Consider the following 144179-nt stretch of genomic DNA (forward strand, 5'->3'; position numbering starts at 1 on the left):
CTTTTTTTATTAGCTTTTCACAACAGGGGAGTGCTTACTCATGTTAGTCATATAGACAACATTGTGCTAACGCTCATGGGTTGTGACAGAGATTGCACTTATTGGCTAAAATGCAAGTCAATATAAAATAAATAAAAAGTCATGTGATCAGGGGGCTGTCAGAAAAGGTAATCACAGAGGTAAAAAGTTTACTAATATAACCATGTTGGCGATGCAAAACTGGGTAATGGGTAATAAAAGGATTATCTATCTATTTAAACAATAGCATTTTTTAAGTTGACTGTCCCTTTACGTTTACTTTTTGGGGGTAGCTTTATTTTTTTTGGCGGATACCTATAATTTTGGTTGATTTCACTGAGTTTAAATTAAGGGACAGTAAATAACCTGATATTTTTTTTAAATGGTTAGTTATGTGTAATGAAGCAACTTTGCAATACATATTCATTGTTTAGTTTGCCCCTTTTAAATTAATTTAGGTCTAAAATTTGAGTATATTCTAATTCTTTGAACTTGAAATGCACCCTGCTAACGTCTCATGGCTAACCCTTGTACATATCTGTATCTAATTGGCTTTACCTGATAAAATTGCAAAATAATACATTTTATACTAACTTTATGACTTTATGCTACCCTTGTTGTCTGAGGAGTGATAGTTTGTCCTTACGTTCAAGCGTTTGGCTTTTTTGCGCTCGTTGGGTTGCACTGGTATTATGAGTTGAAAGTAAACTATTTTGCTCGCTAACCTGACAAGCGCAAAAAAACAAACAGGATATTGCATGTGTATTCATGTATTCATGTATTCTCCTATAGAAATCAATGGAGAAATAACTAACACCCTACTCGCAAGCAATTCCGATCGCATTTTCTCATGTGTGCGAACCCGACACGAAACTTTTTAATATTTCACATTTCAATGTTCTCCACATAGCAGAATATTTTCTATTTATTCATAAATAAATATTTCTATACATATTTCTGATGGTATTTTGGTACAATATATATTTATACACACACACACACACACACACACATATATATATATATATATATATATATACATGAATATATATATAGGTATTGATATATACAGATATATACAGGAAAATCTATTTATAAATACATAGAACATATTCTGATATGTGCAGAACATTGGAAAGTAAAATTATTACAGTAAATACATAGTTAAAACCTTTATTAAAAACGAATATTGAATAAATATGCTTTTACATGTTTCCTCTACTTAACTGCAAAAGGCTCAAGTACACACACACACAAATATATATATATATGTATCTCTATGTTAAAGGACTTTCCCAGATTTTTTTTCCCTGAGACCTGATATCTTTCAGTCCTTATAACTTTTGTGTGCAATATTTTTATGAATAATTTTTATTAGATGCTTTTATTATGAGTGTAACTGTACTTTGTGATGTATTTTTGATGTATTCTTTGACACTTTTTAGTTTCGCAAAACAGTTAACCAGAGTTCTGAGGACGTAGGAATTATTCTAGCATAAATTGCGATTGCGCTCAAGTGATCGGGTTTACTTTCAACACGTAATACCAGCGGTAAACCCAATAACTACAAAAACCCACAATAAACCCCTTATCACTTGCGTGCAAACGTTTGTGCCCTCCCTTGCCCCCCTCTGCCCATGCTGATAAAATTACAGTAGCATGGTTACTACTCACCATGCTATTGTTTTTGCTCCTGTACCTGCAGCTCTGCTAAATACTGTGGTCTTATTTTAACAAAAAATATCTAGTTGGTAAAGCTCTGCATTTTATACTGGGCGCTGCCATCTTGTAGCTTGCGTATTGTTGTATCCTGGGAGTAGAGTAGTGCACCTTCATAGAACTGCTTTTTGACAGCTGTACCTTTTACTTCCGTTTGGCTCACATAATAGCATGGTGAGTAATAAGCATTCCATTGTAGTTGTACTCAGCAGTTTAATGTCCCTTTAATCATGGCTTACTTATTCTCTTTTATTTTTGCATAAATGTTTTATCTGGTTACAATTGTTAATCACAGTGTCATGTCTAACAATAAGTAACGTAACAGTGTAATCATTCAGTCATCTCTTTAATTGATGTCAAAAACTAACAAATGTACCAAGTATTATTATTATTATTATACTTTATTTATGAAGCGCCAACATATTCCGCAGTGCGTATTATGTGTTCAATTAATTTCAATAAAACAATGATATAAAACTTGTAAGAGACAGGACATAATTTGACAAACACATACAGGAGAAATTGAGAGCCCTAGTCCTGTGGGAACTTACAATCTAGAAGGGTAGGAGGTTGAGAAACCGAAGGTGAGGACTGCAAGAGGGAGAAAGATGTTAATACGGAGTTAGACGAGGGAAATATTAGGTAAGTGGAATTAATTTATTACTGAGTTTGGTGGTAAGCTTCGCTTCTCTTCGCTACTCTTCAGGGAGCATTTAAAAGAAGAAAGATTAGGGGAAAGCCTGACAGCACGAAGTATAGGTGTTATTCGAAAGAATGTACTGAAATGTGATTTAAAAACTTTATAAAAATGTTGTAAAAATGTAAAAAGCATATTATAGTTATTATTATTATTTATTTATAAAGCGCCAACATATTACACAGCACTGTATACAGTTATGGAGTACAATAATAGAAGACATTTACATAAATCATAAGCGTAGAAGGCCCTGCCCTTGAGTTACTGTAAGCTGTAAACCATCTTTACATAAAATGATCAACAGAACATTTGGACTCGTGAGCTTACAGGCTTTGTGCTCCATTTACCAAGCTGCAGATACACTTTGGAGCCCCAGCTGTGGGCTTATCTTACCCTTGCCTGATATGCTGGTAATGGCAGTTCCCATTCATAGGTGGCAGCTACAATTACCAGAATGGTATGCAGTACCAGTCCAGATGTAGAGAGGAAGAAAATGGGAGGAGTGCCAGTAGAGGAGATTGCAGAATGCCTTGGACTAATGTACGCCTTGCTAAAGTTAGCAGGTACGATAAATAGGTGGGGGGGGGGCAGCTAGACAGAGAATGAGAAGTGTGGACTCATTAACCCAGACAACAGGGAGAACCTGTAGAGCTGATTCTGCAAATAGGGGGTGGGGGGTGGTGGGGGGGCTCTTCTGGATTAAAATGACCTACTTAAAGGGATATTCCAGCCAAAATTGGAAACCACATGGGTGCATTTCGGTATTGAACAGAAGCAATTTTGTAATATACATACATTAGCAAAAATGCTTCTACTAAAAGCTATAGCTGTTTCAAAAGTGTATTTAAGTATGCACCATGCACCAGCATTTTAAACACAGCACTTGCTCAGAGAGCGTAAGGTGCTTGTACCATCTGGTAATGACTCAATTTGTTAATTGCTGACATGATACAAGCCCCACTGATGATCTGAGCAGCTGCAGTTTTTAAAACGTGGGTGCAGTGACAATATCTAGCTATGCTTCACATGCACACACAGAGAGAAATGTTAACACTAAAACAGCAATAACTTTTACTAGAAGCATTTTTACCAATACATGTATATTGCAAATATGTTTCTATTCAAAGATGTAATAAATATATGTGCATTTACATTTTGACTGGAATGTCCCTTTAAGACCACTACTATTTACGTTCTCCACCACCTTAATGGTGCCTGAGTTAAATCATCCTGATCAGAGCTGACTGGGATGATTGACAAGCCCTACACTCATTCAATAGGTTGCATGAGAGAGCAGGTGGTGGCATGCAGCAAATGCTGCCCACTCGCCATGATGCAGGATGTACAGATTTCCAGATGGGAACCTAGTCTGCCGGCAGTATGTTAAATGAAGCCCATAACACAAACAAAAATATACTGCAGTTTGCAATTATATTGATTATAAATTACTCCAGTGGAATAAGCATTTATTCACAAGTATAGTTTCAAGATGTTCTTTATGTGCACTGAAATATAAGGCAATTATATTTTCATTTTCAAACTATCAGCTAGGTTATTTTTTCTGTTTCTAACAACTGAATGCTATTTGAACAGATTCCCTGGTTGGTTTTAGTAGCTGGGGGTTTTTTTTTGGAGCCAGGGCAAAAAGCTTTTAAAACAAGACAAATTCTATTTTGGGAGTTCTAAGTAGAACAAACATTTCAAATGGGTCAGCTCATACTATTTAGCAATCAGCTCTTAACACAATGATCCTAATTTGGATGATTCAGATGACAACTAATTTAGCTCTTTTTATGCTTATAAGTGTCTTTTTATTGTGTAAGTTAAGACTGGATGCAAAAGGTTATTTGAGACAGCTAATTTGTTTTGTATTAAGACTATTTTGGATTCACACACAGAATACATTAAATTGTAAATTGCTTAATAAGGATTTTGATCTTAAGCCAAATATTAAAAAGTCCATATAATGTGTCATATACTTTAATTAAATGTAATATCCAAATAGTTATCATATAATTAGTTATTTAGGAGTAGAGCTACTTAGCTTTTAATTGATCCCTGGAGATGTGGGTTTCACTGTTCCTCTGATCTATTATAATATTTAATAAACTATGAACTATATTCTAATTAATAAAATATAATTCCTTTAAATATTTACACATAATTAGACAAATGTAGGAACATTTTATTTCTTAGAAAATAGCCAAATGGTTGAATCCTTAACTTTTAAGATCATTTTTATTTAATGAAATATACATTTTATGTGGCTTTTAAAACAGGTCATACCATTTGCAAAAATCCATCAAAAAAGCTTTATATGATTTTTTCCTTTCTTGTAAAATGTAATTCAAGCATATACAACAATATACGTCAACGTGGATTGATGGAAGACATATTTTCTTTTAGTACAAACTGATGTCTATATTGTTGTAGAGATACTTAGTATGTACAGGGAGTGCAGAATTATTAGGCAAGTTGTATTTTTGAGGATTAATTTTATTATTGAACAACAACCATGTTCTCAATGAACCCAAAAAACTAATTAATATCAAAGCTGAATAGTTTTGGAAGTAGTTTTTAGTTTGTTTTTAGTTATAGCTATTTTAGGGGGATATCTGTGTGCAGGTGACTATTACTGTGCATAATTATTAGGCAACTTAACAAAAAACAAATATATACCCATTTCAATTATTTATTTTTACCAGTGAAACCAATATAACATCTCAACATTCACAAATATACATTTCTGACATTCAAAAACAAAACAAAAACAAATCAGTGACCAATATAGCCACCTTTCTTTGCAAGGACACTCAAAAGCCTGCCATCCATGGATTCTGTCAGTGTTTTGATCTGTTCACCATCAACATTGCGTGCAGCAGCAACCACAGCCTCCCAGACACTGTTCAGAGAGGTGTACTGTTTTCCCTCCTTGTAAATCTCACATTTGACGATGGACCACAGGATCTCAATGGGGTTCAGATCAGGTGAACAAGGAGGCCATGTCATTAGATTCTCTTCTTTTATACCCTTTCTTGCTAGCCATGCTGTGGAGTACTTGGACGCGTGTGATGGAGCATTGTCCTGCATGAAAATCATGTTTTTCTTGAAGAATGCAGACTTCTTCCTGTACCACTGCTTGAAGAAGGTGTCTTCCAGAAACTGGCAGTAGGACTGGGAGTTGAGCTTGACTCCATCCTCAACCCGAAAAGGCCCCACAAGCTCATCTTTGATGATACCAGCCCAAACCAGTACTCCACCTCCACCTTGCTGGCGTCTGAGTCGGACTGGAGCTCTCTACCCTTTACCAATCCAGCCACGGGCCCATCCATCTGGCCCATCAAGACTCACTCTCATTTCATCAGTCCATAAAACCTTAGAAAAATCAGTCTTGAGATATTTCTTGGCCCAGTCTTGACGTTTCAGCTTGTGTGTCTTGTTCAGTGGTGGTCGTCTTTCAGCCTTTCTTACCTTGGCCATGTCTCTGAGTATTGCACACCTTGTGCTTTTGGGCACTCCAGTGATGTTGCAGCTCTGAAATATGGCCAAACTGGTGGCAAGTGGCATCTTGGCAGCTGCACGCTTGACTTTTCTCAGTTCATGGGCAGTTATTTTGCGCCTTGGTTTTTCCACACGCTTCTTGCGACCCTGTTGACTATTTTGAATGAAACGCTTGATTGTTCGATGATCACGCTTCAGAAGCTTTGCAATTTTAAGAGTGCTGCATCCCTCTGCAAGATATCTCACTATTTTTGACTTTTCTGAGCCTGTCAAGTCCTTCTTTTGACCTATTTTGCCAAAGGAAAGGAAGTTGCCTAATAATTATGCACACCTGATATAGGGTGTTGATGTCATTAGACCACACCCCTTCTCATTACAGAGATGCACATCACCTAATATGCTTAATTGGTAGTAGGCTTTCAAGCCTATACAGCTTGGAGTAAGACAACATGCATAAAGAGGATGATGTGGTCAAAATACTAATTTGCCTAATAATTCTGCACTCCCTGTATTTGGTGAGCTCTACCAGAAATATGTATGCTGTTGCAAAAACAGGTTACATCTAATATAAAACAAATTGGAGAAGGCCATACAGAGGGTAAGATACATTAATACCCACAAAAGAGAATTTGTTAAACCTCAGAGTGATGGCAAGTTGTAAGCTCAGTGCCACATAAAATAATGGACACTTCCTTCATCTTTCTCTGCTTACAATAAATTACAAGCTAAATCTACTTAAAGGGACATTAAACCCAAAATATTTCTTTCATTCAGATAGAGATACAATTTTAATAAAGTTTCCAATTTACTTCTATTATCAAATTTGCTTCCTTCTCATGATATTCTTTGTTGAGTTACCATACCTAGGTAGGTAGCGTGCACGTGCCTAAAGCACTCCATGAAAGGAAATAGTGCAGCCATCTAGTGTTCCTGCTAATGTATATTATTGTTGCAAAACTGCTTCCATATAGTGCTTTTCAACAAAGGATAACAAGAAAACAAAGACAATTTGATAACAGACGTAATTTGGAAAGTTGTTTTAAATTGTGTGCTCTATCTGAATCAGAAAAGAAAAAAATTGGGTTTTATGTCCCTTTAAAGGAACATTAACCCCTTAATGACCACAGCACTTTTCCATTTTCTGTCCGTTTGGGACCAAAGCTATTTTTACATTTCTGCAGTGTTTCTGTTTAGCTGTAATTTTCCCCTTACTCATTTAATGTACCCACGCATATTATATACCGTTTTTCTCGCCATTAAATGGAATTTCAAAATATATCATTATTTTCATCATATCTTATAATTTACTATAAAAAATTTTATAAAATATGAGGAAAAAATTGAAAAAAACACACTTTTTCTAACTTTGACCCCCAAAATCTGTTACACATCTACAACCACCAAAAAAAACATATGCTAAATAGTTTCTAAATTTTGTCCTGAGTTTAGAAATACCCAATGTTTACATGTTCTTTGCTTTTTTTACAAGTTATAGGGCCATAAATTCAAGTAGCACTTTGCTATTTCCAAATCACTTTTTTTCAAAATTAGCGATAGTTACATTGGGACACTGATATCTTTCAGGAATCCCTGAATATTTATTGACATGTATATATTTTTTTTTAGAAGACATCCCAAAGTATTGATCTAGGCCCATTTTGGTATATTTCATGCCACCATTTCACCGCCAAATGCGATCAAATAAAAAAAATTGTTCACTTTTTCACAATTTTTTTCACAAACTTTAGGTTTCTCACTGAAATTATTTACAAACAACTTATGCAATTATAGCATAAATGGTTGTAAATGCTTCTCTGGGATCCCCTTTGTTCATAAATAGCAGACATATATGGCTTTGGCTTTGCTTTTTACTAATTAGAAGGCTGCTAAATGCGACTGCGCACCACACGTGTATTATGCCCAGCAGTGAAGGGGTTAATTAGGGAGCATGTAGGGAGCTTCTAGGGTTAATTTTAGCTTCAGTGTAGTGTAGTAGACAACCCCAAGCATTGATCTAGGCCCATTTTGGTATATTTCATGCCACCATTTCACCTCCAAATGCAATCAAATAAAAAAAAACGCTAAATTTTTCACAATTTTAGGTTTCTCACTGAAATTATTTACAAACAGCTTGTGTAATTATGGCACAAATGGTTGTAAATGCTTCTCTGGGATCCCCTTTGTTCAGAAATAGCAGACATATATGACTTTGGCGTTGCTTTTTGGTAATTAGAAGGCCGCAAAGTGCTGCTGCGCATCACACGTGTATTATGGCTAGCAGTGAAGGGGTTAATTAGGTAGTTTGTATGGAGCTTGCAGGGTTAATTTTAGCTTTCCCTCCCACCTGACACATCAGACCCCCTGATCCCTCCCAAACAGCTCCCTTCCCTCCCCCACATCACAATTGTCCCCTCCATCCTAAGTACTGGCAGAAAGTCTGCCAGTACTAAAATAAATTTTTTTTTTTTTTTTAAAAAGAAATTTTTTTTTAGCATATTTACATATGCTACTTTGTAGAATCCCCCCTTAGCCCCCAACCTCCCTGATCCCCCCCAAAACAGCTCTCTAACCCTCCCCCTCTGCCTTATTGGGGGCCATCTTGGGTAGTGGCAGCTGTCTGCCAGTACCCAGTTTGCAAGAGAAATGTTTTTTTTTTATTTTTATGTTCTTTTTCTGTAGTGTAGCTTCCCCCCCACACAGACCAATCCCCCACCCCCTGACTGATGTAGTTTTATATAAATATTGTCTACTTTTTTTAAACTTTTAATACTTCATTTTTCTGTAGGTGAGCGGTTCCCACCCGCTCCCTCCCCGTGCTAGCGCCCGCCCCCGCCCTCCCGTGCACGCGCGCGCCCGTGCGTGCCCCCGATCACCCCCGCCCACGATCCCGCCCCCCTCCACATCATCAGGGCCATCGATGGCCGCCACCCGCCTCCCGAACCGGCTCCCACCCACCAACGGATTTAGCCGGTGATGTCCGGTGCAGAGAGGGCCACAGAGTGGCTCTCTCTGCACCGGATTGCTAAAAAAGGTTATTGCAGGATGCCTCGATATCGAGGCATCACTGCAATAACCGGAAAGCAACTGGAAGCGTGCAGGATCGCTTCCAGCTGCTTTCCAGACCAAGGACGTACGCCACACGTCCTCGGTCATTAACTGTATTTTTTTTGAGGACGTGTGGCGTACGTCCTTGGTCGTTAAGGGGTTAAATAAATACAGTAGAATTGCATAGTCAACAAGTGCATAATAAAAAGTCAATACTATAGCACTTACTTTAAATGATCAGTAGTTTTTTTTTTTAAATGTTGAAAATATACTTCAATTTGCCAGCACCCTGTATCATGTGACAGCCATCAGCCAATCACAGACTGATATACGTTTATACTTAGGCTAATGAAAGGTAGAGGAACCAAATCTTTAAAAAGACTACAGTTTTAGCACTCAAAGGGCCAAATAGGATATGCTCCTTATATGATTTCATTGAAACAGCTGCACATGTTGTGCAGAGAAATGCACAAAAATGGGAAGGGTCATAGACCTAGAAGTATGGAGAAGTTGTTTGATTTAAAACATAACTTTTATTATATCAACAAACGCACATAGTTAAAATAGGAAAACATAAATTAAACACACTCTTAGTCTATGTGTATGGTCGAGTTAGCACTGGAAATGGGTGTTGAACAGTGGCTAAATTAGTTAACAAAGTTATATAATTAAAGCAGTATGGCTTCCCAAGTACTAAAATAGAACTAGGTTACATAATATTACCTCCGGTCTGGCTACTAGTGTAGACATAGAAGTGTTACATAATTTAATTACTATTTTCAGTAACTGTGTTTATAGTAATTGAGCTGACTGTTAATGGTTGTTCTAATAAAGCTTGATACAACTCAAATAAATAGTTGAATGTTCAAATATAGTAAACGCTGAAGGTCTTTGCTGAGCAACTGCTTAAATACTAGTAACAACGCTTACATATTAATGCGATAGAGCAAGATTGCAAACCTATGTGTCACTTTATAAGTTACAAATTGTAAACCTCAATATTAGTGCGATTAGTAAAATCTATTGTGTGCAAGGCATTCAAATTTATAATAGGTTGCTCCAAAGTTCAGAGAGTCTGTGTAGTTGTTTATATGCTCAGCTATAATGTATCCTTAGTGGATTTGTCAGTAACTGGATTTGTAGTAATTGAGCTAATTATTAATGTTTGCTTTAAAAAAGCTTGATACCACTTAAATAAATAGTTAGATGTTCGAATACAACAGACACTAAAGGCTTTGTAAAACTTTGCTAAACAGCTGCTTGAATACTAGTAATGACGCTTACCGATTAATACGATGGAGCAAAATTGCAAACACATGTATCACTTTATATGTTAGAACTTGTAAACCGCAATATTAGTGCGACTAGTAATATCCATTGTGTGCAAGGTATTCAGATTTATAATAGGTTGCTCCAAAGTTCAGAGAGTCTGTGTAGTTGTTTATATGCTCAGCTATAATGTATCCTTACTGGATTTGTCAGTAACTGGATTTGTAGTAATTGAGCTGATTATTAATGTTTGCTTTAAAAAAGCTTGATACTACTTAAATAAATAGTTAGATGTTCGAATACAACAGACACTAAAGGTCTTTGCTAAACAGCTGCTTGAATACTAGTAATGACGCTTACCGATTGATACGATGGAGCAAAATTGCAAACACATGTATCACTTTATATGTTAGAACTTGTAAACCGCAATATTAGCGCGACTAATAATATCCATTGTGTGCAAGGTATTCAGATTTATAATAGGTTGCTCCAAGATTAAGAGCGTCTATATAGCTGTTTATATGCTTAACTATATTGTAACCTTACTAGATCGTAGCGTTATTTTCACACAAAAGGTTCAGCTGATTATGCCTAAATATAGCCATTACATTGCATAAATCATAGTTCGGTTCTCAAATTGTTAAAAATAGTAGGTCTTGAGTACTCAAGATGGATGTACTACAGACTGACACTATCAGTGTTACTGGTAGTTTGGTTGTTTAACGGAATAAGCTCTAACATGTCATGGTTCTAAATCAATTGATGGTTAAGTACTGCTTCAATATAAAGCCTAGTTAAATATTCGTATAATAATGCCTAAGGCAAGCTAAAATACAGAAGCTGCTAGGACTCCTTACCAGTTCCCTAACATCCCTAACATGTTTTGGCTCAATTATAGCGAGACCGAAGGTAATATTATGTAACAGTGGCACAGATATATAAGCTGTTATATTTGCTAGAAGCCTAGTTCTATTTTAGTACTTGGTAAGCAATACTGATTTAATTATATAACTTTGCTAACTAATTTAGCCACTGTTCAACACACATTTCCAGTGCTCACTCAACCATACACAGTTTTTGCTTCTGCCCACCATATCTGATATTAAAATATTTCAGAAGCCTAAGAGTGTTTTTAATTTATTTTTTCCTATTTTAACTATGTGTGTTTGTTGATATAATAAAAGTTATGTTTTAAATCAAACAACTCCTCCACACTTCTAGGTCTATGACCCTTCCCATTTTTGTGCATTTCTCTCTAAAACTGTAGTCTTTTTAAAGATTTGGTTCCTCTACCTTTCTTTAGCCTAAGTAAATAGTGTACATACTACAGATGCACCATCTTCTCTATTCCATATTATTCAATACTTATAATATAATAAGGATAGCACGATTGGGTTATTGATTAAACAATAGCAGTGCAATTGGGTTCTTTCTATCTGATATACGTATACAGTAGAAACTTTTGTACATGCTGAGTAGTAGCTGATGCCTTAGAAAGTAGGTATATAAAAAGAGTGTGTAGAGTTTGATAATTGAAGTACATTGTGAAGTCTATTAGCCATGAGAGTTTCATTTTGCATTTTGTGTACCTTTAAAAAAATTGGTAAAAAAATACTTACCTCCCAACCATCCTCAATTTCCTCTAAGTCCTGGGTTAAAGGGACTGGCCCACAGCCCGATCAGGTACACATACAGAGTGTTTCTCCCAAAAGCAACTCTGCCCACAAAGGGCTAGTTTACGACTACGCTAAAAGTAAGCTTTTTGCGCATATTACAAGTTGAAAGTAAAACGTTTTTGCACAAGCTCAAGTCCAACTCACACAAAGAGCCAAACTTCAAATATCCCAATCACATTAGCGTATTCCTCCATAGACTTTAATGGAGCATGAAAAGTGAAAAGAAAACTTAACATGATTTTACATGTTTTCAGCTACTTGACTGCAAATGGCTCAATTTCACTTGTATCTATGTCTATATATGTGTACGTATGTATTAAATGTGTTGATATGTGTATATATGTCTGTAAATCCATATATACACATATAAATAAATTATATTAATACATTTCTACACATATATACATATAAACACAGCAATGGAAGCACTCACTGGTCCTTTTCAATTCTGTAATTTATTAATGTGACGTTTCGGAGGGACACTCCCCCTAATAAATCACAGAATTGAAAAGGACCAGTGAGTGCTTCCATTGCGTTGTAATATTTGAACCGTTGGCACTCTGGTGGATGTAAATAAGGTGAGAGTGCGCTTTACTTTGAACTTTGTGTATATATATATATATATATATATATATATATATACACACACACATTTATATATATATATATATATATATATATATATATATATATATATATATATATATATATATACATTTATATATACAGTATATATATATATATATATATATTTATATATATATATATATATAAATCAGAGTCCAGAAAAGGATAAGCACAGTCCTTCCGCTATACTTGTCAAACATATGTATCTCAGGAACACGCCCATGTGGTTTTGTTTTTGTTTCTTTGTGTTACCATTGTAACTGCCCTCCGTGTGTGCACCAGTGCAAGTGGTGTAGCGTGATGACATCACATGCATGGGGCGGCGTAATTGGAGTTCGTGTTAACTGGTGAACATTTAAACAAGATAATGAGCTTATGCAGGTATATGTTTTTAGATTCACGGAGGTGAATCATGTGGAGGCATTTGACAAAGGGATTGTAAGAATCCCGAAATGTTATGCCGTTTTTTAACTTCTATTAATACTGTATAGATATATTTTTTATACTAAGTCCAGTGAGTGCCATTTTTTCACTTGTCATGCATGTCTAAATATGTGTGTATATATATACTGTATATGTATATATATATATATACAGTATATATATATATATATATATATATATATATATATATACATACAACTCCAATTCCGAAAAAGTTGGGACAATATGGAAAATGAAATATTAAAGTTGGGACAGTCGACTGTTTAATACTGTATAACATCAGCTTTTCTTCTAATAACACTTATTAAAGGGACTTAATACTAATATGCTAAATCACTTGAAACTGATGCAGTATAACTGTAAAAAGCTGGCAGGAAAATATCACCTGAGCATCTCTATGTAAAAAAGGAAGATATTTTACCTCACAATCTCCTCAGTTCAGCAGAGTAAATTCTGTGTAAAAACTTATACTCAGCTGTTGCCCAGCTGCAGGTAAAAAAAAATTTAAAAAATGAAGAAATGAACAGCAGCCAATCAGCATCAACAGTGCTGAGGTCATGAACTCTTTTACTGTGATCTCATGAGATTTGATTGTAAACTTCCTTACACTGAATAGGGAAATACGATGAGTGTGCACGTAAGCTCGATCTTTCCGCTGTCCTGGGACAGACATACTGATTTGTTGCTTAGAAGTCCTTTACAATGGGATGTGGCTACTGATAAACTTTTGAGGTCAAATATCTTTCTTTTTTACATAGAAATGTTCAGGTGATATTTTCTAGTCAGCTATTTACAGCCATACTGCATCACTTTCAAGTGTTTAAACATTTGGGTATTATGGCCCTTTAAGTGTTTGGTCACTGAAGACACCAATCGATTTAACAAGCAGAATTTTCCCCATTCATCTATTATGCATGTCATCAGCTGCGCCACACATTCTCAATCAGACAAAGGTCAGGACTGCAGACAGGCCTGCTAGCATGTGCACTCTCTGCTTACACAACCATGCACTTTTAATTCGGACAGAATTTGGTTTGGTAATGTCCTGCTTGAAAATGCAGGGACGTCCATGGCAAAGATGACATCTGGATGGCAGTATATGTTGCTCCAAAATGTATACATATTTCTCTGCAGTAATGGTGCCCTCACAGATGTGCAAGTTACCTATGCCATGGGCACTGACACGCCCCCATACCATGACAGACACTGGCTTTTGGATCTGACGCTGATAACAGCTTGAATGGTTCTTTTCCTCTTTGTCCCGGAGAACACGACTACTGTTTTTTCCAAAAAACTATTTGAAATGTTGATTCCTCAGACTACAAAACACGATTCCACTGTGCTACTGTCCATCTCAGATACCATAAAAGTCTATGGGAAGAAGAAGTTAGCATGGTCGCAATATCTGAAGTCCTGAAGTTAGCGTCTAAGTCTTTCACTCTCACACCTACTTTTTGCTTTCAACTTGTAATGCTTGTAATCTGGCCCATTATGTATAAATGGTGTTCTTAAAATTCAGCCTACCTACAAAATAAATAAATAAATAACTATAGCAAGTTATCAGATGAAGATAATGGGCACCATTTAACATTAGAGGTATATACAATGTTATTAGCTAGGGAACTTGTCTTCACGGCAAACAGAAAGCAGATGCTGTTTGTCCTCTGCCCACAGTCTGCCCGGGGTCTGTTAATAACCGTGGTGGTCATATGACCGTTGCTCCTTAACTTGTGCTAAGCAGGCTAGTATGAGTCTGCACCTAACAGGCTTCTAAGCAGCTTCCGCTGTTTAGTAAATAGATCTCAACATGGAGGTATATTAATCGCATTCCATAGAAAAATCTCTTTTATGTGATGCAGAAAGAATAACCACATGTCAATTTCTAGGGATACATATTCAGAAAAGCAGCATCAAGTAGGTATAGGGGAGACACACAGTTCATGTTGCACATTTTGTTTGAATTAGCATATAAAGTGGTGATTTCTCTAGTTTCTTTATGTTTGAATGAGATTAAATACTTTGCCTTTCAATTTGTATTATTCTTTTTAAATCATTATAAATGGTAACTCAATTTTCCTTAACCCTGACCCCAATGCATTCCTTTTCATTCGGTGGGCTAGTAAGTAAGCAGATGTATACCTTAATATATTTTATTAATTGCCCTTCTTTAATCTGTTGTATTTTTATTTCTGGTTTCTCTGCATGTTTTTCTTTGTGCTTTTTATCTACAACACTATATTGATTTATATTTGCTTCTCTGTCTTTCCCAGTTACTGCAGAATGTATGTTTCTTACCCCTTCACATAATTATCTCCTCATTCTAGAATTCCACAGTGTCATACTGTCAATCCTTGTGAGACAGAAGGACACACACTGATTATCAAGTATACAGCATACTGGTAAAAAGCTGAAACCTTTCCAAATTATATACAATAACTAGCTCAGTTCATGGGTACATTTGTGTATAATGTTAGTAATTTCCATGGTAAATCTCTAAATAGGCTGGAATAAATTTAATTTTGAATATTTTCGAGACATACTAGCAAAGACAGGTCAAGGAGCATATCCACAATCATTAAGACCATGGAACACACAATGTATAGGAAGACAGTTGATATTGTTATTTGCATTGCATGTATTACATTTATTTCTGTGCGCTTGATTTGTTAAGAGAAAACAAGTTGACACAACAACAGTGTTAATAGGTCACCTTTTCTATGTTTTAATGAGACACAAATAAATGTCAGATGGCTCTGTTGCCTCCAAAAAGTGTCCCCATTTAACCTACTTAATTAGTTACATAGTTTAACACAAAATAGCTTGATAAAGTTAATTAATCTAATACAAGCTGTTAGAGAAATGTAGTTTAGTTCACTAGTTGTATAAAGACTACTAATTGATACATCATTAAACAATATTAGTTGGAAACCCAATTAGGGGAGTGTTAGTCGAAGCTGCAGACTGTATTACCACACTCCAGCTAGTTTAAATTAATGAGCTTACTGATTCCAGCTGAAATAAATGCAATAACTAAACACCATTACCAGCAGGATATAAAAGACTGGTTTATTGTAATTGAGGTAAAATAGGGAGATTTTAAAAAAAATGTGTTGTTGATTTTGTTGGCTATTCAGTTTTAAATTAATTCACTTATTTTGTAATGTGTGTGCAACATTATCTTCTAACCTCACTTATATAATAAACTTTTAACATAATAAACACTGTTTTGATCCAATTCCAACACAAGTTGTTGAACATATTAGAGCCTTTGATATATATCAGGGATATTTTCCAGACTTCAGTGGCCTATTTGTCTCTAATTAGCCTCAGCAAGAGGAACAAGGTAAGAAACTACAAAACTGTGATTTTTACTAGCAAAATGATAAGGACCGACCCATACTGGCTACTACAAATAAGGCTAGTAGTAAGTGGTGTTTAGCCAACTGAAAGTGATTTCATCAGGCAATATGTTAATCTACTCAGTAAGCATTCTCATTCTGACAGTCTGTTAATTTATTTCAATACTATAAGACCCTTTATGGGTTATGGGTACCTGTATATACAAACAGGGTCTTCACCCCTAAGGAACTTACTATCTAAATATTGCTACTAAGAATTTATCTTAATTTATGATGACCCCCTACCCAAAGGAACATTATAAGATGTCCCACACATAGCTGATTCCAACCTAAAAGGCTTCCAGAACCTAAGGAACTGTCATGGAATTGTTGTTTTTCTAGCTAAACCCTTGTTCTAGTAATGCATTACTGTTACTTCAATCTTTAATGATGCATATGTTTTTCATGATTAGGAAAAAACAGTTAAAATATCTTGGTAGTTTAATGTATATTGAACAGCTGAATGTTTTCATGCAAATTATATCCTATCATTTATAATTGCTGCGTTTCCATGTGCATGGTAGAATGTTTTTAAGTGAAACTTCCATTTTACCATTCAAACATCAATGTTATTTACTTGATGGTCAAGGTAACATTGTAAAGTTGCCTTCCCCCAATGTGTAAAAATCATCCCTACTGCTTGATTCTTTCTAAAATTCCCTTAGATTGTTTTATCTGGTCACATTTCTGTGAATAGAACCACCCCACTGTGAATGATACAAAAATGCCTTTAAAACGTTAGAGAACTGATTAGAAAAATACCATATATAACTGTCCACTCTAATATATTCAAGAAATAAAAAAACTGAAAATAATTAAATAGAAATAAAAGAATAAAGGAAAATGAGACATCCTTAACAACCCTCTCTGAAATAGCAAGACATGACTATAAAATGAAATACCTCATAGGGGCAAAAGAGTCTTTATGAATTCAGCATGATGGGCCAAGGTGTAAGTGAACAAAATCAAGGCCATGATACTAGAATATCCTGACATTCCTTTAAGGCACCTTTTGTTCTTTTTAGAAAGATGGCTGTCCCATAACAAAACAGACATACAAATATACGTCTAGATTACGAGTTTTTCGTTATGAGCTGTGCGGTGCTAACGAGTAGTTTTGTCTCACCGCTCACTTGCCTGCAGCGCTGGTATTACAGGTTTTTACAAACCCAGTGTTAAAAGGCAAGAAGTGAGCGTTGAGCAAAATTGAGCTCCTTACCGCACTCCAATACCAGCGCTGCTTAAGTCACTGGTGAGCTGGTCGTACGTGCTCGTGCACGATTTCCCCATAGGAATAAATGGGGAGAGCTGGTTTAGAAAAAGTCTAACACCTGCCAAAAAGCAGCGTAAAACTCAGTAAAGCAGCCCCATTGAATCCTATGGGGAAATACATTTCATGTTTACACCTAACACCCTAACATGAACCCTGAGTCTAAACACCCCTAATCTTACACTTATTAACCCCTAATCTGCCGCCCCCAACATCGCCGCCACCTACATTATTCTTATTAACCCCTAATCTGCCGCTCCGTACACCGCCGCCACCTACATTATACTTATGAACCCCCTAATCTGCTGCCCCCAACATCGCCGACACCTACATTATATTTATTAACCCCTAATCTCCCTCCCCCAATGTCGTCGCAACCTAACTACACTTATTAACCCCTAATCTGCTGCCCCCAATGTCGCCGCCACTATAATAAACATATTAACCCCTAATCCGCTGCACTCCCGCCTCGCAAACATTAGTTAAATATTATTAACCCCTAATCTGCCATCCCTAACATCGCCGCCACCTACCTACATTTATTAACCCCTGATCTGCCGCCCCCATCATCGCCGCCACTATACTAAATGTATTAACCCCTAAACCCAAGTCTAACCCTAACACCCCCTAACTTAAATATAATTACAATAAATCTTATTAAAAATGTATATTATTACCTAAGTATTTAAAACTAAATACTTACCTATAAAATAAACCCTAAGATAGCTACAATATAACTAATAGTTACATTGTAGCTAGCTTAGGGTTTATTTTTATTTTACAGGCAAGTTTATATTTATTTTAACTAGGTACAATAGTTATTAAATAGTTATTAACTATTTAATAACTACCTAGCTAAAATATATTCAAAAGTACCTGTAAAATAAAACCTAACCTAAATTACAATAACACCTAACCTAACCCCACAATTAAATAAATTAACTAAATTAAAAACAATTAAATAAATGAAATTAGCTAAATTACAAAAACAAACAAACACTACATTACAGAAAATAATAAATTACAAGATATGTAAACTAATTACACCTAATCTAATAGCCCTATCAAAATAAAAAGCCCCCCAAAATAAAAAAAAAACTAGCCTAAAACTAAACTATCATCCTCTTCATCCGGAGTCTTCTTACTGAATGAAGGTACCTTTAAGTGACGTCATCCAAGATGGCGTCCCTTAGATTCCGATTGGCTAATAGAATTCTATCAGCCAATCGGAATTAAGGTAGAAAAAATCCTATTGGCTGATCCAATCAGCCAATAGGATTGAGCTCGCATTCTATTGGCTGTTCCAATCAGCCAATAGAATGCAAGCTCAATCCTATTGGCTGATTGGATCAGCCAATAGGATTGATCTTCCATATGAAGTGGATGCTCCAAGTCGAGATGGACCCGCTCCACGTCGGATGGATGAAGATAGAAGATGCGGTCTGGATGAAGACTTCTGCCCGTCTGGAGGACCACTTCACCCGGCTTGGATGAAGTCTTCTCCCGGCTTCATTGAGGACTTCAGCTCGGCTTGGATGAAAACTTCTGCCGCTTTCTTGAGGATGGATGTCCGGTCTTCAGAACTGTAAGTCGATCTTCAGGGGGTTAGTGTTTTTTAATGGTGTATTGGGTGGGTTTTATTTTTAGGTTAGGGTTTTGGGCATGCAATAGAGCTAACTGCCCTTTTAAAGGCAATGCCCATCCAAATGCAATTTTCAGGGCAATGGGGAGCTTAGGTTTTTTTTTTATAGTATTTTTTTGGGACAATGCCCTGCAAAAGGCCCTTTTAAGGGCTATTGATAGTTTAGTTTAGGCTAGGTTTTTTTTTTATTTTGATAGGGCTATTATATTAGGTGTAATTAGTTTAAATATCTTGTAATTTGTTTATTATTTTCAGTAATTTAGTGTTTGTTTGTTTTTGTACTTTAGCTTATTTAATTTATTTAATTGTTTTTAATTTAGTTAATTTATTTAATTGTAGGTTTAGGCTAGGTGTTATTGTAACTTAGGTTAGGTTTTATTTTACTGGTACTTTTGTATTTATTTTAGCTAGGTAGTTATTAAATAGTTAGGGCTAGGGTTAGACTTAGGTTTAGGGGTTAATACATTTAGTATAGTGGCAGCGACGTTGGGGCGGAAGATTAGGGGTTAATAAATGTAGGTAGGTGGCGACGATGTTAGGGGCGACAGATTAGGGGTTAATAATATTTAACTAATGTTTGCGATGTGAGAGTGCGGCGGTTTAGAAGTTAATATGTTTATTATAGTTGGGGCGATGTCCAGAGCGGCAGATTAGGGGTTAAAATTTTTATTTTAGTGTTTGCGATGTGAGAGGGCCTCGGTTTAGGGGTTAATAGGTAGTTTATGGGTGTTAGTGTACTTTTTAGCACTTAAGTTATGAGTTTTATGTTATGGCGTTGTACCATAAAACTCTTAACTACTAACTTTTAAATGCTTTAGGGATCTTGGAGGTAGAGGGTGTACCGCTCACTTTTTGGCCTCCCAGGACAGACTCGTAATATCAGCGCTATGGAAGTCCCATAGAAAAAAATACTTCACGAAGTTTACGTAAGTCGTTTTGCGGTAAGGCCAAAGAAGTGTGCGGTGCCCCTAAACCTGCAAGACTCGTAATAGCAGTGGGCGTAAAAAAGCAGCGTTAGGACCTCTTAACGCTGCTTTTTTACCTTAACGCACAACTCATAATCTAGCCGATAGTTACTAGAGATAAGCATTGGTTTTGTTACATATGCAAATTTGTAACGAAAAATTGATATTTGTTTCGTTTTAACTAAACAAATATATGAATCAAAGCACCAACGAAATTTAAAGAAAATGATAAAATACTGACAAAATTAATCAGTATTCATTGGTTTTCTTTAAATTACCTTTAAAGGGTAAAATACCTCTAGCTTGCTGGAGAGCTGCTCTAACCCTGATCCTTCTTCTCAGAGCCCTGGGCCGCACTAATAGGAGGCTTAGAGTGGCGGATCCCAGAGCTTGCATTAAAATATTCAGTATTTGTTTAGTTTGAAACAAAACAAACACCAATAGTGCAGCCAACTAATATTTATGGAAAGAACTTCCCCAAATATTTGTTCTGAAAGATTCGGACAAACCAAAAATGTTTGAGCTGCACATGTCTAATAGTTACCAGCTTTTATATAATGCATTTTGCAAGTCTGTTTCCTAAGACTTTCGTTTGTAATTATTACTTTACTGTTTTGCTATCTTCCACATTTGATCATGTATTGGGCTCCTCTGTAGATGTCAATGGCGGGAATGTCCACTTATCAAACACTGGACAATATAGGTAAAATTATCCAGAATTAATTTCAGACATGACCTTTCCTTTTATAATGAGGCTACTCAGCAACCACCTGACTCTATGGGGGTAGATTTATCAAGTGCCGGGCGGACATGAATCGCTGTAGCAAATCATGTCCGCCAGACATCGCTAAATGCCGACAGCATACACTGTCAACATTTAACATTACACAAGTATTTCTTGTGAAATGCTTGTGCAATGCCACCGTCTGCACATTTGGCCGCTAGCAGGGGGTGTCTATCATCCCGATCGGATCGGGATGATTGCAGTCCGCCACCTAAAAGATGGCGGACAAGTTAAGGAGCAGCAGTCTTATGACCGCTTCTTCTTAACTTAAGTTTCAGGCAGACCTGAAACTTCAAGGGTAGAAAGCAGCATCCGCTGCTTAATAAATCTACCCCTTTGACTCTAAGACAAGACACATATACCAGAGCAAATTATATGAAAATCTTAAACAGATTAAAAAAAAATGATTTCCCACAATTAAATGGTATAAAATTAGTACAACCTAGATTTCATTAACTGCTATTTTATACGGTAATTGTTTTGTCATCCCATCAAGAAATATACGGCTAGATTTAGAGTTTTGTCGGTAACAACCCGCGTATCTAACGCTGGCTTTTTTCTGGCCGCACCTTTAAAATAACTCTGGTATTGAGAGTGCACAGAATGGCTGCGTTAGGCTCCAAAAAAGGAGCGTAGAGCATATTTAACGCCACTGCAACTCTCGATACCAGAGTTGCTTACGGACGCGGCCAGCCTCAAAAACGTGCTCGTGCACGATTCCCCCATAGGAAACAATGGGGCTGTTTGAGCTGAAAAAAAACCTAACACCTGCAAAAAAGCCGCGTTCAGCTCCTAACGCAGCCCCATTGTTTGCTATGGGGAAACACTTCCTACGTCTGCACCTAACACTCTAACATGTACCCCGAGTCTAAACACCCCTAACCTTACACTTATTAACCCCTATTCTGCTGCCCCCCGCTATCGCTGACCCCTGCATATTATTATTAACCCCTAATCTGCCGCTCCGTAAACCGTCGCTACTTACATTATCCCTATGTACCCCTAATCTGCTGCCCCTAACATCGCTGACCCCTATATTATATTTATTAACCCCTAATCTGCCCCCCACAACGTCGCCGACACCTGCCTACACTTATTAACCCCTAATCTGCTGAGCGGACTGCAACGCTATTATTATAAAGTTATTAACCCCTAATCCCCTAAGAATGCCTCTGCCAGGCTCATCTTCCTTACTCGTCGCTCTTCATCTGCTGCACCTCTCTGCCAATCCCTTCACTGGCTTCCTCTTGCCTCTAGGATTCAACATAAAATCCTCACCCTGACATATAAAGCTCTCAACTGCACTGCTCCCCCCTACATCTCAGAACTTGTCTCTAGATACTCTCCCTCCCATCCCCCCTTCGATCAGCTCAGGATATCCTCCTCTCCTCCTCTCTTGTTACTTCCTCACATTCACATTTACAGGACTTCTCCAGACTGGCCCCCATCTTGTGGAATTCCCTGCCTCGCTCCATAAGACTCTCCCCTAGTTTTAACAGCTTCAAGCACTCCCTAAAAACTCTACTATTCAGGGATGCATACAACCAACACTAACCTTTCCTAACGCCATTGCTTTCCCCTTGAACCCCTTAGATTGTAAGCCTATGGGCCCAGCTGTTTACAGATCGCTTCATAAGAGCCGACTACAACAGTGAAACTCTCGGCAGGGCCCTCTACCCACTTGACCCCTACAAAAGCTATCCTGTACACCGACTATGTTTACAGCGCTGCGGAATCTGTTGGCGCTCTACAAATACCTAATAATAATAATAATAATCCGCCTCACTAACCCTATAATAAATAGTATTAACCCCTAATCTGCCCTCCCTAACATCGCCGACACCTAACTTCAATTATTAACCCCTAATCTGCCGACTGGAGCTCACCGCTATTCTAATAAATGTATTAACCCCTAAAGCTAAGTCTAACCCTAATACTAACACCCCCCTAAGTTAAATATAATTTAAATCTAACGAAATTAATTAACTCTTATTAAATAAATTATTCCTATTTAAAGCTAAATACTTACCTGTAAAATAAATCCTAATATAGCTACAATATAAATTATAATTATATTATAGCTATTTTAGGATTTATATTTATTTTACAGGTAACTTTGTATTTATTTTAACCAGGTACAATAGCTATTAAATAGTTAAGAACTATTTAATAGCTAAAATAGTTAAAATAATTACAAATTTACCTGTAAAATAAATCCTAACCTGTTACAATTAAACCTAACACTACACTATCAATAAATAAATTAAATACAATACCTACAATTATCTACAATTAAACCTAACACTACACTATCAATAAATAAATTAAATACAATTCCTACAAATAAATACAATGAAATAAACTAACTAAAGTACAAAAAATAAAAAAGAACTAAGTTACAAAAAATAAAAAAATATTTACAAACATTAGAAATATATTACAACAATTTTAAACTAATTACACCTACTCTAAGCCCCCTAATAAAATAACAAAGCCCCCCAAAATAAAAAAATGCCCTACCCTATTCTAAATTACTAAAGTTCAAAGCTCTTTTACCTTACCAGCCCTGAACAGGGCCCTTTGCGGGGCATGCCCCAAGAAGTTCAGCTCTTTTGCCTGTAAAAAATAAAATACAATACCCCCCCAACATTACAACCCACCACCCACATACCCCTAATCTAACCCAAACCCCCCTTAAATAAACCTAACACTAAGCCCCTGAAGATCTCCCTACCTTGAGTCGTCTTCACCCAGCCAAGCCAAATTCTTCATCCAAGCGGAGCAAGAAGAGGTCCTCCATCCGGTAGAAGTCTTCATCCAAGCGGGGCAGAAGAGGTCTTCCATCCGATTGAAGTCTTCATCCAAGAGGCATCTTCTACGACTGAACGACGAATGACGGTTCCTTTAAATGACGTCATCCAAGATGGCGTCCCTCGAATTCCAATTGGCTGATAGGATTCTATCAGCCAATCGGAATTAAGGTAGGAATATTCTGATTGGCTGATGGAATCAGCCAATCAGAATCAAGTTCAATCCGATTGGCTGATCCAATCAGTCAATCAGATTGAGCTCGCATTCTATTGGCTGATAGCTATAATGTAGGTGGCGACGCTTTGCGGTCGGCAGATTAGGGGTTAATTATTGTAGGTAGCTGGCGGCGACGTTGTGGGGGGCAGGTTAGGGGTTAATAAATATAGTATAGGGGTCGGCGGTGTTAGGGGCAGCAGATTAGGGGTACATAAGTATAACGTAGGTGGCGGTCGGCAGATTAGGGGTTAAAAAATTTAATCGAGTTTAGGGGTACATAGGTAGTTTATGGGTGTTAATGTACTTTAGAGCACAGTAGTTAAGAGCTTTATGAACCGGCGTTAGCCCAGAAAGCTCTTAACTACTGACTTTTTTCTGCGGCTGGAGTTTTGTCGTTAGAATTCTAACGCTCACTTCAGACACGACTCTAAATACCGGAGTTAGGAAGATCCCATTGAAAAGATAGGATACGCAATTGACGTAAGGGGATCTGCGGTATGGAAAAGTCGCGGCTGAAAAGTGAGCTTTAGACCCTTTTTTCAATGACTCCAAATACCGGCGGTAGCCTAAAACCAGCGTTAGGAGCCTCTAACGCTGGTTTTCACGGCTACCGCCAAACTCCAAATCTAGGCCATAGAAAGCTCCCCTAACAAAAAAATGTCATTTAATTAATTCTAGAAAAGACCTTACACACCTGAAAAGGAAGCAGTTTGCTGACAAAAAAACCCCCCGCTTCATTAAATATTGTATAAAATAAAGTCAGATGTGGAGAGAAAGTATCACTGATAGTATTTCCCTCGTTGTATTTAGAGTTGTAAGATATACCCTTGTATGTTATATAGATATATATGTGTGTTTGTGTATGTTTTTTTTAGCTGACTTTATATTTCTGTACCATTTGATCATCTCTACACATTTGCTGCATCTGCAGTCTATAAAAGTGCATATTAAATACATTTCTGAAAACAGGAAAATATATCTGGCTGATTATTTTGTTCTGTTTCAAGGATTATAAGCATCTTTGTCAAGATCTGTTGAATGCCTGACATTTACATATGTTTAAAAAGACATTAAAAATAAAGTCCCAGATTACAAGTGGAGAGCAGAAATATTAGCACTATTGAGCGTTACCATCTTAAGTTAAATCAATAGTGCTCTCATTCTTGGCTCATAATACAAGTTAATAATAAAAAGTTTATCGCTCAAGCAAAAGCCTCAGATGTGCTAACATCTGGAGGTCTCATAGCACAGCCAAGCTAAATCCCTCTCTCCATAGACTTCTATGTGATGCGCTAACCTAAGTGCGCTAAACCCAAGGAATAGTTTAAATAGCACTCTGGCAAAAATTGTATTTTTTTTAAAAAAATGTGTGTGTATTTTGTTTTACCATGGACTTGTAATACCAGATTGTGCTCTATTCTGATCTGGGGCCTGTGCTATTGATAGCACTCTCTGCTCTATCAATAGCATTCCACTTGTAATAAAGGCCACAATGTTTAATTACTTCTTATATAATAAAAAAAATCTTTGCAATGCACCATCATTATTTATTTGGCCTAAGGTGGCGCTATACTTATATAGCATATTGCTATTTAGTAAGGGTTAAATTCCCAGGTGAATGCCTATTTAACCAGGTGTACTATACATGTAATTTTATCACATGATTAAAGTGAATGTAAATTTTGATGCTTAAGTGCCCGTTTTTTAAAACTTTGATTAAAAACAGGGGCACTTTAATTCATCAATATTTTCATTTCACTCCTGTTGTGAAAATAAACTTACTTTTTAATCTTCACAGCAGCTCCAGCTTCCTCCACCTGTTTCAAAGCCTCTTCCTGGGTCTAAAATGAGGTATCTGGCTTCCTCCAATCACAGCATTGAATCAGACACTGAATCCCCCGGGGGGGAATTTGTGATTGGAGGATGACCTATCAATCATTTCTGACATCAGAAATGGCTTGTGAGACCAGAGGAAGCAGCAGCTGCTGTGAAGTTTAAAAGGTAAGTTTTTTTTCTCAACAGGAGTGAAATGTAAATTTTGATGAATTAAAGTGCCCCTGTTTTTAATCAAAGTTTTAAAAACCGGGCACTTAAACATCAAAATTTACATTCACTTTAAGGGGCACTGGCCCCGAAACATCGTGCTCTCTTTTGTTCCTGATATGAAATAAAATTGAAGCTGTTTTGCACTTTGAGGAGGACTCCCTTTTCTTATTTTCTGCCTGTGCTATTGATAGCACTCTCTGCTCTATCAATAGCATTCCACTTGCAATATAGGCCACAATGTTTAATTACTTCTTATATAATAAAAACAATCTTTGCAATGCACCATCATTATTTATTTGGCCTGTTTTTCCTTTAAATTACCCCTGAAGTTTATGATTTTTCCCATTGCTGCAAGAGAAGATTTTGTATACAGCACTGTATTTACCACTGTGGTTTTATAAATTCTGATTATACTTTGAAAGTTTCTGTGTAACTTTAACAAATTATGATTAAACTTTGTATTTTCATTTATCTTTTACAAATTGCATTGTGCTTTTTATTTTATCTATGTGAAATGAGGCTGCCAGCTTCAGAAACAAGAAGGGACCAGGATAGGGGTGTTACAGGGTGTCTGAATGTCACTCCTAACTCTCATTACATCTCATTTTCTTACACCTTCAGGTATTACTGATTTCGCTTGCCAGCTGTGTGCAGGTGACATTTACTGAAAATTAACAATACATTTATTTACCTAACAGAAAAGTAAATTATACTAATCTAGAAGCAAATACAAGTTAACCTGTAGTTATTTTCTGTTTAATTTTTACTATTTCAAATTGAGAATTTATATCAGTCCCAGGTTTCCCCCTTTTAATCTCTCTCTCCCTGCGAGATTCTCTTCCCTAAGTGATTTATTAATTTCTATGGGAGTCATCTCTCATCTCTCTGGGACCTCTTTTTTCTTATAGAATTTAGTAAGATCACCCCAGTAAAGTCTGCATTATAATTTATCTTCAAGCTGTAACATTTTTGCTTATCAGGCCCAGAGACTGGTGGGGGAGTATGAATGTTCATGAGAAAAGCTTTTGACAGGAACATAGATCATCTGAGCAGGCTAGGGCATCTCAGGCCAGAATTTGATTATAATGAAATGCTGGACATGGACATAAAAAGAAGAAATAAGACAAATGGTACTTGCTATACTATGCCACTGGGGATCTATTGTAAAGCTTTGTGGTCGAAAAAGGAGGACTTTTTAGATTGTGTCTTAAATTACACATCAAACTTTCCTGATTTTTATGAGATGAGACAAAACTGATCTTTGAAGAGATTGGGTAAAGATCAAAGTTAAAGGAGGTGGGCAATATTAGGATGATATATAAAGGGCTCCCGTTTTGGTACAGTGGAAAGCGCTTTGGAGCCCATCAATGGTGCAAGCCTGCTTGCCGCAAGTTAAGAATCAACAGCCATACGGATGCAACTTCTTTCTTGTTCTGGGTGATTTTCTCCCACAATTGGTAGCACAAGAACTAGGAGAGGGCTGCACAAGGATCGCTCACTGCAATCTCCAGTGGACAGGTTCTCTAGTTGAAAACCTTGACTGTCCTTGATTTACTAAATGGGAGTGAAAGTGTTTATCACATATATAATATTTGTAACTAGCTTAATATTCGCTTTTTCATCTATACAAAATATTTTTTAGTGCAGTGCCCCTTTTGAAGAGTGAGAAAATAACATTTTTTTTATGCCTTTATAATTAACACTTTTTATTGTCTTTTGCCTAGATTACGAGTTTTGCGGTATGAGTTGAAAAGCAGTGTTAAGGCTCTTTTTCACTACCGCTGGTATTACGAGTCTTGCAGGTTTAGATGCACCGCACACTTTTTTGGCCGTAACGCAACGTAATTACTGCAGCTTCCAAAAAAGTCCTTTTTCAATGGGACTTCCATAGCGCCAGTATTACGAGTCTGCCTGGGAGGCCAAAAAGTGAGCGGTACAGCCTATACCGTCAAGATCAATACCGTAAACTGAAAGTCAGTAGTTATGGGTTTTAAGTTACAAATCTGTAACATAAAACTCATAACTAAAGTGCTAAAAAGTACACTAACACCCATAAACTACCTATTAACCCCTAAACCGAGGCCCTTCTGCATCGCAAACACTAAAATAAATTTATTTACCCCTAATCTGCCGCTCCAGACATCGCCGCCACTATAATAAAGATATTAACCCCTAAACCACCACACTCCCGCATCGTAAACACTAGTTACATATTATTAAACCCTAATCTGCTGCCCCCCAATGTCGTCGCCACCTACCTACATTTATTAACCCCTAATCTCCCGTCCCCAACGTTGCTGCCCCTATACTAAATTTATTAACCCTTAAACCTAAGTCTAACCATAACCCTAACACCCCCTAACTAAAATATAATTAAAATAAATCTAAATAAAACCTTTTATCATTACCTAAATAATTCCTATTTAAAACTAAATACTTACCTGTAAAATAAACCCTGAGCTAGCTACAATATAACTAATAGTTACATTGTAGCTATCTTAGGCCTAGATTTGGAGTTCGGCGGTAAAAGGGCTGTTAACGCTCCGCGGGCTTTTTTCTGGCCGCACCATAAATTTAACTCTGGTATCGAGAGTTTAATCAAATGCTGCGTTAGGCTCCAAAAAAGGAGCGTAGAGCATTTTTACCGCAAATGCAACTCTCGATACCAGAGTTGCTTACGGACGCGGCCGGCCTCAAAAACGTGCTCGTGCACGATTCTCCCATAGGAAACAATGGGGCTGTTTGAGCTGAAAAAAAACCTAACACCTGCAAAAAAGCTGCGTTCAGCTCCTAACGCAGCCCCATTGTTTCCTATGGGGAAACACTTCCTACGTCTGCACCTAACACCCTAACATGTACCCCGAGTCTAAACACCCCTAACCTTACACTTATTAACCCCTAATCTGCCGCCCCCGCTATCGCTGACCCCTGCATATTTTTTTTAACCCCTAATCTGCGGCTCCGTAAACCGCCGCAACCTACGTTATCCCTATGTACCCCTAATCTGCTACCCCTAACACCGCCAATCAGAATCTAGTTCAATCCGATTGGCCGATCCTCAGCCAATCAGATTGAGCTCGCATTCTATTGGCTGTTCCTATCAGCCAATAGAATGCGAGCTCAATCTGATTGGCTGATTGGATCGGCCAATCGGATTGAACTAGATTCTGATTGGCTGATTCCATCAGCCAATCAGAAAATTCCTACCTTAATTCCGATTGGCTGATAGAATCCTATCAGCCAATCGGAATTCGAGGGACGCCATCTTGGATGACGTCCCTTAAAGGAACAGTCATTCGTCGTTCAGTCGTCGGTCCGGATGGATGTTCCGCGCTGGAGGTCTTCAGGATCCTGCCGCTTCGCTCCGGATGGAAGAAGATCGAAGATGCCGCTTGGAGAAGATGTTTGCCGGTCCGGATGTCCTCTTCTTGCCGGATAGGAGGAAGACTTTGGAGCCTCTTCTGGACCTCTTCAGCACCGGATTATGGATCGCCAACCCCCGCTTGGGTTGGATGAAGATCTTGGAGCCAGGACGGATCGGTGATACCTGGATGGTGAAGACAAGGTAGGAAGATCTTCAGGGGATTAGTGTTAGGTTTATTTAAGGGGGGTTTGGGTTAGATTAGGGGTATGTGGGTGGTGGGTTGTAATGTTGGGGGGGGGGGTATTGTATGTTTTTTTTTACAGGCAAAAGAGCTGAAATCCTTGGGGCATGCCCCGCAAAGGGCCCTGTTCAGGGCTGGTAAGGTAAAAGAGCTTGTAACTTTTTTAATTTAGAATAGGGTAGGGAATTTTTTATTTTGGGGGGCTTTGTTATTTTATTAGGGGGCTTAGAGTAGGTGTAATTAGTTTAAAATTGTTGTAATATTTTTCTTATGTTTGTAAATATTTTTTTATTTTCTGTAACTTAGTTCTTTTTTATTTTTTGTACTTTAGCTAGTTTATTTAATTGTATTTATTTGTAGGAATTGTGTTTAATTAATTTATTGATAGTGTAGTGTTAGGTTAATTGTAGGTAATTGTAGGTAGTTTATTTAATTATTTTATTGATAGGGTAGTGTTAGGTTTAATTATATCTTAGGTTAGGATTTATTTTACAGGTAAATTTGTTATTATTTTAACTAGGTAACTATTAAATAGTTCTTAACTATTTAATAGCTATTGTACCTGGTTAAAATAATTACAAAGTTGCCTGTAAAATAAATATTAATCCTAAAATAGCTATAATATAATTATAATTTATATTGTAGCTATATTAGGATTTATTTTACAGGTAAGTATTTAGCTTTAAATAGGAATCATTTATTTAATAAGAGTTAATTTATTTAGTTAGATAAAAATTATATTTAACTTAGGGGGGTGTTAGTGTTAGGGTTAGACTTAGCTTTAGGGGTTAATCCATTTATTAGAATAGCGGTGAGCTCCGATCGGAAGATTAGGGGTTAATAATTGAAGGTAGGTGTCGGCGATGTTAGGGAGGGCAGATTAGGGGTTAATACTATTTATGATAGGGTTAGTGAGGCGGATTAGGGGTTAATAACTTTATTATAGTAGCGCTCATGTCCGCTCGGCAGATTAGGAGTTAATAAGTGTAGGCAGGTGTCGGTGACGTTGTGGGGGGCAGATTAGGGGTTAATAAATATAATATAGGGGTCGGCGGTGTTAGGGGTAGCAGATTAGGGGTACATAGGGATAACGTAGGTGGCGGCGCTTTGCGGTCGGAAGATTAGGGGTTAATTATTTTAAGTAGCTGGCGGCGATGTTGTGGGGGGCAGGTTAGGGGTTAATAAATATAATACAGGGGTCGGCGGGGTTAGGGGCAGCAGATTAGGGGTACATAAATATAACGTAGGTGGCGGTCGGCAGATTAGGGGTTAAAAATTTTAATCGAGTGTCGGCGATGTGGGGGGGCTTCGGTTTAGGGGTACATAGGTAGTTTATGGGTGTTAGTGTACTTTAGGGTACAGTAGTTAAGAGCTTTATGAACCGGCGTTAGCCAGAAAGCTCTTAACTCCTGCTATTTTCAGGCGGCTGGAATCTTGTCGTTAGAGCTCTAACGCTCACTTCAGAAACAACTCTAAATACCAGCGTTAGAAAGATCCCATTGAAAAGATAGGCTACGCAAATGGCGTAGGGGGTTCTGCGGTATGGAAAAGTTGCGGCTGAAAAGTGAGCGTTAGACCCTTTAATCACTGACTCCAAATACCAGCGGGCGGCCAAAACCAGCGTTAGGAGCCTCTAACGCTGGTTTTGACGGCTACCGCCGAACTCCAAATCTAGGCCTGTGATTTTATTTCACAGGCAAGTTTGTATTCATTTTACCTAGGTAGAATAGTTAGTAAATAGTTATTAACTATTTACTAACTACCTAGCTAAAATAAATACAAATTTACCTGTAAAATAAAACCTAACCTGTCTTACACTAACACCTAACCTTACACTGCAATTAAATAAATTGCATTTAATAAATAAAATAACCTAAATGACAAAAAAAACACTAAATTACATAAAATAAAAAAAGAAATTATCAGATATTTAAACTAATTACACCTAATCTAATAGCCCTATCAAAATAAAAAAGCCCCCCCCCCCCCCCAAAATAAAAAAAACATAGCCTAAACTAAGCTACCAATAGCCCTTAAAAGGGCCTTTTGTGGGGTATTGCCCCAAAGAAATCAGCTAAAAAAAATACAAACAACCCCCCCACAGTAAAACCCACCACCCACACAACCAACCCCCCAAATAAAATCCTAACTAAAAAAACCTAAGCTCCTCATTGCCCTGAAAAGGGCATTTGGATGGACATAGCCCTTAAAAGGGCATTTAGCTCATGGACGGGACCCATCGAAAACAAACTAGCCATGTACGCTGACGACTTAATGTTCACCATAACTGATTTAGAGACATCTATCCCAGCAGTATTGTCAGAATTTATGAAATTTGGGGTTGTATCCAATTTCCTGCTCAACCTCACAAAATCAGAACTCTTAGGCATTTCCCTCACATTTGAAACATTATCCTGGCTTAGAGGCCACTCTCCCTTTCTGCAAAAAAACTGTTCATTAAAATACCTGGGTATTCACATTTCGGGATCTCACACAGAAGTCTTCGACACAAACTATGTGCAGTTGAAGGGGGAGATAGCCAGAGACCTTTCCGAATGGAAAAATAAATCCATCTCTTGGCTCGGCAGGGTCGAGGTCATTAAAATGAACGTCCTGCCGAGAATACTATACCTTCTTCAAACTGCGCCTATAGCCATCCCACACTCCTATATCCCCTCTTTACAGGCCCTAATCGAGGACTACATATGGAAAGGAATTAGGCCAAGGATTAATAGACAAACTTTATACCTTCCCAGGGAACAGGGGGGGATTGGGAATATCTCACATACAATCATATTGGAGGGCGGTCCTACTCCAAAGAGTTGTGGAATGGTGCTGGGTTACAGAAGATAATGCCTGGAAACAAATAGGCACACACCTCCTACATAAAACTAACCTAGCCACCCTGTTCTGGACTGACAAAAAACACAGACCAAATGATATATCTAAATTACCACTGCTAGAGGAACTACTTAATGAATGGGATAGAGTACTCTCCACAGACTCACGTATTTCCACCAGTTATGCGCCCCTTACACCTCTTTATGATAATCACAATCTACCCCTATATATGACGACGACAACTGACCCCCCAGCACTCCCTCTGAATTGTATAGGCAACGTACTAACTCAAGGAAGACTCAAAACCCCTCAGGAACTACAGGACGACCACCCTGCCCTGGCCAAATCCTGGTTCACATACTCTCAAATACAACACTACCTCAGCTCGCATAAATTCAAGCACCTTTTTGGCAGGAATCTGACAAAATTTGAGCAACTATGCTTGTCGCCTCTGGCAATTAAACACGTGATTTCGATCATATACAAAATCATTCTGATGCCCTCGGATGCCCTCCCACAATATACCTCACAATGGCACAAAGAGTTGGGATATACGTTCACACCTGAGGAATAGAACCATATGTTCCTTCTAGAGAAGAAGGTGTCTGTCTCTGCGCGCACTCAGGAATCCCACTACAAATTGTTGAGCAGGTGGTACCTCACCCTGTATAGATTAAAAAAGATCTACCCAAATACCACGGGGAAATGTTGGAGGGGTTGTGGAATGGAGGGTAATCTGGTACATGTGTGGTAGGACTGTCCACTACTAGGCCCCTTTTGGGAGGAGGTTTGGGGGAAAATAAACTCTACCACCAATATGACGATCCCCAAATCCCTAGATACACTATTACTTAATTTCCCATTCAAACTACAAACACAAGCTCAGAAGGCATTACTTGTACTCCTCCTCTCTTGTGCCAAAATCTTAATTCCTCTCAATTGGAAGTCCACTCATATACCTACATTGTCAGAGTGGAGAGCGAAAGTAAACACCACTCTACAGCTAGAAAGATACCACTACCTGTTAACAGGCCAGTTAGACATATATGAGACAATACTGACAATGTGGGGGGGAGGAAAGCATACTAACCATGCTGGTCGTGGACCTTAGACTGGGTTTCAGCCATGAGGAGGAGAGGGGACCTGCCCGGGGCCCGCTCGGGAATCTTGGATGTCAGGCTTTTTTCAAATCATTGTTACAAATAATACCTTAGATTGTGTACTGAATTTCTTACCGAAATGTGAGCAAGGTAGATGGCCTTGCATATGTTATTCTTTTTTCTTTCTGTATAATGTAGACCGAATATTATAGTTATCTCTGCACCATGTTTATGAAGGTGAAGCATTTTGATTGGAAATGGCTATATATATGATACAAATGGGCTTGGTTGGTCCCCCTATCAAAGGGAATTACAAAGAAACAGAACTATGGGACTATGATATGGACCTCCCAGGGATTTTCCCAGAGACTTTCAGCATTTATATTTTGCCATTCAAAGTTAATCTATGTTCAAAGGTATTAACATATATCCTTACATTTATTCACTCCATTTTGTAATCTTTTTGAAAATGTTGTATCTTCTACCTTATGATGCTCAATGCTCAATAAACATTATTTTAAAATAAAAAAAATAAAAAAAAAAAAAAAGGCATTTAGCTCTTTTTCAAGTGGAAGACCGGACATCCATCCTCAATGAAGCCGGGAGAAGTCTTCATCCAAGAGGCAAGAAGTCCTCAACGAAGCCGGGAGAAGTCTTCATCCAAGCCGGCAGAAGTGGTCCTCCAGACAGGCAGAAGTCTTCATCCAGACGGCATCTTCTATCTTCATCCATCCGGCACAGAGTGGGTTCATCTTCAATACATCCGGCGCGGAGCATCCTCTTCTTACGACGACTCTTCCAGAATGAAGGTTCCTTTAAGTGACGTCATCCAAGATGGTGTCCCTTGAATTCTGATTGGCTGATAGAATTTCATTAAAGGTGAAAAATTCCTATTGGCTGATGCAATCAGCCAATAGGATTGAGCTTGCATTCTATTGGCTGATTGGAACAGCCAATAGAATGTGAGCTCAATCCTGTTGGCTGATTGGATCAGCCAATAGGATTGAAGCTCAATCCTATTGTCTGATTGCATCAGCCAATAGGATTTTTTCACCTTTAATTCCGATTGGCTGATAGAATTCTATCAGCCAATCGGAATTCAAGGGACGCCATATTGGATGACGTCACTTAAAGGAACCTTCATTCCAGAAGAGCCGTCGTAAGAAGAGGATGCTCCGTGCAGGATGTCTTGAAGATGGACCTGCTCCGCGCCAGATGGATGAAGATAGAAGATGCCATCTGGATGAAAACTTCTGCCCGCCTGGAGTACCACTTCTGCCGGCTTAGATGAAGATTTCTCCCAGCTTCGTTGAGGACTTCTTGCCGCTTGGATGAATACTTCTCCCGGCTTCGTTGTCTATGGATGTCCGATCTTCAAAACTGTAAGTGGGTCTTCGGGGGTTAGTGTTAGGTTTTTCTAAGGGTTTATTGGGTGGGTTTTATTTTTAGATTAGGGTTTGGACACTTGAAAAAAGAGCTAAATGCCCCTTTCAGGGCAATGGGGAGCTTAGGTTGTTTTAGTTAGGATTTTAATTGGGGGGTTGGTTGTGTGGGCGGTGTGTTTTACTGTTGGGGGGTTGTTTGTATTTTTTTTACAGGTAAAAGAGCTGATTTCTTTGGTGGCAATGCCCCGCAAAACTCCCTTTTAAGGGCTATTGGTAGTTAAGTTTAGGCTAGGGTTTTTTTTTATTGGGGGGGGGCTTTTTTATTATGATAGGGCTATTAGATTAGGTGTAATTAGTTTAAATATCGGATAATTTCTTTTTCTTATTTTGTGTAATTTAGTGTGTTTTTTTTTAATTTAGGTAATTGTATTTAATAAATGTAATAAATTTAATTGTAGTGTAAGGTTAGGTGTTAGTGTGACTCAGGTTAGGTTTTATTTTACAGGTAAATTTGTATTTATTTTAGCTAGGTAGTTAGTAAATAGTTAATAACTATTTACTAACTATTCTTCCTAGTTAAAATAAATACAAACTTGCCTGTGAAATAAAAATAAACCCTAAGCTAGCTACAATGTAACTATTAGTTATATTGTAGCTAGCATAGGGCTTATTTTAAAGGTAAGTATTTATTTTAAATAGGAATTATTTAGGTAATTATAGTAATTTTTATTTAGATTTATTTTAATTATATTTAAGTTAGGGGTTGTTAGGGTTAAGCTTAGGTTTAGGGGTTAATAAATTTAGTATAGTGGCGGCGACATTGGGGGCGGCAGATTAGGGGTTAATAAATGTAGGTAGGTGGCGGCGATGTTAGGGGCGGCAGATTAGAGGTTAATAATATTTAACTAGTGTTTATGATGCGGTAGTGCAGCGGTTTAGGGGTTAATATGTTTATTATAGTGATGGTGATGTCTAGAGCGGCAGATTAGGGGTTAATACGTATAATGTAGGTGTCTGCGATGTCTGGGATGGCAGATTAGGGGTTAATAAGTGTAAGATTAGGGGTGTTTAGACTCGGGGTTCATGTTAGGGTGTTAGGTGTAAACATACATTTAGTTTCCCCATAGGAATCAATGGGGCTGCGTTACGGAGCTTTACGCTGCTTTTTTGCAGGTGTTATGCTTTTTTTCAGCTGGCTCTCCCCATTGATGTCTATGGGGAAATCGTGCATGTGCACGTAAAACTGCAGCTTTCAGCAGCACTGGTATTGGAGTGCGGTATAGAGCTCAATTTTGCTTTACGCTCACTTCTTACCTGCTAACGCCGGGTTTTTGTAAACCTGTAATACCAGCGTTTTAGGGAAGTGAGCGGTGACAATAACTTCCAAGTTAGTACCGCACCCCTCATAACGCAAAACTCGTAATCTAGCCGTTTATTTGTTTTAAGGCAACATTGTCCTATTTAATTAGAAAAAATAATATTTACAGCTCGGTACGATAATGCTAATAATTAATGAAACAGATATTTTGCAGTATTATTTTACCTGGCAGAAATGAAGAATAATATGTATAAATTAAGAGTTAAAATTAACTATGGTGACATAAGTAACCCAATAGCTATTTGAGTTGATGTAATACTGTACTAAATAATGCTGCTTAAAAGTTGTGCTTTTTTCATAGCAAATGATACATTTTCTACAAAAGCACAATACCATTCAAACCAAGATAATAAAATCCTGGAATGTATAAGATACAGTAAGATCTCATTAATTCTGCGTATTCTTTACTTCCATTGTTTTTCATTTTTATATTTCCAGTGTGTTTAACAAAAACAAGAGGCATTGAATCTTTTTCCTTTTCTGCCACCTAACTCATTTCCTAACCAGCGGTAAAATCTTTATTCTCAGCATAATCATATCCAATTTTTTTAGGAGACAATAAATTATCTTTCCATCTGCCTTTTTTTCTGCTTTTTCTCCAGTTCCAGTTAGCATTGTAGAACACACAGATTTGAAGTTAAATTGCTTGGAAATCTTACTCTGTGGTATCCACCCATAAGATGTGTGCAGAGCTACAAAACCAGAAGTTAAGGAAAAGTTTTATATTATTTCCCAGTAAATATAAAAAGACGAAAAAGAAACAAAGCAGTGGGTTTTTGAGAATGTTCAATCATTTGTAACACTGTAAGTAAACCAATAGTAAACCAATACAGTATCACTGAATTATTCAGTGATGTAATATTCTACTATTACATAGGTAGCATTAATGACATATTTTAATTAAGTCAGAATTTGATCATTAAATTACAATAGCTTAAGCTTTATAGCGTACAACGTATTGTATCCAAATATGGTTAATGTTCTGAGATGATAGTTTATGATGCAGACAAAATTAATTATTTAATGTCCAAATGCATGAACTTTCAATATCTGAAGATGGGCATGTAAAACACCAGATACCTTTAAGTATTCAAAGAAAAATATCAAGCATACAGTTTAGGAATTTTATAAAAGTGAGTATAGAGAAATTGTAAAAAGGGTTTCATCCATAATACTATGGAATATGATAGCATTATATAAATAAACCATAGCTATGACAATAATTAGTTTAAAACATGACCAAAGTAAGAAACTTTTACATATATATAGCTAGATTACAAGTGGAGCACTAATTTATCGCACGCCAGTAGACAAACACAAGTGGCTGGTTATTGCTACAGCGAACTTGAGGTAGCAAATAACGCTCAAAAAATGAACCAGAGATCAGACCTCTGGTTAATTTTTTTAATGTCCCGAAAATAACATGTGAGGTCCCTTTAAAAAAGATAGCATTTTTTTATTTTTTTTTTAAAAAGGTACTAAGCAATTTTTAGGTGTTAAAGGGACAGTGTACTCAAAATTTTTTATTGTTTAAAAAGTTAATCCCTTTATTACCAATTCCCCAGTTTTGCATAGCCAACACTGTTATATATTAATACACTTTTTACCTCTGTGATTACTGTTTATCTAAGCCTCTGCAGACTGCCCCCTTATATCAGTTCTTTTGAAAGACTTGCAAAGTAGCCAACTGGTGCTGACTCATAAATAACTCCACGGGAGTGAGCACAATTTTTATCTATATAGACACACATGAACTAGAACTGTCTAACTGTGAGAAACTGTCAAAATGCACTGATATAAGAGGCTGTCTTCAACGGTTTAGAAATCAGTTTGAGCCTACCTAGGTTTAGCTTTTAACAAACAATATTATCCCCTTAATGACACACGTCATACAGGCTACGTCATAAACAAACTGGTCGTTAAAGACCAACGACGTACCCTGTACGTTGTTCGGGGTTTAAAGCAGCTGGAAGCGATCCTGATCACTTCCAGCCACTTTCAAGGTATTGCCATGATGCCTCGATATTGAGGCATCACTGCAATACCTTTTTTGGCACACCAATGCAAAGAGGGCCACTCTGTTGCCCTCTCTGGATCGGCCAGTGGTGGTGCCGATCGTTGGTGGGTGGGAGCAGCTGCAGGGAGGCGGGTGGGCGGCCTATCTCTGGACAAGTTCCGGTTCCAGTAAGGTGGGCGGGAGCTTGCAGGGGGGGGGGCTGGAGCATGCACACCCATACGACTGTCGGATTGGTGGGAGAAGGAGGAGGGAGTAGGGAGAGGGGAAATGTTGTTGGGAGTGGGATCTGGGGGGGTGGTAGGATATTGAGGGGGGGCAGCTACACTACGGAAAAATGGGGAAAATTAAAAAAAGCAAATTTGTTAATAAGCTGCCTGCCAGTACCTAAAATGACCACAAATAGGAAGAGGGGGAAGGTTAAGAGAGCTGTTTGGGGGTGATTGTGGAGGTTGGGGGGTTAGGGGGAACCTACACTGAAGAAACTATTTATTGTAGAAAAATGCTTTCAAAAAAAAGACTTTTATTTTAGTACTGGCAGACTTTCTGCCAGTACTTAAGATGGCGGTGACAATTGTGGGATGGGGGAGAGAATAGAGCTGTTTGTGAGGGGTCAGGAAAGGATCAGGGGATGGGATGTGTCCGGTGGGAGACTGATCTTTACGCAAAAGCTAAAATTAACTCTACAAGCTACCTAATTAACCCCTTCACTGCTGGGCATAATACAAGTGTGTTGCACAGCGACCTTTAGCTGCCTATTAATTATCAAAAAACAACGCCAAAGCCATATATGTCTGCTATTTCTGAATAAAGGGGAAGCATTTGTCCCATAATTGCACAAGCTAATTGTAAATAATTTCAGTGAGAAACCTATAGTTAGTGAAAAAGTTAATGATTTTTTTTATTTGATCGCATTTGGCAGTGAAATGGTGGCATGAAATATACCAAAATGGGCCTAGATCAATACTTTGGGTTGTCTACTACACTAAATTAAAGTTAAATTAACCCTACAAGCTCCCTACAAGCTACCTAATTAAACTCTTCACTGATGGGTATAATACAAGTGTGGTGCGCAGCGGCATTTAGCGGCCTTCTAATTACCAAAAAGCAATGCCAAAGCCATATATGTCTGCTATTTCTGAAGAAAGGGGATCCCAGAGAAGCATTTACAACCATTTGTGCCATAATTGCACAAGCTGTTTGTAATTAATTTCAGTGAGAAACCTAAAGTTTGTGAAAAAGCTTGTGAAGAAGTTAGCATTTTTTTTTATTTGATCACATTTGGCGGTGAAATGGTGGCATGAAGTATACAAAAATGGGCCTAGATCAATACTTTGGGTTGTCTACTAAATATATATATATATATATATATATATATATATATATATATATATATATATATATATATATATACATGTAAAGGAATATTCAGGGATTCCTGACAGATATCAGTGTTACAATGTAACTATCGCTAATTTTGAAAAAAAAAAAACAATGGTTTGGAAGTAGCAAAGTGCTACTTGTATTTATTGCCCTATAACTTGCAAAAAAGGAAAAAAAACATTTAAACATTGGGTATTTCTAAACTCAGGACAAAATTTAGAAACTAAAAGCTAGATTTAGAGTTTGGGGCTCCTAACGCTGGTTTTGGGCTACCACTGGTATTTAGAGTCGTGTAGTTAAAGGTCTAACTCTCACTTTGCAGCCGCAACTTTTCCATACCGCAGATCCCCCTATGCCATTTGCGTATCCTATCTTTTCAATGGGATCTTTCTAACGCCGGTATTTAGAGTCTTGGCTGAAGTGAGCGTTAGAAATCTAAAGACAAGACTTCAGCCGCAGCAAAAAGTCAGGAATTAAGAGTTTTATGGGCTAACGCCGGTTCATAAAGCTCTTAACTACTGTGCTCTAAAGTACACTAACACCCATAAACTATCTATGAACCCCTAAACCAAGGCCCCCCCCACATCGCTGCCACTCTATTAAAGTTTTTTAACCCCTAATCTGCGGACCGGACCTCACAGCTACTATAATAAAGTTATTAACCTCTAATCCGCCTCACTCCCGCCTCAATAACCCTATAATAAATAGTATTAACCCCTAATCTGCCCTCCCTAACATCGCCGACACCTAACTTCAAGTATTAACCCCTAATCTGCCGACCGGACCCCACCGCTGCTCTAATAAATGTATTAACCCCTAAAGCTAAGTCTAACCCTAACACTTACACCCCCCTAAATTAAATCTAATTTTTATCTAACAAAATAAATTAACTCTTATTAAATAAATTATTCCTATTTAAAGCTAAATACTTACCTGTAAAATAAACCCTAATATAGCTACAATATAAATTATAATTATATTGTAGCTATTTTAGGATTTATATTTATTTTACAGGTAACTTTGTATTTATTTTAACCAGGTACAATAGCTATTAAATAGTTAATAACTATTTAATAGCTACCTAGTTAAAATAATTACAAAATTACCTGTAAAATAAATCCTAACCTAAATGCCTACAAATAAATGCAATTAAATAAACTAACTAAAGTACAAAAAATAAAAAAGAACTAAGTTACAAAAAATAAAAATATAATTTACAAACATTAGAAAAAGATTACAACAATTTTAAGCTAATTACACCTACTCTAAGCCCCCTAATAAAATAACAAAGCCCCCCAAAATAAAAAAATGCCCTACCCTATTCTAAAATAAAAATAGAAAAGCTCTTTTACCTTACCAGCCCTTAAAAGGGCCTTTTGCGGGGCATGCCCCAAAGAATTCTGCTCTTGTGCCTGAAAAAAAAAACATACAATACCCCCCCAACATTGCAACCCACATACCCCTAATCTAACCCAAACCCCCCCTTAAATAAACCTAACACTAAGCCCCTGAAGTTCTTCCTACCTTATCTTCACCATGCCGGGTATCACCGATCGGTCCAGAAGAGCCTTCAAAGTCTTCATCCAAGCCCAAGCGGGGGCTGAAAAGATCCATCATCGGGCTGAAGAGGTCCATCATCAAGCTGAAGAGGTCCATCATCGGGCTGAAGTCTTCATCCTATCCGGGCAGAAGAGGACATCCGGACCGGTAGCCATCTTCATCCAAGCCGCATCTTCTATCTTCATCCATCCGGTGCGGAGCGGAGCCATCTTCTTCCAGCTGACGCGGATCCATCCTCTTCTACCGACGCCTACTCGCCGAATGACGGTTCCTTTAAATGACGTCATCCAAGATGGCGTCCCTCGAATTCCGATTGGCTGATAGGATTCTATCAGCCAATCGGAATTAAGGCAGGAAAATTCTGATTGGCTGATGGAATCAGCCAATCAGATTCAAGTTAAATCAGATTGAGCTTGCATTCTATTGGCTGATCTATTGCTCCATAATTAACCCCTTTACTGCTGGGCATAAGCTACACTACAGAAAAGGGCATTTTTTTTAAAAAAAAAGGCACATTTTTTACTAAACTGGGTACTTGCAGACAGCCGCCAGTACCCAAGAAGGAGAGGGTTAGAGAGCTGTTTGGTGGGGGATCAGTGAGGTTGGGGGCTAAGGGGGGATCCTACACAGCAGCATATGTAAATATGCCACACACAAATATATGTATATATATATATATATATATATATATATATATGCCCAAATATAGCTTTTATTTTAGTACTGGCAGAGTTTCTGCCAGTACTTAAGATGGTGGGGACAATTGTGGGGTGGGGGAGGGAAGAGAGCTGTTTGGGAGGGATCAGGGGGTCTCATGTTTCAGGTAGGAGGCTGAGCTATACACTAAAGCTAAAATTAACCCTGCAAGCTACATAATTAACCCCTTCACTGCTAGCCATAATACACGTGTGAAATGCAGCGGCATTTGGCGGCCTTCTAATTACCAAAAAGCAACGCCAAAGCCATATATGTCTGCTATTTCTGAACAAAGGGGATCCCAGAGAAGCATTTACAACCATTTGTGCCATAATTGCACAAGCTGTTTGTAAATGATTTCAGTGAGAAACCTAAAATTGTGAAAAATTTAACGTTTTTTTTTTATTTGATCGCATTTGGCGGTGAAATGGTGGCATGAAATATACCAAAATTGGCCTAGATCAATACTTAGGGTTGTCTACTACATTACACTAAAAGTATCCCTAAAAGCTCCCTACATGCTCCATAATTAACCCCTTCACTGCTGGGCATAATACACGTGTAGTGTGCAGTGGCATTTAGCAGCCTTCTAATCAGGGGCGGAACTACCGTTGATGCAAGAGTCGCCATTGCGACCGGGCCCAGCAGGTCCCTTAAACAGGGGGGCCCAAGACTTCAGTTTGTATTTTTTTTTTTTGCTATTATTATTTTTTTATTTATTTTTTTTCCAAATCCTGACCTTATCCATTTTAATTTAAATAAAACTAATTCCAATTTCCAGGGCAGCCAGGCATTGCAGCACAATTGCACATGTCAGAAACAAACTGTATTTGACGTTTGATTGACCTGCCGCCGGTTGCCCTGGAACTTCACATTTTGGCACGCACTGGTTAAGAGTCTGCCTCCTCCGGACTTGACTGACTGGCTGCACGGAAGCACGGTGTATCTCATCGTGACTGCACGTGCAGGCTCAGCCTAGTCAGTAGCAGGAGTCAGTGGAGTGGCACTGGAACTGGTCTGGGTCCTGACCTGGGAGTTTGCAGGCTAGCGCGCTGTAGTGACTCAATGAGACGGAGTCGGAGACCAGAGAAGTGGACTGTGAAGAGAAGACGTCTGGACTCTGGCAGCCACGGTGAGCTCAGGTTAAGGGGGTTGGGGTGTACACAGGGGGGCCGTGTCGAGTTGGCTCTGGCTGGGAGAAAATCTCCCGAATCCCTTCCACTCTCTTGATGACAGTCTGTCTCTCTGTGACAGTCTCACTCTCTCCGCATGCTGCCCGGGTGCCACCATGCCCCCCTGGTCTGTTTCTACCTCCAGGACCGGGTGTCCTCTCACAGAGATGTACTATGCCCGAACTACTCAGAGAGCACTCACCCACTGTCAGCTCCCACAGTACAAGGTAGAGGGTGAGTGGCCTGCTTGGCACAGGTTATATGGGGTTAATAGGTAGATGGGGGCTTAAAGTGTGTCTAAAATGTTTGTGTGGGTACTAGACCTAGTGAGTCAGTGGGCTGTGATTTATGGTAATATATACCTTAAATGGTCATATGTAGTAAGTGAAGTGTTATTAATCTGGGTGTGAGTCCCAGATTATTAACACTTCAATTACTACATATGACCATTCAATTTATTCAAGGTATATATTGCCCTAAATCAAAGCCTACTGACTCACCAGGTCTACCCAGTGTTTTAACCATAGAGCTATTCTGGCAATTTTAACTGCCACCAAACCATAAAGTGTAACCTTTTATAATACTGCTGGAGCCTAATCTAAATAAATAAGTTCTTAAATTTGTAACCCTCTTCAACATCAATTGTGAGATTGTGTCTGCTATTAGTGGTCTCTTTAGGTTGGCTGATCAAAAGAGTCTAGCTTCTAGATTGTAAGTGTAAGTAATAGTGTGTCTGTGGGTGTGCGTCTGTGTGTATGTATGTGTGTGCTTGAGTGTGTATGTATGAGTTAGTGCGTGTGCGTGTGTGTATGTATATATGTGTGTGGGTTTACATGTGTATATATATACACACACACACATACATACATATATATATATATATATATATATATATATGTGTGTGTGTGTGTCTGTGTATATGTATATGTGACAGTGTGCTTGTGTGAGCGCATGTATGTGTATATATATATGTGTCTGTCTCTTGGCTACAAAATTAGGGCAGTTCCATTTTTCATTTATATCATGGTGGAAGGACTCTTGTGCTGTTTTCTAGTATGGCTTTTACAATGGATTTGTTCTAAAGATTTTAAAAAACAGAAAAAGGAAAATATACATTCAAATAAAAAAAGAGAGAAATGTTTTTTTCTTTTTTGTTTTGTTATGATTTTTTGTTTTAAAGAGGAGAGATAAATAATATAATATATATAATATATACATTTTTTAAAATATATACACACACAGTTTTTATATGTATGTATTGCAAGTTCGGGGGAGGGCCCTTCATGGATTCTTGCACCAGGGCCCTGAGGCTTCTAGTTACGCCTCTGCTTCTAATTACTAAAAAACAACGCCAAAGCCATATATGTCTGCTATTTCTGAACAAAGGGGATCCCAGAGAAGAATTTACAACCATTTAAGCCATAATTGCACAAGTTGTTTGTAAATAATTTCTGTGAGAAACCAAAAGTTTGTGAAAAAATTAGTAAAAAAGTGAACGATTTTTTGTATTTAATTGCATTTGGCGGTGAAATGGTGGCATGAAATATACCAAAATCGGCCTAGATGAATACTTTGGGATGTCTACTAAAAAAATATATACATGTCAATGGATATTCAGAGATTCCTGAAAGATATTAGTGTTCTAATGTAACTAGCGCTAATTTTGAAAAATAATGGTTTGGAAATAGCAAAGTGCTACTTGTATTTATGGCCCTATAACTTACAAAAAAAGCAAAGAACTCAGGACAAAATTTAGAAACTATTTAGCATGGGTGTTTTTTGGTGGTTGTAGATGTGTAACAGATTTTGGGGGTCAAAGTTAGAAAAAGTGTGTTTTTTTCAATTTTTTCCTCATATTTTATAATTTTTTTTATATTAAATTATAGGATATGATGAAAATAATGGTATCTTTAGAAATTCCATTTAATGGCGAGAAAAACGGTATATAATATGTGTAGGTACAGTAAATGAGTAAGAGGAAAATTACAGCTAAACACAAACACCGCAGAAATGTAAAAATATCCTTGGTCCCAAACGGACAGAAAATGGAAAAGTGCTGTGGTCATTAAGGGGTTAAAGGGACATTATACACTATTTTTTTCATTGCATAAATGCTTTGTAGATTATCTATTTATATAGCCCATAAAGGTTTTTTTTTAATGTATAGATATTAATATTAATTGCTTATTTTTAAATAACATTGCTCTGATTTTCAGACTCCTAACCAAGCCCCAAAGTTTTATGAGAATACCGTCAGCTACCTTCTCCAGCTTGCTCCTGTTTGTGTAAAGGGTTTTTTCATATGCAAAAAGAAGGGGGGGGGGGTGTCTTATTTCCAACTTGCATTGGGCATCCAGCTGCCTTTTCAACAGAGCTAAACTGAGAGCTTCTAAGTAAGATTTTAAACAGTTTTATACTGGATTTTTATATCAGTATCTGGGCATCTTATTCTTTATAGTAGTGTCTATTACATGCAGTTATATGAAAATGAGTGTATACTGTCCCTTTAAGGGGTTATGACAACAAAGCAAATTGTCTGATAAAAGTAAATTGGAAAGTTGTTTAAAATTGCATGCCCTATCTGAATCATGACAGTTTAATTTTTACTTGACTGTCCCTTTAAAGTTGGCGGGTGAGGGGTGTTAGAAAAACAATGGCACTGAAAAGTGACTTTACATTGCGATCTATGGGGACTGTATTATCCCTGTAAATGTATATGCTTATATAAATATATATTTATTTGTTAATATGTGTATATACATATACGGTCACACATACAGTATATACAGTATATATATATATATATACATATATATATATATATATATATACACATATACATATATATTTCACTTATCCTGCACCTCGCTGCACAACTTACCCCCTTTGTTGCATTAGAATCTAATGCGGTCTCACAGCATAAGAATGAGGCTCCCATTGGAGCCTATGGAAGCTCGCTCTCGTGAGTGCAATGCTTCTGTTCAATGGGAACGTGAGGTTGCATTCGCATAGCACCTAACTTGTAATACTAGCCCACATTTACATTCCCTGGTATTATAAAGTGGAGAGCACATAATATTAAGAGATAATTAGGTAATTAGATAATGAGTTAATTAAAAGACAATTAAGAGATACTTAGCTCTAGTGATGAATCAGCAGTTTAAACAACAGTAGAATAGTATCATAAACTGCCATAAAATTTCTATAATCTGGCCTTGATATCCTGTAACCCTAGCAGGCCATGCACACACAGAATTTGGCTTTGCAATTCACTGAATGTAAGTAATTAAAAGTTTTTTTAAAAAGACAGAAACTATGCATATACATTAGAAACCAAATACAACAGTATCCAGAAAATAACAGCATTATTAGTGGGATATGTATCTCTAATAGTGGACTGCATACCAAGCAAGTCTCTCTGTACACTATTGTATGTAACAAATACACCAGAATACTTAAAAGGACAGTGTACTTTGGAACTGATTTCCCCTTAATGTGTTTCCATTAACTGCAGAGAATAAGATTTGTGGTAAATTGCCTTTTTCCATTTTTTTTTGTATTTGAAGCAGCTGGTTTGCTCATTAAACACCACATACTACTGTTCTTAAAGGGGCAGTCTACTCCAAAATTTTAAAAACATAGATAATGCCTATATTACTGATTCCCCAGTTTTGCATAACCAACATGGTTATATTAATACACGTTTTTACCTCTGTGATTACCTTGAATCTAAGCCTTTTCTGACAGCCCCCCTGATCACATGACTTTATCTATTGACTTTTATACAATTAGTGCAGTGTCTGCCACAACCCACGGGCATTAGCACAATGTTATCTATATGGCTCACATGAACTAGCACCCCCCTGCTGTGAAAAGCAAATAAGAAAGCATCATGCTGAAAAATAAAAACATTTAAAATTAGTAGCTTTCCAGAATGAATGGCATGATGAATTAAAACCTGTCTGTACTTTTCAGCATTCATGATCCCATCAATTCATACAATATTGCCAACACCGCTGCCAGAAATGCAGCACCAAACCAGGATAGACCCTCCAACATGTTTCACTGAAGGCCGCAATCTCTCTCCAACTCTTCTTCTCACATTTTTTCAATGATTGAACCCAAAAATGACAAACTTGGATTTTTCACTCCATAATACTCTTTTCCGCTGATCTTCATTCCAATCTTTGTGAGCTCTAGCATATCTTAGTTTTCCGAAAAAGTGGTTTCTTGGCTGCTACCCTTCCAAAAAGACAATTTCTGATCAAGCTTTTTTGGACTGTAGAAGGGTCAACTTGGCATCCTGATGAAGCTGTCAGATGAGACAGGTCCTTGCTGGACTTCTTCCGTTCTCTCAAAGAAGAAACTCTGAGAAACTTCTCATCAAATTTTGAAAGTTTTTTTGGCATTTCAGTCCTTTTTTTTGTCCTTGACCTCTCCTGATTCTACAAATTTCTTTAAAACAGCTTGAATACCACATCTTGAGTATCCAGATTGTTTGCTGATATCCATTTGAGAGTAGCCTTGCTGATGCAAAAATTTGATTTTATGTCTGTCAAATTCTGTGATCTTTTGCATTTTGAATAGAATGATATGATTGGTCGTATTAGCAAGCTTCCAATTAATTAAACTCATACCACAGTGTATGTAATGCTCAAGCATGTCTTGCACAAATTTGACCTTTTTCACAGCAGTTATTTTTACATAAAATAGTAGGACAAATACAGGTGTTAGCAATGACATTAATTAGGGTTCCATTCCATTTAGATTTATGAGAGCCAGGTTCCTGCTATTGCTCAAGTATAAGGGGAGGTCACACTAATGACTTGCCACTTTAGCCTATAGAAGCTGTTTTTTCAGATTTTTGTTTTTTAATACTGCATACAAATATCCTGTATTTTCTGGTTGTTTTCTGATAAAGAGACTGAGAGATGATTATATAAGGTCATTATACCATTGCTTAAAAAACAAATGTAATGGTTGCCTAAGACATTTGCACAGTACTGTTTACACACACACACACATATATATATATATATATACTGTATATACTGTATATACACACACATATTTAGACATGTATATGTATGTATCTCTATGTTAAAGCCTGTTAAAGTTCTTTTTTTCTCTCTAACACCTGAGACCTTATATCTTTTATTAGATGGTGTTATTATGAGTTTAACTGTACTTTAAATATAATTGATGTGTTTTTTGCAACTTTTTTGTTAACCAGAGATCTGAAGTCGCGCTATCTTGATGCACATTATATTGCGCTCAAGTAAACGCGTTTTCAACTCGTAACACGCACGCTACTTCTGACACATGCAGGGTCACAATAAACCTTTTTTTTTTTGCTCACATGCAACAATTACTGTGTCACTCGTAAGACTAAAGACTTGTGAACACTCTTAAGCTCCCATTAGCCTATCTAGCTTTACTCTTCAACAAAGGAGACAAAAAGAACAAAGCAAGGTTAACAATAGAATTAAATTAGAAAGTTGTTTAAAATTGTACAATTGCACACCTTTGACTTTATTGTTCCTTTGAGAAAATGCCCATTTAAGGGCTAAATTACAAGCGGTGTTCTAACTTTTGCGTGCAAAAGATAGGGACATTATTGTGGGTGTTTGTGCAGATCGGAAGCATAGTCCGTATTACAAGTTGAAAGTAAACACTTTCGCTCGAGGGAAAATTAATTTAATGTTTCGGGTTATCGTGACTTCAGAGCTCTGGTTAACTGTTACAAATAAAAAGTTGCACAAAATACATCAAAAATAAATTTAAAAGTACAGTTAAACTCATAGTGACATCATCTAATAAAATATATATATATATATATATATATATATAAAAAATATATAGCATAAAAGTTATAAGGGCTCTAAGATATGAAGTCTCAATATGCATATATATGTGTGTGTACATATGTATTTATGTATTATATGTCTATATATGTATTTACAGCCATGTATACATGTAAAAGACATATGTGTACATATAAAGGCATATATATATATATATATATATATATATATATATATATAGATATATATATATATATATATATATATATATATATATATATATGTGTGTGTGTGCATTGGCGTCCTTTGCAGTCAAGTGGCTGAAAACATGTAAAATCATATTTATGCAATATTCATATTTAATTAAAGATATATATAGAAACAATAGTGTACAATTTGAGTTCACGGACTTTGTCTGAGGTTGAGCTTTCACTACTTAACTACTTAACAAGGGTTTATCATTTATCCCTACTCCGAAAGCTGATTTGCTTGATATCCATGTTGATCTGCACCGTTTTCAACGCCAACTAAAACTCAAAGAGTTTTTTAAAAATAGTGTGGAGTATGAACCTAAACCATTTAAAGTTAGGAGTTCTTTTGAACCTCCCATCACTCATTCAACGATTAAAACGTTCACATGTATGGTCAACACTGATGTCAGTGCAAGTCAGTCTCATTTGAATAATACATATGATAATCTCACCACAATGGAAAGAAGTGCTTTAAAAACTCTAACTGATGATAGCACCATTGTGATTAGAAAAGCCGATAAGGGCGGTGCCATTGTGGTGTTAGATTATCATATGTATAGAAGTGAAGCACTGAGACAATTAGAAGATGGTATAACCTACCGAAAGTTGACGTTTAACCCTACCACCAAATTTAAGTAACAGGTTGACAAACTCTTGTGTATGTCTTTGGACGCAGGGTTTATTGATGAGGACACCTTCTGCTATCTGACGGTTGAGAACCCTATCAGTCCTATTTTGTATTTATTGCCCAAAATACACAAGAGTATGGTTAACCCACCAGGTCGTCCAATAGTATCAGCGAGGGGCTCGCTTCTCCAGCCTCTCGCTGAATACATTGATCACTTCCTGCAACCTGTTGTCCAATCGACTGTATCTTACTTGAGGGATTCTTCTGAACTCATACATCTTCTATCACAGATGAATGACATACAGGTGGATGACATTTTAGTCACATTGGATGTTGTCAACCTATATACCATTATCCCACATGCACATGGGATGGAGATGGTCAGGAGAATCCTATCTGGTAATTCTTACTATTGTGGCCCACCAGTGGAGTTCTTGTTGGCCAAAAACTATTTCCGATTTGAGAACACATTTTATTTACAAGTACTTGGAACGGCTATGGGGTCTAATATGGCCCCATCCTATGCAAATATTTATATGTCGATGTATGAACAGGAGTATATTTTTTTGGCTGAACAGGGCTCCATCAGGTTCTTCAAGCACTACATTGATGATGTCTTCATGATATGGAGGGGTGATAAAGAGTCTTTAACCTCTTGGTTCAATAACCTTAACAGTCTTGATTCTACTGTATGGTTCAAGATGGACTGTAATGATAATTGTAAACACTTCTTGGACCTTGAGATCTATAAGAAAGAGACACTATCTGGCCTTAGACTCTTTACAACACTATATAATAAACCTACAGATAAGAACTCAATCCTTCATTATAATAGTTTTCATCCATCTTTTAAAAAAAAAGGGGGTAAGCTCATCTCAACTCCTGCGGGTCGTACACAATAACACAGAGGAGACCCACAAGAAGGTTCAACTGGAAGCAATGGCACAGAAATTTATTGACAGAGGCTATCCTGAAACGCTGATCAAAGAACAAGGTGACAAAGCAATAGCACTCAGCCAACAATCACTGCTAACAAAACCACTCAAGCCGGTCGAACAACGGATGAATTTCATTACTACATATACTCCCGCTTCACGCAAATTACAGGACATAATTAAGCAGCACTGGCCGATTGTATCAACTGACACCACATTACCGTTTGGAGAAACACCGCCGCCAAGATTGGTGTATAAGAGGGCACGCAATCTTTGTGATATATTGATGAAGACCGATCCCATTACAAGTTACCAAAGTCAAACTTGGTTACCCCCTAAGAAGAAGGGATGTTATAGATGTGGAAATTGCATCACTTGTAATGGTATGATCATTGGAAATAGGTTTCATCATCCACACAAGAATCAAACCTTCCAGATACGTCATCGGCTTACTTGCACTTCAGATCATGTGATCTATGTGATCATTTGCCCATGTTCGCTGTACTATGTGGGTAAAACAATTACTGCTTTTAGAGAGAGGTTGGCCAATCATAAGACAGCCATTCATTTGGCTTTGGATAAAGGCACCTCTGACCAACCGGTGGCATGCCACTGCGCACAAGCTGGACATTCTATCTCTTCATTGAGGACCATTCTAATTGACCACGTACCGAAAAATAGACGTGGGGGAGATCGAGCCAAGGCTCTACTAAAAATGGAATCACGGTGGATCTACCGACTTGACACTATAGCACCTCGTGGCTTAAATATGTCCATTGACTACAGTTGCTTCTATAAATGACTGTGGGTCTCTTTTCATCTCATTATGGATGTTTTTACCATACCCTAGACACACGCTGCAAAATTTTGTACATATATATTTTAGTTTTTCTCTTGTTAATCACCATGTGTTTCTGATAAAATAAAATGATCTAAATTACACTTAAGTCCTATCTGGACTATATTAGGGGCTAGACCCAGCCCATTTGGTAATAGATCTGTTATACATAATCATATGAGTGGCTAGCAAGTAGTAAAACAATATGTTTTTAATAATAGATATAAATAGTTAATTTCACTGTCCAATCAGGGGTAATTCATTGTTTGTGTAACCTGTAAATATCTTGATTCGTTTGTGTCATTTACTAAGCAAATGTCTATTAACATACTTCTATGGCATTGATTAATATGAGACCTTTAGTCTGCTGAGGTGTTTAATGCGCTGTGTTGCCCTGGTGCCCATACATTAATGCATTGACGTTTATACATTATCGCTCTTTAGTGGCGTGTTGTTCCGCTGTTCTGGCATTTGTTGTTTGGGGTTACCATGACAACCAGCTCTGTCGCTATGTCGTCACTGCGTACGCGCACGTTATTTCGTCAAGCGCGCATGTGCAGTAGCATTATACACACCATGGGGTTACTATGGACACGCACTTAGGCTTGCGGTCCAGGTCTGACACGCTTGACACACAGCTGTATTAATTAGCTTTGTACTTGGCGGTTTTTTGTGTTATTGTCTGAGTGGTGGGTGGGGGTATTTACGGGTTTTCTTGTGCATGTTGTAATATGCCTGATTTATTTCTATGAACTACTGCATGTGATCAAGGCTCCAGTGGGAGCTGAAACGTTATGATTTGTTGATATTAAAGGAAGGTGTGTTGCTTAAATCTCGAGTGCTGGCTTTATTGGCGTGGGACTACAGGGATCATCACCAAGTCCTGTCTTTATGCTTATACTTCTTTCTACATTTATCTTCTGGCCGTGCACTTGAGTGGTTACTACATTGGTGAGTGCTGATCTTTTTTGTAAATATTGGTATATATATATATATATATAAGCACATCCAACAGATGTTCAATCAAATTGAGATCTGGGGAATTTGTAGGCCAAGGCAACACCTTAAACACTTTGTCATGTTCCTCAAACTATTCCTGAACAATTTTTGCAATGTGGTAGGGTGCACTATCCTGCTGAAAGGGGCCGCTGTCATTAGGGAACACCATTGCCATGAAGGGGTTATGTGGTCTACAACAATCTCTAGGTAGGTGGTACATGTTAAAGTAACATCCACATGAATGCTAGGACCCAAGGTTTTCCAGCAAAACATTGCCCAGAGCATAAAACTGCCTCAACCAGCCTGCCATAGTGCAACCTGCTGCCATCTCTTCCCCAGGTAAATAATGCACACGCACTCAGCCATCCACCTGATCTAAAATAAAACATTATTCATAAGACTAGACAACCTTCTTCCATTGCTCCATGGTCCAGTTCTGACACTCATGTCCCCATTGAAGGCACTTTCGGCGGTGGAAATGGGTTATCATCGGCACTGCCGCTATGCAGACCCATACGCAGCAAACTGTAATGCACTGTGTGTTCAGACACCTTTCTATCATTGCCAGCAGTCAATTTTTCTGCAATTTCAGCTACAGTAGCTCTTCTGTGCGAACGGACCAGATGGGCTAGCCTTTTCTCACCACGTACATCAATGAGACTTGGGCACCCTTGACCCTGACACCGGTTCACCTGATTTCCTTTCTTGCACCACTTTTGACTGCAAACCGAGAACACCCTACAAGGCTTGCTGTTTTGGAGATGCTCTGAGCCAGTCATCTAGCTATCACTATTTGGCCCATGTCAGAGTCACTCATATATGTTTGCTTGCCCATTTTTCCTGCTTCTAACACATGAAATTCAAGAACTGACTGTTCACTTGCTGCATAATATATCGCAGCCCTTGACAGATGCCATTGTGACGATATAATCATTTTTATTTAATTCACCTGTCAGTGGTTTTAAAGTTTTGGCTGATCAGTATATATATATATATATATATATATATATATATATATATATATATATAGATATATATATATATATATATATATATATATTGTACCAAAAAAAAACATTATATATAGAAATATGTATTCATGTATAAATAGAATTTATTCTTCTAAGTGAACATTGGAATTTGAATTATTAATATTTCATGTTGGGTAGCACATTTAAGGTTTGCGCCTCTTGTTGGGTGTTTTTTTATACCACTTTTCGCACACCTTTGCCTTCTTGAGGCTATATGTTACACGGTTGCGATATTCTAACTTCGACTTTTTGCCTACATTGGGTTAGCGCATCCACAAAAAAATGTACTTTCGATTTGTAATATGTGCAGTACCAGAGGCGTGCAAAAAGCTTACTTCTAGCAGAGTTAGCACATGAGTGGGAGCAATAAATATCACTGCACTCATAATCTAGTTCTAAATGGGTTAATCCTGCAGGAAGAATGATACTCCTCCTCTTATCTCTCTCTCTCTCTCAGCTGCTTTAACAAGTAATTGGGAAAACATTAAAGGGCGCATTAAATGACAATTACTTAAAGGACCAGTAAACACAGCAGATTTGCATAATCAACAAATGCAAGATAACAATACGATACAATAGCATTTACTCTGAATTTCAAATGAGAAGTAGATTCTTTTTTAACACATTTCAAATTTATGTATATTTCCACTCCCCCTGTACCATGTGATAGTAATCAGCCAATCACAAATGCATATACGTATAGTCTGAGTTCTTGCACATGCTCAGTAGGAGCTGGTGACTCAAAAAAGTGTAAACATAAAAGACTGTGCACATTATTTTTAATGGAAGTAAATTGGAAAGTTGTTTAAAATTACATGCTGTATCTGAATAATGAAAATGTAATAAAACCTGAGTGTCCCTTTAATAAGAATCCATTGCATCCCAAGCACTTGAAACCACCTCCAATTAAGATATTTCTGTGGCTGCTTCTTGCTTGCATAACTTTTCTGTCGAGAATACTGCAGTTTACACATTTTTAGCATATTTTATGATTTCAGCAGGCAAAACAAGCTATTATAAATAACAAAATAAAGGTAATAGAACTATTTATAGAAAATGTATTACTTTTGCAGGTATAATAGATCATAAGGAACGCATTCAGGGGGTAACATTTACAGTACAGTGTCCTTTTAAGTATTAACACCTTTTTTCAAACAGCCATAAAGCTAAGTTAAGATTTAATGTTGTATGAACTTTATTAAAGGGAATAACGTTTTGACATAAAAACACATGGAAGTCAGATTGTATAATAAATTGGGAGATGAAAACATAGGTAAGCTTGCTATTTTTACAACTCGATAAAGCTTTGTACTGACCCTATTGGGCACTGATATAAGTCTGTGCCCAAGAGAAAGAAAGGTTTATTAGAGGATTTTGGTTGCGACTATTTAAAATATTTATAAGGGAAGATATTTCCAAAAGTTTATAAAGTTTTGAAGATAAACATTTTGATAAGATTTTTAACTAGAATAGAAAATATGATATAATTTGAATTGTTGTATCAAGCAACTATTTATTTCTGTACATTATGTCCTAGATTACAAGTGGAGCATAATTTTGCGCTTTCACAAGCACAATATTTACGCTCTACTCAATAATACCAACGCACGTAAATGTGCACTGGTATAACAAGTAAGGCACAATGCAAACGCGACCATGCTCTCAATTACTTGGAAGCCTTGCGCTCTTGAGAGTTCGCTACCATAGTCCTTGTTTTCATACTGTGGGAGCCTCGTTTTCATACTGTGAGACACGACAAACCACCTAGGGCAGTGCAGGGCGCAAATTGTGCATCATTGGGCAGCAAAAAACAAACAAACATATTTATATGAATATATACATATATATTTATGTGTCTATATGTGTAAATACACATATTAACACATAAATATATATGTATATAAGCATATACATATATTTACAGTAAAAAAACACTACCCCATTGACCTCAAAGTAAAGGCACTTTCAGTGCCGTTTTTTTCCCCCCAAACACCCCACATCCCCTCATTTTAACCCCTTATAACTGCTTCATGTAGTTTTTTATTTTAAAAATAAAGATGCACATATTTTTATTTTATTTTGAACTACTGTCCTCTTTATTTGGGGGGCAATTGGAGCAGAGGTCTGACCTCTGGTTAATTGCGCCAAGTACAAAGTGAAACCACAAAGTAGCGGGAGCATTAACCAGCCACTTGTAATGGCTGGTTACTTAATGTGCACCTGTAAAGAAGGCGTTAAAATAGAGCTCCACTCGTAATCTAGCCCAATGTGTTGTATAAAATGTAAATTATTTGCCCTTAGGATATTTATAAAGCATACATAAGTGGAGGAAACTAATGATTTAAACCAATATTCAGCCTTGTTGGTGATTTCAACCTGCATCCTACTTTTTGTACTACCAAAAGTGTCTTCTTTGGACCAAGATGAGTCTTAAATTTCCAAACCATCTAGACTCCTCCCACTTTCAATGACTGACACGAGCAACTGGCAGTATAATATAATACAAAAATTCCTTATTTATTACAGAACATTACAGATTGCAGATATAAGTGATGAGCTTGGCAATGCACAAAATGTGTTTTTGTTTGTGCTACTCATTGCCACTAATTTTGTTTTTGTGTGTATTGCCTGATTTTTATTTTTTTCTAATAAATATAAATTACTGTTATTTATCTTGTGCTGCCAATTGCTATTGTTAATCATTGGGAGCAGGAGGAGTGCCAATGAATCAGATGCTCTTGGATTGGCAAGTGGCATCTGAGACAGTGATGCAATTTCCTACATCTTTCTGCATCCGTTATAGTCAATACGGAGCTGTTGATGCAACACTTGGTCTGCAAAGTTGATTGGAGCTTTAGCTGTGCCTTGGTTGGGGGAGTGCCAGATTGTAAAGATAGTTTTAAAGTGAAAGTAGTAGGAACTGGTCAAGGACTGGATATGGGAAGCATATTTCTTGATTCAAAGGTGTGAGGAGTTGAAATTATGACAAGGGATAATGGACGAAGGATAAAAGAGCAGGGGCTCTTCTTTGGAGGTGTTGAGCTTGAATGAGAAGATATGCTAGACGAAATAACAGCTAGTGGCATGAGTGACGTGAATGAGCAAGGATGTGCACAGAGAGGTAGATTTGGGTTCCATTACCAGGAGTCAGTGGTAAGGGGGCCAAAGATGTGCCAGAGGAGGATACATTGAAGGTATAATAAGAGAGGTAAGAAGATAACATAGAACAAGAGTACAACTAAATGTTTTAGAGGCACCTTAATCTTTGAAATTTTGGTGATGAAATCCAGACTTCTGAGGGTCAAACAGTAAATATAATTTAAGAAAGTCTGAAAGGTGTTTATACACTAGCTAAAAAATTAACTTTTAGATAGTTTATACTAGAGAGATAAGATAGTAGTTGAATGGAAAGGGGGATAAAGAGAAACTTTCTTAAGGTGTGGCTAGTGCATGTTTAAGAAATTAACAAAATGTACCAGGTTTAAAGGAACAGTCTACTCCAGAATTTTTACTGTTTAAAATATAGATAATCCATTCATTACCCTTTCCCCATTTGTGTATAACCAACACAGTTATATTAATACATTTTTTAACTCTGTGATTAACTTGTATATAAGCATCTGCAAACTGCCCCCTTATTTCATTCTTTTGACAGACTTGCATTTCAGCCAATCAGTGCTGACTCCTAGGTAACTCCATCAGAGTGAGCACAATGTTATCTATATGACACACATAAACTAGCGCTGTCTAGCTGTAAAAAAACTGTAAAAATGCACTGATATAAGAGGAAGCCTTCAAATGCTTAGAAATGGGCATATGACCCTACCTAGGTTTAGCTTTCAACAATGAATACAGATTTGATGCTAAAAAGTAAATTGGGAAGTTACATGCCCTATCTTAACCATGAAAGTTTCATTTTGATTTGACTATCCCTTTAAGGGAGGAATTGAATATGTTTGTGAGGACTGGTAAAAGATAGACTATCTGTGATGAAGGAATAGGATCAAGGGAACATGTAGTACATAGTAAAAAAATGAATAATCTATATATAGATACTTTGTTTACTCAGGAGTTAATAATATAATATAGTAGTGCATTGCATATATCACAATACAGTGTTTATTTTGCCATTAGGTGCGTCTGCACAGGCTATATAAAAAAAATTTGCTAGCTGTATAACAGCAATGAATAGAAAAATTATTAACATCCACTGTATAAGTTTATAGGTTACAGACCTGTGGATATATTAGTATTTAACATCCAAAAGTTTTCACACAGGGTAAACCATTATTGTTTGCTGTTACTACTGATTAGACTTAGATCACTGACTTTCTGATAGTCAACAACAATAGTACTTATTCAGCACAGAGATGCTAATCATCTAACAGGATGCAGAGAACCTTTATAGCTCAAAAAATATAGACAATTATAATGGTTAGTTGATAAAATATTGAAATCAGATTCCCTATTATTATAAGAAAAGGCATAACATAATAACAATGAAATAAAGTAATCCTCACTGTGCTTTAAATAGTTCCAGCACTGCTGGTTTGGGAAATGTTTCCAGGCATAATATCAGCAAAAATTATGCATAATATGACAGAGCCATGGAACAAAAGTATGTGAGATATCCTCTTGGTCAAATAAACTAAGCAAAAAGAGCTCACAGGAAATCTAAGGAACTAATTTTAGATAATAACTCGAAAGAATATGGCTGACTTATGTCTACATTATGAGTACAGATGATTTTTTTTTCCCTAAAGAAATCCTGGCAATACAGACGTATGAAGAGATACATTTGAATTTGCTTAGCGATATATATATAATATATATAGAACCTATTGGTACTGTTGCTAAATTCCACACAAAAATACTCTTTCTTTGAAAAATAAATGTAAAAAAAGTAAATTGCATTACAATTAGGAGTTATTTCACTATAAAAAATAACAGGTGATGTTGAGAGGTGATCTTATTTTAAATTTAAAAAAGCAAATTAAAGAAATATCAAGCTGTGGAACTCCCAGATTTTGGAGGCCTTAATTTCAGACTTATGGCCCAGAAAATCTTAAGTTTTCTTGTCTGGCATGCTTATATTATAAGTCTCCCAAACTACTTCAGAACTGCCAATTTTAGCTTGAAAGCTGTTTTTCTTACTCCAAAAGGTTGTGGAATTCAAGACGAAGAAACCCATATATTGCAATATATTGCAAGATTTACATGATTTCGCTCTATGCCAGTGAGTTTTTGAGCGTGAGACCCTCTATCTTAATCTTTAAAAAGGGCTTAGATTTATTTTTGGAAAAAAAGAAAAAAAAAAGTTATCCATAATTAAGATTAGGATTAGGGATGGGCAAATGTGTTTATATTCAAATTTGAATGTTAGAACGAAAGTTATTGTAGAAATTTGATTTACATAATCGAATGTTAATAAGAACAAATAATTCTTAAAAATTCTATAATCAGTTTTCGATTGTCACTTTTGAATGTTTATAATTAGATTAAATGTCTACATTCGAAATTTCGAATGTAACATTCAATTTAATAAATACTATTCAGAATTTTTATAGTTCATGTGGTAGGGAATTTAGCAAGTGGATACATAGTAGATACAAATCTATCAATTTGAATGTTTCTATTTTGAATATTGCATAATTCGAATATGACACTTAAAGGAAGCTTTAGAAAATACTATTACAAACATGTAAATTCAAATTTATCAAATTCGAATATTGCATAATTCGAATCGAAAATTACATTTAAAGAAAGCGTTAGAAATACTATTGCATTAAACAAATGTTAGAATGTTGTACAAACATTTTAAATTCAAAACAAATTAACTAATGTATTAAAATAAGTTGAATTTTTCAAATGTTGCGAAACATTCGCCCATCCCTAATTAGATTGAGTATACAAAACATAAAGCCATTAAAGGAGGAAAGGTTGGACAGTTATACAATATGTTAGAAATTTCAAATCACTTGGCAAGTATTTTAAAGTCTGGGAGCATAAAACTTGAAGATTAAGTTTAGTGTTTGTTTTGTTATTTAATCTGAATTGTGTTAAATAACTTATTGAAACTAGTAGAGCATTCCCTGGAAAATACAGTTTTTATGAAATACTAAAAAGTTTTCTTTTCACTTTGCTAGTGGTAAGAATGGAGGTGTAGAATTTGAAAAAAATTAAAGATACAAATATTAAGAAAAAAAATCAACATCCAATGAAGCACAAAAAGTTCCATTTATTAAATTGCAAGTTAAGAAGCAATTGTCTTAAAGGGATCAGATATGATCTATCTGAATTTAAAAAGTACAATTTTGGGGTTTATTTCCCTTTTGAAAGTCTTCAACAGCAAGTTATTCTTTTCCCCAAAGTGGTCAAGTTAAATCATTTCAGACTGGTCATGATGATTGACACGACTTGCTGAAATGTGAGGGGTGTGCAAGTAATTGCACAATGTTAAAGTCAAAGTAAATCCTAGCACTTGTGAAACACTAGGATTTACCAGTGGAACAAATAAAGGGGACTTTCAGTCATGAAGTTTATAATACTTCATGCTGAAAGTCCCTTTATTTCTTTGAAGTGTTCGCTGTGCTGTGCACCTAAGGCGGTTTTTTAAGTGAGGTGACATTTCCACCTCTTAGCCAATAGCCGTGCAGGCCAGCTTGTATTATGCCGGATAGCTAGCACACTATTGGCTAAGGTCATCTCACTGAAAAATAGCGTTCTGCCGTGGGCTGCCTGCGCCAAACGCTGCAGACAAATAAAGGAACTTTCAGCATGAAGTATTTTATAAAGTCCCTTTTATTTGTTGCACTGGTAAATCCTAGCATTTCAAAAATGCTAAGATTTACTATAACTTTAAATGTGGGCATCAAAAGCTGACTCACAAGCCGAAAATACAGGGACACTGTTTATCTGAAGTTTCATAAAAGGGGCCCAGACTGCCTCAACTGACCCTATGAGAAAAATGAATCAAAATCAAAATAAATTATTCTTTTAAGTGTGTCCAATGGCAAGAAAAAGCTTTGCCAAACATTGGACGCAGACTGCTCTTAATATCTTTCCTTGGTAGAATCTAAAAATACTTGATCGATACTCCAGCACTAAAATGTCTGCAAAACATCAAAATACAATAATTTGCTATCTTTCATAAATTCTTTCAAAACAGGGTTCCACTATTCCCTAATCTTTTCCTCTTCTTTGATGTTTTAAATGCTTTTTCATCAATTTCCTTTTCTTGGCCTAAATTTTTCAATTTGTTTTTTATTTTTTTCTTCATTTTTACTCTATTTCCCTTTTCACTAAAATTGTATAGTTGTTTTTTTTTTACCTTTATAACATGTATACTCCCCCACATAATTTTCTCAACTGTGACAGTTTTTTCCCCCTCCATACTTTTATTGTTCCTTTGTTCTGTTATCATATATTTCAGTAATTATTGAAAAGGGATGATTTTGGCATGCTTTAATAAATGCAATAAAAAATAAAGGGCTCGATTACAAATGGAGCACTAAATATCACTTGCACGCAAGCGATATTAGTGCTCCATTGAGTGATACCAGCGCACGCTAATGTGCGCTGGTATTACAAAGCTAAGAGCAATGCGAAGCGAGTTTGCGTTCGCCTTGCTAGGGAGCATTGCGCTCATGACTTCCATATGCTCCAATGGGAGCCTCGTTCTGATGCCGTCAGAAACAGCATTAGAACATAAGAACATAAATACAGTATATATATATATATATATATATATATATATGTATATAAGCATATACATATATATTTATAGGGAACACTGTATTTTGGGGGCATTTGGGGCATATTTATAAAATTACTCAGAGATCTAATCTCTGGTTAATTTTATAAGCGCTAATTGCTAACGCGAGCTTGCAATGGCTGATTATTTATCGTGCGCCTGCAAACAGGCAAATTTGCCCATTAGCGTGATACACATATCTGTCTCTAACTGGCTTCAGCAAATATCCAATACTGCAAAGCAATTAAGCTTTTGCTAATATAATGACATTTGCTAAACTTGTTTTCTCCAGTAACAAGTTCTGATTGGCTTCTCCATATAAGAAACGGGATGGGTGGAGTTTGTCTATTGAAAAATAACTGCAGCAAACAAGCTGATAATGCATTAAAAGCATGTTCAAATATTCAAACAAGATTGCAGATAGGTAAATGTCCAGCACATTTTAACCCCCCTCATCCCCAGATACCAATGATTTCTAATAAGTAGAAACTGATATGAATGTTTGAACCATACACATGCTTGCTCTTCATACAAACTTATGCACCAATATGTTTCATTATGTTCTTCATTTTGTAGACACTGCTCAGAAAGACAAGGGGTTAAATGAAGCTGCTGTTGCGCATATCTGATAGTTTATAACTGATTTTCAATTCCTTTTGGCCAACAGCTACTTTTGAAGTTAAAAAGCTGCTTGCTCACTTAAGAAATGCCTTAACGGTACATGAACCCAATTCTCATAGGACATCATACTAACCAACAAGAAAATGAACTTCAGGATACGCAGCTGAATCAGTAGCTATATTCAAAAGTATAGTTAGCTTTTCCCTGTTAGAATTTTATCACCGCAAAACCATCTGTTTCCCACATTGCTGTCAAGGGATTGCCACTACTTAGCTGCTTGTAAACTGTTTCTTCTCAGGTTAAAGGTATTCACTGCTGCATCCACACCAGAATTCTCCTAGGCCTTAATGCAGCCACCAAGAAAATGACTGCAATTCTCTCAGGGTTTGTTTTTAAATGAATGCAAAGATGAGCAACCGGCAAATTATAATGAATATTTAAGGATTGTTCTTATCTTGTTTTGATGTGCTTTCTAGGATACTGTTTTTTTTGTGTTTTTTTTTTTTTTTGGGGGGGGGGGGGAGTTGCCTTTTTTGCACTGTAGTGATTTAAAGGGACAGTTAACACCAGAATTGTTGTTTAAGAAGAAAGATAATCCCTTTATTACCCATTCCCCAGTTTTGCATAACCAACAGAGTTATAATAATACACGTTTTACCTCTATAATTACCTTGTATCTAAGCTTCTGCTGAATGCCCCCATATTTTATTTATTTTGACAGGCTTGCATTTTAGCCAATCAGTGCTCACTCCTAGGTCACTTCACGTGCATGAGCTCAATGTTATCTATATGAAACACATGAACTAATGCCCTCTAGTGGTCAAAATGCATTCAGATAAGAGGCAGTCTTCAAGGTCTAAGAAATTAGCATATGAACCTCATAGGTTTAGCTTTCAACTAAGAATACCAAGAGAACAAAGCAAACAATTGGTGATAAAAGTAAATAGGGAAGTTTACTTAAATCATGAAAGTGTTTTTTGGACTTGACTGTCCCTTTAACACTTAAATACAAGGAAATGCTTTAGCTCAAAATTACTTGACTTCCCTAGGTTACATTCTGAGCAGGAAGGACATTTACAGTCACTAAAGAATGCATTGATTGCCAACTACATTTTATTATATATTGGTAACATAGGGTCTATACAAGTCACTTCATAGGAGCTGTTATAAAAAATCTTATTAAACCGGGACTTATATTACTTATGTACCAGTTTGATAGCCCATTAACCATAGACATAACCACCTTCAATTAATTGTATCCACTGCTGACAATGCCCTCCAAATTATAATTATCCACAACCATTGCTTTCATCTTTCAATAAATCTCAAATAACCTTTTCCCCTGCTGATCCTGGGCTTTCAATTTGTGGGCTCTCCGACCCCCCCCCCACTGAATGATTCCCTGTCATCCTCATACTTAATTAACCAATCTATTCAGTTCTCTTCATAACAAGACACCCATTTATTACTTTATCCACAGGGTCCCCTTCCCTATTGGAACCAACCAAGCCTCTCATTCCACCAATGCAAAAAACTACATTAACAAATCTGATGAGTGTGCTCATTTTTGACAGTAACACCATATATATCAATCCTGATTGGTTAATCAGATTAATCAACCTGGAAGGTATCCATTTTTTACTAATACAAAACTGAAATACATCCATGTGGATTCCAATTTTGGCTGAAATGTCCCTTTAAAGATTTCTAGAAGGTTTGAGCAAAATGTAAGAAAGCTTGTTTGCTCTTCAAGAAAGGATAAATCTTGCAAAAAAACTCATTCCTCCCATTAAATAACTTGCAAGGTTGGTTGAAACTGAAAATTATAAGCATTTTTAAATTAAATAAATTATAATATTTGAAAATAAAGCTGTTGTAATTGATTTTAATTACAATAAAATATTAGGTTTCATTTTTTTCTTAATAATGTCAGGCTTGTTAGCAATAAAGGTGACTGCCATGCGTAGCCATTTACAAATGGTGAATAACTAGTTTAGAAGACTTTATTTTCACAGACTGGCTGATATTATTAAAACTAGATAAGGGTCAGTAACCTTGGGCCCCCAGATATTTTGGAACTACATTTCCCATGATGCTGAGACACTCTTTAGGCTTTCTGAGCATCATGGGAAATGTAGTTCCAAAAGATCTGGGGGCCCAAGGTAGCTGACCCCTGATCTATACCACTAGTTTTCAAACCTGTTCTTAGGCCTCCCTAACAGGCCACATTTTGAGGATATCTGAACTAGAGCACTGATGAAATAATCAGCTGATTAGTAAACATGGTTAATTTACCTGCTCTCATCCAAGGTTATCCAGGAAACCTGGCCTGTTGGGGAGGCCTGAGGACAGGTTTAAAAACCAGTGATCTAAACCAATGTGTCAGAGAACAGGGACACAAGTTTAATAGAGTTTGAGGTTTCAAAGCAAATACAATAACTTGCATAGTGAATGGGTTAAACAATTCTAAGCTGCCTTCACATATTATATTTCTAGGTAAGCAAATAAAAGTTCTTTTTTTTTGTACAAACAATATTTTTTTGTGGAAATTGCCCTACTAGAAATAATTCATCACACCAGAGTCCTGCTGACAAAAGAAAAGGCTGAAAACAAGCTTGATTTTTGTTTGCAAATTCAGAAAACACCTAAAGCTTAAATATTTTCCAAATAAACAGAAAAGCAAGAATAAGCAGGCAAGGTATGGGAGCAAATTTTAGGGGGCTTTATTCTTATTAAAAGACCCATACTCTTAAATAGCTATTGCATTATATGAGTTAAAAGTAAACAGTTTTCACTCGCGCGTAAAAAGTAGAACTTAGAATATTGTGTATGCGATAATGTATTCCCTCATAAAAGTCAGTGGAGCAAAAAAGTTGGAAAAAAAAACTACAACCCTACTTGCACGCAAACACAATCCCATATTCTCAAATGCGCTAATCTGTCTTGAAAATATGAATATTTCACATTCCAATGTTCTTCACATTTCAGAATATGTTCTATTTATTCATATAAATATAATTTGTCTGCACAAATATATAATTACACCAATATATATATATATATATATATATATATATATATATATATATATATATATATAGATGATTATATAAAGGTATTAGAAATACATAGAACATATTTTGCTATGTGCAGAACATTGGAATGTGAAATATTTAAAGTAAATACATAGTTTAAACCTTTATTAAATATAAATATTGCATAAATATGTTTTTTCATGTTTTTATTTACTTAAAGGGACATGAAACACAAAAAAATTATTTCATGATTCAGATAGAGAATATCATTTTAAACAACGTTCTAATTTACTTCTATTATCTAATTTGTTTCATTCTTTTTGTATAATTTGTTGAAGGAGCAGCAATGCACCACTGGTTTCTAACTGAACACATGGGTGAGCCAATGACAATCGGTATATATATATATGCAGCCACTAATCAGCACCAAGAGCCTAGGTTTTTGTTGCTCCTGAACTTACCTAGATATATCTTTCAGCAAAGGATAACAAGAGAAGGAAGCAAATTAAATTATAGAAGTAAATTGGAAAGTTGTTTAATTGTATGCTCTGTCTGAATCATGAAAGAAAATGTTTGGGTTTCGTGTCCCTTTAACTGCAAAGGGTTCCAATGACACTCTCTCTCTCTCTCTCTCTCTCTTCTCTTCCCTCCTCTCTTCTCTCTTCTTCTCTCTTCTCTCTTCTTCTCTCTTCTTCTCTCTTCTCTCTTCTTCTCTCTTCTCTCTTCTTCTCTCTTCTCTCTCTTCTCTCTCTTCTCTATCTTCTCTCTTCTGTCTCTTCTCTCTTCTCTCTCTTCTCTCTCTTCTCTCTTCTTCTCTCTTCTCTCTCTTCTCTCCTCTTTCTTCTTCTCTCTTCTCTCTTCTCTCTCTTCTCTCTCTTCTCTCTTCTCTCTCTTCTCTCTCTTCTCTCTTTTGTCTCTTCTCTCTTCTCTCTTCTCTGTCTTCTCTCTTCTCTCTTCTCTCTCTTCTCTCTTCTCTCTCTTCTCTCTTCACTCTCTTCTCTCTTCTTCTCTCTTCTCTCTCTTCTCTTCTCTCTCTTCTCTCTCTTCTCTCGCCTCTTCTCTCTCTTCTCTTTCTTCTCTCTCTTCTCTCTCTTCTCTCTTCATCTCTCTCTTCTCTCTCTTCTCTCTTCTCTCGTAATAGAAGAAAGCACTTACTGGTCTTAATGAAGCAAAAAGTAGCTTTAATTAAGTGACGTATCGGGAACAGCTCCCCGGTTGGTCTGATGAAGGGGAGCTGTCCCTGAAACGTCACATATATATATATATATATATATATATATATATATATATATATATATGTGTGTGTATTTATGTGTATATATGTCTGTAAGCACCTCTCTCTTCTCCCTTCTTCTCTCTTCTCTCTCTTCTCTTTCTTCTCTCTTCTTCTCTCTATTCTCTCTTCTCTCTTATTCTCTTCTCTCTTCTCTTTCTTCTTCTCTCTCTTCTATCTTCTCTCTTCTTCTCTCTTCTCTATTCTCTCTTCTATCTTCTCTCTTCTTCTCTCTTCTCTATTCTCTCTCTTCTCTTCTCTCTCTTCTCTCTTCTCTCTTCTCTCTCTGCTCTCTTCTTTTCTCTTCTCTCTCTCTTCTCTCCTCTCTTCTCTCTCTTCTCTCTTATTCTCTCTTCTCTCTCTCTACTCTCTTCTCTCTCTTCTATCTCTTCTCTCTCTTCTCTCCTCTTCTCTCTTATGTCTTCTCTCTTCTTCTCTCTTCTCTCTCTTCTCTCTCTTCTCTCTTCTCTCTCTTCTCTCTTCTCTCTCTTCTCTCTCTTCTCTCTTCTCTCTCTTCTCTCGTCTCTTCTCTCTCTTCTCTCTCTTCTCTCTCTTCTCTCTTCTCTCTCTTCTCTCTTCTCTCTTCTTCTCTCTTCTCTCTCTTCTCTCTTCTCTCTCTTCTCTTGTAATAGAAGAAAGCACTTACTGGTCTTAATGAAGCAAAAAGTAGCTTTAATTAAGTGACGTTTCGGGGACAGCTCCCCGGTTGGTCTGATGAAGGGGAGCTGTCCCTGAAACGTCACATATATATATATATATATATGTATTTATGTGTTTATATGTGTAAATATGTCTGTAAATACATATACACATAAAAATACATATGTATACATATATAGACATATACATACATAGAAATCTTTAGACATTTATATGTATGTATTTCTATGGTAAAGCCCTTTGTCTGCTTTTTTTCTTTTAACACCTGAGACCTCATATATTTGCGCCTTTTTTATTAGATGGTGTTATTATGAGTGCAACTGTACTTTGTAATGTATTTTTGATGTGTTTTGTTACACTTTTTTGTTTCAAGAAACAGTTCACTAGAGCTCTGAGGTAGTACAAACCTGATACACTTTAACTTGTAATATGAGCAAAAAAACTGATGCGTGCAAACAGCCACGATAAACCCTTTTTGTTTGCATGCAACTGTTAGTGCTCCACTCGTAATTTATCCCTTAGATGGTAACTGATTGTGCCGTATTGTTTCCTATTTTGAAAAAGCAGTGCTGCCAAAATGTATTTATTTTATTTCTCATACTTTGTTGTGTTAAAAATGATCAATAATAAATGATAAATCTATTTCATATTAAATCCGATAGAAGGTTGAAATAAATATGTAATTGTAACCAATTTTTTGTTCTTTTTTTAGGAAATAGAAACATTGCTTTTTGCCTTTTCTAAATCTGGGACTCATACATAGGTTCTCATATACTTAGTATACATTTTTCAAATTCTAGAAATCCTAGCTGTATTGAAAATCTCCTCAAAGGATTATTTAGTGACATAGAAAGAAAAAAGGGGTCTCTTTAATAGCCAGTATCATATTGAATATTTGTGTTAAGCCATGCTAATTGCTTTGTTTCATTCTGGTGTATATCGGAACATTTATTTATTACCATTAGTACAAAAAAATGATGTATGTTTGCTTCAGGTGTATTGGCACAGACCACATATTCTGAAAGGCTTAGTTTATTCATAAAGCTACAGAACCAATCTGCACCTAGCAAACATAATAAAAATGATTCTGCTGTAGAACTAGAAGTTAAATAACCATGATACATTGCCCCTAAAGATTGTCACTTATGGATTTATAATCATATAATGATGATAAAGGTTTCTGGTGAAAGATGGTTTCTTTTGGAGGGGTATTAAAATGCAGCTGGCCAACCTTAATCCTCCTTCCACCTTGATGCAACCAATTTGCAATGGTTGGCAACCTCTTCAAAAACTGGTGCTCCATTTTATACTTAAGTATTTGCCTGTTTCAGAATGTTTTTTTTTTCTTTTAGAATTGTATATTAGTTAATGTTTACTCCATCCTTTTTTTTTCCTTTGGTGGGAAAAAAATAAATAGTAACACAATTTTATTTCTGGATTATGTGTTTTGTGTTTGCTAATAAATGCCAGATTTGTTATTACATTCCAGTGTTATGGAAATTTTAAAAATAAAGCTTAGAACGGGAAGTCTTTTTGAATGTATCTACTTAAAGAAATAGTTGGTATTGCACAACAAATACATAAACTATTACCTTTATGTACATTTTATAACTAAACATTTGTCTGAAATAGCTGTAGGAAGCTCTGCAAGTACATTTTAAATGAATACTGAATAGATCATGTGACAAAAGAAAGATTTTAAACCTTTAAAATGTATTGAAATAAAAAGCTGCATTCATTGAATTTAATTAATTAATTGAATTCATCAGATTACTTGGTTTTTATATTTGGCCTTTTATTTTAGATTTCTTCCAGTCTGTTGTCAGCATTGACCCAATGCAACAGCTGACTTTTTATCTGCCTATGATATTCCTGCTCATCACCCTGGTGTGTTTTCATATTATTATTCAGCTGGCCATAGACAATTATGTCTGCTTTTGATGAGCTGCCTCTCTTTTTCTGCATAGACCTGACATTTTCTCTTCTGTGTAAGCAGAATAAGTCTAAGCAATGTCACCATGATTTTTGAATTTTTTTTTTGGGGAGGTATGAATTAAACAACAAAATCTTCCTTAAACCTCCATAGGGCACTATTTAACCATATATCGATAGATATAAATTATCACAGCTTTATTATGAAAAAATATATTAAAATTCTTTGCATGTAAAAACATGACAATTCGGTTACAAGCCTGTAACCAAGTACAAACAGCAGCAGCCAATATATATATATATATATATATATATATATATATATATATATGTACAAATCTCTATGTCTATATATAGCTATATATATATATATATATAGGCATCCAATGTTAGGCAGAGTGTTAGAGAACCGCAAAATACTCCTTGTTAAGTAAAAAGTTCCATTTATTAGTAAACACAGGGTAAAAACATATAACAGCCTCAGTGGCTGTATAACATAGCACTATAGATAAAACAAGACACAATGTTGCAAAAGATCAGGACCTCATGCAGACATGTTTCGTGCGTTTGCGCACTTGGTCACTGCTTGTATGAGGTCCTGATCAAACAGACTTTATAACAGATTTGTTAAAGGGACAGTCCACCTTTTCTCAGCATTGTGTAACTTCCTGCAAATTAAATCTAAACAATCCTATATTTTGTTACTTTTTATGTATAGATGTATACAAATATCTTACACTATATTCAATATGATTTATCTCTTATACATTTAAATCTTACTGTATTATCACTAAGGTAATATATTTCCTTGATATTTGTATTTTGTTTATTGTGTAACTACTAATAGTTTAAACATTAAACTTTGATAGAGGAGGAAATGTAATCAGTTAGACAAGGGTATTTGCTGTATTATTCAATTCACAAATAAATCTAAATCTCTCCTCATGTTTAAACCTTGGGGACTGCTAGTTCTGAGTTTAAAGATCCAGAATACCTCACGTTTGTTTAATTTATCCTCTCTATCTCCTCCCCTTTTCCATACGGGAACATGATCAATACCCTGGATTTTTAATAATGATGCATCAGCATTGTGATAATTTTTAAAATGTCTAGATACCGGGGTATCTGATTCATCATCCTCAATGGATCTTAGATGTTGTAGAAATCTATCTTTGATACTACGTTTCGTTTTTCCTACGTATTGAATTTTACATAGTTGACATGTAAGTAAGTACACTACGTGTGTTGTTGAGCAATTTATATAGTAGTTAATTTTGAAATTTTGTTGAGTGGTACTTGAGACAAAATTGTCTCCTTCAGTTACATGATGACACGTTTTGCAAATATTTTTTTTTTTTCTGCACTTATAGAAACCATTTCTTCCTTTTAACCAGCATTTGTTGGATTTGATTGGAAGATCAGAAGGAGATAGATAATTGGACAAAGTTTTACCTCTCCTAGACACTATATCAATTCCTTCACTCGTTATTTTTTTAAGAATTGGATCTGAGTGCAAGATAGGAATAGTTTCTTTTACAATCTTCTTGATGCTATTAAAATCTTTACTATAAGTAGTAATAAACCTAGGTTTATTTTTATTTTTAGAACTTGAAGGTTTCTCTTTGTATGATAACAAATCCTCTCTTGCTTTTAATTGTACATCTTCTCTGACTTTTTTTAGCATATCCTCATTATAACCTCTCTGTTTTAGCCTTTCTGTTATAATATCACTTTGTTTTATGAAGTCTTCCTCTGTTGAGCAATTTCTCCTTGCTCTAATAAATTCTCCTCTAGGGATACCATTGAGCACATGTTTTGGGTGACATGAGTTAAATTGTAGTGTAGTGTTGCCCGCTGTTGGCTTCCTATATAAGGTAGTAACAATGTTTTCATTTGTCAGATCTGCCTTTAGTTCTAAATCCAAAAAGTGGATAGATATTGGACTGTGTTCTCCTACAAATTTTAAACCACAATTGTTTTGGTTGAGATAAGCACAAAATTCTTCTACTTCTGATGATTCTCCCTCAAAGATAAAAAGCAGATCATCTATGTATCTGAAAAAATGTATCACTTTATCCTTGAAGGGGTTTCTGTCTCCAAAGACGTGGAACAGCTCCCACCAACCCATAAAAAGGTTGGCGTAAGAGGGGGCAAACTTTGCCCCCATAGCTGTTCCACGTCTTTGGAGAAAGAATTCCCCCCCAAACAAGAAAAAATTGTGTGTTAAAAGGTATTCAATAGCACCCAATAGAAATGTTTTAGTTGCTGGTTCATAATCACTATAATGATTTAAAAAGAATTCAATTGCTGTTAACCCTAGATCGTGCTTTATACATGTGTATAGAGAAGATACATCTACTGTTACAAAACAATAACTCTTTTTCCATTTGATGTGATTTAGTTTTTTAAGAAGTGATGTGCTGTCTTGTATATACGTCATTAGATCTTTGACTAAAGGCTGTAGAAATGCATCTATGAGATCAGATAAGGGCTCATTTAGGGAATTAATCCCTGCAATTATTGGTCGCCCAGGTGGTTTTACAGGGTCTTTATGTAGTTTGGGAAAATAATGAAAAACAGGTATCACTGAATTAGATGGTGTAAGTGCTTCTGCGGTGGATAGAGTAATTATGTCATCCATTTTTGCTTTTTGGACTATCTTTAAAAGTTCTTTCCTGTATTCATTTATAGGATTATTTTTTAGTTTTAGATAAACCTCTTTGTCTAACAGCTGCCTTTTTGCTTCAGTAATATAATCCTTTGTGTTTAAAACAACTATATTTCCCCCCTTATCGGATGGACGAATCATGATACTTTCATTTTCTTTTAGTAATTTTAGTGCCTCTTTTTCTTTTTTAGACAAATTAATATGTTGTTTTTTCTTTTTTTTAAGATTTTTATCATGTAAAATACGTAATTTGTCTTCTATTGTCTTTTGAAAAATGTCTAGCACTTTTGATCTGTTGTGTACTGGATAAAATCCACTTTTCTTTTTTAGATGTGAATATTCTATATCTTTTTCTTTTATTTTTCTTGAAATGTCTTCACTACTCTCCTCTGCCAAATCCTGTAGATCTTTCCCTGCACAAAGATCTAAAAAATTAAGTGTAGTTTCAGTGTTTGATATAGGATTAGTAGTGTAATCTGTCTCACTTTGTGTCAAATGCTCTTGCATGCCAAAAAAATGTTTTTGCAAAGTAAGTTTGCGAACAAACTTATTAGTATCTAGTACTGTTTCAAACAAATTAAAATGAGCAGTTGGCACGAAATTAAGACCTTTTGACAGTAGAGTGATTTGTGGTACACTCAGAGTTACATCTGACAGATTGCATACATTCATATTATCATTTAGTTCTTTTTGTTCTGTCCCTGTGATCTCGTTATGTATTTCTTCTGTTGATTCTTTCTCTTCTGATATTGTTTGTAGTTCCTGTCTCTGCTTTCTCCCTTTGCCCCTCCTGCCTCTATGTGTTTTTTTGTTTTTATTTTTTCTGGAAAAGTCTGGGGGTCCTCGTTTTTTGACTCTTTGTATGTTTTTGGTGTTATTTCTTCTTCATCAGGTACTTGCAAAACAGCTGGTGTTTCATCCTCTGTTGCATTATCATTATCAGAAGAGTCAATTTCATATTCGGTATCCGAAAATGTCACTGATTTTTCACCTTTAGATGTTTTTTTCTGTAATCTTCTCTGAAATCTAGGCCTCATTTTTGAACTTTCCTCATGTGTCCATCGATATACCTGTTTCAAATCATAGTCCCTTTTATCACGTGTCATTTTGCGTGACTTAAATTGCCATATTTCCTGTTTAAATGTTTGCATAGTTACTTGGAATTGTTTGTCATATTCTTTGAAATCTTTATGCGTCTGAAATTCTTTCAGTTTACTTTGCACCTCTTTCATCTCTTGAAAAAGATCTTCCCTTTGTTTCCTTTTTTGTTCTATAAGGAGATCTATTAGTGCAAAGGAACATGCATCTAAGATGGCATTCCACTTGGAAATAAATTCCCCATCATAGATAGCAAAAGATGGAAATTTCTTTATTCGTAGTCCTCTTGGTATTCTTTTGTCATTTTTATATAGGGAAAAAGATTTTATGTCCAGATCTAGTTTTATGTCCCTTTTCCTTAACGCATCAATTTCAAAGAACAAACTATCAATGGTGTTTATAATTTCTGTATAGATTTCACAGTCATCATCATTAAAATCCCTCAGAACATAACAGTCCTCTGTAGAGTTATCCATTTTATTTAGATTCAAATTTGCAAAAAAAAGGAAATTTATCTATATTTTATCAGTGCTTGTTTTTAACCCTGTTAAATGTACTTCAATTTCATGAATAAATGCATTTATGTTTTGTAGTTTCCAGACCTCTATTATACATTCCAGCCGTAAATTCTTTTCAACAATAAGGTAAAGATTTTTGTATACTTCCCCTTTAAATGCTTTCAATGTTTTCAAATATTGCCGGGAAAGGAAAGTAACTCTCAAAGTCCTTATTATTCAACAAGCGTCGTAGCGATTCCCTAGGCAGCTCACATACATACACAGAGAATACATAGATACATAGAAATGTGAGTGAGCACACAACGGGACCTCAGTAAGGTAACAGTATATAGAAACTTATTACCTGTGAGAAGGCTGTGAATCGGTATATCCGGTATGTCCGTAGCAATGGAGGTGTGGATGCGTGGATGCTTTCTTCCCGGAGAACTGCTGCTGATTACACTCCAAGCCCTGGTCTGTGAACCAGGTCACATGTAACTAGGCATCCAATGTTAGGCGGAGTGTTAGAGAAGCGCAAAATACTCCTTGTTAAGTAAAAAGTTCCATTTATTAGTAAACACAGGGTAAAAACATATAACAGCCTCAGTGGCTGTATAACATAGCACTATAGATAAAACAAGACACAATGTTGCAAAAGATCAGGACCTCATGCAGACATGTTTCGTGTGTTTGCGCACTTGGTCACTGCTTGTATGAGGTCCTGATCAAACAGACTTTATAACAGATTTGTTAAAGGGACAGTCCACCTTTTCTCAGCATTGTGTAACTTCCTGCAAATTAAATCTAAACAATCCTATATTTTGTTACTTTTTATGTATAGATGTATACAAATATCTTACACTATATTCAATATGATTTATCTCTTATACATTTAAATCTTACTGTATAAAAAAAAATGCTTTTTCATATGTGTAATGTACATTTTTAGATTTTAATGATTACCATGTTGAAAGAAACAAAGCAAAACCAAGTAAACGCAAAACTCCTAGATATAAAAAAGTTTTGCACTTCCTCTTTATTAAAAAAATCTCTAAGTGGTGAACCTAACTTCTCTAAGTTACATATGCAGATTTTCTTTCTTTTAAGAGTTTAGTGTAATCTATGCTTTTTTCTGAAACTCAATGCTGTGAAAGGATTAATGAATCTAGGATTATCATTAATCAAGACGTCTTCACAAATGCAGTGTCTTTGGGTTTCCTTGGACTCTGCTCTAGCATCATTTTTCATATTGTCATTTACAAAATCCTCCCTCACATATCCTTTCACATGAGAAATCTTTAACATTCTCTATTTTTGCACACAAGACAAAGTCAGAAATGTAACTTATTTATCATATTTGACTTTGACAACTGCAACCCATAACTAACTGTCCTTCCAATTTCCCCCTGTAGCCTGTCATGTGATAAGCACTATTTTCCATAGAGACAGCAAAAGAACTTTATTAATCTATTATGCCAAAATTATTTGCGTTAAGTATGTGCTGGATATATTTGAGAAACTAACTACCAGATTATAGAACAGTAATAAAATAAATCAGGTATAGTCTTAAAGTCTGCTTGTCTTCATATATCAAATATAACACATTGACAGCCACCTTGCAGGCCTAGGGCCTTATACGGCCATTTCATTTCCATTTCCTCCTCTTGAGCAGGAAACAATATTCTTTTCTACCATGTCCTTTTAACATGTAATCCACTTATCCCTTATACCTAACTAGCTGATCCCAAGCCTGCTGTACAACTTTCTCCTTTGTTACGCCAGTAATAATAATGTAGCTTATTTCTGGTAGTAGGCGATAAGCCTGCCCAGAGGACAGTCTATGTTTAAAAACTACAACCCCCCAAGCTAAAGTTATAATAAAAAAAAAAATACAGAAAAAAATAAACAAAGGTATCCAAAATAAAAAATTTAAACCTAAACTAATACCCCTATAAAAATAAAAAATCCCCCCAAAATAAAAACACTCCCTAATCTAATACTAAACTATCAATAGCCCTTAAAAGGGCCTTTTGTAGGGCATTGTTAAACAGCTCGTTTACCTCTAAAAAAAAAACTAAATCCCCCCAACAGTAACCCCCCCCACTAAACTACCCATTGCCCCTAAAGGGGCATTTGTATGGGCATTGTCCTTAAAAGGGCATTCAGCTCTTTTACTGCACTTAAAAGGGCAATCAGCTCTTTTTCAAGTCCAAAAATTAAAATAAAAAGCTTAAACCTAAGCCCCAAATAGGTACTCACTGTTCCTGAAGTACAGCGGAGGTCTTCTTCCAGATGGATCCATCATCTTCTATCTTCAACCGGAGTAAAGTTGGAGCGGAGGTGCGGAGCTGTGTTCCTGATGCCTGGATCCTCAGTGGCGGCAGTCATTGGCGGCGGCATTCCTTGGCGGCATGGAGGCTCCACTTCATCTGATGTGTGTCGTAGACTGAAGATTGAATGCAAGGTACCGCAATTAATTTAGGATACCTTGCATTCCTATTGGCTGAAATGTTGAAATCAGCCAATAGGATTAAAGCTACTGAAATCCTATTGGCTGTTCAAATCAGCTCTCATTAGCTCTCATCCTATTGGCTGATTTTAAAATATCAGCCAATAGGAATGCAAGATACCCCAATAAATATTCAATCTTCAGTGTGCGGTGGACGATCGCATGAAGAGGAGCCTCTACGCCGCTGAGGAGTGCCGCCGCCGAGGAGCATCCCATCTGGGAAGACTGCTCCACACCTTCGCTCCGCGCTGCCTTCGCTGTGGAGGAAGACAGAAGATGATGGACCCGCCTGGAAGACCTTCTCCGCCGAACTTCATGAACCTTGAGTACATATTTGGGGCTTAGTGTTAGGGTTTTTTTTTTTAAGATTAGGGATTTGGGCGCTGTAAAAGAGCTGAATGCCCTTTTAAGGGCAGTTAAAGTGCTGAATGCTCTTTTAAGGGCAATGCCCATACAAATGCCCCTTTAGGGGCAATGGGTAGTTTAGGTTTTTTTAGTGTTAGTTTATTTATTTTGGGTTGGTTCTGTTTCTGTTAGGGGGGACTTGGTTTATTGCCCTGATTTCTTTAGGGCAATGCCCTACAAAAAGCCCTTTTAAGGGTTATTGGTACTTTATTCTTAGATTAGGGGGTGTTTTTATCTTGGGGGGCTTTTTTAATTTAATAGGGATTATGTTTAATTTTTTTATTTTGGAAAAGGTGGTTTATTATTTTGTGTAATGTTAGACTTTTTTATTTTGTGTAATGTTAGACTTTTTTATTTTGTGTAATGTTAGACTTTTTTTATTTTCTGTAATTTTAGATTAGTTTAAACTTAGTTTTCTTTGACCTAGATTTGGAGTTTGGCGTTAGTCGTGAAAACCAGCGTTAGAGGCTCCTAACGCTGGTTTTAGGCTACCGCCGGTATTTGGAGTCACTCAAAATAGGGTCTAACGCTCACTTTTCAGCCGCGACTTTTCCATGCCGCAGATCCCCTTACGTCAATTGCGTATTCTATCTTTTCAATGGGATTTTTCTAACTCCGGTATTTAGAGTCGTTTCTGAAGTGAGCGTTAGACATCTAACGACAAAACTCCAGCCGCAGGAAAAAAGTCAGTAGTTAAGAGCTTTCTGGGCTAACGCCGGTTTATAAAGCTCTTAACTACTGTACTCTAAAGTACACTAACACCCATAAACTACCTATGTACCCCTAAACCGAGGTCCCCCCACATCGCCGACACTCGAATATTTTTTTTTAACCCCTAATCTGCCGACCGCCACCTACGTTATCCTTATGTACCCCTAATCTGCTCCCCCTAACACCGCCGACCCCTATATTATATTTATTAACCCCTAATCTGCCCCCCTCAATGTCGCCTCCATCTGCCTACACTTATTAACCCCTAATCTGCCGACCGCAAAGCGCCGCCACCTACGTTATCCTTATGTACCCCTAATCTGCTGCCCCTAACACCGCCGACCCCTATATTATATTTATTAACCCCTAATCTGCCCCCTCAACGTCGCCTCCACCTGCCTACACTTATTAACCCCTAATCTGCCGACCGGACCTGAGCGCTACTATAATAAAGTTATTAACCCCTAATCCGCCTCACTAACCCTATAATAAATAGTATTAACCCCTAATCTGCCCTCCCTAACATCGCCGACACCTAACTTCAATTATTAACCCCTAAACTGTCGACTGGAGCTCACCGCTACTCTAATAAATGTATTAACCCCTAAAGCTAAGTCTAACCCTAACACTAACACCCCCCTAAGTTAAATATAATTTACATCTAACGAAATTAATTAACTCTTATTAAATAAATTATTCCTATTTAAAGATAAATACTTACCTGTAAAATAAATCCTAATATAGCTACAATATAAATTATAATTATATTATAGCTATTTTAGTATTAATATTTATTTTACAGGTAACTTTGTATTTATTTTAACCAGTTACAATAGCTATTAAATAGTTAAGAACTATTTAATAGCTAAAATAGTTAAAATAATTACAAAATTACCTGTAAAATAAATACTAACCTAAGTTACAATTAAACCTAACACTACACTATCAATAAATTAATTAAATAAACTACCTACAATTACCTACAATTAACCTAACACTACACTATCAATAAATTAATTAAATACAAATAAATAAATACAATTAAATAAACTAGCTAAAGTACAAAAAATAAAAAAGAACTAAGTTACAAAAAATAAAAAAATATTTACAAACATAAGAAAAATATTACAACAATTTTAAACTAATTACACCTACTCTAAGCCCCCTAATAAAATAACAAAGCCCTCCAAAATAAAAAAATGCCCTACCCTATTCTAAATTACTAAAGTTCAAAGCTCTTTAACCTTACCAGCCCTGAACAGGGCCCTTTGCGGGGCATGCCCCAAGAAGTTCAGCTCTTTTGCCTGTAAAAAAAAACATACAATACCCCCCCCCAACATTACAACGCACCACCCACATACCCCTAATCTAACCCAAACCCCCCTTAAATAAACCTAACACTAAGCCCCTGAAGATCTTCCTACCTTATCTTCACCCTGCCAGGTTCAACGATCCGTCCTGAAGAGCTCCTCCGATGTCCTGATCCAAGCCCAAGCGGGGGGCTGAAGAGGTCCATGATCCGGCTGAAGTCTTCATCCAAGCGGGAGCTGAAGAGGTCCATGATCCGGATGAAGTCTTCATCCAAGTGGGAGCTGAAGAGGTCCATGATCCGGATGAAGTCTTCTATCAACTGCATCTTCAATCTTCTTTCTTCCGGATCCATCTTGCAGACCTCCGACGCGGAACATCCTCTTCTCCCGACGCCTACTAGCCAAATGACGGTTCCTTTAAGGGACGTCATCCAAGATGGCATCCCTCGAATTCCGATTGGCTGATAGGATTCTATCAGCCAATCGGAATTAAGGTAGGAATATACTGATTGGCTGATGGAATCAGCCAATCAGAATCAAGTTCAATCCGATTGGCTGATCCAATCAGCCAATCAGATTGAGCTCGCATTCTATTGGCTGATCGGAACAGCCAATAGAATGCAAGCTCAATCTGATTGGCTGATTGGATCAGCCAATTGGATTGAACTTGATTCTGATTGGCTGATTCCATCAGCCAATCAGAATATTCCTACCTTAATTCCGATTGGCTGATAGAATCCTATCAGCCAATCGGAATTCGAGGGATGCCATCTTGGATGACGTCCCTTAAAGGAACCGTCATTCGGCTAGTAGGCGTCGGGAGAAGAGGATGTTCCGCGTCGGAGGGTTGCAAGATGGATCCGGAAGAAAGAAAATTGAAGATGCAGTTGATAGAAGACTTCATCCGGATCATGGACCTCTTCAGCTCCCGCTTGGATGAAGACTTCATCCGGATCATGGACCTCTTCAGCTCCCGCTTGGATGAAGACTTCATCAGGATCATGGACCTCTTCAGCTCCCGCTTGGATGAAGACTTCATCCGGGATCATGGACCTCTTCAGCCCCCCGCTTGGGCTTGGATCAGGACATTGGAGGAGCTCTTCAGGACGGATCAGTGAACCTGGCAGGGTGAAGATAAGGTAGGAAGATCTTCAGGGGCTTAGTGTTAGGTTTATTTAAGGGGGGTTTGGGTTAGATTAGGGGTATGTGGGTGGTGCATTGTAATGTTGGGGGGGGGTATTGTATGGTTTTTTTTACAGGCAAAAGAGCTGAACTTCTTGGGGCATGCCCCGAAAAGGGCCCTGTTCAGGGCTGGTAAGGTTAAAGAGCTTTGAACTTTAGTAATTTAGAATAGGGTAGGGCATTTTTTTATTTTGGGGGGCTTTGTTATTTTATTAGGGGGCTTAGAGTAGGTGTAATTAGTTTAAAATTGTTGTAATATTTTTCTTATGTTTGTAAAAAAAAAATGTATTTTTTGTAACTTAGTTCTTTTTTATTTTTTGTGCTAGTTTATTTAATTGTATTTATTTGTAGGAATTGTATTTAATTAATTTATTGATAGTGTAGTGTTAGGTTAATTGTAGGTAATTGTAGGTAGTTTATTTAATTAATTTATTGATAGTGTAGTGTTAGGTTTAATTGTAACTTAGGTTAGTATTTATTTTACAGGTAATTTTGTAATTATTTTAACTATTTTAGCTATTAAATAGTTCTTAACTATTTAATAGCTATTGTAACTGGTTAAAATAAATACAAAGTTACCTGTAAAATAAATATTAATACTAAAATAGCTATAATATAATTATAATTTATATTGTAGCTATATTAGGATTTATTTTACAGGTAAGTATTTATCTTTAAATAGGAATAATTTATTTAATAAGAGTTAATTAATTTCGTTAGATGTAAATTATATTTAATTTAGGGGGGGTGTTAGTGTTAGGGTTAGACTTAGCTTTAGGGGTTAATACATTTATTAGGGTAGCGGTGAGCTCCAGTCGGCAGATTAGGGGTTAATAATTGAAGTTAGGTGTCGGCGATGTTAGGGAGGGCAGATTAGGGGTTAATACTATTTATTATAGGGTTAGTGAGGCGGATTAGGGGTTAATAACTTTATTATAGTAGCGCTCAGGTCCGGTCGGCAGATTAGGGGTTAATAAGTGTAGGCAGATGGAGGCGACGTTGTGGGGGGCAGATTAGGGGTTAATAAATATAATATAGGGGTCGGCGATGTTAGGGAAGCAGATTAGGGGTACATAGGGATAATGTAAGCAGCGGCAGATTAGGGGTTAATAATAATATGCAGGGGTCAGCGATAGCGGGGGCGGCAGATTAGGGGTTAATAAGTGTAAGGTTAGGGGTGTTTAGACTCGGGGTACATGTTAGAGTGTTAAGTGCAGACGTAGGAAGGGTTACCGCATAGCAAACAATGGGGCTGCGTTAGGAGCTGAACGCGGCTTTTTTGCAGGTGTTTGGTTTTTTTTCAGCTCAAACAGCTCCATTGTTTCCTATGGGGGAATCGTGCACGAGCACGTTTTTGAGGCTGGCCGCTTGCGTAAGCAACTCTGGTATCGAGAGTTGAAGCTGCGTTAAAAATGCTCTACGCTCCTTTTTTGGAGCCTAACGCAGCCATTCTGTGGACTCTCAATACCAGAGTTATTTTTATGGTGCGGCCAGAAAAAAGCCGGCGTTAGTTTTTCGGGTCGTTACCGACAAAACTCCAAATCTAGCCGTTTATTTTTAAAGTAATGTTAGGTTTTTTTATTTTAATTGTAAAATAGGATTATTTAAATTTATGTAATGGGGTTAATTTAGGGGGTGTTAGGTTAGGGGGCTTAGTGATTAGTTATTTGCACTGTGGGGTTTGGCGGTTTAGGTGTTAATAGATTTATTATGTTAATTGCGATGTGGATTAATGGTGTTTTAGGGGTTAATAGATTTATTAGGTTAATTAACGAAGTGGGTTAGTGGCGGTTTAGGGGATAATAGATGTATTAGGTAGTTTGTTGTTTTTTTTTTTTTTTTTAAATACTTATTGCGGGAGGTAAGGTTTATTTCTTAATACTTATTGTGGGTGGTTAGGTTATTTTTTTAATGCTTATTGCGGGTGGTTAGATTTTTTTTTTAATACCTTTTGCGGGCGGTTAGGTTTTTTTCTTGTAATGCTTGTTGCGGGTGGTAAGGTTTTCTTTTTTTAACACTCATTGTGGGTGGTTATTCTTTCACCATCCTGCCATTTTCGGAATCCACCTGGATTCAGTGAATTCTTTTGGCTGCGCATGCAGCCAACATTCTTTTGGCTGCCTCACGTTGCCAAGATTCCTTTGAGGATGCGTGTGCAACAGGCGACGGATGCGTTACAAACGCGATTATAGTATAGATGGATAGGTAACTTTAACAAACTTATAAAAATGAAGGACTCCAACCATGTATTTAATGTTATATCACTTCTGCTGGAATATCATTATATATTCACTGAACCCAACTATGTTTTAATTTCAGTCCTTTTTAATTCATTTTAAATTAAATCCATCTCATTTTATTATGTTTCCTTCCTTCCAAATCATTATCAAGACTTAATATATTTTTGAATTACACATATGTTATATCAGTACAATAGTAATACAAATATCTATATATTTATCCATCTATTATCGATCTGTCTGTCTATCTATCTTTATACATACGTAAATATCTATATTTGTATTTCTACTAATTTGCTAGTCTTAAGCTACAGGGCTAATGAGAAATTGACTACAAGTTGCTTTTTTTCAATTTTCTGACTAATTATATTTTTCCTTAAGCAATAAACTATAGTAATTTTTTTACAACCCTGTGCGCATTTCCAAACATAAGTTAGGATTCCTCTGCAGCAGAGACAATGTTCTAGATTAATTGACGTGACCAGTAAGGTGAGGGAACAGATAAAAAAAAAAGATCACTGTGCTTACAATTCTGCTGATCTCTACTCTTATTTCAGTAATGAGTAAAGGCTTCATTAATGACGTTACAGAGGCAGTCTCAGGTGGCTTTCAATGCAGGCTTGCCCAGGAAAGTGGGAAATTTAAATAATTAAACAGTGCAATTCGTTTTGTTCTGAATCAAAATTCAGACAAAATTCAGGTGATTCAGGGATTTAGATATATCCAAATCTCCAAATCCCTCCTATTATTGAAACTTAACTAATCTGAATTAATTTGTAATAAAACATCTGTATTAGTTTGGATTCATTTGTTTTATTTGAATGGGCATGACGCAATAGTCTGACTCCCTGGACTTTTTACAATTCTTTTGCCGTTCCATATTTATTATAAAAAAAACAAATAAAGATATATTACAATTAAATATAGTGAGATAGAATAGTGAAATATTCACATAACATAATGAATTAATCTGAACACCTCCAAACTCCTGAATACAAAACGAATGACTGCTATAAAACGAATCAATCCGAATGCAACAAAGCTAAATTAAAAAAATACCAAATTGATACAAAACAAAACAAAATGAAATCTTCAGACATGCACATGACTATAAATAACCCCAGTCTCATCTATCCGGGTTTATTAACATTGGCTGCAAACACAGGCAGACAAGTTCCTTGCCTAGAAACATCCTGTCTATACTTTCTTAAATGCTCCTAGATCTGAAATGATCCAGGTGCTTCCAATTAACCAAATGCTACAAATTTAAAGTGTGAAGTCTGCTAAACCTCAAATTTTTTTTAGATTCTAGAAAGAAGGTATGTGCATTCATGCACTTTGTGCGATAATGAATCAGTAAGAAAGCTGCCACGAGTCACATTTGGCTCTTTTCAGATGTTTGCTTGTAAAAGTACAACACACTGAGATCTGGATTTGCACATACTTACTAAAAAGTATATACAGCCATTATCCTTGCCAACACAGGTATAGCTTTTTAGCCCTAGAAATTGGCTCCAATTCATCTTTAAGCATTTCATGCAAGGCAAATAGACAGTTTAGGATTTCTTATTTCCACACTCCTCAAACAAAACCCTTTAAAATAGTATGGGTCATGCATCGTCAGCTAGTTGAGGCTCTATCCCAGGATGACTCTTCCCTTGCAGTAATCACCATCTTACTCACAACCATGCACTGGTATAACTACTTTCACAAGCTATACTACTCTCACTCCTCTGCCTCTCTTTCTCTCTCTCTCTCTCCTTGTGGCATATCTATCAAGCTCCGAATGGAGCTTGATTCCCCGTGTTTCTGGCGTGCCTGCAGACTCGCCAGAAACAGCAGTTATGAAGCAGTGGACAGTACGATCGGGTTGTTTGACACCTCCCTGCTGGCGGCCGATTGGCCGCGAATCAGCAGGAGGCGGAGTTGCACCAGCAGCTCTTGTGATGCAATGTTAAATGCGGAGAGCGTATTGCTCTCCACATTTAGCGAGGTCTTGCAGACCTGACCCGCACTGTCGGATCAGGTCCGCAAGACCTTTAATAAATAGAGGCCCTTGTCTATATCCTTGGATACTGGCTGGCCCATATCTTCATGAGGCTCAATCACTCTCAATCCCCTAGCAACCTTGCCCAACCTCTGCCACTGAGTGCTTTCCTCTTATTTCTCACTGGTCAAAATGTACCCCTCATGCTGTTGTTGTTTTATTTCTTTTAAAGTGTCAAAATTGATGACAGATGTACAAATAACCCATTCAACAATATAACATTACATTGATGTATTAAAACATCTTTTTACAGGTTTAAACATACAGTATATTTTCAGAGTTCCTCTGATTTTAAATGTAGGTAATCTGCACACATATTTTACATATTAAAGTTGTATTGTTATATGTGTTTTGATATTTAATTATCAAATTGTTTAAACATTTAGGGCTAGATTATGAGTATTTATGTGAACTGGTATTACAAGTGCGGCAAACAGGGCTGGGCAGCAATACATAAAGATATATGTATATGGTTAGACATATATATTTATGTGAAATAAATGTGATAACAAAAATCATAAAAGGAAAACCAAATAAAGTTCTGAATCAAGGATATGTCTGTGTCCTCTGGATGAGTTTTTCAGCTTGTTAGCATTCCTCAGTGAGATCCCATAAAAAAGGAAACAGAAAATTGCAACATAGTGTGAATCTGTAATGGCACTTTGAGGAAGTAGTTGTTTTGTAACAAATGACTACTCACATTTGTTGGAGCTTTCCACTAAGCTCAAGGATATGCACACTCCCACTTTATACTGATGGGAAAACAGTACACTAGGCAAAACTTGGATACAAATTTATTTTAAAATATATAAAAGCGTTACATAAGCCTTGATAACACCACAATGTAAGGGTACAAAAGCAGATATGCTGTAACAAATGCTTCAAATCGCCAAACTTGCAAAGAGGTAAATGGATCAGCAGGAGTGTGACCGCTGAAACCAAAACCTTTTTAGTAGCAAGACAATAGCGCTAAGCCCCCAGGTGTCCTGGCTAGTGTAGAGACGCAATAAAACTCAATATAGAACAGTTCAGTTCCGACGTACGTTTCGCTGGTATGCTGGTATTCCTTGACAAAGCATACCAGCAAAACGTACGTCGGAACTGAACTGTTCTATATTGAGTTTTATTGCGTCTCTACACTAGCCAGGACACCTGGGGGCTTAGCGCTATTGTCTTGCTACTAAAAAGGTTTTGGTTTCAGCGGTCACACTCCTGCTGATCCATTTACCTCTTTGCAAGTTTGGCGATTTGAAGCATTTGTTACAGCATATCTGCTTTTGTACCCTTACATTGTGGTGTTATCAAGGCTTATGTAACGCTTTTATATATTTTAAAATAAATTTGTATCCAAGTTTTGCCTAGTGTACTGTTTTCCCATCAGTATAAAGTGGGAGTGCGCATATCCTTGAGCTTAGTGGAAAGCTCCAACAAATGTGAGTAGTCATTTGTTACAAAACAACTACTTCCTCAAAGTGCCATTACAGATTCACACTATGTTGCAATTTTCTGTTTCCTTTTTTATGGGATCTCACTGAGGAATGCTAACAAGCTGAAAAACTCATCCAGAGGACACAGACATATCCTTGATTCAGAACTTTATTTGGTTTTCCTTTTATGATTTTTGTTATCACATTTATTTCACATTTTTTTCTTTGTGATATTCGGTATATTTATTGTAAATATATATTTATGTGTTTGTATGTGTATATACACATATTAACATATAATTACATATGTATATAAGCATATACATATATATTTAAAGGGATAACACAGTCCCCCCTTGAAATCCATGTAAAGGCACTTTCACCCCACATCCCCTCACTTTTTACCGTTATAACTGCTACGTTCAGTTTTTTATTAGAAGAAATAAAGATGCTCATATTTTTATTTAATATTACTCTACTGTCCTCTTTAATATAGGAGCAATTGGGATAACTTTTTTCATTAACCAAAAATTTGATCTCTGGTTAATGATTCATAGCGCAAAATGAAACTGCAAGCTCAAATTTACCAACCACTTGTAATGGCTGGTTTTTTTAATGTTAGCCCGTAAACAGGCAAATTTGCCCCTTTATAGACGCACGTTAAAATAGTTCTGCACTTATAATCTTGCCCCTACTGAGCTTAAGCAAATATGTAATTTAAAGATAAAGACATTTGTGAATTAAAGAGTAGTGTTTCTTTAAACGGAGAGTCTACTTTTTTGTTATTGTTTAAAATGATAGGTAATGCCTTTACTACCCATTACCTAGGTTTGCATAATAAACATTGTTATATTAATATACTTTATAACCTTAAAGTTTGCCTCTTTCCGAGCCCCTGCAGGCTGCCCCTTATCTCAGTGCTTTCTAAATTTTGCACAACAGCCAGACAGTGCTAGTTCATGTGTACCATATTGACAACATTGTTCTCACTCCTGTGGAGAATGATAATGGCTATACAAGCACCAGCACTGATTGACTATGATGCAAGTGTGGGGAAAAAGCACTAAGATAAGGGACAGTCTGCAGGGGCTTAGATACAGATAATCATAGAAGTAAAAAGTGTATTAATATAAAAGTGTTGATTATGCAAATCTGAGAAATGGGTAATTCAGGGATTATCTATTTTTTAAACAAAAATTGTTTCAAGTAAACTGTCCCTTTAAACTAGAACTTTTCTGGTAGAGAAAAATTATTGGAATTAAGAGTATGGATACCTGTGTTTTGTATTATGTCAACAAAGCATTTGCAAGAATTTTAACTTCGAAAAATCCCTTCGACATATAGTGATATCTCATACAAAAATGGTAAAAATGTGTTTCCCAGTGTTCAATTCCTGCAAAATATTGCTGTTACATTTTCTTAGTAAAAAGTATTGGGAAAGTTAACGCAATGCAAAGATACAGGACAGATTATGATAACTGTTTTGTTGGGGTTTCAAATAGATTGGAAAGCCTTTGAATTTTAAAAACCTAATGAAAAGCAATGCAAATCATCTTTTTTTTTCTAATGGATTTATTTAGACTCATGTGATAGCTTCATGCTATTCAAGCACCAGCGAGAATCTTCTTCATAGCCCTTAGATTGATGAATCCCTATTCCTGGGATTGATGAGTTTTGTTAGAATTTACACCAGTAAAGAAAATGGTGATATTGCTGATAACACACTTGATAAAGGAATAGTAAATGATGCACTGTATATTAGCAACTATACTACTATATTATGAACATTCACATGAGAACAGAGAGAACTGTTAGAAGCTTAGAATTGACTTCATGCCTGTTTGCTGAGCTTTAGTGCATGTGGACACTTCTGAACTATTTAGCTATGCAAAATGATAGCAAACCAGAACAAAAAAAAAATGGTTGTGCTCAAAAGGTATTTAACTATGTTTTTAAAGTAAGAGTTGTTTATTATAATGCAGAACAAAATGCTCTATGTCTTCGGAAACATTCTCCATCAAGATTATTGATCCTAAAATTTGTTTTGTGTAAAAACAGTTTATTTGAAGAATAAAGTAGATAATTCAGCCTGGTTGCAATAATGGAATGTCAGAAGGTATTCCTGATAAAAGGATTATAAAATGGCAAGGTCACTTTGAAGCATAGCAAGCTATGTGCTGAAGACACATATTTTCAAGTAGAATATATATTGTTCAATAATATGCTGCTGGAAAGATCATGCAATCTATTTTATTAGCTCTAAAGTATTGAAAGCTTTGACATTGGTCTAGCAGAACTGTATCATGCAGGAATTTCATATTAGCTATTTTTTTATAGTAATGACTTGTCTACATTCTTATAATGAATTACCCATAAATAGAATTTATACCTTTATAATCAGAACTGGAACTCTGTATATATGTTTACATCAGTAAATTGAAATGGCATATTTATGTTTTAGGAAGATATAATGAAAACAAAATTTAAAATCCATAATCTCAGTCTGTATATACAGTAATGTAATATTCGCAGTTTGGGAAATTTATCCTGCTGTGTTACCCTAAACTTTCAATGTCCCTACTTGGCTATTGTATACATCCTTTGTTGGCTGATTTTAGTTAAACAATCCTCTCATAAAAAGCTAAATATTGTGCTCACAAATTTCTATTATTCTGATAAAAATGCAGCATTTAAATAATGTATTTTTTTACTAATGCTCATTGGTTGATAGGTGCACATGCTCACTGTATATATCAGTAAATGACCATTAGCACTCTAAATAAACTACTGTAATATTTTTTTTATTTTATTTTTTATTCCAGCACAAAAGCAACTTGTTAAAATGCTGCTCTGTCATATTAATAGGATACTTTTGAGTACAACAATTATTTAAGTTTAAAGGGACACTGAAGGTAGGAGGTTGGGAAACAGGAGGTGAGGACTGCAAGATTGAGAAGGATGTTAATACAGAGTTAGATGAGGGAAATATTAGGTAAGTGAAATTAATTTATTATTGAGTTGGGTGGTAGGCTTCTCTGAACAGAAAAGTCTTCAGGGAGCATTTAAAGGAAGAGAGATTAGGGCAAAGCCTGACAGCACGAGGGAGAGTGTTCCAGAGGGTAGGTGCTGCACGAAGTCCTGCAGTCTAGCATGAGAGGAGGTGATAGTTGCGGATGCAAGGAGCAGGTCATTGTTGGATCTTAGTGGATGGGCTGGAGTATACTTGTGTATTAGAGAGGATAGGTAGAGGGGAGCGACGTTGGTGAGAGCTTTGTATGTAAGGGTGAGAATTTTGAATTTAATTCTGCTGTGAATGGGGAGCCAATGAAGGGACTCACAGAGAGGTGCAGCAGATACAGATCGACGGAAAATGTGGATCAGCCTGGCAGAGGCATTTAGGATGGATTGAAGGGGGGAGAGGCGGGAAAGAGGAAGGCCAGCGAGTAGGTTGTTGCAGTAGTCAAGTCGGGAGATAACAAGGGAGTGGATTATTTGCTTTGTGGTGTTAGCGCTCAGAAAAGGGCGAATTTTAGAAATATTGTGTAGATGATTGCGGCAGGATGTAGAAAGCAATTGGATATGGGGGATGAAGGATAAGTTTGAGTCAAGTGTGACTCCGAGGCAGCGGACTTGGGGCGATGGGGAAATGGTGATGCCATCAACAGGGATAGAGAAGTCAGAAGTCGACGTAGAGCTTGAGGGGGGGGGATAAGAAGGAGCTCAGTCTTGGACATTTTAATCTTTAGGTGGTGAGAGGCCATCCAGGAAGAAATACCAGATAAGCAGTTGCTGACATGAGAAAGGACAGAGGGAGAGAGAGCAGGGGTGGAGAGGTAGATCTGGGTGTCATCAGCATAGAGGTGATATTTGAAACCAAAACTGTTGATAAGTTTACCTAGCGAAGAAGTATAGATGGAGAAGAGTAGAGGACCCAGAACAGATCCTTGAGGTACTCCAACAGACAGAGGCATAGGAGAGGAGGAGTCGCCGGCAAATGACACACTTGCTTAAAATTTCATGATCTATCTGAATCACGAAAGAAAAAATTTGGGTTCAGTGTCCCTTTAACTTGCTGCTGGGTTTACCCCATACGTAAATTAAAATATATAATTATCTTTCTTACTTTTATACATTGTTTCCTCTTTCCTGTGTATATTTTATTTAGAATCCCAATGATTCTGTGAAACCTGAACGTTATATTTAGCTGTCCTATGGTCAGATGAGACAAATTATGTTCTTCATGTCTTTTACCTTTCTTGTAGTACTCAAAATTAAAACTATCTACTTACGTTTAAAGAGGGTCTTGATATTTAGAATAAAGTTGAGCTTCTTACTAATTTAAAAAAAAAAAAAATGTTCTAAATTGTACATCTCTACTTAATACAAACAACTTCAAAATATTGTGAAATCTAATATTACAGTTAGAAGGAACAACAATAAATATATTGTTATAGATGCATTTAATTCTCTAGGATTTAAATTTAATGGTCAAGACAGATTTCTCATTAAGTCTTTGGCCTTGTGCCTCACCACATGCCCCAGGCATGTAATAATGACCAGTTAAATTACTCCCTATCATCATTTAATGCTTTCATTCTGTGAACCTGCTGTGCGCACACTATATGATACTAAGAATGTTGCAAAAGCATTGATGTTTTTGCAATGAATATTCCCATGCAGCTTGAGTGCGCTAATTATTTCATTACTTTATTTGTATTAACTTACATCCACAAAATGTGAAGAGCAATAAATAAAAAAAATACATTTAACAAAAAATGTAACAAACACTTCAATGTAAATGCTTATAATACAAGTTGTATTCGAAAGTAGCAGACTCAAAGAATATTCATTAAATTACATTCTGTATACCAAACATTTCTTTTTCAAAAGTAGTAATTTTAGGGGGAAGAATGCTCACCCGATCCTTATTATAGCACCGCCAAGTCTCAAGGCCATGAATTTGAAAGGTAGACCGCCATTTTTTCACAAGCCTTTTGCCCTCAGAACAAGAAGAGAGGTAAATTGAGAAGGGGACTTAAAAGGAAAGGAACAAGTACAAATAGTAAAAAGTGATGACACACCACCACCACCAACAACACTAGTGCCACATTCACAGCTTTACGCCAAAATTTGTTAGCGCACATATGTTTTTAGATCTGGAACTACTACTACTATTCTGCGTTCATGATTATTATAAACCATTTAATTTTGCAGAACTTTACAGGGTTTACTATATTTAGTAAAGTTAGCAAAACTCAGATGTGCAACTAGCGCTGCTTAATGGATCCACTCGGGACCAGCAGTGCACTGCAGATCCTGAGAAACACTTCTACTATGTCCTTAAAGGGACAGTGTACACTAATTTCCATTTAAATGCATGTAATAGACACTACTATAAAAAATAATAAGCACAGATAATAATATAAAAATTCAGTATACATTTTTTTTAAAACTTACTTAGAAGATCCCAATTTAGCGCTGTTGATGAGATTAGTCGGGAACACCCACTGAAAGGGGTTGAGAGCCGACCCTCCCCTGCATATCAATAGAACCATTATACAAACAGAAGCAATGTGAAGTCTGTATACATCAGTATACATCTAAAACTTTGGGGCTTGGTTAGGAGTCTGAAAATTAGCATAATGTTACTTAAAAATAAGCAAAACTATACATTTGTACAAAAACACCACCAGATAGGCTATATAGATGGAGCATCCTTATGTAAAGAAAAATCTAGTGTACAATATCCCTTTAACCTCTTTGCTGGGGTTAAAAACGGTAGTGTAGGCTCAATCATCTTAAAACCTACCTGCTGTAACAACATAAAACATCAGTGTTTTACTATTATGGCCCTTTAATAGCAGGACAGAAGGCAAATTGAGACAGAAATATTACAGGGTGCTGTAACCTAAAGAGCTTGCAATGTAGTTATAAAAGAGAAATAATGTACTTTGCAATTTTAATTAGAGAAGATATTTATTACAGCACTCTAATGATGTATAAATAAATATAGGTCTGGAAGATTTGTATGTGTTATTTATCATTTGATGTTTACGATTATGTCTATCTCACCCTCTTTTTCAATACAGATGCCAAATGGGGGAATGTAAATGTAAACACAAGGCTGGAAATGCTTTCACAAGTCCAAAAAATGTGCTTCTTGTTAACTTTAACAGATTCAATTTGCCCTTTTTAAATTGTGAAATATAAGAATTGTATTGTGAATCACAGGATTCTCATTAGCAAGCACTATCTTGCGTACAGACTTCTTATAAGGCTGGTAATGAATACAGCAAAGCACATTCTTCATGTTTAAATAAACAACCATGCTTGAATTGGTTGAAGAACATACTGTGGATAAAGCAGAATATCCTAGTGATTAAAATCTAAGGGTTTGTGATTAGCACCATTCTTTCTGCTTACATGTTTTTGTTGTTTTCTGTAATAAATCTTTCTAATTACTTTAATACTGATTTATAATCTTGCATCCAATCCTATTCATTAAAAACATATAAGACCAAAAAAGAAGCTTTATATGCTTAACTACAATCTCCTATTTTCTTTGCAAAAGCAGATAGCAGCTAAGTATTGTTTTCCATGAATTGATGTAACGCCCACTGCTAGAATAGTACACTGAAAACAATAACCATTATGTGAATCATGACCCTGTTAAAATGTGATGTTTGCCTAACCTGAGAGATTCCCCACTTGAATTGATTATCAGTATCCCAGGAGGCATGCATCCTTTGTCCACACTGACTCTTATGATAGGGCTTTCATTGATTAAGTAGTTATGTTTGTGGGTTATAGGTGCATAGCTGACTATTTTTCAATTAAAATGAATTAATGTGTTTTGGTTGCAGGTTTCTTTCAGGCAGATAACGAGAGGAGCCATGAGCAATGTATCTGATCTTAAGAAGTTGGGTTTATCATGATCAAGTACAGTGTTTTGATTTCACTCAATGGCCAAGTGATTTGTGTAATCGAAAAGAAGAGTCAGACTTTTAGAACAGGTAAGACAAATTTCATATCTTATTCTGTACATAATGCAATGTCATATTGCTAAGTTTTTATTGGTCCCAGTGTAATTATGGTGGTTTAATATTAATACATATAGGGCTAGATTATGAGTGGAGTGCAAATATTTGTCCCAGAGCAATACAGTATGTGTTATACTGTGAAGGTTTTTGTTCATCAGGATTACCTCTTGTATTAAGAGTTTAAAGTAAACTTGATCGCGATAGCGCAATCGCGATTTACGCTGGAATGATTTCTGTGACTTCGGACCTCTGGTTAACTTTTTGCAAAACTAAAAAGTGTCACAAAACACATAAGGAATGCATTACAAAGTATAGTTATACTCATAATAACACCATCTAATAAAAATTATTAAAGAAAAATATTCCACACAAAAGTTATAAGGGCTCAAACATATGAGGTCTCAGGTGTTAGAGATAAAAGGCAGGCAAAGGACTTTAACATAAAAAGATGTGTATATATATATATATATATATATATATATATATATATGTTTATATATGTGTACATATGTATTTATGTATTTATATGACATATAAACACATATCTATGTATACATAGGTAAAGACATATATTTAGAAATATTCATTTAGGAATAAATAGAAAATATTCTGTTATGTGAAGAACATTGGAATACGAAATATTCATATTTTCACGTTGGGTAAGTGTACTTGAGAATATGCGATTGGGTTTGCACAAGAGTGGGGTGTTTTTTTCCCACTTTTTTTCCATTGGCATACATGGGGGAATATGTGAACACATATGCGATATTCTAACTTCGTATTTTTGCGCTTGTCGAGTTACCTCTAAATCGAAAACAGTTTATTTTCAACTAATAATACAAGCACAACCCGACGAGAGCAAACATCTTACTTGTAGCTCAATAAACGCTCAAGCGGGAGAGTTAATTTGCGCTTCACTCATAATCTGGCCCTTAGTAAGTTATTCAGTACTGCCATATTTCATTCAGTAAATATTTTATGAAAATTCTAGGTCTCATGAGAATACAGGATACAAACTCACTAACCAAAGCCAAGCTACTAGTTTTAACAGTGTAAAATGTGAATAATGACTCAATGGGATCAATTTTTTATTTTTTATTCATGCATGTTAAATTCCTGTTTAATAGAAAGTTTATTGATTGTTGAATGTCACACAGTAACATGATCTTTCCAAAACTTCATATTTCAGTTAGGGCAAGCAACTTTCCTTTGTTTGTTAGACTTGAAAACTCAATTATTTCTTCATAGATTTAAAGCAGTGAAAATGTATTTATCCCTTGTGTCATGTTTTATATACCGCATAAATCAGCTCTGCAGTTTTGACCTTTTGTATGCTTGTCAACTTCCTGATGATACAGATTCACTTTACTCTGCTTTTAGTTAACATTTAAATGTTAAATACTGCACGTTCCATATAGAAAAGAAATTACCTATTTAATGAAATATATGTTATTATGTTGTTTGTTTCATTCTGGTTTTAAGAGAGTGTAAAAAGAGTGAAAGTTACAACTGCAATTATTGAATTTGATATGCATTTTTTATATATATATATATATATATATATATATATATATATATATATATATATATATATATATATATATATTACATTATATAAGATCTATATTGTTTACTATAATAAACACATCTCAATAAAACATTCTGAGGATAACACACATAGGTCTGATGAAGGGGTGACATTACATTACAATATGTTTTTTTCTATTTATTTTTTAATCTAAATTATTTTGGTGTTGATGTTCTTTTGATAAAGAGGATAGATAGATGATAGATAGATAGATAGATAGATAGATAGATAGATAGATAGATAGATAGATACAGATAGACAGACAGACAGACAGACAGACAGAAAGATAGCTATATAGACAGACAGATAGATAGATAGATAGATATATAATAGATAGATAGATAATAAATAGATAGATAGATAGATAGATTGATAGATAATAGATAGATTGATTCATAGATAGATAGATAGATAGATAATAGATAGATTGATAGATAGATAGATAGATAGATATATAGATAATAGATAGATAGATAGATAGATAGATAGAAGATAGTAAATAAAACATTATAATATGAAGAACTTCCAGTCCTCAAGACCATTTAAAGGGACATAAAACTCAAAATTCAAACTGCCTCTAAAATATTGTAATAAGGAAAATAAAAGAGCCTTTTAATATACATTGATTATTACCATTCTGGTGTGATAAATATATACATAGATGTATGTAATACGCTGTTTCACAGGCTTTTCACAACTCTACACTGGAGCCAATGTAATAAAGCAAAGGGATAGGGGCACATCATTATAAATGTATTTATTTTTTGCCTTAGGGATTTGAGTAAGTTGTTATAGACTCCTAACAAGTTCACTTCCTGACATGTTTGCAATCAACACTTTCCTTTTCATTCCTTCTCATTTTGTATCATTATGTGATCTTTCTATTTTTAATACTTTATTTGTAAACATTATTTTCTAGTCTGATATGTTCACTATTTTGACACTGGAACAAAAAATGAGTGTAAACATTTTGTGCTACAATGATCAAAATGAGTGTGTAAAACAGTTAAAAATAAGGGGTTTCTGACGGACCAGAATCAGGTTTATTAGTACTCTCAGTATCTGAGGGAGAAGCTGATTTTCTAATGGATTAAGATGAACTGGAATTAACCTGTGGAAAAACTCTTCAGAAATGGTGATGTCATTGATAAATCATGCGCTTCTAGTACAATTTCCTTCTCTACCTGGTTACTTTAAAATATTAAATCAAGATGCTCAGACGTCTTACATCTTAGAACTCCATAGAAGAACCAGTTAAAGGAATACATTGTAACAAATTATATAATGCAATGGATTTGATGTAAGAAAAGCTGAGAATTTATGATGCAGAACACTTTTACCACAAACTACTGTACTCAGCAGTTATGTTGACATTGACTGTTAAAATTTTATTCATTTCAATAGAGCTACAAATAACTAGATGGTTTTATCTAGAAATACCTCCATAGTATTAATTTTGCTCTGAAAATTCTATTTCTGCAGCAGAGCAGTGACAAGAAGAGGCATAAAGAGCTGGGAGGGTATTTTTGTTAGCTGTGGCTGTATTTTGCCTTTATAGGGACCTATGTATAACAATGAAATACTCTTTTCTATTAGAATATATTTTGTATACAATTTTTTCACTAGGTGTTAAGAAACATGAATCACTTATGGCTAGATTACAAGTGGAGTGCTAAATTATCGCGCGCCCACAAATGGGCAAATTTGCTCATTTGCGAGGGTGCAATAATTAACCAGCCATTACAAATCTGCCCAAATGGCCCCAAAATACAGTCTAATGTATTTTATTAAAAAATAAAGATATCAGCATCTTTATTTTTAATAAAATTACTGCACTAGGCAGTATTTTGGGGCTAAAGTGGCTCTGAAAAGTGCCTTTACATTGTGGTGTTTAGGAACCGTGTGTTCAATGTAAATATATATGTGTAAATTTGCTGCCATCGCTTCGCTTCTTACCCCCTTCGCTGTGCTGAAGTCCTATGGAACTTCATTGCTGTGAACTTGTAAAACTAGCGCACATTAGTGTGGGCTGGAATCACATAGTGGAGCTCAAATATTGCTTTCTTGAAAGCGAGATTTAGCGCTTCACTTGGAATCTGACCCTAAATACACTTTGGGCAAGATTACAAGTTGCGCGCAAATGTTCGCGAGCGGGTTTTCGCTATCATTTGTACGGAGGTTAAATTGCGTTCCTATTACAAGTTGAGCGCAATCTCATGAACGCAATCACGATTTATGCTAGAATCAATACCGCAATCTCAGACCTGTTGTTAACTTTTTTGTGAAATTAAAATATTTAACAAAACACATCAAAAATAGATTACAAAGTATAGTTAAACCCATAATAACACCATCTAATAAAAAATATTAAAAAAAACATTGCACACAAAAGTTATAAGGGCTCAAAGATATTAAATCTCAGGTGTTAAAAAAAATGGCAAATTAATTATCATGTATATATTTGTGTGTGATATATTTGTGTGTGTTTGTGTATTTGTGTACATATGTATTAATGTATTTATATGTATATATATATATATATATATATATTTATTTACAGACACATATACACATATAAACACACATACATATGTATACACATATATATACTGTATATAAGTATATATGAAAACAAATATTTCTGTAATATTCATTCTTAATAAAGTGTTATACTGTGTATTTACTGTAATTTTTTTCCAATGTTCTGCACAGAATATGTTCTACCTATTTTTAAATAGATATTCCTATATAGCTGTATATATTTGTACCTATATATAATCATGTATATATATATATATATATATATATATATATATATATATATATATATATATATATATATATATATATATATAGTGAAAAAAATGATAATCCAGCCAGCACAGAGGTAAGTAAAAATGAAGTTCCTTTATTCAATCTTGGATTTAAAATGCAAATTAGCAGCTCTCACAGGAGTCATTTAACATGTTTCGGCCATCAGGCCTTAGTCATAAACATGTATGTAAATTGTACCAGCTCTAAAGGTTATAAATGTCCTCAAGCAAAAGGATATCTGAACTTTAAATACTGTTAGGTCACCCTAGTGCACAGAGTCCTCAAATAAATTATTGAAAAATTGAAGAGGGTCTCTAGATGGACTAATCCAGCACAAACTTATATATAGGGCAAAAAGTAAAATAGGTACTAGTATGTATATAATCACGAAGAGCCCAAACCCTCAGCAAAACAGAAACACATTTATTGAACATAATTATTTAAACATAAATAATGCAACACAAGATACAATACATGCTGCTGAAAATAAAGCATAATGTGAGCAATCCTAAAAAATAAAGACAGATAATGAGCCCTTATTAAAGGTTACTGGTATAAAAGTCCCAGAAATATACCACATATATTTCACACAGTGGTAATAATCTTGTGTCCAGCAAGTTTCAAAAGGATTAACAAGGCAGTTCGTTAGTCAAGCCAAGCAAAGCACAAATTGATTAATTATGCAGGGTAATCCTTCATGATATGGTGTTATAACAAGCATCCCCCCTGCGTCAGGAGTTAGTAAAGCACAGTAATAAAAGCAGATAGTAAAATTCCGCCTAGAGTGAACATTCAAGACCGGGTTTAAAAGATATATGAAGCCCACAGCTCACCGGTCCAAATAGTCATTATAATCAGGTCCACTGTCCTCCCAGAGCTGCCCCTCTGTCTTAACACTCACTGGATTAACGCAGGTATGTGATTGAACAATTCTCTGCTCATGCGGCTTGTTACAAAGCTCACCGTTTGTTGCAAAGGCACTTCAATGCTGAAAATGGACACATATTATACTTCAATCAAGGTGTCAAAGATTAGTATGCTCCATTATCGTCTACTTGCAGGTGTGACACGCCACCTTCCAAACATGGGTGTGTCTTACAGCGCTACGCACATTTCACTCTTCTCATTAGTATAGGGCTTTCTCAAGCGTCATACTTGATTGACTATACTGGCAGGCTTTATATCATCTGTAGATAGGCACGGTGAAATAGTAATGGTAATAACTGGTTTATTTAGATATAGTTTCTTTAAAACTACTCTTCTCGCAAACATATGCAAGTCTTTGGTTGCTGTAAATCTGTTAAGCCCTTTTTCAAAAGGTTAATATGTGATGATTCCAAAATTGTATCAGATAAGTTTACCACCTGTAATTCTTCATCTTTTTTAGGCATATTTAATTCTGTTTCTCTACATTCTGGGAACTGCGTAATGTGTACCCACCTGTCCTCCCATTGACCTTTCTTGTGTTTTCTCCCCCCTCTTCTGGTTTTTGTTTTTCTTTGGTCCCTTGGGGCCCCCTGTCCAAAATATTCCTCCTCCTACGTTGGGGTCTCCCCCTAGTGGTCTGATTTTCTGAACCAGATTTGTCTGATTCAGAAGTATATATTGTAGCATATTCATACACTTTGTCTTTCTTATAATCCAAAATATCTCTTAAGAATTTCCTTTTCTTTCTAGATTTTGTTTCTTCCTGCAGCTTTCTAGTTTCAACTAGTATTTCATCCTTTAGTTATTTATAGTCAACATTAGTAGACCATTTGTCAAGTGCACTCTCTGATCCCTTAAGTGTCTCACTTAAGAGATCTAACTTCAACTGACTCTCATTAATGATCAATCGCATCAAATTAAAGGAACATTCAGAGAGGCACTTTTCCCATTTCTACTTAAAATCTTCAGTTAGAGGAGTATTTAAATTCATGACGGGTTTTTTTGTTAAACGTAAGTCTCGAGGTACCATCTTACTATCAATATATCTTTGTAAACTGGTTATTTCCCATTTAAGTTTTCATTGTTTAATTAAATTATTTTTGTGTAATTTATAGTCATGAAATATAGACCCTGCTGATGAAACTACTGCATCTTTATCAGTTTCTAAGGCAAACGTCTCATTAATATCATATTCCCACTCTCTCTCTCTGCTGAAAACTATAGGCTCCCCATGAATGCTGTAAATAAGCACCTCTAAGCACGGTACCACAAAGAACTCACCAAAAGTTCAGAAAAATAATTTGAAAAATTGTACCAGCAAGGTTATAAATGTCCTCAAGCAAAAGGATTCCTGAACTTTAAATACTGTCAGGTCACCCTAGTGCACTGAGTCCTCAAATGAATTATTGAAAAATTTAAGAGGGTCTCTAGATGGACTAATCCAGCACAAACTTATATATAGGGCAAAAAGTAAAATAGATACTAGTGTGTATATAATCACGAAGAACCCAAACTCTCAGCAAAACAGAAACCCATTTATTGAACATAATTAATGTATATATAGGTATACATATATAGTGTACCAAAATACCATCAGATATATAGAATTTGTAATACATAGAATATATTCTACTATTTGCAGAACATTGGAATGTGAAATATTCATATTTTCATTTCGGGTTACCGCATATGAGAATATGAGTTCAAGTAAGTGCGCAAGTCGGGTGTTTTTTCAACTTTTATTTCTCCATTTACTTCTATGGGGGAAGAGGTTATCTTTTGTGCGACAGTCTAATTGCGCTAGAAGTAACCTTTTTGCATGTGACGGGTTAGCATGATCAGTTTTAACTCATAATACCAGCGCAACCAGACTTGGGGTAAAGTTTACTTCTAGCCCAATTAGCGCTGTAGCAGAAGCGATAAATACCGTTCCACTAGTAATCTGGCCCTTTATAGGATCCATTTAAGAAGTGAGTCTGCAACTGAAAGTTGATGACTGCTGGTTTTTACCCACTATGCCAACTGTAAAGTGGCATTTCACAATCCCCAAGACTTCTCCGACTAGGGAGACTGACAGGGGGTGGTGTTGCACACAAGGTGAAGTGTTCAATGGTAAATGTGGCCAGCGTATTGTTGCCGACTAGCAATGATGCAAGGCCAACATGGGCAGAGATGTCTGCCCATGTCTGCCCTGGGATTGTTAAAATGAGCCCTATAAGTATATTATTAAGGTTATTCGCCAACTCCCTCTAATCATGGGTAAAAATATATCTTTTACTATATTACAGTGCTGACTTATTTGCACAGATGCAGTAACTCTCCTTCAAATACCTGCACTGTAACCTAGGTTCCATAAAGGCAGCAATCAGCTATTGCAGTGGCGTATTAAGGTTTTGTGCTGCCCTAGGCACTAAAAATTCTGCTGCCCCCAGGTTTCAAGACTTTTCTGGACTTAATATTTTTTGGTCAGGCCCAAACACAGATTTTTTGAGACAATACTTCTCCAAATACAATACTAAGTGCTGAAAGCCAACAAAACTAAAGGCAATAGCTAAATAAATGAAAGGTTCAGAGTTACCTCTAAACTGTAAGCTCCATGGTCAGTCCATGGTCCAACAACGTTCCCTTATGGTATATCGCCTACCATCACCTCCTCCCATACTAGACTGCAGGACTTCTCTCGTGCGGCACCAACCAACTGGAATGCACTTCCTCGCGCTGTCTGACTTTCATCTAATCTGTCCTTTAATAGCTCCCTAAAGACACTTTTGTTCATAGAAGCCTACCACCCAAATTCAGAAACAAATGAATTCCACTTACCTAACAATTGCATTCATCTAACTTTGTACCAACATCATTTTCACTCATGCAGTCCCCACCTCCTGTTTCTCACACTCCTACCCTTCTAGATTGTATCTTATTGTATCTTCATTTTATTTTATCTTTTGTATCTATGGACAGCGCTGCAAAAATTTGTTGGTGCTTTATAAAAAAAGAAGAAGAAGAATTTTTGTTAAACAGTAGTTTGGTGATTTTCATTTGTGAGAGTTAAATCTCTCTATCTAGCTAACATAAATATGTATAAATTTCTCTCACAGCAAGAAGAGGAATAGGTACAATTGCCAGGTGTATAACATTAATGAAATAAAAATCACTGCAGCACATCCATCTACTTGATTGATATTATTAGAGCTCACACATATATTCAACTGGATTTCCAAAAAAGTAAACAATCTGCTAAGCTTAATGGAGCAGCATTTTTATATCCCATGTTACCTTTTTATCTCTATTATTTATTGTCCTATTCACATCTTAGATTTGTCTTCTCATTTTTCTATTTGTCTTTTCATTCAGTTGATCTACTTACTACCCCTTTCTTATATAGCTGGAAATAAGTTATGTACGCTTCCTCTCTCTCTCTATGGATCACTTTTCAGTATGCATTTATACATGTGTGTGTTTGTGTTTACATGCAACACACATACACACACATATATATATATATATATATATATATATATATATATATATATATATATATATATATATATATAGAGAGAGAGAGAGAGAGAGAGAGAGATAGAGACTGAGTAACAGTGAAAAAGCAAGTATTTGAAACAAAAAAAATATGCTTAATGTTTATGAAACAAATTTTGCAATGCACTTTTGTTATTTATTTTGCGCCTAAACTCTAACAACTACTGCTTCCTAATCTCTTTACCATCTTTAAGGTGGGAGAGGTAAGCCCCCCTACACTGATCCACCCGGGATGATTAACACACAACTACTATGTGCACTAATAAAACAGCTAAATTATGTACAGGATGACCACAAATCAGTACATGGGTTTGGTTCCCTTTAATGAACAAATATACTTCATTCCCCAATGTTTCACAATCATAACTAAATTCTTCAGTAGTGTTTTCACATTTACAGATTTCGGTGAGAAGTACCAAAGAAATTTTGGGCTTCTTATTTCCAGGAATATTCTGTTTTCATGTTTATGACTGAACAAAATTTTGTGTAATTGGAAAGAATATTTTAGCGGTATCATATGAACAATTTTTGTATCTACTGATGCAATTTGTGGAAGATATATTTTACACAATCATTGTATTTGTCCCCTGATCTTTGTCGGATTTCCCTATTGTCTGTAACTTAAAGAAAGGAAGTTTATTCTTGCTGCTCTAAATGGGCATTACTTTTGTTTAGCTTTACTTACATAGATCTTTTTTTCCCGATGGATACTAATGTTTATGACACATTACAGCAGAAAATCGAGATACATAAGTCAAGAAAAAATTACAGCAAATAATACATGACAGCACAACCATTCACATTAGTTTGTATATAGTATTAAAATGTCATGTTTTAGGGTGTATGTTTATTTTCAGAATAACCTATATCATATTAATCTGTTTTTATTTTTTTAATTGTTAAAGGGACACTCTAGGGTATAGCACCCTGTTTAGATATTTTTTTTTTACAAATTAATTTTATACAATGAAAGGGGTTAAATATACACAAAATTGTGCTCTTCTCCAACTCCAGATGAGGATAAAGCAGGCATAAAAGTGTATGCTTCAATCACTGGGCATTATCTGGAGCAGAGCCACATTGTACTAATAATGCAACTTCTTACTACTTGTTCAATACTTTTAAAGGTGTTAAGCACATTGGCCCTCATTTATCAAGGTACGTGTAGGCAAGTTTCCAGACAGGTAACCTATCCACCTGGCTTTCTCCTACTGAAATTTAACATTCACAAGTAAATGCATGGGAGCATAGATTTTCAATTATCCAGTAGAAATGAGTTCAGTATATTTGACAACTGCTACTCCTGAGGTTGCGGACAGGTTAAGAGGTCAAAATAAATTTGCTAAAATAATAAAAAAAAAAAAAAAAAAGCATTTTATTTATACACTCAGTATTCCATTAATATATTAACATGTGAGTTCCTAAATGAGAAAATGCACAACAAATTAATTCTTTGCTGAATGTTTTTTATGATTTAGAAAACTTCTTTTGATATGAAAAGTCAAATTTTATTTTGCAGCTTCAAAAAACATTTCATAACCAAATTGATTTACAGAAGCTCCGTTTAGATGCAAGTACCAGTATGTCCTGTTTTTATATGAAGAATTAAGTGTCAAGAACCACTGCTTTAATTTAATCATGTTTGTCTGCTGCTGTTTGGATCAACTTAACCCAAGTGTCAATCTTAGTTTTATCTTATTTTGCATGTGAAGCCTCATATTCAGTGGTATTACTGTGATCATTCAACCTCAAAGGGAAATGTAATATGTGTAGGTATTTTGTATTTAGTGAATATTCCAGTAAGATAATAGGCAATGGCATGTAAGGCATTTATACTATTTGAAGTCTAGTGCACTAGCCCTTGACATGTTTCTGAATCAGTTACATTAAATAATTTAATCAATGGCATTACTAAATTCAAAATTGTAAATAAATAAATATTGTTCAGCCTACACTTTAATGAAAAATATATTATTTTTTTTTATACATATAAATACAATTTTAACACTGGCATTATTATTATTACTACTGCTACTAATAATAATGATAATAATATTTTAATAAAAGAATAAAGATGTATACAAACAGAAACGGATCTCAAGGAAATTAAGTTCCCTTGAGTCTTTGAGGCCTAATTATCAAAGGTCTGTCGGACCTGATCCGACAGGGGGGATCAGGTCCAACAGACATCGCTGAATGCGTAGAGCAATACGCTCTCCGTATTCAGCATTGCACTAGCAGCTTTTGTGAGCTGCTGGTGCAACGCCGCCCCCTGCAGACTCGCAGCCAATCGGCCGCCAGCATGGGGGTCTCAATTAACCCAATCGTACTCGATCGGGTTAAATTGTGGTGATCTCTGTCCGCCTCGTCAGAGCAGGCGGACAGGTTATGGAGCAGCGGTCTTTAGATTGTTGCTCCATAACTTGCATTTCTGGCAAGTCTGAAGACTCACCAGAAACACGGCCCTCAAGCTCCATTCGGAGCTTGATAAATGGCCCTCTTTATCTTTAGTAAATGTCTACCTCATAAAGAGTACATGAGGCTACAACAATTTACTTAAGGTTTACTAAATGTATTAACTAAGGTTTACTAAATGTATGTATTAAAAATGAACATACAACACATTTGCACCTGAAAAATATGTTAAGAAAATATTCAAGCAAATACTTAGGTTCCAATTTCTTAGCGTGCGGGCAGACAAGGACACCTGTCATTTAAAAACGATATTAGAATGGCTCAGATTTTAAAAACAGCTTATTGTGCCCCATAAACAAGTGGGAATAGCTCTTCTTTAGGTTAAAATATACTCAATAATTAAAAAAAACACTATTTCTTTCATGTAATTGGCAAGAGTCTATGAGCTAGTGACGTATGGGATATACAATCCTACCAGGAGGAGCAAAGTTTCCCAAACCATAAAATGCCTAGGGATGTAAAGGGATTATCACCTATTGAATGCAATGGTTTTCCTCATGGGGATCTATTTCATAGGTTCTCTGTTATCGGTCGAAAAGATTCATCTCCTACCTCCCTTTTCAGATCGACGATATACTCTCATATTACATTACCTCTACTGATAACTGTTTCAGTACTGTTTTGGCTATCTGCTATATGTGGATGGGTGTCTTCAGGTAAGTTTTCATTACTTAAGACATTTATATAAAGTTTTAAATATATGTATTGTACTTATATTTGCCATGATTCAGGTTTCAGTATATTTGCTTTTGCATGCTGTCAGTTTCATATCTGGGAAATGCATTTTTTAGGAAAAAAATTTTGTAGTCTTTTTTCAATTGACTGTCATTTTCAAATTCACAGGAAGAATTAGGCTAGCGAAGGGCGCAAAATGCTAAAGTTTATTGCGCCATTCTTGGTGCAAGATTTTTTGGGCGCTAAGTTACGTTCGTTGATGCAAATTCATCATTTCCGCCGTCTTAGTTGACGCCAGGTCCTTTCACAAGATTGCGTCATCTATGACGCGAGTTTGTCGTTTCTGGACGACTTTAGTCGTCATGATAAACTTTTATATACAGAGAATGTATCCATCAGTAGTAGTTCATTACCTGTTGCTGTTCCCTCAACATCTAATGCACAAGATATACCTGTAAATTTAAAATAATTTATTATTTCTGATTCTATTCAGAAGGCTTTGTCTGCCATTCTGCCTTCTAATAAACATAAAAGGTCTTTTAAAACTTCTCATAAGGTTGATGAAATTTCAAATGACCAGCAACATACTGAATTATCCTTCTCTGATTAGGATCTATCTGATTCAGAAGATCCTGCCTCAGATATTGACACTGATAAATCCTCTTATTTATTTAAATTGAAGTATATTCTTTCTTTGTTAAAAGAAGTGTTCATTACATTGGATATGGAGGAAACTAGTTCTCTTGATATTAAAACTAGTAAAAGTTTAAATGTTGTGGTTAGTCCAGAGGTTTTTCCAGTTCCTGATGCTATTTCTGATATGATTTCTAAGGAATGCAATAAGCCTGGTACTTCTTTTATTCCTTCTTCAAGGTTTAAAAAATTGTATCCTTTGCCAGAAGTTAGATTGGAGTTTTGGGAAAAGATCTCCAAAGTTGATGAGGCTATCTCTACTCTTGCTAAACGTACTACTATTCCTATACGTACTTCTTTTAAAGATCCTTTAGATAGGAAACTTGAATCTTATCTAAGGAAAGCTTATTTATATTCAGGTCATCTTCTTAGGCCTGCAATTTTTTGGCTGATGTTGCAGCTGCTTCAACTTTTTGGTTATATACTTCAGCGCAACAAGTATCAGATCATGATTTATCTAGCATTGTTAAGTTGATTCAACATGCTAATAATTTCATTTGTGATGCCATTTTGGATATTATCAAAATTTATGTTAAATCTATGTCTTTAGCTATTTTAGCTAGAGGAGCTTTGTGGCTCAAAGCTTGGAATGCTGATATGACTTCTAAGTCCAGATTGCTATCTCTTTCTTTCCAAGGTAATAAATTATATGGTTCTCAGTTGGATTCAATAATTTCAACTGTTACTGGGGGGAAGGGAGTTTTTTTGCCTCAGGATAAAAAACCTAAGGGTAAATCCAAAGCTTTTAACCATTTTCGTTCCTTTCGACAAAATAAGGAACAGAAACGTATTCCCTCCCCCAAGGAATCTGCTTCCAATTGGATGCCTTCTTTAAATTGGAATAAATCCAAGCCATTTAAGAGATCAAAACCAGCCCCCAAGTCCGCATGAAGGTGCGGCCCTCATTCCAGCTCAGCTGATAGGGGGCAGATTAAAATTTTTCAAAGATGTTTGGATCAATTCGGTCCAAAATCATTGGATTCAGAGTATTGTCTCTCAGGGGTACAGAATAGGATTCAGAGCCTGTGAGAAGATTTTTTCTCTCACGTATTCCAGCGGACCCAGTAAAGGCTCAGGCTTTCCTGAAGTGTGCTTCAGACCTGGAGTTATCAGGGGTAATCATGCCAGTTCAATTTCAGGAACAGGGTCTGGGTTTTATTCAAATCTATTCATTGTCCCAAAGAAAGAAAATTCATTCAGACCAGTTTTGGATCTAAAGATTTTGAATCGATAAGTAAGAGTACCAACTTTCAAAATGGTGACTTTAAGGACTATCCTGCCTTTTGTTCAGCAAGGGTATTATATGTCCACAATAGACTTACAGGATGCATAACTTCATATTCCGATTCATCAAGATCACTATCAGTTCCTGAGATTCTCTTTTATAGACAAGCATTACCAATTTGTTGCTCTTCCATTTGGCCTAGCAACAGCTCCAAGAATCTTTTCAAAGGTTCTAGGTGCCCTACTCTCTGTAATCAGAGAGCGGGGTATTGCGGTATTTCCTTATTTGGACAATATCTTGATATCTTGCTCAGTCTTTGCATTCTGCAGAATCTCACACAAATCAACTAGTGTTGTTTCTTCAAAGACATGGTTGGAGGATCAATTTACCAAAAAGTTCTTTGATTCCTCAGACAAGGGTAACCTTTTTAGGTTTCCAGATAGATACAGTGTCCATGACTTTGTCTCTAACTGACAAGAGACGTTTGAAATTGGTTGCAGCCTGTCGGAACCTTAAGTCTCAGTCATTCCCTTCAGTATCTATGTGCATGGAAGTTTTAGTTCTCATGACTGCAGCACCGGACGCGATCCCCTTTGCTCATTTTCATATGAGACCTCTCCAGCTTTATATGCTGAACCAAAGGTGCAGGGATTATACAAGGATATCACAATTAATATCCTTAAATCCCAATGTTCAACTTTCTCTGACTTGGTGGTTAGATCACCATCATATAATTTTAGGGGCCTCTTTCGTCTGTCCAACCTGGACTGTGATCACAACAGATGCAAGTCTTTCAGGTTGGGGATCTGTTACCTCAGTTGTCAGACTTTACATCTGGGAGAATGGTCTCTCCACCCAGATGTGTTTTCTCAAATTGTTCAGATGTGGGGGCTTCCAGAAATAGACCTGATGGCATTTCATCTAAACAAAAAACTTCCCAGGTACCTGTCAAGGTCCAGGGATCCTCAGGCGGAAGCAGTGGATGCATTGACACTTCCTTGGTGTTATCAACCTGCTTATATTTTCCCACCTCTAGTTCTTCTTCCAAGAGTGATCTCCAAGATCATCATGGAGCAATCGTTTGTGCTGCTGGTAGCTCCAGCATAGTCTCACAGGTTTTGGTATGTGGATCTTGTTCGGATGTCCAGTTGCCAACCTTGGCCACTTCCACTAAGGCCAGACCTTCTATCTCAAGGTCTGTTTTTCCATCAGGAACTCGTTAAATTTGAAGGTATGGAGATTAAACGCTTAGTGCTTAGTCATAGAGGTTTCTTTGACTCAGTGAGTAATACTATGTTGCAGTCTCATAAATCTGTTTCTAGGAAGATGTATTATCGAGTTTGGAAGACTTACATTTCATGGTGTTCTTCTCATAAATTCTCTTGGCATTCTTTTAGAATTCCTAGAATTTTACAGTTTCTTCAGGATGGTTTGGATAAAGGTCTGTTTGCAAGTTCCTTGAAAGGACAAATCTCTGCTCTTTCTGTTTTAGTTCACAGAAAGATTGCTAAACTTCCTGATATTCATTGTTTTGTGCAGGCTTTGGTTCGTATCAATCATGTCATTAAATTAATCTCTCCTCCTTGGAGTATTAATTTAGTTTTGAAGGCTTTACAGGCTCCTCCATTTGAGCCTATGCATTCTTTGGACATTAAACTACTTTCTTGGAAAGTGTTGTTTCTTTTGGCCATCTCTTCTGCTAGAAGAGTTTCTGAATTATCCGCTCTCTCTTGTGAATCTCCTTTTCTGATTTTTCATCAGGATAAGGCGGTTTTGCAGACTTTATTTAAATTCTTACCTAAGGTTGTGAATTCTAACAATATTAATAGAGAAATTGTTGTCCCTTCCTTGTGTCCTAATCCTAAAAATTCTTTGGAGAGATCCTTACATTCTTTGGATGTGGTAAGAGCTTTGAAATATTATGTTGAAGCTACTAAAGATTTCAGGAAGACTTCTAGTCTATTTGTTATATTTTCTGGTTCTAGGAAAGTTCAGAAGGCTTCTGCTGTTTCCTTGGCTTTGTGGTTAAAGTTTTTTTTTCATCAAGCTTATTTGGAGTCGGGTCAAGCCCCGCCTCAGAGAATTACAGCTCATTCTACTAGATCAGTCTCTACTTCGTGGGCTTTTAAGAATGAAGCTTCAGTTGATCAGATTTGCAAAGCAGCAACTTGGTCTTCTTTGCATACATTTACTAAACTCTACCGTTTTGATGTATTTGCTTCTTCGGAAGCAGTTTTTGGTAGAAAAGTTCTTCAGGCAGCTGTTTAAGTTTGATTCTTCTGCTTTTGATTTATGTTTTTTCCTTTCATTTATGAGAATAAATTTATATTTGGGTTGTGGATTATTTTTTTCAGCAGAAAATGGCTGTTTTTATTTTTATCCCTCCCTCTCTAGTGACTCTTGCGTGGAGTTCCACATCTTGGGTATTGCTATTCCATATGTCACTAGCTCATGGACTCTTGCCAATTACATGAAAGAAAACATATATTATGTAAGAACTTACCTGATAAATTCATTTTTTTTCATATTGGCAAGAGTCCATGAGGCCCACCCCTTTTTTATGGTGGTTATGATTTTTTTTGTATAAAGCACAATTATTTCCAAATTCCTTTGTTGATGCTTTTTACTCCTTTCTTTATCACCCCACTACTTGGCTATTCATTAAACTGAATTGTGGGTGTGGTGAGGGGTGTATTTATAGGCATTTTGAGGTTTGGGAAACTTTGCCCCTCCTGGTAAGATTGTATATCCCATACGTCACTAGCTCATGGACTCTTGCCAATATGAAAGAAATTAATTTATCAGGTAAGTTCTTACATAAATTATGTGTTTTTGTGACTCTATTTATAAAACTTTTTGAAATATTCTAACAATGTTGATATTCAAAATAATGGGTCCATGTACAAATGGAGAGGTGGACAATGTTCACAAATTAAGAACCTGCCTCCTGTCTTCACAATAAGTTTCTATTGAACAACTGTTTGCTTGTGTAGTGCTGCCCTCTGCTCTTGTGTGACCAATAGTGCGACTTCTAGGACCAGCCTATCACTCAGAAAACAATGAGTTTGAGATGATTTATCTTTGCCACCTCGGAAGTGGTGGAGAGGCTAAAAAGCAGCAGTCATATGACTGAAGCTGTTACTTGTGGTATGCAGGCTTGCATAAGCAAGACTGCACTGCAAGGACTCCAGAGCAGCCTCAACTGATTACAACATAGAGCTGAAATTGTCATAAAGATTAATCACTGAATTCTAACTGCGTATATCAGTATATTTCTGTAATTTATTGTATGTAATAGAAACCAGAGTAAAGGAGGCCTCAGCCAGTGACTACTTCCCTTGGAATTTTCAGCTTTAAGAGTTCCAAGAAGCTGTGAGTACTAGCTTAAAGTATCAGTAAATTTTGGTGTATAAAGTTTAAAATCTAGGCAGGCTCTATTATTGTAATCACTAATCTTTTGTAATCTTTTCAATAAATTGTTTAAAAATAAAGTTATAACACTTTAAATACCAAAAATCAACGTGACAGGGGTGACTCCTGTCAGGGGCCCAATGAGCCAGAGGGGCCCCATGAGGCAAGAACTTAAAAAAAAAAAAAAATGTTTTTTTTTTTTTTTTTTTTTTAAATTTTGGCAGCCACCAGTGGGTACTACAGCAGAGTGCTAATTGAGCATGGGAAATGTTATTACAAGGAGTAAAGTATTAGCATTTGAGAGGATTTCTTAGTGTTCACTAAACCACTATGCTCAGTGTGTGCCTGAGTCAGACGGCAGATCACTTTCATTTGAAGAGGAGGTAGGATTTACTTACCAAATGTTTTTTATTTCTTTGTGAAATTTTGGATTGTAATTTCAGTGTGGTAGTAGTTGTATGGTGGGGCTAGTGTATTTATGATTATTTGACAATGCTGTAGAAATTCTATATTTAAAACCATGCAGAAATGTTTCCTCCTCAATACACAAATGGTAGATGCCCTTTTGGCAGATATACATTTTATATATATATATATATATATATATATATATATATATATATATATATATATATATATATATACATATATATATATATATATATATTAATTACATTCCAGTTTACTGCCCCTTTATGCAAGGACTTTCCAGATGCAAGGAGGCATTTTATCTAAGATTTTTACATCTGCATAAAATTTTATACTCTCAGACGAAGATTGCTCAGTGTTTGAAATGAGACAGGTTATCTTAAAACTGTTCAGTTTACACTACAGCTGACTTAGTTTTGAAATACATACCAACAAGCCTAAATCCTGCATTTAACCAGATCTAATGGTATGAGTACCACAGCGTATGGTCCCACCAAGACCATATAGAGTACAGCATTTTCAAAATCCATAAGTACAGCTGACAGATGGGAAAATTTGTACACTATATTTGAAGTGGTGCTCTTGGTTGGGGAAAATGGGGAAAAAAACAAACAAACATATGTCAACCTTTTAAAGGTACTTTTCTTCATCTAGCCATCTACCCAGCTCATTAATGTACAATTTTGAATTCACAGAATTATTTTTGTTTGCACATTTACAATATGATTCTTTAAAAAGTGATCTCTTAATTTCTGCATTTTTTTTTTATCTTGCATGTCACACACTGTTGATTTAGGGGATGCAAGGTGCATACATGTTTCCTCCTGTGAGTGTTTCTGTGGGTGTATGTGTTTATGTCTTTGTGCTTTGGTTTGTGTCTCTATGTGTATGTATTTTTTATCTGTGGGTCTCTCTGTGAGGGTGGGTGTGTATGTCTTTGTGCATTTTCTGTGGATGTCTGTGAGGGTGTGTCTGAGCTTTTTCTATGGGTGTTTCTGTGAGGGTGTTTGTGTGTGTGTATGTATGTATGTATGTATGTGTTTTCTGTGGGTGTCTCTGTGAGGGTGTGTGTATGTCTTTGTGTGTTTTCTGTGGTTGTCTCAGTGAGGGTGTGTGTATGTATGTCTTTCTGTGTTTTTGATGTGGTTGTCTCTCTGTGTGTGTGTTTTCTGTGGGTGTCTCTGTGTGTGTATGTGTGTATATGTCTTTGTGTGTTTTCTGAGGCTGTCTCTGTCGGTGTTTCCTTGGGTGTATGTGCAAGTTTGAGTTTGTGTGTGTGTGTGTGTCCATTGTCTGTTCCTTTTTAGGACATTTTGACCTTACTACTAATTATTCACATCTTTCTACAGACTTTGAGACTAATAAGACCTTTCCGGAAGTAACCACTCCACCATTTAACCTTTAAATTATTGTTTAGGCAGTTCAGGGCCCTTCCTTTCAGTCACTGCATGCTGTTGTCATAATTTAGTTGTCATCTTCCTTTACAAAAAGATAATCAGAACTCCATATTTTGTTTTCTAAATCTCCTTTTTTTTTTTTACAAAAATGTAGTTTACCTCATTACTTGTCAGGTCAATGTAAACAAGTGCTAAGTGTCTGTTTGGGTTTCTGTGTCTGAGTGTGTTTCTTTGCGTGTCTGCTAGAGTGTCTATATGTGAATCCTTATGTGTGAGTGTGTTTGTGTGTTTCAGTGTATGAGTGTGTCTGTGTGTGTGTGTATGTTACTACCTTTACAACATTTCCAAGTTTAAATAGACAATTAAGAATAAAGTGCATATACGTTTTAGTCGCTTGGTCAAAAATTGCACATGTCAAAGGAGGGGGGGGGGCCCTGACCAATGGTTGAGTCAGGGGCCCCAAAATTTCTAGTGGCGGCCCTGGCTCCTGATGTGGGAGTATTTTCTCACCGAAAAGTTCATCCCATAGGAAGGTTTTGACCTGCCCACGTTCCTCCTATTCAAGCTTGTTCACAAGCTTATGCCTGTCAAGTGATTTTCGCTGACAACTGCAAACTGGGCATGCCCTTAACCAAATAATGGTAAAGACTGTATTGCCTGCGCAGCCTGATAATGCGCATGCTCCGTAGGCCCCCAGCTATGCCTGTCAATCAAAGATCGCGCGGACAAACAAGAAGCAGCACGACTGATAAACAGGGGATTGGCCACAAGAAGGAGCTTGCAAAAAAAAAGAAAAAATTAAAGTAGCAGTTATGGGCGGCCGGTGTATTCTCCCTAAATGTAAGTTTAGCTACCTTTTATAGATATGTTAGAAATATTTATTTATTAAGAAATAACAATAGATTGTCTTAGATACATAAGGCATTTCGGAAAATACTATGAAAAATCCTAAGTTTAATGTCCCTTTAAGGGAAGCTGTTGCAAGAGTGCAGTTAGTACTCACGTGTGTGGGAGAGGTGTATGGAACACCAGCTTCTTAAAGATTTAGGTGGACAGAATTACACTTAGCCCTAAATATCTCAATGCCTATTTTAAACCTTTTCTCTTAAAGGGACACTCAAGTCAAAATTAAACTTTAATTATTCAGATATAGCACACAATTTTAAACAACTTTCCAACTTTTGTGCACAGTCTTTATATATTTACACATTTTGAGTCATCAACTCCTACTGAGCATGTGCAAGAATTCACAGAATATACATACATGCATTTCTGATTGGCTGATGGCTGTCACATGATACAGGGGGAGTGAAAGAAGACATAACTGAAATTTGTCAAAAACAAATCTACTACTCAAATTCACACTAAGTGCTATAGCGTTGTCTTTGTATCATGAATTTATTGATTATGCAAATCTACTATATTTACTGGTCCTTTAGAGCAGTGGGGGAGGGGGGAAATGTGCTCACAGCTAAGGATACCAGTATATACACATACATTTTAAACAGAGAGGAACTATATATGAAATTATAAAACCAACTTTTCTTTCTAAATTAACTTACACACATTAATAGAAGTCTTAAAATGCAGTCTGGCAAAAGCTCTTCATGCTGCAAATGGGTTCTAAAAATAAAGTTGTATGTTTTCGAAAACAAATTTTCTCATAGAAGAACACACTGTTCATTTTCTATATTCTTTTAAATCTAATGCCATAAATATACTACATTCCAAAAGCATTCACTCAGTTTGCTTGAATCAGATCTGTCCTTTGTATTTATAATGTGAACTTCTGGTGCCTTTACTAGAAATATAAAAAAGCTTCATACAGCACACATCTTCTGTTTATAAAACTTTGTGAAATAGCGTAGCAAAGTGCCATAAAAGATTAAACAGTAGATTCTACATAGATATAAGGAGAAATATCCTATTTTTAAGGAACTTGTTTGGTAGCTGCAGTAGTGCTCATCTTAGTATTTTTCAGTGTATTATCGAATGATAAGGCAGGCACTTCACAGCTATAGTACAAAAGCTCAACAGCCTCTCTCTTCTGTGTCTAATGTACTGTAAGTGGGCACAAGGGACATTCATGCGGACCCTTCTCAAATCGATCTGTTAGCAATACACACGCAGTGTTCCAGAAATCTGATGTTTTGTTCATTATTACAAAAACAAGAAGAGCTTTATGATTCCACAAATGAAATTTATTAATATATATATATTTATATATATATATACAGTATATATATATATATAAATATATATATATATATATATATATTTATATATATATATATATATATATATATATATATATATATATATATATATATATATATATATATATATACAGTTACACACACATAAAAAAGTCCAACACTCGCTCACAAGCTCTCAGCTAAAAATAAAAGCAAACCTGGAAGAGTTAGTTACCGCATTTGGCCAAATGGGACATATATATATATATATATATATATATATATATATATATTTTTTTTTTTTTTTTTTGCTGTTGTATTTCTGTAACACAGATCTGTAGAAAATAAGCTTAATAGCATTTTATTATGATATGCCAGCAATAAGATGGCCATCTTTTCAACTGTATAGGTTTTCTGTGAGACCTATTATATTGATTAATTAGTGATGAACTATGTTAATTTAACTTTATTATGATATTATGAACACATCAGAAAAATTGCAGCCGTCTCGAGCAGCAGAGGGTTAATAGGTTAATTGTAAATATGCATGTTAGATTGGTATCATGTTTATATTGCTTGTTTGTTCTGTTATTGCAATGCATTCATTTACATTTTTTTTATTTTTGAGACTTTAAAAATGAAAACAAAGTTATATTTGTATTTAGAATACTAATATGATTTTGAGGACTTGTTCAGTGTAAGAGGAAAAAGGATAAGTTAGGATCAACATCTTCCATAAAATGTAAAGTCTATTGCCCCTGCCTCTGACAAGAATTACAACTGTGAAATAAACTTGGCTTTGTCTTTAAAGATTTCCTGAAAAGTCATTTAGCTTATAAATGGGAAAAAAAATGATTCAAATACTTTCATGACCATGTTTGCCCAGAATTTTTCTATCTATGATTATGGTATCCAAAATGTAGTTGCTGCTGTAACATTTCTTTCTAGTAATGCAAAGTTAAATATCAGAACCTTAGCACTGGTGCTCCAGTTATTTTGCTTGTTTAGAACTGAAGTTTCCTCTGCTTCTCATTAACTTGAATAGAGTAGTAGTGAGTATGCACATCACTTGCTCCAAAATAACTCTTATACACCAATGATATGTGATATGCAAATGTAATAGTTAATGTCCTGGTCTATAGAGTCACTTTATACAACAGTATTTAGTGAATCATTTATTAAGATCTGTTATGAGTACAGATGGACATAGCAAATTGCATTACAAAATGCCATAGATATGGTGTAGGGGAACTTTTAATTTTATAGTTACATTGTTTTCCACATATTGTGTAATCTATCTGAAAAAAATATACTTTAATGAAGAGTTTTTAAAAAAAAAAAAAAAGAAGAGATGTTTACAAGCTTACATTGCATATGGAATAGAACCTACACTTATGTTACTTACAATCAGTAACTTACCTATGTGTGTAATGATAAAGATAATGATAATAAGGCAAATATTAATAAGATGTTTTTAGGGTATATTTACTCACAGAAATAATATTTCACCTATGTGTCTGATGGTAAATATGTTCATAATAATAATGATAATGATAAGAAGAATACCTGGTACATTTACTAACAGAAATAATATTTCACCTATGTGTCTGATGATAAAGTTGATAGTGAAAAAGATGATGATGATGATTAATAATATTATTATTAATCATAATAATACCAATAAGAAGAACAAGATCTTGTACATTTACTCACATGAATATTTTTTCATCTGCGTGTCTGATGTTAAAGATGAAGATAATAATGTTTATGAGGAGGAGGATTATTATTATTATTAATAATAATAATAATAATAATAAGTAGTAGAAGAAGAAAAAGAAGAAGAGCTGGGCCTATCACATGTGTCTGTGTGTGTATTAACTTAAACTTAAAGAAGATAGATACCAAGGATATAATAAACCTTGTATGTAAAGAAAGGGACTTCAGCACTCTTTTCAATATTAATAATAAATTATTTTATTTTATTCACACACATTCATTGAAAGGGAGAACCACTGTTGCGGCATAAAAAACACACAAATACCCCTACCAAAAATACAAACATATATATATAAATAGGTACATATAAAATGCAAAAGTGAATAGCATATATACCAAATGCTAGTATAGGCAGTTCTGGCATCCCAGATACAAGGTTCTAAACATGCAACACCCTACTGCTCCAAACCCAGTGTCTTAACAGGCAATGTCTGGGCAGGTTGCCATGGAGATCTAGGCATGTAAGGCAGATTAGACCTCAAGAGTAACTAGCCTAATTGTGATTAATATACAAGGCAAATTCATAAAGCATCCAAGATTCCTCCTCTTCAAAGGTGCAAAGAAAACTTTCAGCATATATGAATTAATTAGAAGCAGTTAGTAAGTTCAAACGACAAGCACATATGCAGGTAGGCAACAGGATAAAGTGCAGATCATAGCATGCAGGAAAAGAATAAGCACAAAGCAGCAATAAGTTCCATTTTCATCCAAACAGACAGTACGGACAGCAAGCAGTATCAAGCAAGCTTCCACAAATGCGGTTTGAAGCATTTGCCAAGTTGACACCCTGACAAAGCTCCATTGTATAGTCAATGGGAGTGAAACGTACGTAGGAGTTGGCTAGGCACTCTGGAACCCGATGTTTGGTTTGTGCTTATATGAAGACAACAACTTGGCAAATGCTTCATTACAGTGACAAGGCATGTGCAGCTATGATTTTTAGCAAGAACCCTTCAACACATTAAGGAGAGGTACTAAATTATATGACAGAACAGAACCGCTTTGTGGAAGCTTGCTTGACGTTGCTTGCTGTCCGGACTGTTTTATTGAAAAATGGACTGTACTTTATCTGCTGTCATTCCTCCTTCTTTCTGCAAGCTGAGGAGAGGTACCAAATAATATTGTGTAACAGATACGGAACCGCATTTGTGGAAGCTTGCTTGATACTGCTTGCTTTCCGGACTGTTTTATTGAAAAATGGACTGTATTTTATCTGTTGTCATTCCTCCTTCTTTCTGCACGCTGAGGAGAGGTACCTAATAATATTGTGTAACAGATAAGGAACCGCATTTGTGGAAGCTTGCTTGATACTGCTTGCTGTCAGTACTGTATGTTTGGATGAAAATGGAACTTATTGCTGCTTTGTGCTTATTATTTTCCTGCATGCTATGATCTGCACTTTATCCTGTTGCCTACCTGCATATGTGCTTGTTGCTTGAACTTACTAACTGCTTCTAATTAATTCATATATGCTGAAAGTTTACTTTGCACCTTTGAAGAGGAGGAATCTTAGATGCTTTATGAATTTGCCTTGTATATTAAGCACAATTAGGCTAGTTACTCTTGAGGTCTAATCTGCCTTACATAACTAGATCTCCATGGCAACCTGCCCAGACATTGCCTGTTAAGACACTGGGTTTGGAGCAGTAGGGTGTTGCATGTTTAGAACCTTGTATCTGGGATGCCAGAACTGCCTATACTAGCATTTGTTATATATGCTATTCACTTTTGCATTTTATATGTACCTATTTATATGTATATATTTGTATTTTTGGTAGTTGTATTTGTGTGTTCTTTATCAGTGAATGTGTGTGAATAAAATTAAATTTTTTTTATTATTAATATTTTAAAGAGTGCTGAAGTCCCTTTCTTTACATACAAGGTTTATTATATCCTTGGTATCTTTCTTCTTTAAGTTTAAGTTAATATAGTCCATTGGGTCTGCACCGTTTCTGTATCATATATATAACTTGAATTTTATTGTAGAGCTAGTTCAATAGTTTATTTTGTCTGTGTGTGTGTATCCTGTATATTTTCCTGTCTTTGAGAGGAATATATTATAATAATATAGTGCATGCTGGTAGCTGTTCTGTTTATAGATAGGTAGATAGATAGATAGATTGATAGATAGATAGATAGATAGATAGATAGACAGATAGATAGATACACATATTCCATGCACACATAGAGACTTTGAGGACAAAATCCCTTCCTCGGTTCCTCTGACCAACAGAATGCTATGTGTAAATTAAAAAATGAAATAATATGTCAGATCAGATTGCGCTCGTATAAAAAAGTTGAAAGTACACTGTTTTTGCTTGTGAGCTAACCCGACAAGCGAACTTACAATATTGTGTGCATGTTCACGTATTCCCCCATAGAAGTAAATGGAGAAAAAAAAGGGAAAAAAATCTAACATCCCACTCTTGCACAAACCTGATTGCATATTCTCATGTGCGCTAACCCAGCATGAAAATATGAATATTTCACATTTCAATGTTCTTCCCATATATAAGTGCAGAACATTGGAATGTGAAATATCTACAGTAAATACATAGTTAAAACTTTTATTAAATATAAATATTGCATAAATATGCTTTTACATGTTTTTATCCACTTAACTGCAAAGGGCTCTATTTAATTTTCATCTTACAATACCTAAAGTTGTACCACTTGTCAATTACATTAGTTGTAAGAGATCTAGAGATATTCAAATATAGTAGCCAGATAGTATTACTTTACAGAATTATATCAGCTGTACACTCACTGCACATATTAGAGACCCCTATCAAAAATTCACCCCTAAGGACTTGTTTACACAGGACTTCACTATCTGTTGTTATTTCCCCTTTTTTCAAGGACTTTAACATCAGGATTCCTAAAGATTCCATAATCAAGTGCTTTGCCACAATTCTTTGTTGTTGTTACTTATTACATCTAGGCTTGAATTTCTGTCTCAGATGTATTGAAACAAGATGGTGGCCTGATTGGTGTCTAATTTGTAGATTCTTAGGTTGAGAAAATGTACTTGCCCAAGTTGATAATTAAGTTTGAACCTCACTGAACTATTAAGTTTGTATAGTTTAGCAACACATTGTATCATAGTTGGTTCAGGACATCACCAGATAAAAAAGTTACTCTATGTAGCATCCGTATAGGATACATGTCGGTAGTGAAGCATATATTTTCTGATAGAATAGAGCCATGATTGAGTCCACTGAAGTGCAGGCTATTTTTTTTATATTATTTATTCATACTCAAAATACTTACATTTCTTCAGGTAATATTATACATGCATGCTGCAGTTTGTCTGACCCAGCTATATACTAAACAGTAATTGCTTACAGCAGTGCACAAAAACATTTAATCAAAATGAATCATAATCAAGGGAAAATAGATTAACCGATTTACTAGGGATTTCAAATGTGCTCTTTTTAAGTTGCAAAAAATAACAAATAGTTATGCTATCATATAAAAAATCTATGTTTTAACAAAATAGTGAATGTCCCTTTAATTGAATCCCTTTAGGAGTGCAACAGAATAAAAAGCACTAGCAAAGCAAATGTTTAACTTATCATTATTTTTATTGTATATTTTCCTCACAAACAATATACAATGTTAAACAAGCATTATTTTTGTATTTATCTATCATCAACATCACTGTTGTACTATCATGGAAATAATAAAGATTTAATTCTCAAATGTTATCTTTTTCTGCAAGAAAAAACGAGATTATTTATATGGCATGAAAATAATGAGACAATACAGTGAATTATTGTCCTTTGCACATCACATTAGCTAATTGAAGAACTAGGGAAACGTCTAATACTAACTAATGTCCAGAAAGACTTTGACCTCTGGATTTTACATGCTTTAATATACTAGAAATATTGTTTTCAGACATGTCCCTAGATGACATTTTTTTTCTCATATTGACACCCAAAGAGTGCCACTTATTTTGTTTTGACAAACCACCTTCTTAGAAATTGCTGGAGATTTATTAGACCAAGTATATTGATTTCTGCAAGAAGTGAAAGATGTCAAACAGAATACTGTTTGGAAGGATCTAATGATACTGAAGACAGATGTCCTAGATACATTCAAAATTTAAGGTAACATTGACACTATGTTTAATACAATAGGACACAGTGTAAGATAACAACTAGATATATATTGATCAGAAATAGCTAGGATGAATATTTTTTATGTATCCTCTTGCCATAAATAGTGATTGATTGTTTGCCTTACCTCTGCTGGGACATAAAAAACATAATTTATGTAAGAACTTACTTGATAAATTCATTTCTTTCATATTAGCAAGAGTCCATGAGCTAGTGACGTATGGGATATACATTCCTACCAGGAGGTACAAAGTTTCCCAAACCTCAAAATGCCTATAAATACACCCCTCACCACACCCACAAATCAGTTTAACGAATAGCCAAGAAGTGGGGTGATAAGAAAAAAGTGCGAAAGCATAAAAATTAAGGAATTGGAATAATTGTGCTTTATACAAAAAAATCATAACCACCACAAAAAAGGGTGGGCCTCATGGACTCTTGCTAATATGAAAGAAATTAATTTATCAGGTAAGTTCTTACATAAATTATGTTTTCTTTCATGTAATTAGCAAGAGTCCATGAGCTAGTGACGTATGGGATAATGACTACCCAAGATGTGGATCTTCCACGCAAAAGTCACTAGAGAGGGAGGGATAAAATAAAGACAGCCAATTCCGCTGAAAAAAATCCACACCCAAAATAAAGTTTAAATTAGAAGCAGAAGATTCAAACTGAAACAGCTGCCTGAAGTACTTTTCTACCAAAAACAGCTTCAGAAGAAGAAAACACATCAAAATGGTAGAATTTAGTAAAAGTATGCAAAGAAGACCAAGTTGCTGCTTTGCAAATCTGATCAACCGAAGCTTCATTCCTAAACGCCCAGGAAGTAGAAACTGACCTAGTAGAATGAGCTGTAATCCTTTGAGGCGGAGTTTTACCCGACTCGACATAAGCATGATGAATTAAAGATTTCAACCAAGATGCCAAAGAAATGGCAGAAGCCTTCTGACCTTTCCAAGAACCAGAAAAGATAACAAATAGACTAGAAGTCTTTCGGAAATTCTTAGTAGCTTCAACATAATATTTCAAAGCTCTAACTACATCCAAAGAATGCAATGATTTCTCCTTAGAATTCTTAGGATTAGGACATAATGAAGGAACTACAATTTCTCTACTAATGTTGTTAGAATTCACAAACTTAGGTAAAAATTTAAAAGAAGTTCGCAACACCGCCTTATCCTGATGAAAAATCAGAAAAGGAGACTCACAAGAAAGAGCAGATAACTCAGAAACTCTTCTGGCAGAAGAGATGGCCAAAAGGAACAAAACTTTCCAAGAAAGTAATTTAATGTCCAAAGAATGCATAGGTTCAAACGGAGGAGCTTGAAGAGCCCCCAGAACCAAATTCAAACTCCAAGGAGGAGAAATTGACTCAATGACAGGTTTTATACGAACCAAAGCTTGTACAAAACAATGAATATCAGGAAGATTAGCAATCTTTCTGTGAAAAAGAACAGAAAGAGCAGAGATTTGTCCTTTCAAGGAACTTGCAGACAAACCTTTATCCAAACCATCCTGAAGAAACTGTAAAATTCTTGGAATTCTAAAAGAATGCCAGGAAAAATGATGAGAAAGACACCAAGAAATGTAAGTCTTCCAGACTCTATAATATATCTTCCTAGATACAGATTTATGAGCCTGTAACATAGTATTAATCACAGAGTCAGAGAAACCTCTATGACTGAGAATCAAGCGTTCAATCTCCATACCTTTAAATTTAAGGATTTGAGATCCTGATGGAAAATAGGACCTTGTGACAGAAGGTCTGGTCTTAACGGAAGAGTCCACGGTTGGCAAGAGGCCATCCGGACAAGATCCGCATACCAAAACCTGTGAGGCCATGCTGGAGCCACCAGCAGAACAAACGAGCATTCCTTCAGAATCTTGGAGATTACTCTTGGAAGAAGAACTAGAGGCGGAAAGATATAGGCAGGATGATACTTCCAAGGAAGTGACAACGCATCCACTGCTTCCGCTTGAGGATCCCTGGATCTGGACAGATACCTGGGAAGTTTCTTGTTCAGATGAGAAGCCATCAGATCTATTTCTGGAAGACCCCACATTTGAACAATCTGAAGAAATACCTCTGGGTGAAGAGACCATTCGCCCGGATGTAATGTTTGGCGGCTGAGATAATCCGCTTCCCAATTGTCTATACCTGGGATATGAACCTCAGAAACTAGACAGGAGCTGGATTCCGCCCATACCAGAATTCGAGATACTTCTTTCATAGCCAGAGGACTGTGAGTCCCTCCTTGATGATTGATGTATGCCACAGTTGTGACATTGTCTGTCTGAAAACAAATGAACGATTCTCTCTTTAGAAGAGGCCAAGACTGAAGAGCTCTGAAAATTGCACGGAGTTCCAAAATATTGATCGGTAATCTCACCTCCTGAGATTCCCAAACCCCTTGTGCTGTCAGAGACCCCCAATCAGCTCCCCAACCTGTCAGACTTGCATCTGTTGAAATTACAGTCCAGGTCGGAAGAACAAAAGAAGCCCCCTGAACTAAACGATGGTGATCTGTCCACCACATCAGAGAGTGTTGTACAATCAGTGTTAAAGATATTAATTGAGATATCTTTGTGTAATCCCTGCACCACTGGTTCAGCATACAGAGCTGAAGAGGTCGCATGTGAAAACGAGCAAAGGGGATCGCGTCCGATGCTGCAGTCATAAGACCTAGAATTTCCATGCATAAAGCTACCGAAGGGAATGATTGTGACTGAAGGTTTCGACAAGCTGATATCAACTTTAGACGTCTCTTGTCTGTCAAAGACAGAGCCATGGACACTGAATCTATCTGGAAACCTAAAAAGGTTACCCTTGTCTGAGGAATCAATTAACTTTTTGGTAAATTGATCCTCCAACCATGATCTTGAAGAAACAACACAAGTCGATTCGTATGAGATTCTGCTAAATGTGAAGACTGAGCAAGTACCAAGATATCGTCCAAATAAGGAAATACCACAATACCCTGTTCTCTGATTACAGACAGAAGGGCACCGAGAACCTTTGTAAAAATTCTTGGAGCTGTAGCTAGGCCAAACGGTAGAGCCACAAACTGGTAATGCTTGTCTAGGAAAGAGAATCTCAGAAACTGATAGTGATCTGGATGAATCAGAATATGCAGATATGCATCCTGTAAATCTATTGTGGACATATAATGCTCTTGCTGAACAAAAGGCAGGATAGTCCTTACAGTTACCATTTTGAATGTTGGTATCCTTACATAACGATTCAATATTTTTAGATCCAGAACTGGTCTGAAGGAATTCTCCTTCTTTGGTACAATGAAGAGATTTGAATAAAACCCCAACCCCTGTTCCAGAACTGGAACTGGCATAATTACTCCAGCCAACTCTAGATCTGAAACACATTTCAGAAATGCTTGAGCCTTCGCTAGGTTTACTGGGACATGGGAAAGAAAAAATCTCTTTGCAGGAGGCCTTATCTTGAAGCCAATTCTGTACCCTTCTGAAACAATGTTCTGAATCCAGAGATTGTGAACGGAATTGAACCAAATTTCTTTGAAAAAACGTAATCTGCCCCCTACCAGCTGAGCTGGAATGAGGGCCGCACCTTCATGTGGACTTGGGAGCTGGCTTTGGTTTTCTAAAAGGCTTGGATTTATTCCAGACTGGAGATGGTTTCCAAACTGATACCGCTCCTGAGGATGAAGGATCAGGCTTTTGTTCCTTGTTGTGACGAAAGGAACGAAAACGATTATTAGACCTAAATTTACCTTTAGATTTTTTATCCTGTGGTAAAAAAGTTCCTTTCCCTCCAGTAACAGTTGAGATAATAGAATCCAACTGAGAACCAAATAATTTATTACCCTGGAAAGAAAGGGAAAGCAGAGTAGACTTAGAAGACATATCAGCATTCCAAGTTTTAAGTCATAAAGCTCTTCTAGCTAAAATAGCTAGAGACATATACCTGACATCAACTCTAATGATATCAAAGATGGCATCACAAATAAAATTATTAGCATGTTGTAGAAGAATAATAATGCTATGAGAATTATGATCTGTTACTTGTTGCGCTAAAGCTTCTAACCAAAAGGTTGAAGCTGCAGCAACATCCGCTAAAGATATAGCAGGTCTAAGAAGATTACCTGAACACAAGTAAGCTTTTCTTAGAAAGGATTCAATTTTCCTATCTAAAGGATCCTTAAAGGAAGTACCATCTGCCGTAGGAATAGTAGTACGCTTAGCAAGAGTAGAGACAGCCCCATCAACCTTAGGGATTTTGTCCCAAAATTCTAATCTGTCAGATGGCACAGGATATAATTGCTTAAAACGTTTAGAAGGAGTAAAAGAATTACCCAAATTATTCCATTCCCTGGAAATTACTTCAGAAATAGCACCAGGGACAGGAAAAACTTCTGGAATAACTACAGGAGATTTAAAAACCTTATCTAAACGTTTAGATTTAGTATCAAGAGGACTAGAATCCTCAATTTCTAATGCAATTAGGACTTCTTTAAGTAAAGAACGAATAAATTCCATTTTAAATAAATATGAAGATTTATAAGCATCAACCTCTGAGACAGAATCCTCTGAATCAGAAGAAACAATATCAGTATCAGAATGATGATGTTCATTTAAAAATTCATCTGAAAAATTAGAATTTTTAAAAGACTTTTTACGTTTACTAGAAGGAGGAATAACAGACATAGCCTTCTTAATGGATTTAGAAACAAAATCTCTTATGTTATCAGGAACACTCTGAGTATTAGATGTTGACGGAACAGCAACAGGTAATGTAACAGTACTAAAGGAAATATTATCTGCATTAGCAAGTTTGTCATGACAAACAGTACAAACAACAGCTGGAGGAACAGATACCAAAAGTTTACAGCAGATACACTTAGCTTTGGTAGCTCCAGCACCAGGCAGGGATATTCCAGAAGTATCTTCTGACTCAACGTGGGACATCTTGCAATATGTAATAGAAAAAACAACATATAAAGCAAAATTGATCAAATTCCTTAAATGACAGTTTCAGGAATGGGAAAAAAATGCCATAGAACAAGCTTCTAGCAACCAGAAGCACAAAATAATGAGACTTAAATAATGTGGAGACAATAGTGACGCCCATATTTTTTAAGCGCCAAAAAAGACGCCCACATTATTTGGCGCCTAAATGCTTTTGGCGCCAAAATGACGCCACATCCGGAACGCCGACACTTTTGGCGCAAAAAACGGCAAAAATGACGCAACTTCCGGCGACACGTATGACGCCGGAAACAGAAAAAAAAATTTGCGCCAAAAAAGTCAGCGCCAAGAATGACGCAATAAAATGAAGCATTTTCAGCCCCCGCGAGCCTAACAGCCCACAGGGAAAAGTCAAATTTTTAAGGTAAGAAAAAATGATTTATTCATATGCATTATCCCAAATATGAAACTGACTGTCTGAAATAAGGAATGTTGAACATCCTGAGTCAAGGCAAATAAATGTTTGAATACATATATTTAGAACTTTATATAAAAGTGCCCAACCATAGCTTAGAGTGTCACAGAAAATAAGACTTACTTACCTCAGGACACTCATCTACATGTAGTAGAAAGCCAAACCAGTACTGAAACGAGAATCAGTAGAGGAAATGGTATATATAAGAGTATATCGTCGATCTGAAAAGGGAGGTAAGAGATGAATCTCTACGACCGATAACAGAGAACCTATGAAATAGACCCCGTAGAAGGAGATCACTGCATTCAAATAGGCAATACTCTCCTCACATCCCTCTGACATTCACTGCACGCTGAGAGGAAAACCGGGCTCCAACCTGCTGCGGAGCGCATATCAACGTAGAATCTAGCACAAACTTACTTCACCACCTCCATAGGAGGCAAAGTTTGTAAAACTGATTTGTGGGTGTGGTGAGGGGTGTATTTATAGGCATTTTGAGGTTTGGGAAACTTTGCCCCTCCTGGTAGGAATGTATATCCCATACGTCACTAGCTCATGGACTCTTGCTAATTACATGAAAGAAAGGGAGTTTATTTTAATCATGTGCTTGTAATTGCCAGCTTACAAGTGGTGCACTATTGCAAAAGTAATCTTTTAACGCGGGCGGCTTAGAGCCCATATTAAAAATCCTATATTATAAAAGGTCAGGTATGTTTGTCCGATGCAGTCATGCGCAGTAGAGACTGCAAAGCGAGACAAACATACATGGTCTGGCCGTAAGGAAGGCCGTGAGGATCAGACAGAAGAGAAGGTGGTCAGGAGGGGGCATGACAGGGGCGTGGTCAAGTGCAGCACATCTCTAATATGTGTGTGCGCATATATATATATATATATATATATTTGTGTGTGTGTGTATAACCATGAAAATAACATGGAGCTCAAGAAAAAGCAAATAATTGTCACTGCATTAATTCTATATATGCCAAAAACCAGCAAAACATCCATAGATGCCTATTACACCAACTCAGCAAAAGTATTAAACTTTGTTAAATTGTTTATGAACAACAGTCCAGTGCAACCATCACTAACATGTAAGTGAATGCTAAAAAGTACATACATGCTATTATCACCACAACTTCCTGCACCTATGATGAAGCACTTATTGTTTAGTACAAAAAGGTGTAGGTTGATGTAACCATCTGTTTGGCGTGTTTGTGTAGGTTCATTGTATTTTAATGTGCTTGATCAGTAAAGTAGCATATGATGACACTAAAATAATCAAAGCATAGAATTTGGTGTGATTTATTTTTAAAAGTCTTAGTGCTGCTACCATGCAGGGCAATCGTCATCAATTTCATATACACATCTAGCATCTAATAAATAAGTAATAATCTCTTATATTGCTTCTAATATTTTCACTCCTTTTATCTTGTATCGCTCATCAGCATCATTTATCCACAAGGGTCCTTGTTATGTTAAATAGGAATAATTAATCAGTTTAATTATCAAGTAATATTTAGGGTAAAACTCACTTACACATGGATTAGAAATAAAGAGTAATAATTTAAGCATGATGTGGTTTTGTTGCTTTAAAGATAATGAACATTAAAAGAAATCCACAAGACCAATGCTTTCAAAATGTATTTGCAGTTTGTTACTTTTCAAGAGCTTTTCTCTTTGGTGCAATATTTTGGTTTCAGCCTCTGATATAGAACATCGTGGGATGTCTTTACTAACATAGCATGAAGAAGCAGCAGTTGAGATATGCTCTGCAAACAGGAGAAAACTCTAGAGTATACTGGTTAGAATCTGCTGGTGTTGTTAAAATGAGTTGTCAAGTGCTGACACAATCAATTTTCAATACAATATAAGAATTTAGACTAATACATTAAATAATAAACAATTCCCTGGCTTCCCTTTGACTCAATAATAAAATTCAGATCTCAACCCATATATATAAAGCCCTTAAAATTATGTTTAATTTGCCATACATAAATATAATCACTGCAATAATCGTTCATTTTTAATACAACTTTCATTCATGAAGTAATAGTTTTACTGCGCAAAAGTTAAGCTTATGATAAGCATTACCCACTTTTAAAATCACTCCTCCATTTGCCCATAAACTGCATTTTTTTAGTGATGTTTTAGTTACTTAGCCATCATAATGCATGCCGTATGGCACTATAAGAAAAAAAACTTGTTGCAGAGTTGCTTATCTGGTTTGATTCCTACTACACTGATTTCACTATACTTCAGAAAGAGACAATGGAGGGGGTGGAGGAAACAAGTAAAAAGGATAATTGTAAAAGTGGGATTTTTAAAAAATAGGATTACATATTTAAAGAAAAACAAATAGCAGTTTTTATGTTGAAATATTAAAGATTTAAAAACATCTTTAAAAGTAGTAAAATTTACCATCACTTTAACAACGCTGCCCACTTTAATATCTTCACCCTTTTTTGCAAATACTTTCCCACCCATCCAATGCCCACTGCTCTCCTCCTTTCATTACTCTCAAATTAATTTCTAAAAGACTTTTCTAGAACTGACCATTTTCTATGGAATTCCTCTATCTTGCTTATTTTCCTCTGTAGCCATGCAGCATCATAGCTCTGTTTAATATGACATACTTCCTAGCATCCCCTAAAACCTGTCCAGAATAGGAAGGGGCTATTTGTTTACTGTGGGTGTGGCCCGGATATTATGTGGAAAGGTCTATGTGTGTCCTGAACAAAGCTGGAGAGGTCCTTAAAAAAATTGAGATTTGTCCTAGCTGGAGACACTGTGAATAAGAAAGAGGGCATATATACAATCATTTGAAAATCTGGGATGATTAGGATTCAAGGATAAATTGGTGATTTATAAATAAAATAATAATAATAATAATAATAATTATAACAATAATAAAAATAATAATAATAATTATTATTATTAATAAAGAAAATAAGAATCTCAATAAGAATAAAAATAATATCAGTAATATCAATAAATAATAATAATGCATCATTATAAACATTACAAAGATAAATACTAGGCTTTTAATATTTAGTCTTTTATTAACTAATAGACCCTGCCATTTTAAAAGGACACTGCATGATGTGAGACTTTCAAGACAAACTATATTTCAGTAAAGTAACAAGATTATGCAAGTTTGTGAATAAACCCCCTTTCTCGTGCACAAAAAGCATTCAAGCATCACATCAGAGGAAATTCTGCTCTCATAACAAATACCCTCTGACAAGAGATAGATGAATAGCTTTCATATATTTAAAGATAATAAAGATAATTAAGGCAACTTTCTATAATTAGCTATGCTTATGAGCAGAATAGTATATTTATAATTTTGGAGATAAATCTTACATTTCCATAAATCATTTTATGGAAAATTATTCATTAAAGCTCCAAACATCACACTATGATAAGTAAACACAACATAAAAAATATTTTCTGGTGCGGAGCGAGTGGCAAAAATACGGGTCATCCTGAGCTATCCCACACATCGCAGCAGTTTATACTGAAAAATTAAATAACAGCTACTGCAATAAGATAATCACCTCTTTTGTATATGCAAAGACAACATATGTACAGCTAATTACTCCATTATAGTCATTATAACTAAAACAACATGTAAGACATATCTGGAGCAGAGGGGCTTAACAACAATATTCCTCACTAAATTAGCTCCCAAACCTCAGACCCTGTACACTGAAAAACCTACTAATTACAAAAGTCTCAGAAAAAATTAGCAAAGACAGATAGACCCTCAAAACAAATGCCAATTGTGCAGATTTCTGTTAATACCTTCTTTAAACAAACAGAGAAAAACAGAAACAAAAAAGACTCCATTATAACTGGTCCACCAGAAGAAGACATATTATATGATCATGAGACAACTTCCCAAAGCTCCTCACCTGCATCCCGTGAACATATAAACGACCCACCTATCACATATAAGGCAATGCAAACCCTTATAGAACAGGTTAAAACATGTATAAAGATAGAATGCACTGACCTAAAGATAGATATTACTGATCTGAGATAGCCAAGAATAATGATACTGATCTCCCTGAAATCCTCTTGGATAGAGCGCATCGCTCTCTACGCCCTAAACCGGCAGACAGTCAACCTCCATGAGACATTATTGCTCGCTTTCAACAATTCCAACATAGAGAACTGATATATGCATATGCTAGAAAGCAAAAATCTCCCGCATACAGATATTTCAAGATTTAGCAACATGAACACTACAACAAAGAAGAGATCTCTCAGCCCTTACTTCCCATGTCCGCTCACTAAAAATCCCTTACCATTGGGGATTTCCAACATCAGTCATAGCAATAACAAATGGGAGGAAAATTGAATGTGACTCTGCACAGAATATACCTCAATTTTGCAAGGCGATAAAAATTGCACTCCAAGAGATCAAAACCACCATTCAAGATTCTACACGTCCTGAGTCAAGAGATGCTCCTAAGCCTCAAAAACAAGCAGGTACAGAACTCTCTTCCAAGCAACACAAAAGAAGTCTAAAGAGACATGCCATGAGGTTTGATCAATTGTTGAGGGCTTGACCCTCTCTGTCTTATTCTAGAATTGACTTGTAGACTAAACAGCCCTTACTCGGCTGTAAGCTTACCTTTTCTACATTACAGTACTGACTAAATTTAAAGGTTAAATTTAATTATATGGAGTATACTTAATTAAGAGTTTGCTACTCAGTTATTATTGAAAGTTGAGTTGTTATACTAGTTAAAGGTTTAAATGACTACTTCATGGTTGTATATACATATCAGTCCAGTATATGATCTAAGACTTTGTTGTTCAATGATGAACGAATGAAAGAATCAACCGGGAATTTATGATAGGAAATATGTTACTTTCTCCTTGAATCCCTTTATTCACTTAAAGTTAATCCTTTGAAGCTATTTAATGAATAAGTGTTTTCTTTACTGCTATTGCTATAATTATATATATATATATATATATATATATATATATATATCTTTATTGTTGTTGTATCCTAGGATATGAGGACAGCTTTACATGCCACTACTTGTTTTTGTTTATGACTGTTATTATTACAGCTGTTGTCACATCATGACATATAATAACATATGAATACACTAGAGCCAGTCTGACCACTAGTCCCGCACTTAGATACAAAAGAAAAGATTGTTGTGGTTTTATCATAGCAGTCTTATTAAGGGACCTATATATCTATACCTTTTCATATTCCCTTCCAGAATAGTATCTTATTCCAGATATTAGCATAATTGTTAACACAAGTCTCTTATACTAATTGCCACAATGAAACGCTCCACTTATGATGGAATGGTAAATATAGCCACCTAAAATATCAATGGTTTTCTTTTAGCAGAAAAGAGATCTATAGCCTTCCATGACTTTCACCAAAAAAATATCAATATCGTTTTAATACAAGAGACCCACTTTAAGAAATCCAATGAACCTAAATTATCTTTAAAGTACTATGATAGACACTTTTTAAGCTCAGGACCACTTAGGAAAAATGGAGTTTGTATTTCTTTTAACTGGAATATTCCCTTCGAATTACTACAGAAATATAATGACAAAAACGGTAGAATATTATTTTTAGTAGGCCTATATTATGGTAACCCTTTACAATTGGCAATATGTACGCACCATTGGGAGGCATACAAGTGCTATATATGTGGAATACTGATACAACATTCAGGCCAAATACGCAAACAGCAATCTTCCCAACTTACCTTAACGAACACCCTTTCTTCCATAGAACAAAAATATAAGCAGGACCCACAATCACCCCAGAAATTGGCAGACCAAATAACCACCAGAAACAATTTGAACAATTTCTTAATACAAAAAGAACATATGAGAGCACTTGTCACTAAAACCAAATTTTATATAGAAAATAATAAAGCAGGGCACTTGCTAGCTAGATCGCTTAAAAAAAAGAGATATGCCTCCTGTATTCGCTCTATTACACATCCCCCAGGCAAGTCTCTCACATCAAATGAAGACATAACAAACAGTTTTACCTCATTCTATACCTCTTTATATAATATTAATCCTACTAAAGACAATAATAAACTTAATCTAATAGAAACATATTTGGATTCTTTAGCATTCCCAACACTTTTAGAAGAAGATAAACAAATTATTGATTCCTCAATAACAATGCGAGAAATAGTCACTACTATACAATCCATACCCTCGGGTAAATCACCAGGACCAGACGGACTTACAAATTTTATCAGTTACTTCATGCCCAATTGAGCCCTGCACCTACTTACTTTATTACATTTTATCGATCAGGGTAATAGGTTTTCTCAACCCCCTCTAGAAGCCTTAATCACGATTATTCAGAAACCTGACAAGCTATCAGACCAAGTTACTAACTATAGACCAATATCTTTGATAAATATAGATATCAAAATATACGCAAAAATCTAAGCATCATGTCTTAATGCAATACTGCCAAAATTAATACACCCAGACCAAGTGGGATTTGTCAAAGGTCGAGAGGCCAAAGACAATACCATAAGGTTGCTCCATGCTTGGCAATCAGCCTCAGATCACCAGCTTCCATTACTCATCCTTTCCACAGACACGGAAAAGGATTTTGACAGGGTCGACTGGAATTTTATGTGGTCGGCCCTGTCAAAATTTGGCTTTTCTAATACCTTTCTTTCTAGAATCCAGGCATTATACAATAATCATCAGGCTAAAATCAAAATAAACAGCACAATATCTCAACCTTTCCCAATATCTAATGGCACCCGACAAGGATGTCCATTATCCCTCTTGCTTTTTGCCCTGACTGATGACATTTTAGTTATACAAATTAGAAAGCATCCAAATATCATAGGTATCACCTATGGAGACATCACCCAAAAATATCTCCTTTTTGCAGACGATATTGTCTTCACATTACAATCCCCAATATCCTCTTTACCAGCTTTGGTCCATGTCCTGGAAGAATATAAACAGGTCTCTAACTTTTCAATAAATATGGGAAATCTGGGCTCATGCCTCTAAACATGACATTAAATTACTTAAACTATATAAGGAAGAACACTAATTTTTCGATCGTAAATAAACTTAAAGTGAAGGTCAATTTTGATGAATTAGTGCCTGGTTTGTAATAATCCTATTAAAAACAAGGGCACTTTAATTCATCAAAATTGACATTTCACTCGTTTTCTTCAAAAACTTACCTTTTAATCCTGGCAGGCGCTCCAGCACTTCCTCCGCCCATCGCAAGCCATTTTCGCTGGTCCAAAATGACAAATCCAGCTTCCTCCAATCACAGCATTGCATTAGGCCAAGATTCCCCTGGGGGGGAAGCCGTGATTGGAGGATAGACGGATTTGTCATTTCTGATGTCAGCAAAAGCTTCTGACGGCTGTGGGAATCGCTGGAGTGGCTGTCAGAATGAAAAGGAAAGTTTTTGAAGAAAACGAGTGAAATGTTAATTTTGATGAATTAATGTGCCCTTGTTTTTAATAGGATTATTAAAAACCGGGCACTAATTCATCAAAATTGACCTTCACTTTAAATACCTAGGACTGACTATTCCAATTAACCCACATGATCTGTTTCAGACTAACTATACTAACCTCCAGACCACAGCCTTTAAATTATTGGAAAATTGGCACAAGCAAGGCCATCTATCTTGTATAGGCCACATAAATACAGTAAAAATGATCATCATCCCAAAATACCTATATATATTTCAAACACTACCTATAGCGTTACCTACTCAATACTTAGATACTCATCAAAAAATTATAGAGTCTATTTGGTCTTATAAGAAACTCAGAGTATCCAGACAAACCTTATATCTATGCAAGGAGGATGGGGGTCTTAACGCTCCAAATCTATCAAATTACTATAAGGCAACATATCTGTGATAAGTGATAGCTTGGAATCATGCTTGCCCCTATGAATTATGGGTCCACATGGAAGCTAGTATATCCAATATACAGAGCATGAGACACATATGCTGGTTACCTAACTCAGTCAGACCAGGAAATATTTCCTATGTTAAATTTATCAAAGATACTTTAGACATGTGGGACAACACAATATCAAATTCCAATGAGATTACTTCACCAGTTTCACCTTTAACTCCATTGTTAAACAATCCAATTTTCTTTAAACAATGCCTCTTCTCATACAATAATGATAAAATCGAATATAAGAATCTCCCTATCTTTTTATTGACCAACACGAAACATGTAAAAGATTGAGCTACACTAAATGACACTTTAGGAACAACATTTAACAAATGCTTTGCTTATTTTCAGATTCATCATGCAATCGCTACAAGTCCCTTCCAACAAAATATCCTGAGATCACTTACCCCATTTGAAAATATATGTATCACTAAAATACATAGATCCCTCCTCTCTATCATATATAAGTTACTCAGAGGCTCCTTCCCAAATAGAAGACCCATATACTTGTCAAAATGGGAATCTAAACTTCAATGTCAAATAACAGATGCACATTGGAAACACAGCTTTAAAATGACCCATTCTCATCTCTCCTTAACTCTAGACAAACTTAATTTCTAAATTCTCTCTCGTTGGTATCTCACACCCCAAAGAATAAGAGAAATATTCCCAGGCGCCTCATCCAGCTGTTGGAGACAATGCAGAGACATAGGAATTCATTCCCACATATGGTGGTCATGCCCCAAAATTAGGTCCTATTGGTTACAGATAGAAGGGTTTTTTAATCAAACATTAGACACTAACATTTCTCTCAACTGTAATATCCTTCTTAACCAACCTCCAAATATAAGATGTACATACAGACTGAAGCTGTTCTACCTAATGATAACTAGAGCAAAAAGATTAATTCCCAGACTTTGGAAACATCAGCACTCACCAACTCTTTTCCAGTGGATTTCTGAAATGAATCATATTTCTTTAGAAAAGCTGCATTATTTCTTCATAGGCTGACGAGACTATATTCTGGATATTATTATTTTTATATGGGACCAAAGGCCACAAATACCTTAGCCACTATGCCAGTTATCTAGATCTCATTACTTCAGCTATATAATATATGAGACATACAAAACACAAAGCTATTATAATAAATAAACCTGAATGTAATAGTTGTTATATATTTGCAATTATAAATTCTTACATAAAAATCTGGAACTTTCCCACCCCTACTCCCTTCCCTTATTTTTACTTTAAAACTTTAGTTGTATTTTCAGTACTTGATATTAAGCTGATCTTTGAAATGTACCATATGTATGTACTTGTTACGTAAATATGCTGTAATTTTGATCAACCTAATAAAAATCATTTAAATTTAAAAAAATATATTTTTCTTCAGTTACTCACTGAAGATTAATTAGACAATTTATTGACTATAGCATAAGAGTTTTCTTATTCATGAAATGCACTGCCAATGAGATTTATTTGATAATGTGATTTCAAAATCTTGAGATGGCCAACTTGAGAAATCCAAATAGGCTTTATTTATATGTTTTCATTTTAAACAGACAGTATTGTTAAGGGAAGTTAAGTTAGCATATGTCTAAAGGCACCATGTACTATTATTATTAGCAGTTATTTGTAGAGCGCCAACAGATTCCTTAGGGATTATCAGTAAACATTGCTTTGGACCCTTTGCCGGGCAGACTCACTCATGCTAGTCTGCTTACCACAATGTAAGAAGCGTCCTCTTACCTCTTTTCTGCCTCTAAGGTGACTGAGATAAATCACCCTGAACATGTTGAGTGACAGGCCCTGCTCTCACACTGTTGATCTGTGAGAGCAAGGGACAGTGCTGTACAAGCAAATGCTTCTAAAGTAGGGAACGTTGTCCACCGCACATTAATACATGAGGCCCTAAGTATGCACTACACCACTTTCCCCCTCTAACAACTAAATAATGTATCATTAGCAGATAGCAATGAATAATGCCATACTGCATAATACCGCTGAAAGCCTGAATATCTTGCCATTACTTTTTTATCAAGATTTCCTTTAATAAAATTCTGATCAACGAAAAAATGCATTTATAGTTGCTATATCATATCTGTCTGCCAGATTTATTTAGTTTTTCCCTCTTGATAATTTCTACATGTCATGCTAAAATGGCTATCTATACACAATATACATTTATATGCCCATAATATCTGAAAACATTTCCACTTTGGAATTCCAACGACAGCCTATGGAAACTTGAGTCTCTGTCTCATTGTTTTTAGGATGACATTGTAATCCCTTGGCAATGACAGCTCTTTGTGCTTGAGTAATCATCCAGAATACTATATATCTTTTTTCCCATACTGCATGCAAAAATGCCACTTAACTGCCAGGTTGTAGTACAATCTTGTGTTCCGTCTCAGGCACTAAAATAGGTTCCTATTGATAAAATCAAACAAATCAACCAGAACAAACTTATTTGTGTTTGGCGCATTAAATACTTTTTATGCTCTTATTGTTTTATTACAGGTTCAGTTTTCAAGCACATGCAAGGAATATGTTATCTATAGCTAATCATACATGTTGGGTTATTTTAACAAATATCTTACTTTGGACCGGCAAAATAACAGATGACTTGGTAGTCCAAGTAGAGCAATTAAGTTAAAGCAGAGCAAGTAACTTAACCACAAACCACTAGTTTAAGCTGGGCTTGTTAAAGCAAAATGTACACATTATCAAATGTACACAATCGTTTTATATGCAGCTCCTACAGAGCATGTGCAAGAGTTATCATTATAAACCTACATGCAATATGTGATTGGTTGATGGCATTAAAGATACAGGGGCAGGTAAAATGGAAACTGAAATGCATCTGAAGAAAATATACTACTCATTTGAAAAGCAAACTGTGTTATTACATATAATTATTATACATGTGTTGATTATGTAATGTAATGGTCCTCTAAATACTTGATTTTAAGTCACCTGATCTTGAAATAATGATTTGCAAATCAGTTGAAACTGAGCAAATTGTTTGCAGCAAATCAACATAACTTTAATGCAAGCTGTCCAATATGAGTCAGGTCAATTCTAAATCTGTCCTGGGCAGTTTTAACCCCTTAAGAACGGGCACTTCAGACAAAAACTTCCCCAAAAGACCAGAGAATTTTTGCCATCACTACATTTAAACAGAAATGGAGCCTTTTTTTTTTTTTTTTACCTATCAAAACTATAATTTTTTTAGTAGACAGTATTGAACTAGGCCCATTTTGGTATATTTCATGCCACCATTTCACCGCCAAATGCGATGAAATTAAAAAAATTGGTACAATGAGAAGAAATCACTTAGCGCCTACTACTAGTTGGACCCTTAGCTCTGATGGGTGACCCCTAGTGGTCAGAAACGTTTAAGAAAAATCGGAAAATATCAAAGCGCCAGCTGACCGGCAGGGTTCAAAATGTGAAACCAATTTCTTCACAATTGGATTAAAACAAAGTGGTTTATTCAAAATAATATTAAAAATATTAAAACATAGATTCTTGGCAATTATTTGACAATCTTAAAAGGGTTTAAAACAATTGGTGTCCAAATTCGGTATATATATAGTGGATTTATCTAACATGGATCCACATATTGCATTTAACAATATAAGGTGCCTTCGAAATGAACAGTAAAACAAATGGTCCTATAGCAGTGTTATCTGTAGTAATTATGGATAACCTAAGTATGGTGGCTTAGAAACATCCAGAAATAAAATAAACGATCCTATAACAGTGCTACCTACTATAGTTATCAGACCGGTTCTCAGATTATACAATAAAGTATATGATTCTATGACAATGTTACCTGCTAGAATATTTGCACAGTATAAAACAGACCGGTTATAGATATCTCTAATGCGGTTATGTTTGAAAGTAGCTTTTACACATGAATATGGCCAGAGTAGTTATATCTCTCTGTGGATATATTTTTCAAATAAGTTCCTTATGCTTTAAGTTGAAAGAATAGAACCGATCAACTGTACCTCTCAAGGATCAGTGACCGTTCTCCGCTAGCGGAAAGAAAAGAGGATGTGTGCTCAATACACGCTAATTGTGTGACAGGTTAGTTCGTGAAAAAATCAAAATAAACAATACAAAATATAAAATTCGGTTGGTGCTAATTACCAGGTCCCAAGTGCAGAAATGCAAAAAAATAGTTCTAAGTTGCTAATACTAATAAACACTGTGTATCGATATTTAAAACCAAAAATCCAAAATATGGCAATGAAAAAGGTGTTTAAAAAGGTGTATAAAAATCAAAACTTAATCCACGGATGTCTCCCAAATAATAAAGTGTGCTCCAGTGAATTCCTCAAATATCACTAGTGACCAACATGATTGCAGCCGACAAAATAATAACCAAAAAATCAAAATGAAAATAAGATGTTTTCGTTAATAGTCAAAGTTAAAGTGTTCCAAGTTAAGGTAATTCCTCTTTCTGTAGTTTAACAGTCTATGTCCTCTTTCTGTAGTTTAACAGTCTATGTCCTCTTTCTGTAGTTTAACAGTCTAAACCACTTTGTTTTAATCCAATTGTGAAGAAATTGGTTTCACATTTTGAACCCTGCCGGTCAGCTGGCGCTTTGATATTTTCTGAAATTAAAAAAATTGTCAGCTTTTTCCCAATTTTAGGTTTCTCACTGAAATGATTTACAAACAGCTTGTGCAATCATGGCACAATGGTTGTAAATGCTGCTCTCGGATCCCATTTGTTCAGAAATAGCAGATATATATGGCTTTGGCATTGCTTTTCGGTAATTAGAAGGCTGCTAAATGCCACTGCGCATCACACTTGTATTATGCTCAGCAGTGAAGGGGTTAATTAGGTAGCTTATAGGGTTAATTTCAGCTTTAGTGTAGAGATCAGCCTCCCACCTGACATATCCCCTCCTGACCCCTCTCCTACCCCCTCAAACAGCTCTCTTTCCTCCCTCACCCCCCATGGGTCACCCCCATCTTAAGTACTGGCAGAAAGTCTTCCAGTATAAAATTAAAAGTTATTTTTTGTTTTGCTTTTATTTTTTTTCAAAATTATATATTTACTGCAGGGTAGTATCCCCCCTTATCTCCCAACCTCCCAATCGCTCTCTCACAATTTTGAGCAAGATCGCGGCAGAGAGAAGCCCAGGGCACAATGACCAGCGTCATACAGGGTATGGCGCTGGTCGTTAAGGGGTTTAAGTGTTAATTGTTAACTGTGGATAGCATGACTTTAAGCTAACTATATGTATTCATCTTGCAACAGTTTGAACCAATTGTTTTTTTTGTTTTTTTTAAAAACATTGTCAGAAAATCAGACCTTTTTGTCCTTGTTATAATGCAAGACAAAACATCAATAAAATAAACATTATATTTTATAATGTTATATAGTTAATAATAATTACAAAATCTTATGAATCTTATGGTGCCACAAGAAACACATGATATCATTCTATAATTAAAGGAGTAACAATATAAAATTAGGAAAACCAACTATTTTTTATTAATACTTTAATAACCAACTTGAAAATGAAGCCCAAATATCATATGTTAAATCCAATTAAATTTAACTGATGCCTTGACTTCAACACTTGTGCACATCCTTTAATAAAGCAATATAAAATAATTTGGTTGCTAAGCTTCTGCATTATTAACATTGGCTAGCAAAACTCATTTTTATGCCTGCAGGTCATTACCTAAACTCTCATTTGACCTGTCTAAGATAATTCAAACACACAATTATTCTAGCAAATTAATTAATAAAAATCTGTATGTAATATTACAGGTACACTCCCATGAAAGACATTAGCTAATAATAATGTTGGTCTCATGTGACTTTAAAATTATATTTTTTACACAGTTTGTTTTATTAGGTAATCAATGGATTTGTTTGAATAATATATGGGCTCTATTAGCAAAGAAATGAATTGCTGGGGAATTGGAGGTGATTTGAGATTTTTCCATTAAGTATGCATTATCAAGGGTCACCAGCACATTTAGGTGAATTGTACACAACATTAACCATGCAATGTGCTGGGCTAACACCCCTCTTCTTTCAGGAGATACTCACTGGATTTGGCTCTTTATAATGCATATTTAAATGGCGCACATTGAAATGTTTAAATTCACCTGCAATGAATAGACCCCATATGTTGTAAATAATAATAATGAGATATATAGATACATTTATGTATAACCTAACGTTTTAACTCTTGAAAGGTTGAATATGATACTCAACATAACAAAACAGTCTGAAATGTATTGAACTTTGGTGATATTGCAGTGTTGTACAGGTAAAATAATGTCCATGCGGTCTATTGTTGTTTCTTAAAGGGACATTAAACACTTTGAGATAGTGATATAAAATGATAAATTGTATATATAAAAAAACACTCTGCAATATACTTTCTATATTTATTTTGTCCTTTTCGCCTGTAATTCCATTCTGAAATTTTGAGCTTTTCAGTTGCTATTAAAAATGGAAGTGCAGAACACTGTTATATTCCACACAACCATTGGTTGCACACTCTAGTGAACTATTTATAACTGTCTCTAACTGGTCACAACAGAGAATGTAACCTAAGTTACAACATGGCAGCCCGCATTGTTTCATAGACCCCAAAAAAATTTTTGTTAATATTTAAACAGCTAATGAAATGTTAAAAAATACATCTACATGTTATTCTCAGACAAATCTTTTCTATGAATACATTAATTTATCTAGCATTTATTTAGTGTTTAACCTCCCTTTAATGTCTAAAATGGACAGAAACTCATCTCAACCCTCACTATTGTCATTGAATTAAGGGTGAGCATAATAAAGTAAGCAATTTCAGCTTTGGTACCTTATATTCAACAAGCATGTACCTTTTGTGCCTCTTTTAACTGTCAATTTGCTATTACACAAAAAAAGAAAGAGCTTAACGCCATAGTGACAGCGTGCTTGGCCCCTTTAAAAGGTTGCAAGGTTGGCAGTGGCAGACAGTACCTGATACAACTTTTAAACATTAAAGGGACAGTCTACCATAGAATTGTTATTTTTTGTAAAAGATAGATAATCCCTTTATTACCCATTCCCCAGTTTTGCATAACCAACACAGTTATATAAATGTACTTTTTACCTCTGTGATTACCTTGTATCTAGGAACCTTCTTCCAGCCCCCTGATCACATGACTGTGACAGTTTATTATCTATTGTCTTAAATTTAGCATTGTTTTGTGCTAAATCTTAAAGTAACCCCCTGTGCCTGAACACAGTGTTATCTATATGGCCCACATGTACTTTCTGTCTCTTTGTGTTGAAAAGAGATTTAAAAAACATGCGATAAGAGGCAGCCCTGAAAGGCTTAGAAATTAGCATATGAGCCTACCTATCTTTAGTTTAAACTAAGAATAACAAGAGAAAAAAGTAAATTTGATGATAAAAGTAAATTAGAAAGTTGATTAAAATGAAAAGTCCTATCTAAATAATGAAAGTTTAATTTATACTAGACTGTCCCTTTAACAAAAACTTAACTTTAAACAAATCTTGAAAATAAATATAGCATTTTATATAATATAAGTTAAGAGTAAAAAGGCCAAACAGTGAGGAACAAGTAGTCCCATCTACTCACCATCACTGCAACCTATTTTAAATATTTTTTAATATTAAATGAAAATATAGTTTTTAAAAAAATGCAAAATACACAGTCCATCTATCTGTCTGTCTGTCTATCTATCTATCTATCTATCTATCTATCGATCTATCTATCATCTGTCTGTTTGTCTCTATTTGTCTATCTATCTATCTATCTATCTATCTATCTATCTATCTATCTGTCTGTCTGTCTGTCTGTCTCTGTCTTTCTTTCTATCTATCTATCTTTCTATCTGTCTGTCTCTATTTGTCTATCTATCTATATCTATCTATCTATCTATCTATCTATCTATTGCTCAATGAAGCAGAATGTGAGTTTTAAGCAAGGAATGGCTAAATATAATGGAGAACAAGAAACAATAAGTCATCAGACAGTAAGACCTACCAGCCATTATGGATCCAGCAGGATTTTCACAGATCGAGAGATCTGGCGCACTTCTTGCCTGCAATTTCTTGGTTAAGATAAATGGTCATGGTTTTCTTCCCACAACATACCTGGCATTATTCACTATGTGGTTGTGGCCCCATCAACAAATCACCAGTGGGCAATGCCCATAAGTTCCCTCATCTCCCTGTCCTGATAAACTTTCAGGAAATGTTAGGAGGTATAGGCTGTAGTTCAGCTGAATAAAAAAAAAAAAAAAGCTATACTATAATCGCGTTTGTAATGCGTCCGTTGCCATCGGCAGTTGCGCACGCATTCTCAAAGGAATGTTGGCAGGACAAGGTGGATTCTTTCATCACCCTGCCATTTTCGGAATCCACCGGGATGCAGCAAAGGCAGACAGAGCATTACTAAAAAATAAAAATAACCGCCGCAATATGTTTAAAAAAAAAAAAAAAAAAAAAAACACCCGCAATAAGTATATATAAAAAAAAAATAACCATCCGCAATAAGTAATAAGGAAAAACATAACCGTCAGCAATAACTAACAATAAAAAAAAATAACCGCCCACATAAAGTATTGACATTTAAAAAAAAATACCCAATAAGATTATTAACTCCTAAATCCACCAACCACATCGCAACACATCGCAAATACGTCTATTAACCCTTAATCCGCCAACCCCCCACAATGCATTAAACCTAATTTACCTATTAACTAATTTAATGACTAAGCCCCCTAACCTAACGCCCCCTAAATTAACCCCTTAATTACATTTTTTTTAAAAATACACAATTAAAAAAAAAATAACATTACAAAAAATAACAAACAACACTATCCAAAATAAAAAATTAAACCTAATCTCTATAAAAATAAAAAAGACCTCCAAAATAAAAACACCACCTAATCTAAGAATAAACTACCAATAGCCCTTAAATGGGCTCTTTGTAGGGCATTGCCCTAAAGAAATCAGCTCTTTTACATTACAAGTAAAAAAAGCCCCCCTAACAATAAAACTACCCACCAAACCCCTCAAAATAAAATAAACCTAACACTAATAAACCTAAACTACCCATTGCCCCTAAAGGGGCATTTGTATGGGCTTTTTTTACTTGCATTCCTATTGGCTGAAATTTTCAAAATCAGCCAATAGGATGAGAGCTTCTGAAATCTTATTGGCTTATTTGAACAGCCAATAGGATTTTAGTAGCTCTAATCCTATTGGCCGCTTTTAAAAATTCAGCCAATAGGAATGAAAGGTACCCCAAATTGATTGCGGTACCTTGCCTTCAATATTTAGTATACGACGGACATCGGATTCAGAGGAGCCTCCATGCCGCCGAGGACCGCCAAAGCTGCCACAGATGACCACTGCCAAGGATCTCCACATCTGGGAAGACCACTCCGGAGCTTCGCTCCTCGCCATCTTCGGTGTGAATGAAGATCATAGACCCGCCTGGAAGAAGATCTTCTCCACCAGATTTCTGAAACCGTGAGTACCTATTTGGGGCTTTTTTATAAGGGTATTAGTTTAGGTTTAATTTTATTATTTTGGATAGCTTTGTTTATTTCTTTCTGTATTTTTACTTTTTTATTTTTTGTAGCTTGGGGGGTTGCGTTTTTAACAAATAGACTGCCCTCTGGGCAGGCTTATCAACTAGTATTTAATAAAGCTATTTACAAAATAGTGTAGGAGAAAAGGCTATGTTACGAGCGACAAGGAACTCAGGCAAGAGAAACAGGAGCAAAGAAAAACACTCAACGGGCCTCCCTTCCTATACCATAGAGATGAGCCCTTCCTTTCTGTTACTTATAAATGAGACCTCCCTTGGTGTACCATAAAGATGAGAAGTGAGAAAGAGAGAGATAAAGACAAAAAAACAAATGAATATGTTTCTAATATAAACAGATTAGCCATTAGTATTTATACCTAACATAAAAAAATGTACTATTCTCCTTTGTCTCTCCTTTGCAGAAAGAAATTCTGTAAACTCAAATTGCAGTAGAACAAAATTTCTCTTTTTGCATTCACAGAACCTGCATATTGTGTAATGACTCTTTAAAGGGCCATTATACACTCATTTTTTCTTTGCATAAATGTTTTGTAGATGATCTATTTATAAAGCCCATAAAGTTTTTTGTTTTTTTTAAATGTAAAAATTTGCTTATTTTTAAATAACATTGCTCTGATTTTCAGACTCCTAACCAAGCCCCAAAGTTTTATTTGAATACTGTCAGATACCTTCTCCAGCTTGCTCCTGTTTGTGTAAAGGGTCTTTCATATGCAAAAGAAGAGGGAGGGGGGAGTGTCTGTTATTTCCCACTTGCATTGGGCTTCCCAACTGCCTTTTCAACAGAGCTAAACCGAGAGCTTCTAAGTAAGTTTTTAAACCATTTTATACTGGATTTTTATATCAGTATCTGTGCATCTTATTCTGTATTGTAGTGTCTATTACATGCAGTTATATGAAAATGAGTAAAGTAAATAAAAAGAGCTATGTTATATGTATCTGGATGGCAATGATTTTAAACTGACATTTCTTATATTTTTTCAATAATTTGATCAGACTATCTAAATATACAGACACTGTTAGACTCCATTAGCATTTAGCGAACAGACATTGGTAGTTTCCTTAGGACTAGGATACGCACTGGTTCTTTTGATTTTTTCTGGTAATACCATTAAACAGTATACTTCATTTCCTCAGCTGTTGATGCCAGGCCCAAGGGTAATCAGTCAAGGGACATATGAATATTCATACAATAAAACTAGTCAAATCAATTTTATTTTACAGGGAAAAATGTTTTTGCGGTATATGAGAAAAAAAAAGCTTGTTCTTGTTCTCTAATGTAAATTAAAAAAAAAATAGAAATCTGATTTAGTTGCTAGTTTCTGAATAGTGCTCTAGCCCAAATACATCAGTATTCAGCCTTCAGTTATTATGCATCAAAAACATTCCAATTCATATCCAAATTCACAGGTGCTCATACTCAGTGCACAACACAATCTGTTGCCACGTTCAGGTTTGCTCTGGTCAGGGAATTTGGAGACCCATCAACTGCATAGCTTGAGGGAACCTATTCTTACTGCACTGCAAACCATAGAGGCCACATCAGACATAAAAAGCCTGCATTCCCCTTATGATTGTGGCTGACTAGACTTTTGTTAGGAAAGGCTGCAATTTATTACAATGACATATAACATTGATGGTTAAATCCCTTTATGCTGAAGCAAAAAAATAATAATTCTCAGGTAAAAAAATGACATATCCTAGTTTTAAGGAAATGAAGAGTGTTGAACATAATATATTGTTCTTTATTAAAGGGACATTCTGGTGAACATTTT

This window comes from Bombina bombina, chromosome 2 (genome assembly GCF_027579735.1).
Source record: "Bombina bombina isolate aBomBom1 chromosome 2, aBomBom1.pri, whole genome shotgun sequence".
NCBI lineage: Eukaryota > Metazoa > Chordata > Amphibia > Anura > Bombinatoridae > Bombina > Bombina bombina.